Below are 141882 nucleotides of genomic sequence, written 5' to 3'. Positions count from 1 at the left end.
TACAGAATCTTATGTGTTAGGTTATTAGCATCCCACGAAAATCAATTGGTAATGGGTGCAGATGCAGAGGTTCGAGATTTTATATAATTATTATGCAACAATTTGATTTCCTGACGTGAGATTGACACTCTCTACATTACGGACTCGTATACCTTAGCGTAATTGCTCTCAACCGCAACCAGCTTGTCAAGAACCAGGATCGGCAACTGATTCTCAAGCATCAACATGTCGCGCTTGATGTACGGCATCATATGGAGCTTCCCGTGGTTGCTGAAGACGGGATCATTGGGAGCGTAATCATCCATTAAATGAGAAGCAACCCGCAAGACTTCCAGCATGAAACAGCCATCCAGAATCATCAGCTGTAAGAATCTATCTGTATCACCTCTCCACTCAGGCTCAAGCGGATTGTACGAGTCCTTCAAATCCTGCACCACTTCAGCCAGCGTGTTGTTGAACAGCTCAACAGGTTTCCCACATCTTTTCAGGAAATGGACAAGCGCACGGCGCTTGTGCTCCTCCATTGGATTTAAATTATTGAAATGGTAAGGCCCGAAGGAGACCACCTGGGGCTTGTAGGCCTTCTTGTTAACGTCCGTGATGCAGGTTGGCAATCTGTATATCGACCCCTTGCTCCAATGCTCCTCCTCTATCGGAAGATCCTGCATCTTATCGACCTCTTCGTTAACTTGAATAATCCATTTCGTGTCTGCCATGGCGGTCGTTGATTGACCACAGGCTGCAGACACCGAAATTTATTCTGCTCCTTTATATATGCTGTCTCGAAAATTGGAACTGTTTCAAATCTTTTGATTCTTGCATTACAAGCAAGATCTTCACTCCGACAAGCTAAAGTAGTTTAGAACAATAAATCGGTCATTTGTCTGAATAATGTCAACTTTTTTAAAGCTAGATTGAGTTATCAGGAGTTCTCATAATAAACTCTACAACTTTACGACATTTTCTTAATTTGACAGAAGTGAAAGATTCATCGGTCTTAAATATCACAAAGCAACTGCTACTGTTATTCGTTTCCTCTCCAGAAGACAAAGTTTCTAATTGGTTTAATTAAACTTTTCCTTTTTCTACTGGCTTCCTACTTGCTCTAAAAGCCTCAGGCCTGCAGGCCCTCAGCCTTATGATCTGGTTCTATAGACTGAAATACTACAATGGACACTTGACCCTCGTTTAGTGTCAAGGATTGGTGCATGCCGTAACGCGGAAGGAAGAAATGGGTTCCAGCTTCTTAAAATGAAAGTAGAGGTTGGATCATTCATGAAAACATACTTATTGGTCACAGTCTCATTTCTTTTTCTCTATTAGTGAGTTAAGGCTTGTTTAGTTAGTGGGATTGGATTGGATTGGATTGTAAAATTACGATATTCAAAGTCTGTTAAAGAAGAAATGAAGAGATCCTATCGAGCTTGAGGGTAAAGTTGGATTTCTAACAAAAGGAAAGTTCTTTCTTCTAGAAAATGGTGATTGGAAGGGATAATGTTGTGGGACCAAATGAGTCCATAACCTAGAGAGAGGATTACGGATTCTTTGTGAGGATTCTAGAGGTCCTCTAATCACGTTCGTTTATTGTACATCGTGCGGTTAATTTTCGTCAGGTACTGTTTATATTTAATTTTAAATAAAAATTTGACAATGATTTATGATCGTAAGATGTACGATGAATGGATGTGATTTGAGGACTCTTGAGATCCTCACTCCTTAACCTAAGGTAGTGACCTCGACAAGTGTAAAAGGATATGCGATAAAACTTTCCATTTTTGGAAAGTTTCCAAATTAGGAGGTTTCCAATTTCGGTAATTATATTGATAGTATGTGCAAAAGACCAAATTTCTCATATTTCAAGGCTCGTAAAGTTTGTGTATACACGCTCATGGTATTGAGCTCTATCCGTCTATTCTAAACTCACCTCCAAGAGTGTTCCTAGAACACTGTCGTATCGTGTTTGCAAAAAAATAAAGGCAATTCGTGTTGAATTGTTGAAATAAAAGCGCTTTCTAAGTTTTGTTCTGTCACATCCCGGCCCAAAGGGACCACTTCCTGGGCTCGCTCCACTACTGTAGCACGATATTGTCCGCTTTGGGCCCCGACCACGCCCTCACGGTTTTATTTTTGGGAACTCACGAGCAACTTCCCAGTGGGTCACCCATCATGGGATTACTCTATCCCCCTTCTCGCTTAACTTCAGAGTTCCTATAGAACCCGAAGTCAGTGAGCTCCCAAAAGGCATCGTGCTAGGTAGGGATGAGAATATACATATAAAGATCACTCCCTTGGGCAATGTGAGATGTCACAATCCACCCCCTTAGGGGCCCGACGTTCTTATCGGCATACCACGGCCAAAGTTAGGCTCTGATACCAAATTGTCACATCCCGGCCCGAGGGGACCACTTCTCGGGCCTGCTCCGTAGCACGATATTGTCCGCTTTGGGCGCCAACCACGCCCTCATGGTTTTGTTTTTGGGAACTCACGAGCAACTTCCCAGTGGGTCACCCATCATGGGATTGCTCTAGCCCCTTTCTCGCTTAACTTTGGAGTTCCTACGGAACCCGAAGCCAGTGAGCTCTCAAAAGGCCTCGTGCTAGGTAGGGATAGGAATATACATATAAAGATCAGTCATCTGGGCAATGTGGGATGTCACATGTTCAACAGGAAATTAAGGTGGTCCACGACCAAATGCAAATTCTTTTTCAACAACCTTCTGATGGGGTGGAATGGGACCTCAGGAGTTCTCTCTTTAGTAAGCTTGAGTCTCTACTTACTCAGGAGGAGGCCCATTGGAAACAGTGGTCCAAGGTTACCTGGTTGCAGGATGGGGATCAAAACATGAGGTATTTTCATCAGAAAGCTTCTAACCGTCGCCAGAAAAATAGTATAAAAGGTTTGTTTGATGCAAGCAACACTTGGTGTATTTCCTCTGGAGATATTGAACAGGTTGTAGTTGACTATTTCTCCTCTATGTTCAAATCAAATAGTGAGTTCCCTTGTGATGTGATTCTAGAATCTGTTCCCAAGCGTGTCACTTAGGATATCAACCGTATGCTATGCGCTGATTATTTGGATATCGAGATTAAGGAGGCATTTTTCCAAATGGACCCACACACGGCCCACACACAACTCTAGGGCCAGATGGGTTATTTCCTCTGTTTTATCAAAAGTTATGGGACATTGTTAGAACAGATGTGATTGTTGCTGTAAAGTCTTTCCTCACCTCTGGCCACATCTTCAAGCAACTAAATTATACCACTGTTTCTCTAATTCCTAAGGTCCATGAGCCGACAAATATGACCCAGCTCCGGCCCATAGCGTTGTGTAATGTCCTCTACAAGATAGGGGCTAAAGTTATTGTGAATCGGTCAAAGTGGATGATGGATGCAATTGTTTCAACGCAGCAAGGTGCTTTTGTTCCAACCCGATTAATTTCAGACAATTCCCTTATAGCTTCCAAGTTGGGTCATTACCTTCATAATCTTCGAATGGGTAAACGGGGTTATCTAGCCTTGAAGCTTGATATGAGCAAGGCTTATGATCAGGTCGAATGGAACTTTCTCAAGAAAATTATTTTGCAACTCGGTTTTGATCCTTGATGGACATATTTGATTATAGGCTACGTTAGTTCAATCACATACTCCTTTCTGGTTAATGGAGATGTTACAGGGTACATTGCTCCCATCCGTGGGCTCAGGTAAGGGGATCCTCTCTCCCTTTATTTATTTCTTCTCTGTGCGGAAGGTCTTACTAGTTTGTTTGCTCGTTATGAAAGGCTCGATTTTATTCATGGTGTCTCTATCTGTCGTGGGGCGCCTATTATTTCTCATATGTTGTTTGCTGACGAAAGTTTCTTGTTTATGAGAGCATCTTTCCAGGAGTGTTGGTATCTTAAGAAGTATTACGACTCTACAAGGTGGCCTTTGGATAGTGTATAAATTTTTAGAAGTGTACTGTACCATTTTCACCCAATATTAGGCGAGATATTCAAGATCAATTGGTTGCTTCCTTAGGTGTAATACGTGTGGATGTGTAGGATCGTTATCTCGGTTTGCCTATTGTGCTTGGGAGGAACCGCTCTGAACAATTTTCTTATATTAAGGATCGTCACTGGAAAAAGCTAAAAAGCTGGAAAGAAAAGCTACTCAACATTACGGGCAAGAAGATTCTTATTAAGGTGGTCGGGCAGTCTCTACCTATTTACTCGATGAATTGTTTTCTTCTGCCGAAGACATTCTACGAGGATCTTCAGCGCATACTTTACCGGTTCTGGTAAAGGGATGGTGAAGGTTCCCGTCGATTCCATTGGATGTCATGGGAAAACATGTGCCGGTCCAAGGAAGATGATGGTCCTTGCTTTCGTTCGTTGTATGATTTCAACCTTGCGCTCCTTGCCAAACAAGGGCGACGACTGGTTCAAAATCTAGATTCTTTAGCGTCCCGATTATTAAAGCCCAAGTACTTTCCTCATAACACTTTCTGGCAGACGTCACTAGGCTTATCTCCTTCTGTGTGTTGGAAAGACATCTTGGAAGCTAGATCAATCCTGGAAAGTGGGTCACGCTGACGGGCAAGGGATGGTAGTTCGATAAGAATATGGCATGATCGGTGGCTTGACCGTCCCCATTTGTTTCGACCTTTCATGCCTTCTTCCCCGGTTGCTAGAGTGGAGTATATAGCAGATTTGATTGTTGCAGAAACGGCATCTTGGAACTATAATTTGGTTAATGAGTTATTTCCTCCTTGTGAGGCAACATTGATTCTTGCAACTCCACTAAGTTGCAGACTGCCTCCAGATAAGTTAATATGGCATTATGATGCGAAATGTTTGTTCTCGGTAAAGAGTGCTTATAAAGTAGCTTTCAATCGCCATTTTGAGGCTTCCTCTTTGCACCTGGTTTCGATAAGGGCTTATGTTTGGAAAGCTATGTGGAAGGCGACTATCCCGGGCAAAATTAAGATGTGTGTTTGGAGGGCTTGTCGCGATATTTTGCCTACTCGTGTTAATTTGGAAACCAAGGAAGTTGTAGTGGACAAAATATGTTTTTTTTTTTTTTTTTTTTTTTGTAGTTCCTATTCAGAGTTGGCGCTACATGTTTTCAAAGATTGTCCATTTGCTCATGCGTGTACGCATCTTCTCAATTAAAACTGGGGTTAAGGCTCCCGGCGCAAGCTTGAACGTGTGATTGGCTGTCATTATGTGTGGATCAGTTATCTTCAAGTCAATTAGCTTTGCTATTTATGACTCTGCATGGTATCTGGCGTGCTAGGAACATTCTGCTTCGGGATAACAACGTGGTTAATCCAGCTTTAGTTTTTCATCTTTCCTGTCCATTTCAGGTGTCGTCGAGTTGGAGTTCCCATCTGGCTGGGTGGGTGAAAATCAATGTTGATGGCTCTTTTCTCCCTGGGTCGAATGTGGGAGGTGTAGGTGCGGTATTTCGTCACGAAGCCGGTAGCTATGTTGGAGGTTTTGTTCGCCAAATATCCCCTGCATCGAGTCCTACCATGGTGGAGTTACTTGCTGTTCGTGGGGGGATTCGTTGGGCTATGGAAGAAATGATAAATTTTGAAACGGTATGTCACATTCATGCTATGGAAGAATAAAATAGCTGATATTTTATGACTTTATAGTGTAATCCTCTTAAAGAGATACATGTCTTACACATGAGTACATTGGTACGTGGCTTCTTGTTGTTTATGGAGTAATTTCTTCATCCAAATATTGACTTTATGAACTCTAAACCTTAAAATGTGAATACATGACCCTTACCCTTATAATAATTTAAGTCAACCATCCATGAGAAGAAAGATATCGCTAAACTAACACTGCATTTAGACAAGACAAATAAACTTGAAATTTGAACAAAAGTTAGAATTTAGAAATTTACATACACCAATTCTGAAGTTTAAATTTCATAGAAATTAGTGTTATTTTTAAATTTTCATAAGTGAGAGTTTAAAAACACAAAATACAAAAAAACTGAACCATGAGTGGCCACCACTACATGTCACTACCACTATCACCACCCACCATTATCATCACCATCACGACTGCCACCACCCCCACATACCATTGTCTCCCCACCCCTGCAGCCACCATCACCCACCATCATCACCACCGTCTCCACCACCATTACTAGCATCCTAACTATTATCTCTAATTTATATATCAATTATTCTATACACATTAAATTTCGTACTTAAATTCTACTGTTTTTTTAGATTAACCAAACAAGAAATTTCTCATATTTTAGAAAATAAAATTCGGCCACTTCAATTTCTTTTATTTTCTAATTCCTTGGTAATTTTAAGTTTTCTCATCTAAACGCAGTGTAAGAATTAGTTGGCATGTAAGATGTTGGTATACAAACTCACCTGGACATTAAACTTGAACTCTAAACTTCGAAGTGCAAGCATAATTATAATTTGAGAAAGTGCTTTATCGGAAGAACCCATTTTTATGTGATAGATTGCAGTTGTCAAATTCACATGTAAACATTGACATTTACTTGATAAAATGGTCACACATCCATTTCCAGATCATCTAACGTCTGTGCCTAAACAATGACCTCTTTGCTTTTCCCCACTCCCCCATTCAAACCAAATTGCTTGTTTGATGGTGTCTCGGCAGAGTTTCTTTTTCACGGCTTCCAACTTTCATTGCTGCCCCTTCAAATCTAGCTGTGCTTCCATCTTAGTCAATCAATTTTGACCCGGAAAATCTGCTTAATTTTTGCATTAATATAAGTGAGACAAGATGACTCCCAAGTCTCCATGTCACTTTCTATGGGATGCACCACTCCCCTCCTTTCCCTTCTCTTTTTGTTAGAAATACTTATATACCCAATACTTTAGACACCAAAGTTTCAATTTTGATAGTGGATGTAACCACCACCTTTCCTCTGTAATTTCTTCAATTTCGAGCAAATCCAAAGGAAAGAAAATACGCAACTATGAGTTTGACCAGTTAGTGAGGATAATGTATTCAGTTTTTTGCAGCCACGTTCAAATTCATTCCTCATAAATTAAATTACTTTGGAATATCTAAATGAATTGCAATGACGATTAATTTTGTGCGATATATTATGACGACCACAAAAAAGAGAAGAGTTATTTTAAATGTTATATTTATGAGCCACTCAGTTATACAGTCTGATAGTATTTATCTTTACTTGGAAGTGAGAGGTCTTAGGTTCTAATTGTGTGGATGGCGAATTCGATACCAAATTAGGTTGCCCATTCTGTGATTTAGCCAAACTCCTTCTCTCTTTAGTGTAAAAATATCGATGTATTTAAAAAAAATGTTATGATTATGAAAATTATCACATAATGAGTGTTGTAAACATATTTTCTTCCTTCGAGAACAATTATGTTCCTTCCAAATCTTGAGCTATCTTGCTATTTTTATTCTTTTTTTTATTTACATAAGGTCTTAACTCGTAAGAGATCATCTTGAAGTTGAAGGCATCAAATATTTTTGAACTAGAGAGACCACCTTATCCAATGATCTCAGAATATCCTCCACATGAAAACGCTTCCAAAACATTTCAAACTGCGAGCAAGCAGTCCTCGTGGCCTACCCATCTGTCTCTTGCCAGACAGACAGAGCAATAATTTTACCTTTACCAGATCTTGCTGCTGGGGAATCAATCAAGGCCACTGTAAATTATTCTAATGTACAACTCTCCAAAGAGAAAGAAACATACTCACATGAATCCACGTTACGTTGATCAACATAATTAGATCTTATAATTATTTTAATATCCACCATATTAAAGAGAACACAGAAACTATATATTATTAATATAAAGTATGGTAATTTAATAAACCTTCTGTTAAAAAATAATTTACTAAACTTTATCATAAAACGGAATTAAAGATAATAACACTCAAAGGGATAATGAATCTGCATGCTAATCGCCAATACAATCGATAGAAAAAACAATGAAATACGTAAGAACACTGAGTACGTGTCATCTTCTCCTCCAGTCGGTGCACTCACTCGAACAAAACAGAGCGTTTATATATATATCCTCGTGACAGTAACAACGTCACGAGATGTTGCCAGTATATCAGCCTAATCATAATTTACTCTTGGTTTATATGTCTCTGTCCCTCTTGCACTCCGGTGGCATAGAAGGGTATCTGACTCGGTCAGTGCAGTAGTTGTAGATGGTGAATTTCCTTCGGACCCACCTCAGCCTCCTCCATTGCTGAGCATCAAGGTCTTGGAACTCCTTCTGGTCCCACCACCTCTTACCCTGGGTGGCACAAAACTTGGCTTCGACGGAGGCCTCGCAACCGTCGATGTGGAAGCCCCGGTAGCTGGCGATGAACGGGGCCTTGGACCAATCGGTCTTTTCCAGACCACCCCGAGTAGCCCAATCGTCTGCGTTCCACAGGCTGGAGTAGAGCTTCATGGGCTGGTTAAATGGGAATTTCACACCCAAATCTTTGCTGTTTTTGAACACCCTGATCGGTATGTCGTCCACCAAGAATCTGGTATTGCATGAAATGGCGGGACACGTCAGCCACATATGAACTTTACCCAATTTTTTTAGAAAAATAAAAAAAGCCAAACACGATAATATCATAAGAAAACTAATGAAAATGATTTGAAAACTTTGAATTTTAATGATAAGAATAAACTAAAAGGTAAAATGAATAGTATCATGATTAATTTTTTAATGTAAAAATATAATTTTTCGTTAAAACTTCCTAAAATCATGGAATTTTTTATCGAAACAGTTGTTTTGAAAAACATAAAAATAAGTTGGAAAATAAAAAGTGAAGAAAAAGTGGAGACTCTTCCCCTTTGCAATAATTTCGGTGACCAAAAAAGTTCGATGTTTGTCGGTTGAAAATCTTTGATTGACCAGGGTTTTCCTAGATTTTGTTTTTTCTGTTTCTCAGTGGAAAATCTGAACTTTATGAGTTTGGTGCAAATGTTATGATGGTGCAAGGTATCTTACACGTAAGACCGATATAATTTATAACTTTATAATACGCGTCACGTGATTGTTGTTATCTTTGTTTTCTCCTGCACTACTTTTTTCAGTTTTTAAATTGAATAAATTGAAAAAATAATAAAACGAGAAAATGAGAGTTAGATCTACTTCAACTCTTAGAATAAAATTTAAATTTTAGAATAAAACTCAAATTTTAGGTTTTCAACTAACCACAACATGCTCCAATCCTTAGAACAAATATGAGTTTAAACTCAAAACTTATTTTTGGTACAAATTTAGCGTAGAATTCCTCACGAGTTAGTGAAGCTGACTTATTATATATGTGTATTTTTTTTAAATTTTAAATTTATAAATTCATTGAATTCAATTTAATATGATCAAATTTAATGGTAAAAAAAAAATAATAATAATTTAAATTTAAATTTAATGATTAAAATAATTAAAAATTTTATTTTATATATTTTATATTCTTTTATGATGTTTCACGAGTTTCACAGGATTAATTAAAAAAAATTCAATATTTATTAGAATCTAAAATTTTTAAGTTTCAATTGAAAAAATTGATAAAAATTCAAAAGAGAACGAGAAAATGTACATGAAAAGAGAGGAATTTAAAGAATGAAACTTTAACAAAAACTCCTAGTGTTCACTTTAATGAAAAATAATATTTTTACACTTAAAAATCAATTATAATATTATTCACTTTACTTTTTAATTTACAAGTTAAAACTCAAAATTTTCAACTATTTTCGTAATTCCATTCAAGGAAAGAGGGCAGAAGAGAGAGAACCTACACAATCTGGTAGAGATTCCAGAGGACGGCGTAGGAGTGGTAAGCTGCAGTAGGGTCGAACCAGAGGAAAATCCTCTGCTCTCTATCCCCCTTTCCTCCCGTGAACACATTGGTCTGCAGAATGTATGGCTGTCCAGTCCTGTTCCCCAAGAACTCGAAATCGATCTCGTCGTGTTCGTTGTTTTGTGAAGACAGCTGAACGACAAGCATAAAACATTTGAGTTCAACGTCCGTTTCAAAAAACTTTGGAAAACAAAATGAAGATTAATATGAAGAAAAAGAATGAAAGAAATTGAGAAGAAAATGCTCACATAATAAGCAGTAACAGTTCCAGCAGAATCCCCAGGAACCATCTTAATTTGCATATGGAAGTGGCCAAACAAGTAATTTCCTTTTGATTGAAAGCCAGTACCTTCACAAATCAAAACCAAATACTAGTAAGAATCCATAATATGAAATTTCAAGAGTATCGTTTGATTAATTTACTAACTGTTTAACGCTTGAGCGATACTAATAACATATATATGTACTGGTTTGAGTTGTTTCTCTTTGTACCTGTGTATTTGTCGAGATGCAACTGGATCTCTTTGCCTCCATTGAAGTACTTGATGTGATCAAAAGCCCAAGTGGGCATGTAGTTTCTGCCAAACGGCACCGCAACTGGCTTTTTCAGGGGAGCTGCCATTGTTGCTGAGACCAAACACAGCAAACTCAAAAACACAGTCCATTGTTTGCAAGAAGCCATTTTCTCTGCACAAAACAGAAGTTCCCAAAACACAAAATTATCAAAAGCTTTGAAACTTGAAAGAATTGAAAGGAGGGTTCTTCAAGATTCTAGGGAATTACCTCCAGCACAGAGAAGAAGAGGAAGAGAAAGAGAGACACTTTGAGGTGTGATGAGGAAAAATGAGAGGAGGGCAGCCCTATTTGTAGTGTGGGATTTTATCTGCATTTCGTATTTCAAGGGTTTTCTTTTCTGCTCAATTTTTTATCCTGTGGAAAATTAAAATAAATATGATTGATGGTTATTATATTGCTCGTAGCAGTACAGCCGTTCAATTATTTTTCTTGTGGCAGAGACAGAGGAAGGGACTTTAGGCGAATGATAAAGGATGTTTTTGAATTTAATTATTATTATTATGGATAAATTTCGGCTGTTTTTATAGAAAATTTTATTAATATTCAAAAGACAAAATGGTACATGATGTATTATTAAATGATTGAGTTGATATGATTTTTTATTTTATTAAAAAAAAAAAAGAACATTTATAATACGAGTACGTTGTTTATATATTGGCGTGGACGTAAAGTTCCTCTCCCTTTTATGCTTTATTTTTAATATTTCTCGATTTGTAATAATAATTCCCAATTTCCCACGTTCCGAGTAAATTGAAAAAATATCTCGTCTTTCATCTGTCTGGCTATGTTTTTCTCTTTTGTGGCCAATGAGAAATGAGAGACTGGCTAATGGCCAACGGCCACTGCCATACCGCAGTAAGTGCAATGTTTTTGCAGTAAGCAGGGCCACTGCATGGAGAAAACTGAGTCTCTAGGCACCTTTTGTCTTTGTCATCGAGTTGGAACACAGCTAGCTCTTTGCGTGAAACTGGCAACTGGGTGCCTCTATTGAACCAAAAGAGTCAATTGTGGAATTAACATATGGAAACCGAGTAAATGTTTAGTGTGATGATGACAAGGTTTAGTGATCTTTGCTAATTGATGGAAACCGAGTAAATGTTTAGCGTGGGACCCTCTAAACTTTTTTGTCACTTTATGTTTTTAGTGTAATGTTTTATAATATTAGCATTAGAATTAACGTTAAACTGTAAGATATCTGAAAGATAATAGAGAGTTTCACCATAGCATTTCTTAAAATGAAATTGAGAAATGCTGGAGACTACAAAAATAAGACTCTCTATAAACTTTTCATCACCTCATGAATTTGGTATAATGATTTATATGTTAGCACAAGGTATCTATGGACTCTCTCCCAGAAATTCTCCAGAACATTTTTCACTGAAATTTAACATTTCAATAGACATTTCTATTGAAAATTCTCTTTACTTTCGTGTCGGAGTGCAGGAAAGTCTTCATCGAAAACCTGGGGCATTGGAGCAATTGTATGCCAATACTTGTCACTATATTAACTCATGTTTTGGCGGTTGCAACGGTGGTTATTGAAGAAGACGCAGCGGTTCCGGTTGTTTTTGTGTTTTCTTTGTTTTGGTCTTAACTTTTGGTTGGACCTCTGTTGTTTGTTTGTGGGCTTTTGTGTTGTAAATTTTGAGCTTTTGTATTGTAATATTTATTGTTGGTAATGCATGTTACTTTTGTTTCAGGGAAAAAAAAAAAAAAAAAAACCACCACCGAAAAAGAGTATAAATGGCATTCTGATAAGGTTGGGTGCAAGTGCAGAGCACAGCGTTTGATTATCAAAGAAAAACTTAAAAAATTATAAAGATAAAAGTAAAATGGTGAACCAAGCACAGATTCTGTAACGTAGGTGCGGACCGCTTCTCAGGGCTTTTCGGTTTGCCCTAGTGGGGACGACGACACGTGCTGTACATATTTAATACATACATACCTCTCCTGACCTACGGTTAAAACAGCTCACATTCCAGGATTATTTTTCTTACAAAAATGCTACTTTTGCATGGAACATGCCAATAAAAAAAATGATGATGGAGCAGCTCTCTAAGGGCTGGTTTGATGTTGCTGTGTTTTGAAAAAAAGATGTTTCTGCTGTGCTGTGAGAATAAGCAGATGTGAAATAAAGCAGCAGAGTGTTTGGTAAACTTTTTTGTAAAAGTGCTTTTGAAAAAAAAACAGTATTATAGTATTTGGTAAACTTTTATGTAAAACAGATGTGAAAAAAAACCAGTTTTTCAAAGTTGGGTTTTGCAGCTTCTTGTTTTTGGCTTTTTTTCATCCAAAACTGTGAAAAAAAAGCTGAAGCTGAATGTTTACCAAACACAAAAACAGCTCCCAGCTTTTTTTTATACCAGTTTTTTTCAGAATCACCTCAGTACCAAACCAGGCCTAAACATCTTCCATGTTCCATGAAGCGATTGTTACAAGATAATAAACTTGATTCATATAAATCTTTCTTTTAATATAAACTTTGATATTCGGCATGGTTATTTTCATGTAAGGATAACACTTGTCGCATATTATATCGAAAAAGTTTGAATTCGTCGACAGAATCGCATGTCTTCTCCAACCACTTACTAGACTTCCACCAAATCAACTGTATATGTGACCAAATGGTCTGTTTGAGCCTATTTCAAAGTAATTTTAAATTGGTTAAAAATGCTTATCATGATGTCTAAGATAAATGTCCTAGTTATAAAGTGTTTCCCAACTAAAAGAACTCTTACGACGCATGTAGACATAACTTAGCCCATAAGTATTTAATATTTTTGTTGATATAGAATGATGTACTAGAATCCCAAAAAGAAATGGATAAAAACTATAGCTTGACGAGAACGCAACACACAACATACGGATGAGGTGAGGATTTCGGTTTACTAAAGTGAACAAAGCCAAAGAAAAACAACAGAGGATGAAACTCTGGAAGAAAGAAGGAATCGGCGGGTGGTGCACATGAGTATCAGGGTCGGTCTAGGGATTTTTAAGGTTCAGGACGACGTAAAAAAAATGTACCCTCATTTTATATAAGAAAATTATTTGTCTTCACACGTAAAACATCGATAAAATTATACTTAGAAAAACACTTCAAACTTAATAATTTATAAACAAGGAAAAACAAATTTATTTTGTATCGTGAGAAGGAAACAAAAAAACTCTGGATTTACAAGTAGATAGATATGAATTTTGTTTTCCATCTGAACTTTTAAAGTGTTTTTGTATAAATCGTGAGATGTTTTTTCTTATTTACTAACCTTGTCAGTATGGGACTAAAAAAATAATGATATTTTTGAGTCTTTAATTGATATGTATAAGTAATAAATTGGTACTAAATTAATTTTTTTGGTGACACGTTATATGATTTGCAAATTTGATCTAAAAATTTGGTTAACGCATTACTCTTTGTGTCACATCCCGGGCCCAATCTACCACCGTAGCACGATATTGTCTGCTTTAGGCCCCAACCATGCCCTCACGGTTTTGTTTCTGGAAACTCACATAAGAACTTCCCAATGGGTCACCCATCATGGGAGTTCTCTAGCCCCCTTCTCTCTTAACTTCAGAGTTCCTATGGAATCCGAAGCCAGTGAGCTCCCAAAAGGCCTCGTGCTAGGTAGAGATAAGAATATACATATAAGGATCACTCCCCTGGGTGATGTGGGATGTCACAATCCACCCCTCTTAAGGGCCGGACGTCATCGTCGGCACACCACGGCCAGGGTTAGGCTCTGATACCAAATTGTCACATCCTGGCCCGAGGGGGACCACTTCCCTGGCCCGCTTCACCACCGTACCACGATATTGTCCGCTTTGGGCCCCGACCACGCCATCACAGTTTTGTTTTAGGGAATTTACACGATAACTTCCTGATGGGTCACCCATCCTGGAAATGTTCTCGCGCGTTACTCGCTTAACTTCGAAGTTCCTACGAAACCCAAAGCCAGTGAGCTCCCAAAAGTAATTTGTCACATCCCCGCCCGAGATGGATCACTTCCTGGGCTCGCTCCACCACTATAGCACAAGGCCTTTTGGGAGCTCACTGGTTTGGGTTCTGTAGGAACTCCGAAGTTAAGCGAGAAGGGGGCTAGAGAACTCCCATGATGGGTGACCCATTGGGAAGTTCTCGTGTGAGTTCCCAGAAACAAAACCATGAGGGCATGGTCGGGGCCTAAAGCGGACAATATCGTGCTACGGGGGTGGATCGGGCCCAAACCGGGATGTGACACTTTATGGAAGATTAGACTTGAATTGTAACAAATGTTTAAAAATAGCAATCCACATAGATACTAGCTACTAATTAAAAATAAATTAACAACTAAACAAAAATTCGTAAAATTTGAAAAGAATAAACATGCACTTAGCATTTCAAACTTAGGACCTCTCGTTAATTTTAAACAACAAAAGCTATTGATTTTAATTAAACTTCTTGATCATTTAGCCAACTTTTTTATATTTATACTCTTATGAAAAGAAATTTATAAAAATTGAAAAGTAAATAAGCACACATGGTGTTTTGAATCCGAGATCTCCTCATTAATTTCAAACAACAAAATCATTATTTCTAATTAAACTTCTTTATCATTGAACCAAATTTTATAAATCTACACTCTTATAAAAATATATACAAATATAACATTCTAATAATTTTGATGCTCCCAATTATTTTGAACCCCGAACGATCGTATGCCCGGATGAGTATACATGAATCTGGAACAACAGCATGTGGATGGTCAGCTCAGCTGAGAGCTGCAACAGTAGCTAGCCTGACCACATGACATGAATCCTCTCAATCTAAAATCATAATACAAAATATTTTATGTCATATATTGTCAAATCCCCTTCAAATCAACTAGGTAGCTTTGGATCGTTGTTCGAGAATGGACGTCTTGCCAAATGGGTATGTGCTCAAACAGTTAAGTGTTGTCAAATTGTTATGTGTTGAAATGAAATAATCTTTTATTTTATCGAAAAAGACTTATATTGTACGAGTTTAATATTACAATGACCTTTTAAAAAAAGAATAAAAAAATATGTAATTTATATGTTATTGTTTTATTGGGACAGATTATCACTTAATGATGAACTTGTGTTATATAGGTCGTTATCCTTCCTTATCAGATGATTTTATTCACAGTAGAATAAGCTGTCTCGCGGTTGTGTTCCAGCACTATCCAAAGCAGAAAGGTGTCTCGTTCCTCCTCCAGGCTCCAGTTGTAATTATTTGTTAGGTTTGGCTGGCAGCATTTAATTCACTCATTCATATCAAACCTATCTCCTCTCCCTCTTCCGCAATACATATTTTGTTCTTTTCTCTTTATTAGTGTACAGTAGCCTCCTTCGTTAATCTGGTCAACCCATGTATGTTTTTATATATCAAGTTAAAGTTAGGGAGATAAGGTATCGCTACATTCTCCATTATTTTGTCATACAAATAATCAAAATCATTTATTTTTATTTAGTTATCTGATTCATATAACTATATCAATTCAAATTGAATGAATTTTTTTAAAGATGATATTGAATTGTAAAGATAAAGAGGATGAATGATTTTGTGTATAATGTTTGATTTACATAGTTTTAACATGAATGAAGCCAGTAATGTCCTACAATAAATTCTAAAACTTTGTTCTTAATTTTTTACGTAATAGTATCGTCACAAACTCACGGTCATCCAACCTCAACACACTAATTCCAAGAAGCTTTTTACATGTCTTTTCTATTTGAATGCATGTCATGACTTACATTGTGGGTTTCGAACTTTAGATTCACTCTACTTTTAATCACCCTCACAATTCACAATTGAGTTAAGTCTAATAGTTCTTTTTGTACTTGTTTTCCATTGAAATGCATGTAGGGCAAATTCTCACTCATACACTATTATCTTACTTTATGATACAACTGATTAGCTTGAATACGATTCTTCAAATATTGAATATGTTAGGTTTTAAGTTTCAAATTTTGAGTGAATTTCAGAATTTCCTTGATAGATCAACTGTGGATTTCACAAACTATAGTATTCGTACTCCGATATCTCCGCATACATGCTGCATGCATGCATATAGATATAGGTGATACTGTATTATGGCTGTAGACTTAGGACTCAAGTATATTATATATGGCTGGTGGAAGTAATGTTTTACTTCTCCAATTAACTTAATTATTCAGAAGTTAGCTTAGTTAATCACAAGTGTCAGCGGAACCCTCGTCAACTTTTATATATGGAATCGTCGAAGCCTCGGATCAAAAGATGTTGCCAGCTTTGGAAACCACGGCCTGCCTAGCATATGTTCGCAGATCCTCAGCTGAGTTGGGAGGTCTACGCAGAATCAAATAACAGCCGAATTAACGAGATATACTTGTTGTAACTCGAGGTCGCAAGCAGTTGACTTCCACATATATATGTATTATATATATGCACACAAATTAACATGTATATTTGCGCAGAAAGCTTTGTTTAATTAACTGCAATATCAACTTGATTGACCATATGAACTGGTAATCATGTGAAATTCCCATGTTCTGTATTTAATATAAAAAGATAATTGACATCCGAATCAATATTAATGATCCCGGCAATTTGGGAAACTCATCTATGCAATTAATTTAATTAACATGGTCTATCTTCTTCCTAATTTTGGTTCGAACCAAAGATAAGTAACCACCTTTGAGCCAAAACATGTGGCTTTAATGGTTTGACGTGCAATCTGGTTCCAACACTCTTTCGGATTAGGGCATAATTAAGCAGGTTTGATACAACTGTTTTGAGGGTAAAGAGTTGGACCTAATACCTCATACTTTTAAGTGCACAGCGATGCATTTTCGTTGAAGTGGGGTAAAATCTTTCTTTTTCCCGTCTAGATTGACTTGCTCGTTTTAGAAGTTGTCAACGTAGATCGAGTACAGGATACAACTAAGCAATTAAACATGATAATTGATGAATTATATGATATTGAATCCCATTCAATTATATGATACTGAATCCCAAAATCAGTTACAAATATATCATCATAATTTAAGTTTGGTTGGATCATATTCGCTGTCGATCGAATTGCGAACTTGTTGGTGACTTAAAAACTAGTGGTCGATGACTTGATGTGGTGATCAATAATGGAATTAATTATATTCATTTCATAATTCAATATAGCTAGCTTATCAGACCAGTTAGTTACATGCTCCACGCACCATGTTTACGTTGGACAAGGATTGTCTGCGCTCCTACTTCCGGTGTCCTCCCGTGCCCTCCTGTTTTGTGTGGTCACGGTTAAGCCACGTCAACATTTTATATTGTTTTTTTTTTATTTTTGATAGAGATAATAAGACAAAAATGAATAGTAATATAAAATGTTAACGTGACTTAACCGTAACTAGTTTAGTGAATTCTTGTATCTCAAAGGTACGTCCTAAAAGAGTTTTGTTAAAAGTGCATTGAACCCATATGAAGCTTAACCATGAGCATATTGCATCATTAGGAAAACATAGGTTCGATCAAGATTTTTTACTTGGAATGCCAAAAGAAAGAATGATATGAGAATACTTTATGAAAATAGATTGCCTTAGCACTGAGCATATTAAGTACGTAATTGGTTACTAATGCCCACATCCCCTCAGCCCACAGCTTATCTCAGATCACAAACTTTGCCCTCTCGTGAAGTAGGTTTGAAGTGCACATCCCACATCGCCTCGAATTCAGCCCACTCAACCCACTTTAAAATTTTGAATTTGGGCAAAAGGTTGAATGCTTGTAGAAGTCTTAACTCAAATGAGCCCAAAGAACAGAAGTCGAGTTTAAGTACAGTCAGGCTAACACAATTTATGCCCCAATATTTAACCATAAGGAAAACTAATAAAAAATGCTTGAAAACTTTGAGTTTTAGTGATAAGGACAAAATAAAGGGTAAAATGAATAGTATCAGAATTGACTTTTTAGTATAAAAATGTGGTTTTTCGTTAAAGTGAACAGTACCATGGACTTTTAGTTAAAACTCCCTTAATCATAAGTGCAAGACTTGGCTGCTGAAAATTCAGCAGCCACTCCTGCTTACACACAATCCCGAATAGACACGTGTCCATTCGAGCTTGGGTGTAAGCAGGAGTGGCTGCTGAAATGTTCAGCAACCAAGTTAATTCCAAATCCATGGATTCATATGGTTTGGAACAAATTGAGCTTAGTCAGTCTTATTACATTCGATTTGGTTGATAGCCTTATTTTACTCCGTTGTCAAATATTTATAAAAATAATAACGCGTCGAAGCGGTGTTGGGTATGTCATCCGGTCTCCATGCGCTATTACATTACTACAAACAAAAATAAAAAAATTTCTTCAATTGTTAACATAGAATATTTAGAAATTAATTAACTACTAAGCATTTTGTTTGTTGATTTTTGTTTGAAAGCAAGCAGCAACTAAAAAAACTACCAAGCATCTTCTTGATTACAACATGATTGGATTCATATATGGAAAGCTGTAAACCAGATTAACAATCAACTACGCAAAGTCTTGTTTTGGTTTTTGTCTTGTAAGTCTAATAATATTCACTTCCTTGCCTGCGATTAATAAGAGGGATTTGTTTAATCAAAGAGGTTTTGTCTTTGTTTTTATTTCGTTTTTTTTAATATAACTATAATATATACTAAGCCAGTTGAAATTAGGGCGAATCACACAAAAATTCGTTATAATAATTTAATATTAAATTTATCGTTTATGAGAGCACTTGCAGGTAAAAAAGATCAGAAAAATACAGTTAGATCTAAGTATTAGACGCAATAGATTTTAAATTTAATCAAAGTAAAGGTTATCTTTGGTCTTTGGCTATCTATACTAAAAAATAAAAATAAAATTCAGTGAATCCGCGTTGAAACTTGCTGCGCTGGTGCTGCCTTGGACCCCTCAGCCCTACCTAGTCAGCCTCGTTCACACTTTTTCTTCATTCAGGTTGGCCCCTCATTTTGTTTCCCATTCCCATGGGCCCTTTTAGGCAATATTCGTCATGCATCGTTCATGCCTCGTCATTTCGCGGTTTGCTGTTTCCGTTTTAGGATATCTTTCCTGCAAAAAGCACATAACTTACGAAAAGCATTTCAAGTATTTTTTAATATAAAAACATATTCTTTAAAAATGACATCAATCGTTCAAGATAATTTTCAAAACGAACGCTTTATACGTTGCAAGAATAGATAAAATAAAAAAATTTCAACACGTCAATTTCTCTCCCTTATTCATGTTACCATTCTCACATAATCTTTGACCAAAATTTTAACAAATATATTATTAAACAGACTTCCTAGTCCACCTTTTGGGGTCCCAACACTTGAAAATCAAATGTAAACACATGGTTTGTTTTACAGATAGACACGTAATTTACCTTTGACTAGGACTCTCTTGTATACTTGTGTAGTTATACTGTAAACAGTAATGAGAAAGATTATCTCCTGCAATTCTCGACTTGTCACTGTTCTTCAACCTTATGCAATTCACTTTCCACATGGTATCAGAGCTCTCTGCTTAATCACTCGTCTTCTGATACTAGATTTTGCTTCCGCCACAACTACCGCCACTAGTTCTCCCTCTGCCATGACTGCTACTTCCTCTTCTGCTTCACCCCTATTCAAAAATTAGACCGTTTTGCAAAATACAGCAAGGACATATAGCAACTTGCCTTTGTACATAGAAATTTTCGATACATTGAAAACAGATTACATATAACGTTACTATTTTACTCAAATTGTAACAAATTTATTTTTGTATTGATATACAGGACATATGACTACATTATTTAGATTTATTATAACACATAAATTGATAAATTCGTGTAACTTGTAATCTCGATACCCATACAAATTCTATTTTCCACGTATCTATCAAGTAGGATACTACGAAGGACACGCAATTGAAGTTAATGTTGAATATCAATGTGAAGCCAAGTTCCTTTCTCGTTAGATGTGAAGCCAGCAGACTGCCAGAGTATTATTGGATTGTGATTACTTATGCTAATCACCATCAAATTGAATTTGTTATTCATCTTCCTTAATCAACGCAAATTATATATTTTGGACGTCGACCACTAGGTCTTGCGTATGCATGCTTCATTCCTACCCTGTATGCTACGTACATCAACAAGTATAGCTGGAATATAAAAGAAGAAGAAATTCGATTTATCAACGTAGGGTTTCTACAGTCAAAGTCATGCGTTCTGCCTTGTCCCAACTCCCAACCCTTGTAAGAAATGGTAGTCCTTCCACCTTTTCGATCCTACGTGCACTAAATTGTGATTTATCATGTTAAAACCAACAAATATTTGCCTGAACTTGTGATTGTGCATCAAAATAGCCAGATCAAACCACACTCCGAGTGTTTATTATTTTTTTTGTATCTTTTCGGTTTCATAACTTGTAAAAATTTGGCTTGGTTTGGGACGTGCTTATATGAAAACCACTTAATTCGAACCAAATCAACTAAGTAAAATTTATTACGTTTTGGCACTAGAGATTTATTTATTGATTTTGACAATTTAAAATCATCTGCAAATTAATATCAATGTTTAAATATAATTATAAAACTAGTTTTTTCTTTGATGAAATTATTAAAATTATTGTCTTGATAACTTTGGCTTCTTAATTAGAATATATAGGACAAAAAAAAAAAAAAAAAATCAAACTAAAGAAGTATTATGCTTTACTCAACACACTATTATTAGAAACTGAAACATATAAGTATGATTGAGCTAAATTACTAAAACAAGTTAAAAATATTGAGTTCGGACATAACTGATACACTGTCCTAATCAAACAATCCACACAATTAGTGATTTTGTTTTGGGTTGGTAACTCTTTGTTGCGTTTAAGGTGAAATTGATCTAAATCAAATCACAAATTACGACCTTCAGACTGAATATCTTGATATCTTCTTGATCTACCTACCAAGATGCCCTGGACCAAATGTAGCAAATGTGAATGAAACAGGTTTAATAATTTGGTCCCTAAGCACTAGATAGCACTGCTCAAACAAAACAATATGGTAAACTTTGTTAGACTTCGTATTAGGTATATCAAAATTCAAAAGTATACGAAAAAGGTAAGTAAAATAGCAGCGTGCTTAATGTCATGGCGAAGAATAGTAAACGCCCACGGTATATAATCACAATCAACCAGTATATACACGCAGTAGCAGTTAGTATTACCTCGTAATGTCACGCTTTCCCACCATCCCTTTTTATTTGGTTTAACACCACCACGCCGACCCATTACCCGCATATTATATACAAACAAAGATCGAATACTGAAGTGAATCCGACGGACCATGTTTATACAAAATAATTCAAGTGTTATTATATTTTTTTAATATATACGATACTATCAATACTATAAAAATAAGAGAATGATTAAGCTCACATAAATTTATATAATAATTTGATTCAAGTTCATAACTAAACTTAATACTCAGCACATTATGAGTGAAGGCCCGCAAAGACCTGAATCTATTCCTTTAACTTTTCAATAACAAGATGTCCTAAATAAACTACTAAGCATCTTCTTGATTTCAACATGATTGGATTCATATATGAAAAGCTGAAAACCAGATTATCAATCAATATCGAAAAGTCTTGTCTTATTTGTCCAATAATTAATATTCACTTCCTTGTCTGCGGTTAAGGAACTTTAGATGGACACATGTCAACAAACTGTTGTTTTAGTTTTGTTTTAATTTACACTAAGTCGGTTGAAATGGACAACGATCCCAGTAGCGGAGGGAAAGTGGGGTGAATGGGTTCACTTGACCCCAACAACTTTATATTACTCCACACTATTTTTGCTATTGATCCCAATACCCCAATAAGAACTTCCAATAATTAAGTTGAGTTTAAGTTTTAGGTTCAGTTTAAGTTTATGTATGTATGCTTGCTTTGATTTTCATTATTTATTAAAACACTATATTAATCAACAGTATTTCATAGTGAGTTCAATGAATTGAAAAGAGTGATCAATAATCTTGCACAAAAGTTGGTGTATATGCTTATGGTAGTCAAACTAAAGGTTGTGGCTTCTTATGTAAGATCCCACATCGGCGGGGTGGGGTTGGTCATTGGCCTTATATGTATATGCCCTTCTCTTCCTAGCATGACGCATTTTGGGCTGAGCCCCAAGAACAAATCCATGAGAGTGTGGCCTAAAGCGGACAATATCGTGTTACGGCGGAGTTGGGATGTGACCGCTTAAGTGGAAAAATCTAATATTATACAGTTAAGATCACTACATGGTTATAACTTGGTTGTCTGGGTCGAAATAAATATTGTCATTATTGATAATGATATAGTACAACAACAAGTTCAAATTATAAGAATCAGTCACGAATTATATATCACAAAATGTTACCACATTTACTTCTTTATTATGACCCCAGTGAGTTCAAATCCTGCCTCTGCCACTGAACGATCCTCTTGGGATCCTTTTTGTAGAGATCCAGGGATCAAACAATTTTGTCCGTTCATCGTACATCGTATAGTTAGAAATTATTTTAAATTTAAAATTTAAAATTGAATATAAATAATATTTAACAAAAACTGACCGCACAATGTACGATGAACGAACATAATTGATTGATTTCCAAATCCCCACAAAGAGGATTCGAAGAGAATCTTTGTCCAGGTGAAATTAGCGAATTACGCAGATAGCTAATTATAAAAATTGGATATTAAATTTTATCATTCATGAGAGTACTTACAAATGAAAAAACCAAAAAAGCAATTAAATTGTAGTATTAGATGTACGGATGATATTAGAGATATCAAAATTTTAAATTAAATTACGTATCTGTTGACCCTAAAAATTACAAAGCCTACGTGGCGCGCAGGCCGAGTAACTAATAAGCTAACTACGTTATTCGGTTGAATGCGAGGCTTGCCAACTCGTCGGCCGAGGAGTACAATTTGTTGGTGTTGCGTTGAGCACGTTGCTGACTTCTTTATCTTGCGACTGCGGCCGAGGAAGGAACATCTCGCGGCCTTCGGATTCTCGAGCCTGAAGACAAGGCTGCTAGTTCTGCGAAGTTCACAAGTCGTCGATGCCCGATTCAGTCACCGTGATTATATTCGTAAGAGTATAAGCATGTCGAATCGACATCAGACTATACGGACACAAATATTCAAAGGTGATGTATGTCTTAATGGTGAACGTGGTTCGGCCATCAGAATGCCGAACTCTAAAACTCACTTGTGAATATCCAATCATAAAATCACTCGGCGTCCGATACGCCGAATGTTGTAACTCGTACCACCTTACTTCGCCGAGAGGGCTGATAAGATGACCCCTGCCAATAAGGATTCAAAAACCCTTCTTGGCCGATACTTGGATAGGTAATCAGTCGGCCTCGACGCAGTGCTGTTTATCCAAACTGAAGGTGCTTCTCGGTCGGCTGATTCTACGGCAACAGTGCTGTTTATCCAAACTGAAGGTGCTTCGGCGGAAAAAGAAAAGGAAAAATCTCAAGGTGTTTGAGAGGTTTTGCGCAGGGCAATTGTGTGTTGAATTCAAGGTCCTCTCTTTGTTGCATGACTTCTTGTATTTATAGCACCTACTCCTTGAGACCGAATTAAACCCCTATCTGGATTGGGAGTCCTTGCCCTGTTCCAACTTTGCTTCGAATAACCCCACTCCCATTAGGACTTTGAACTCACCCCCCTTCGGGGCTTTATTCACTGCTGGTCGAGATTCCTAGTTGCACCTGGACTTCCTCGACCCTCTTTGTTTATCTGGAACTACTACTTGCGATAGGACTCGACCATCCTTGCTAAACGGTCAGGGATCATCAGGCGGCCTATAGTATTTTGACCCAGCTTTGGGCCGAGCACAAACCTACACTCGGCCCAACAATATTATTTTGGGCCCAAACAGTATCACCAATAAAAAATAAGCACTTAATAATTTAATCATTAACATTCATATTATTTAGTTTAGAAAATTTAGTTTAAAATTTTGATATTCCTATCATTAACTGTAGATGCATTGCATTAAATTTAATCAAGTAAAAGTATGTCTTGGTGCAACTGTGCAAGTAGCCATTTACAACAGTGGTGAAAATATGTTGAGTCCTTACATTACATCGTGAGTTCGAACCTCGTCTGTAACTAATATAACAAAATCTATTTGACAAAAAATAACCAAAAAAAATGTCAGTCTTGGTCTCTGGCTACCTAAATTAAAAAATGAAAATGGAAGTAAAATTCAGTGAATACGCACTCAAAAGTTCTGCCACGTCGCTCACCGCTAACGATGGCTTGACCCCTCCGCCTTACCCAGTCAGCCCATTCATACTTCTCTTTATTCGGGTTAGGTCCTCATTTGGGTTGCCTTAAATGTTTGTTTTTCCATTCCCATTCCCATGGACCCTTTAAGGCAATATTCGTCATGCACCGTTCATGCTCGGAGCATCTATACTCTCATTGCCACTTTTGAATGCTCATTTAAGAACTTAAAAAGAATCTTTGTGTTTCTAAAGGAATATTATCTCTAATGAAAGAGTTCTTATAGTAGAATCTCTAAATTTGAGGTTTTTATAGTTTTATGATAATTTGATTAGGTGCACATTTTTTTTGTGTTAACATTTTTTGAATTAATTTAACATTACGTTATCGTAAAATATTTTTTTCGTGTTAACAAACCTATGTCCACTCCTCATCCTTATAGTCTTTCTTAGTTAATCGTGTATTTATTGGTTGTTATTCATCAATATGCTATTCGCACCTAACGAGTGAAATGAGAGAGATGCTTGCATTAGAGAAAGTGTGGGGATAAGGCTGACTGTGTTCCGCTACATTCATGAGATTCTACAGTTTAAGGAGTTCGCTGCTCATGATTGACCATAAATGATTTGCCTCTAAATTCCTCACACTAGTTTATATTAACATGGGAACGGAAATAATAAAATGTTATTTTGGCATTTCAAACTTATCACACAAACGAGCATTGAGTCTGTTCTCTCTTTCTCGCCTGCTTTCTAGAAACCCCCTTGAACCAAAGCCAAACGTTAGCCTTCCTCCATGGCCACCGGCCTCTGGCTAAGGCTCGGGGTCGGTGGCAGCTTCTCCTCCTCTTCCTCCTAGCCTCTCTTCGTTTTCCCCGTCCCCTCTTTCCTTTCCATCCCCCTCCCCTCCCACCTCACTTGTCTCTCGCCTCATTGTACACCCCCATTTGTTTTCTTACGCCATTTTCCCCATCCTAGCCTTTCTCAGGCTTCACCTACCTCTTATCTCCCGTGTCTCTCCTTCTTCGTTTCTCCCTCATTACTTTTAGCCCCTGCTCTTTGTGTATATCCCTCGCTTCCCCTTCTCCCCCATCCCGAGCTCCTCTCCTTTCCATTTCCTCCTATGCTTTTTCCATTGTCCCACTAGCGGGCTTAGATCCGGAGGTTCCTCTGGTGTTCCCTTGGATGGCCCTGCCATTATGTGGCTTTCCTGGATAGTTTATGGTGGTTGCCAGGTTTGGTGTTGTGGTGTTCGGGATGCAGGTTCATAGGGTCCCTTTCTCGCTTTGGCGTGGAGAGCCTTCGAATTTGTCATGTTTATGTGTCCTGGGTGGAGTCGGTTTTAGGTGTTCCCGCCGGCTGGTTTCCTGGATGCCCATAATTGGGCGTGCAGATCCGCTGTCTCCTGCTGATTTGAGCTTTCCGAAGGCTTTGCCCTTGGAACTATCGTTTCAGCCTATTTGGGTTCGTCATGGTGGTGGGGTTTAGTGGTGCGGCGGCGTGGATGGTTCCCTCTGCCATCTATGTCGTTTATCGCAACCCTTACTACCAGTATGACCTACACCAGGCAGCGGAATTCTGACGGATTTTAGTGCCTTGGGTACCGCCCCAGATATAGCTGGCGTCCCATGTCTCTGCTAACTCTGCACATGACTCTGCTCCAATGTCTCCTGCCAATTTTGCACTTGTTCCTCCACTATGGACATGTCGGTTTTATTTTATTGGCCCTATGAATGTGGTGGTCACGTGCTTGCGATGGTTGATGTTGTCTTCGCGTTTTGTGATGATTTTATGTGGCCTTGCATTTATGCGATGACCTAAGCGGTCGTCAGTGTAAGTATGTTGTGTCTATCGTGTTTTGGTAACAGATTTGTATTGATGACGATTTGTGGGCCTAGGACAGTTTTGTGGTAGCCGTATAGGGGTTTACTATTGTTTGTTTTACTGTGCAAATTCATTTCAGATCAATTTCTTGGTCACTGAAAATTATGTACCCAATTGGCCCTTTGTAACAGTTTGTGAAGATTGAATGAAATACACCATCATTTCTGTCAAAAAAAAAAAAATTATCACGCAGACAATGCATGATAGGTTTCGGAAGTGGCGGTCAATTCATCAAGTAATTCCATTACACGAAAAATAGATAATAGCGTATAGCACCTAAAAAAAAAAGATGATGCAAATTCTTCCCAATATGAGGACCAATAACCATGTTTGCAAGTGTCATTTTTGCATATGGAGAATCTCAAGTCTGATCGTCCAACAATATGATATTGACAACCTAATGGACTCGTTTGAAAATATATTTTAAATAACTGAAAGTACTATGTGCTTCTTTTAGAAAACATTTTAATGTTTAAGTGTTTTTTCATGATATACTTGCATTTTTTGCTAAGAATTAATTCTAAAAATGTTTTCACCAGAACTATTTTTAACTATTTTAAAAGCATTTTTGAACACACTTTATATGTTATTGGATACTTCGATTACATAATTTTCGATATCATGTAAACATTCTTGTCAATGAAAATTTTTGTGGACAGCAAATAACGATGAAATATTATCTATTACATAATTATATTAACCAATTGGTCAGACAATTTGACCCAAGTTCTACTTTTTTTACAAATAGCCGACTCCTCATACATGGCAAGATTAGATAAAATAAAAAAAATTTCTGCACATGTAAATTTCTCTGTTTGTCGAAAAAGTCAATACGCTAATTTCTTATTTATAATATCATTCTCACATGCATAATAGGAGCGGATGGATATACAGTATCGTTTAGTACATTGAGGATAATCCTGCATATTCGTGTCAATTGTCGGCAAAATACCAAGCAGCAATTGATCGCCCAGTTGCCTTTTTTATTTTTCAGACTAAAGCCATCACAAAATGATGACGGATGGAGTTAAAATCTACATTGTTTGCCTTGCTTTTGATCGTTTCAAATTCAAATGATGATAACATTAATCACTAACCAGAAATTTTAACTAAGATATAATGAAAATTACATCCATTGTTTGCCTTGCATTTGGTTAAAATTTTAACCAAATTTTGATTGAATGCATCTTTCAATTTTGATTGAATTTGGCATCCATTGATTGCTCGAGTGAGAAATGAGGGATGGAGAGATCGAGTTGGGAGTCTGGAGATGAGGAGGGCATGATCGTCATTTTGAAATTTTCATTAATAACTACCGTTCGTCCGTGTTTTGTAAAAAAGCTGGTTTTTGAAAGTGGCTGAGAACGGCTTTTGCTTTTTTAGCTTTGAATGGTAGTGATTTTGAAAAGAAAAAAAGTTGGGATTGCTTGAGTTACCAAACACAAATCGGAGCCAGCTTTTTTTCACCCATGCTTATAAAAAAAGTTAAGAAGTCCCAAACCGGTACTTAGTCATCTCATTTTACTGAGTTTTCTTATCAGGGTCAATCTACGGCTAAAATAATAAATGGGTAAACTATATTTTACCCCCTCAAGTTTGAAGTAAATTACAACTTCTTACAACATCTTTACGTTTAACGATTTTACAACATGATGTTAATACTTGATGTATGAATTAGAAGAAAAATAATGTTATTACTGTAACAAAGTTGATGTTTATGTTCAATTACACTATCAATATAGATTGTTAAGCATACGTAGATGTGGCAACATCACAAAATCATCGTTCAAATTAAAGAATACTGATATCTTTTTCTTAAAGGCATTGTGTATTAGTCCCAGTCAACTCGACATATTTCAGTGAAAACCCAAATTAATTGTTTTGATAATTAATGTGTAATGAATTTATTATGGGTAAATTGCATTTTATCCCTTTAAGTTTAGAGTCAATTACAACTTCTTTCAATATTTTTAAAATATTTCAATCTCATATGTTCATTACTATTTCATTTCAATTTCATACAACTGTTACTATTTCTGTCAATCATTATTTATCTGCTTACGTGGCCATAACGGACCCTACAAAATTCGCGCCACGTGGCTAAAAACAAATAAAATAATTTTTAATTATAAAATGCACACCCTCTGCATCGTCTCTTTTGCTTCTTGCAAGAACCCAGATCCACCCATAGATGCCGCAACACTCTCTCCCTCTCACTCTCACCCAACACCTTCTCAAACTTTCACACACTCCCTAAACCATGAAAGTATCTTTCTTTTCCCCCTCCTCGTTCTTCCCCCCTCTCTTTCATCTTCTTCTCTCTCCCCTCTTCAACTTCAACCCACATATGTTCATACAAAACCCAGAAAAATATCGAAAAAGATTGGCATAAATTTCAGAAAGTTGAAAAAATACGAATCCGAAGGGAAAATGAGGAGTGAGATCTGAACCTGACGAGGGCCAACGCGATCGTCGACTTTGACAGGCAACGACAGAGGATGAAGACGAAGCAGCAAGATCTGAACCCGAAGTAGGACGAGAAGCTGGAGTTAACGAATAAATTTAGAACCCAGAATCCAAAACGCAGTACCCCCATTTCCTTTAGCCACCCCACCTCTGCTAAAAGGACATCTTCGCGCCACCACCTGCACCAAGTGAAGGCTACCACCATTACCAGAACCAGCCATTTCTTATTCTTGAAGGCCCGGCCGGAAACTCCATCGCAGACATCCAAAACCCATCCCCAATTTCTCAATCGATTTGAATCTAAATTGAAGGAAGAATTCTTGTTTTCCAGATAAATTCAATGGAAGAGAGAAGGTCCAAAGCCATAAATGCAATTTTCATTTTTTATTTTCATTCTTTCGGTGGTGGGCATAGGCTGATTCAGAAATTGGATTAGGGGATTAAGGGGTTTGCAGGGGGAAGGGAGAAGAGCAGAGAGTTATGGAGGTTTGGAGAGAGAAGAAGAGGAGAGAGATAGGGAAGAATGAGGCGGAAAAGGAAGATACTTTCATGGTTTAGGGAGTGTGCGGAAGTCTAAGAAGGTGCTGGGTGAGAGTGAGAATGAGAGAGTGTTGCGGCAGCTATGGGTGGATCTGGGTTCTTGCAAGAAGCAGAGAGACGTTGGAGAGAGTGTGCATTTTATAATTAAAAATTATTTTATTTTTTTATCCACGTGGCACGGATTTTGTAGGGTCCGCTATGGCCACGTAAGTAGATAACATAATCATTAAACGGTTGTATGAAATTGAAATGAAATAGTAGTGAACTTATGAGATTGAAATGTTTTAAAAATATTATAAGAAGTTGTAATTGACTCCAAACTTAAGAGGGTAAAATGCAATTTACCTATAATAAATTCAATACACATTAATTATCAAAACAATTAATTTGGGTTTTCACTTAAATATGTTGAGTTGACTAGGAGTCTGGGAGTAATACACAATGCCTTAAGAAAAAGATATCAGTATTCTTTAATTTAAACGATGATTTTGTGATGTAGCCACATCTACGTATGCTTAACATTCTAAATTGATTGAATGTCCACAAACATAAACATCAACTTTGTTACAGTAATAACATTATTTTTCTTCTAATTCATACATTATGTTGTAAAATCATTAAACGTGAAGATAGGATTTCCAAATGCAAATAATGATGATGAGTAACTACATAACGTACACAAATAATTTTATTAAAACGAGATACTAGTAACTTTTTTTTAAAAAGTATCATAAAAGTTCTCATATTTTAACTTTTTAACAAATGATAGCATTAATAAGTTAAATTGTTAGTTATTAAGAGGAATGAGATTGGCGAGTGAACTTTTTCCTTTTTACAAATGATTAAGGGGTGGTCAGAATTTAATATTGAATACTTGCATGAATCTCTTGTATATGTATAATTTGAACTCGAAATCTCCACCCTGAGGACAACATTATAAATAATATTGTATATAATTTCATTCATAGTAATATCAGGAAAATCACATGTTTATGTTTATATTATATTGGTGTATACAGTGTATTATATGATGTGATAAATAATTTATATAATTATTAATCAAAGAGACGAATTGACGTGTCAAATATAACATCAAATGATATGATGATACGTAGTGTACCATCTCGATCACGTAAAAAAAAATCTCTCAATTATCATTTGATGTTATATCTCACTACTGCTATAAAAACATGTAATGTACCACTCATATTCCCTTCCCAACCGTATTCCAAGTCGTCTTCGTGTTCCTTTTCACTGTCGTGTTTTTTTATCGCTTCTGCTACTGCATGCTACCTTCCTCCTCTCTTACATTACATATACCCATCCACCCCTCGTACTTTATTCCCAAAATATCTTCAGACCCCCCATTTGTTTTTCTTTGTGCTAATTAGTTTCCTAATTGTTGAATAGTTGAATCAACCAAACTTTGAATATCTGTGAGAAGCATCTGAAAATGAACGGTCATCACCACGAGGAAGGGATGCTTACTTCCTCGGACTACAACTCCGACACCGAGTCCACTCAGTCCACCGGGCCCGGCGGCAGCATCGAGCTCGAAAGACGAGCTTTCAGCGGCCCCCTGGGAACGCCTAACAGCGGCAACCACACCCCGACCACGTCCTCCAATTCCAACCGGGCGTGGAGGCGGATTAAGAGCGCCAAGTTCGACAAGTCCGGCGGTACGGATAAGAGTACTGGTAATACTTCCGACCAAAACGACGATGATACTTACGTGGAGATCACTCTCGACATCCGAGACGACTCCGTCGCCGTCCACAGCGTCCAGGCAGCCGGCGGAGCCAGTAACGAAGATCCCGAGCTGGCTCTGCTCGCCAAGCGGACGCTGGAGGGGAAGAAGTCGTCGTCTTTCCGGTCGTCGCTTTTGCGGAACACGTCGTCGCACATCCGGCAGGTCTCTCAGGAGCTGAAGCGGCTGGCTTCCTTCAGCAAGAGGCCCTCCACGAAGCGGTTCGATCGGACCAAGTCAGCAACCGCCTACGCCTTGAAGAGCCTCAAGTTCATCACCACCAAGACCGGCACCGGCGCCACCTCCGGCTGGGCCGCCGTAGACAAGCGCTACGACGAGCTCACTGCCAAATCCAACTGGCTCCTCCCCTCTTCCCTCTTTGGCGAATGCATAGGTCTGATCATCTCTCTTTTACCTACGAATGAATAAATCATAGGATTAAAATGACAGAAACAAAAGCAGGATTAGAAAGGAGTGTAAAAATCACTACGTTAATTAATTAGTCAATTGTGAAACCTAAATTAGTTAACGCGGTTTAAATGACTTTGCAGGTATGAACAAGGAGTCCAAGGAGTTTGCCGGAGAGCTTTTCCGGGCACTTGCTCGGAGGCGGAACATAACCGGCGATATCATCAACAAGGCGCAACTTAGAGAATTCTGGGAGCAAATCTCCGACGAAAGTTTTGATTCCAGACTCCAAACATTCTTTGACATGTACTACACTAACACTTGGACATTACACAAACCATTTAATTTTCATTTATTAGGCTTCTTAATTAATCTAATCTTAGTCATTAAATTTAATATTAAGCAGAATTAATGTGTGTGTAAATGCAGGGTGGATAGAGACGCCGATGGAAGAATCACTGAAGAAGAAGTCACAGAGGTAGGCGATCCGCCATTTACTGATTACTGCCGGCCACGTTTCTTAATTTTTAATTAACTTTAAGCACCGGGCTAAACATGCTTGGAATTATGTAATCGAGTTTTTACTTGCCGATGACATTTCTTTAAGTGCTAATAACAGTTTCCTAAATTGATCGTATATATGTGTTGCAGATTATAAGCATGAGTGCTTCTGCAAACAAGCTCTCAAACATTCAGAAACAAGCAAAGGAATATGCAGCTCTGATCATGGAAGAACTAGACCCGGACAATGCCGGCTACATCATGGTTCAAAATTTGGAAACTCTGTTGCTCCAAGCTCCGGTTGGCCAATCTGTGAGCGTAAACGAAAGCCGGGTTTTGAGCCAGCTTCTGAGTCAGAAGCTGAAGCCGACGCAGGAGAACAACCCGATCCGAAGATGCTACCAGAGAACTAAGTACTTCTTCCTTGATAACTGGCAGAGAGTCTGGGTTATGATGCTCTGGCTCGGCATAGTTTCAGGTCTGTTTGTGTACAAGTTTGTGCAGTACCGCGAAAGAGAGGAGGCATTCGAGGTGATGGGATATTGTGTCTGCATTGCCAAAGGAGGAGCTGAGACTCTCAAGTTTAACATGGCCTTGATCCTGCTTCCCGTCTGCCGGAACACAATTACTTGGCTCCGAAACAAGACCAAATTAGGCGTTGCCGTCCCGTTTGATGACAACTTAAATTTCCACAAGGTAGTGTCAAAAACAGAATGTCACTTTCTCATTCGGAGAATCCAATATTGTCTCCAAAATCGAGTGTGAAATTGAATTGGTCTTGCAGGTCATTGCGGTTGGAATCATTGTTGGAGTTGGACTACATGTGGGTGCGCATTTGACGTGCGATTTCCCACGGATTATACACGCGACCGAAGATGAGTACGAGGACTTGAAACCTTACTTCGGCGAGGACCAGCCTGGGAACTACTGGTGGTTCGTGAAGGGAGTGGAAGGGTGGTCTGGTATTTTGATGGTGGTATTGATGGCCATAGCCTTCACGTTGGCAACTCCTTGGTTCAGAAGAAACAAGCTCAACTTGCCAAAGCCGCTCAAGAAGCTCACTGGCTTCAACGCCTTCTGGTATTCCCACCACCTGTTTGTCATTGTCTATGCTCTCCTCATTGTCCATGGCATCAAGCTCTACCTCACCAAGGAATGGTATCATAAAACGGTGAGTCCTTTGCACTCGAGTTCGAATTCTTCTGCCTGTAAATTAAAATAATTTAGAATATCCGTCAAAAGCAAACCGTCAGTCAGTTCCTTAAGGTAATTGAGTTGCATGATTTTGAGTGGATTTACTTCTTTTGGTGGCAGACATGGATGTATTTGGCGGTTCCTGTCGTCCTCTACGCTTGCGAAAGGTTGATTAGAGCTTTTAGATCAAGCATCAAGCCAGTCAAGATTCTCAAGGTACTTAATTAGTTGATTAATTTTTGCTTACCAGCTATTTAGCTCAAATTCTATCACCAATTTCTTAATTATCTGAACATTGTTATGAACATTATTGAAGGTTGCTGTTTATCCTGGAAATGTTCTTGCACTGCACATGTCAAAGCCTCAGGGCTTCAAATACAAGAGCGGGCAGTACATGTTTGTCAACTGCGCTGCGGTTTCTCCTTTCGAATGGTGAACACTCATACATTTTGTGCACAATATCTTCTAATCATGCCCGATTAAACAAACTAATTATGTTCTAATCATATCGACAGGCACCCGTTCTCCATTACCTCATCACCTGGAGATGACTACCTAAGCGTCCACATTCGAACACTGGGCGATTGGACGCGGCAGCTCAAAACTGTTTTCTCCGAGGTTCGTTTAAAATTTTCTAATCACAACTTGTTCATGTTAAAGTTTCTTGCTACAAAAACCCTCCAAAACTTGTGTATGATCTCACTAGTTAATTGTTTGTGTTGGTTAATTAGGTATGTCAGCCACCGACTGGTGGGAAGAGTGGCCTACTCAGAGCTGATATGCAAGGAGGAAACAATCCTAGGTAATTTTTAATTAGACATACGTACCTTAAAAACAAAAGGAGGATTTAATTAAAATTGAATAATGTGGATTGATTTGTTAATTAATTCGTGTTACAGCTTCCCTAAGATACTGATAGATGGTCCATACGGAGCACCGGCACAGGACTACAAGAAATACGACGTTGTATTGCTTGTAGGGCTCGGAATCGGAGCAACTCCCATGGTGAGCATTGTGAAGGACATCATCAACAACATAAAGATGAAGAGCAGGGAAGACGATGATTCGGAGTCCGCCCTAGAAAGCGGCAGGGCCACTCCGAATGCCTCGAGCCATAACAACAGCAGCAGTGGCAAGAACAGGAGCAACAAAGGGTTCAAGACCAGGAAGGCCTACTACTATTGGGTGACGAGAGAACAAGGCTCGTTCGAGTGGTTCAAGGGGATTCTGAACGAGGTGGCGGACATGGACGAGAAGGGTGTGATCGAGATTCACAACTACTGCACCAGTGTGTACGAGGAAGGGGATGCCAGGTCAGCCCTCATTGCCATGCTCCAGTCCCTCCACCACGCCAAGAACGGCGTCGATGTGGTGTCGGGCACACGTGTCAAATCCCACTTCGCCAAGCCCAACTGGCGCCAAGTTTACAAGGATATCGCTCGCCGCCATCCGGATAGCCGAGTGGGTGAGTACAAAAGAAACTTCTTCCTCACCAACCTCACCCACCTTCTCTTGTCTACCACTTCATGCTTTGAAAATCCTTACTCTAACTAAATTAGAATAACACCATCACTCGTACGTTGGCATATCATAACTGATTTCTAATCGTTGATGTAAGTGAGTTTTATTTTAGATGCACATTCATAACCAATTAAGAATCCATGCCGCCCTCTTAATTAAGTCCAACGTTGTTAATCGTAATCTTTGCATCATTAATTTTAATCGTGACAAAATTGATGGTTACATATGCAGGGGTGTTTTACTGTGGGGCACCAGCACTAACAAAGGACCTCAAGGAATTGGCGTTGTACTTTTCACACAAGACCACCACGAAGTTCGACTTCCACAAAGAGAATTTCTAATTAATTATACTAAGTAGAGTGATTAAAGAAGGGGAGAGAGAGAGAGAGAGAGAGAGAGAGAGAGAGAGAGAGAGAGATTAGAGCCTGTAATTATCATTAGTTGATCAAATGCTTATGTAAGTGTAATCAAATAGAGGAGTTTGGTTTTTGCACACTGATTTTTTTGCGCACCCAAAAGTGGAAAAAAAAGAAGGGAATGAAATAATGGGGTACTATGAGGGTCCACCGCATGTGGTAGGTGTGCAATAATACCTACCGCTAACAACCATCTCGTGGGAAGGTGGGGACAGGGGGGGGACCCACCGCAACAAGTACCAATAATGCATCGATTGATATCCCAATTGCAAATATGATCCAAGTTTTTTGTTTTATTATTTTGGGTATTTTGGGTAAGTTATTGTCCACATTTCTTTCCTTGAATTAAAAGAGTTTAATTGATTGGATGCAGAAACAGAAAGTGTTTAATTGATTAAGGATAAGAACCTTTATTAAGTTAGATTAAGATTTGGATTATCTATATCTTAGTGTTCACTACATTGAGCATTGCTTTATGGTGTTCTCCAAAACCCTTTGTTAATTGACCAAGAAAACCACAAAGGCACAAGTTGGATACATTCTTCTATCCGGTAGCCGGAACACGTTGCCCATTTGACGGCAAACACAAACAAGAGGGCCCCCTTATTGAAGTCGGTATAGCAGGCTCGTGTATTTAGATCTTAATATAGAAAGAGTTTTCACTTATTTGTATTGTCGCTGGACGGATGACGTGGTCTAAACAAAATGGAAAAGCGGAACAAATACTTTTCTAGCCCATGGTCAATCATGATGATGTATTTCCCTTAATTCTTAAGTCTTGTGTCCTTAATTCTTAACTCTTGCGTCCTTAACACACCACCCATGCCCCCAAAACAATAGAGTTTCCTTTTTTGATCATTTTATGTGTGTACAATAACCCATGCCTAAAATTGTTTTTAAAAGTAATTAGTACCTTTAAAATGATGATAATCATCCATGATCATCATTAGTAACGCTTGATTAAGATATATTTCAAATGTCAACTCATCCAAACATATGAATGTCAAATCAAGACTAAGGAAGAAGTTATCCTTTATGACATCTTGCTTCCATTACCCTCTAACGGAGCATTAGGGCCTATGATGGGCTATTCAACATTTGCGACGGTAGGAAGTGGACTTTGTTGACAAATGGGGCTGGAAGGAGAAATTATTGTAATGGGCTGCCGCATCAGCTCTTTCATAAAAGACGAGGCCCTCCGCGTGGATCCCACCCTCAACACCCAACTTTGTATGAAAAAGCTGACACGTGCGGCCGCCCTACGCGTCGCAAAAGAGTCAATTTGGTAAAGCACATAGTTTTAGCATGAAATACCATTTTGATTTGGCAACCTGGCATCGTGTCTTTCAACATGTGGGGTTGGTTGTTAACTAATGGTAGGAGCTGAATTTTTCCACATACATGTATTTCAAAAGGAAAATCCATCGTTTTGACCTAAAAGATGTCATCCATGATCGTCAACTTCCAAGTGCTAATGCTTTCAATTGCCCTTGGACCCACAAGAAGCTAGAAATAAAACCGTGTTTGACTTTCACGGAAGATCAAATCTTCTGCACTCATTTTGTCTGTCATTAATTGACAACCAATTTATGATAACAAAACTAAAGAGAGTTAAGTTTATAAACACATGTCAATCAATGATAGAGGCCACACACAAACTGAGTGCAGAAGATTTGAACTCCTTTCAGGGTGATTAGTAGTAATACGAAACATCAATCTTTATCTAATGAAGACTCGTATCTTTAATGCAGCACGTCTACGTACATCCGTGCGTGGCACTGTGTGTGCGGAGATTAACAGTTGTAATCAGTATCTTAATCCTATGACAAATACAAAATCATACCCGACCCAACCTTAAAATCAACAAAAACCATCATTGTGATGAACATCAAATTCTAAATGCACATTATGGCTAAAACAGCAAAAAGCAAAAACCTGCTACGATCAATGCATTAGTAACAGTGGCGTTAAAAACATACCTTGTTCATTTCACATCATCGATGTAATTGGCCCTTTCATGCCATACAATGCAAAGAGACAATGTGAACAAGTCCTAGCTGCCTCAGACAGAAATCATTATTCAGCAGTTAGTGTCACAAAACCAAAGAAAGATGTAACGGAATCTTCGCAGGCTTGACGACGCAAAGAGTTCTACAGTTCTACTATCGCAGCAGAGAAAATAGCAGCAATAATACATAGCCACAATTTATTCCACCAGATCTTTCAGCTTCGCAGTAACAACTGTGATGGTACCTTCATCTTGCTAGGTAAACCACTTTCAGTTTATAGCATGCATGAGAACATGGGAACTTTGACATGATCGCAAAATTACTTGCATAAATATATTTAACTAATCAATTGTCAGTTAAAAATGGGAGCATTAAACTGTCTTCCCTACAGTAGCTCTTTCTACATGCCTTTGCTTAGTTTTCAAGAAACTCCACAATGTAATTAGAGTAGGCTAAGGGAAGAAACAATAAAATAGCACATCATCCGCCAACGCAGATTGCAGATAAAAACAAGAAGGGATCTCAACAGAAAAACTTCCAGCAGCAGCAGAAAATGGTAAAGTTCTACCAAGTTTTAGGGTTTACAAATCCATCACTGACCTTTTTTCAAGTCCTTGTCATTAGAGTTAACTAAGTTACTGGAGTCGTGACTTGGAGATGATTCGGTCACTAAATTTTCAGTAGAGTACTTCTTAATTCTCAAGGAAATAAGAATGCTTGACACAATTCCTAGTAAAGGAAAAAGGTACGACCAAATTTGAGATTTTTGAGAGCCCGATGCCGAAGAAACGGCAGCACCAGCCAGGCTGCCAATGGATGTGTTTTGTAAAATCATCGGCATGCATCCAATAACTGTCGGCAGCAGAAAATCCACGACAAACCGAACTTTTGTTGCAGCAAGGGCATAATTTATAATGTAGGATGGCATTGGCGAGAACCGGGCAAGTAGGACAAATCTCCAACCATCTCGCTCAACTCCTCTGGATAGGACATTGAAGTACTTATTCTTCTGGACCCAGTCCATTGCTGAACTTGAACTCTTGAAAATTAACCTGCAAACACCACAGCATTAAAGCAGTACCTAAAAGCAAATAATATAAAACACACATACACAAACTTCAACCTAATCAATATAGCATTAATCCCAACAACTGGAGCAGGGGGGAATTACAGTTGATGCAGTCAGTTGTCAACTTGTCATATGAAGAATGTTAAGCAATGCTACTAACGTATTTGCGCACCTCAATCTGTTTTGGCGATACTATGAATTGTATTTGTATTAAGATACTAATATGCATTTCCCATTGCAGGGAGGTTAAATCTTCTGCAGAGGCCCTCATTTAAATCAAAATTTAAAACAAACTTGTCCTTCACTCAAAATCGAACCTGATTCCCTCAACGAATGCGGTGAACAACTCAACATAAAGCTAACAGTTTTAACTCTATTGAATCCTTTAATACTTAAAAGCTTAGAGCCACCTCTGCCAAATCATAAATTTCAGTCATTATCGCATCGAATAAGGAAAAGGGTATTAGGCATTTTGTGGTGGGGTGATTCCATGGCAGTTTTGTATTAAAGTTTCCACCTTTCATCCATCACTACAAGAAAAGCATAAAACTTCGAAAAATGATCACCGTCCTGTGTCTATCAGTTACCAAATCTAACAGTGATACTATATACATTTAGATTAAAGAGGAGTCTAATTTACTCAAATCAGTTGTCAAATTGCTCAAACGAAAAGGTAAAAGTATTGAAATTTGAGTGGTACCTGCCAATCCAGAAAGAGAGGGAAGCGCCGAGCAGCTTGGCGGCAAAGACGCAAATGACGGCCGGGAAGAAGCCGAAGAGCATAGAAGCGGCGGCCTCGAAGAAGACAGCGTAGGGCAGGCAGAGAGCGAGAGTGATAGTGTGGATCGAAACGTACAGTGGGATGGCCCATACTCCCAGGCGATCGGACAATTCAGCAAACACCTTGATCACAGCGTCCTTGTCCAACCCATAGTGCTTGCTCAGCTCCCTCCCTATTCCAATTATCGCCACAGCCGCTCCGATTGTCCACCACCTCTTCGCCATTTTCCTATCTTCTCTGCTCTCGTCAACTCTCTCTCTCTCTGTGGGATACAGAACACTCAGATGGGTCCAGATGGGCCGGACACAGTTTCATCATGTAGGCTACATTTGGGCCATTTTCTTTTTTGGGCTTTGGCTTCACTTCATCTATAATCTGAGTAAGGCTTTTATGCACGAATGGCGGGTTTGCTTATATGCAATCGGAGTTGGAATTATTCTCATTCTTGACTTTTTGGCTAAAACATTAGTTTTGAAATTTTTTATTTTCTTATTTTTTTAACACATATACGAAATAAAATAAAATAAATGTGAACTTCACCTCAAAATCTGTGGCTCGTGTGGAAGCTAGACTTGTGATCATGGGGAGGTTGAAATGCTTATGTGAATTTTTCTGACTCCCGGAAGGGGTAAATAACCGTGGCTTGCCGCCAACTATCCCCCTTAAAAAAAAAACTTCACCTCAAAATTCATATTTTAATACCTAAAAAATCAGAATCAAATCAAGGATATCAATAGATCTCACCCATTACTTTTTCCCTTGTTTTTTTTTCCTACAAATGATAGCGTCAGTGAGTTAAATTGTTAGTTGGTAAGGGGAGGAGGATTTTTGGGGATCAAATCCGCACCAGGTGCATATGCATGATTATTTTTCACCACTGTAGTGAAAACACCATTTGTGGACTCCCTCTCTTCCAACTTCCAAGTAATTAACATATTTTAAGAATGTCATTTTTCAAAGAAAAAAAATTAAAATTCCATTTTGAACAGCAGCCAGAACAATTCAAATTTATCATTATTTATTCTCATTTCTGTTTCAACTTTATTTTTTATTTTAACAAACGATGTTATCTACATTAAGTGGGTGAGGGAGTGGGCTAAGCCTCATAATAGGTTAGCAATAATATGGTTCAAATTCGCCTTTGTGGAGAATTGAACTTAAGACCTCTCACTTACAAATGAAAAAGAATATCATTAGACTGTAGTACTAAGTGACATGTTTCAACTTTATTTAAAAAATGATATGTTTTGCACATTTTAGATCACAAAAGCATTTCAGATTTCTATGAAGTTTTGCATGAATAAACATTAAATAAGGTCTTAAAATATGGACAATTTTGATCATGAAATGCAATAACTCTAGCACGATTCGTGAATCACGCAATAAACTGGTGTGGCAATTGGCATGTCCTATTTACCAGTTTGGTCGACTTGGTTTTCAGTCCTTTTCCTTGGATACCATTTTGATCAGTACTTTTCCTTCAACTTCGACACCTGAACACGTGCATTTCCACTAGACCAACCTGGTCAAAGATAGAATGGTCGATCCACTTGAAGGAACAAATGTATTCAACACATGCACGTTTGCTTTTGTTGTTGTACTGTTTTTTTTTACTGTGTTTTTCCAAAACGGACGAGACTGAATTGGTGGATGAGGAGTCGAGTTGATGGAGTTTTCGTGTGAGTGGTATTGCTAGTGTGCATTTGCGTGACTCAACAATAACAACTTCTCATTAAGTTTCATAACAATCTCCACGTTCATACTATATGGTTCATTGTATCAAAAGACTTTTATACGTGGAAAGTGTCGCTTACTATTGGAGATCTATACTTATCTATCTTTATTTGTTCTCGTGATAAGTTTTGTAAACTCATATATATATAAACTAAAACTATATTCTGATCACGTGATAAGCGTCTTAAACTCGTACATGAGAACAAAGATATGTTATGGTATTACAAAAAAACTCTTCTATTATATATGTAAAATCCAAATAGATTAGTTGGCTCCACGTATATAACACCATGAGAAATTGTATATTGATTCCATTAGGAAAAAAATAAAATTAATACCAAAATCACAATAGAAAAATAGAGTTTCAATATCTATTGACACCCCATGTTATAGTTTATTGTCTCGTATCTTTTCTAAAATATTTTTTATGGGTGAAGGTTTCTAACGTTTTGTTAGGTACTTGTTCCATCAACCTTCTCGATATATACTTTTACTCTAAAAAAATAGTAACAGAAGTTTCTCCTACAGGGTTGAGACAACTACATTGACAAAAATTTCTGCATGGACAATTTTGGAAATGCAGACGGGTGTCGGGCACTTTGGCTTTGCCAACTTTGCTTTGACCAGGTAATGCTTTGATGGGTCCTGAGTGAATGACCTAATTGAGGAGAGACTATAAATAAGAATCTTTCAAAGTTGTCCACGCATCCAAACTTAGACATTAGTTACCGAACATGACGAGAGAGATAGACAGATGATAATAAAAAAACTCATATCATTGAAAAGAGAGAGAGAGTTAAACATTGAGTGTTATAGACCCAAGTGACACGTAAGTTTTGGTTCCTTTTTAATCAAAATAGGTTAGGTTAATTAAACTTGACATTTGTAAAGTAATTTGTTGTATTTCATGTGCAAAAGCACCAAATTTATAAAAATTTAAATCGCTAGAAAAGAAAATTATGACAACAACAGTTATGGAAAATGTGAAGGCATATTAAGAGAATAAACTACATACAACTGGTAAATTAAGTTTGCAGCATATGATATCAGAATTCCACTGAATATTGATGGTTTCACTTGTGGTTGATGATTGCTAATAGGTGTTCGAAACTTTGGTGAGTACACATTCGAATTGCATGTCAGTTTCTCAGACATACAAAAAGTTAATTAATGACGATGATCATGGCTTGACAGGTAATCTACAATTCTGCATAACTAATGGAGAAAATTAATTAAGTGCAATAAACAAGCTTCTCTATGTAAGCCAAGAATGTGACAATGTATATAGAAAAGTACATAGGGTTTAAGAACTCAATACCATATGCACTAAATATTTCACAAACTTGTAAAATGCAATGGTATTCAAATTTATAAGCATTTTTCTCTTTTGTCTTGGAACATCTTTGTAGTCTGAACACGATTTCACCACAGTTAGAGTGCATACGAAGTGCCAGCAAAGAGACAGTAATCCTTGTCGTACGCAACGTAATTAACTTTACTACTATTTTCTATCGAGCTTTAGCCGAAAGGGACCGGGGAATCCACTATCCAGGGACCAAGGATGTGTTGGTTGAAGCGAGTCTCGTTTGAAAACGAATTTACAGGCATCGAACAACCGTGCATAAATGCTACCGTTTGCTCGAACTATTGTCTTAGCATGTGCACGCTGCATATAAAGTGACCGATAATGTGCGGTCGTTACACTCAACAGGTGGGTAGTCTGTTAAGACTCTACAATAATATTTTTACACTCTCGTTTTCGGTTTTTGTACTCTTTTGTTCTATCTATTAATGATAAAGATCACCTTATGAACTCTGATGCGAGAGTGTAATTATCCGATTCGAGATTACACTCTGAACAATCCTGAACAGATAATTTAAACTATTCACAGATACACATATTTTAAAATATTCCGAGCTAGGGACGCACAACTGACTGGTTAGAATGCAACCTGGGACCAATCAAGATCTAATTGTAATTTACTTTTGGTTCAGAGTTGGAGAGGCCAAATGAGAAAAAAAAAGATTATCATGATTATTTTAATTAGGATCGAATAAGAGAATCTAAGATTGTGGTAAACTTGTTTAGTTATAGAAGTTGGGAGTGGTGGTGTGTGCGTCACGCATGGGGTGGTCACTGGTCAGTGGTGTTGCTGTTATCTCCATGGGGAAGTGCATTCTCCTGTCACCCTTTCCTTAGACCATGCAAAGCGCACACAAATTACAGATACATTCTTTTCCTTCTACGCAACAAAAAAACTATATGGATATATGTATTTTCTACTCTTGGTATCTTTTTTCAACACAAGGATATTCTAAATTAGTACTCTAATCTACGTAAAAAAATGATATGAATTGAATTTAAGTGGAAACAAATAAGCACAATCTGTTGACCAACTTACTTAACTGATCACATCTTAACATTTTTGATAATTTTTCGTGATTTTTTCATAAACATTGGTGAGTAGACCGTCATTTGTGACTATTGAATCTTTAACTGTTCAGAGTTTTGCTACACACATGATACTTCTTGTGTATTGATGTATACCACAAAGAGCGACCCCAAGTGAATAAAACTCCTTGTTTTGTGAGGGTTCTAAGAAAATGTATATTATATCGAGTCTTACCCTTATATTGATACATACTATAAACCAAAATTAGTAGCCATTAAATTATTAACTGTTAAATGCTTGAGTATACATCAAGTTATTATGCATACATTGAAACATAATAGAGTTATCATTCGCTTCCTCTCTATAATAATTTATCTGCTCATCTGGCTCTTCTGACTGCAATAACTCGATGTTCCCTCGTATGCATATCGTGGCCCAAGTATATGGATAAAATTGAGAATCCAGCATGGCCGCATATGGAATAGTATCTTTACACCAAAATACCTATTTATTTACATATCTCCTCCCAAATTACTATTTAGTATTTACACCAAAATATAGTAATTTAAGAGGGTCGGATTTGGACCACATATTATTTCATAGATAAAAGGCGGGATCTGGGATTTAAATAAGGTTGGCCTCAATTGGCGTTCGAGAAGAAATTGCAGTCAAACCAAAGCGTTCAACTTTCAAAATTAACAAACAAAAGTAGATGCTAAGTACCATCTGATGTGCCACGGACAAATAGAAAGCAAAGCTTTACCCGGGTCTATCGGCCCCCCTCCTCCTCTCTCTCTCTCTCTCTCTCTCTCTTTTCAGTCTTCAGTCCTACTCTAAAATCCAAGCAGTCCAATTAGAAAACAACTTACATTTGTTTCTGTATTATTGAAACGATACGCAAAGGTAGCGATTGCCCTCTCTTTGTATTAAGTTTAAATCTCTTTTTAGTAGTTTAGTTACTCAGTACTATGATCTGGTGATATTTCTCTTCATTTGGAAGTGAGAGACCTTAGGTTCGAATCTCGTAGATGAAAATTCGATACCAAATTAGGTTGCCCATTGTATGACTTATTCTAACTTCCCCTCTCATTCTTAGTGTAAAAATATCGATGCATTAAAAAAAATAAAAAAAATCTCTTTTTAGTAGTCTAGATTAGATTAAAAGAGCGAGGATCCTCGCCGGATCCTCTTTGTGAGGATCCCGATGATCCTCCAATTACATCTATTTATCGTACATCGTGCGACCAGTTTCCGTCCGGTACTGTTTATATTCAATTTTAAATACAATAATTTCTGACCGTACGATATACAATGAATGTATATGATTTGAGAATCGCTGGAATCCTCACAAAGAGGATCCGACGAGGATCCTCATTCAAATTAAAATGCATTCTACTGTTGTATAAAAACAAGATTTTCTTTGGGTGGTTTGGACCGGTACTACGAGTTTTTTAATTGCTATATCTTTGCTCAAAAGTATGAAAGTTAAGATTGAAGAGTACCGAATCTTTCGGAGTAGGATTCTGTGTCCTCCTATTCCTATCTCCTTCCCTCCTCTCTTCTTAAATTGTGTTTTTTGTTTTATTGTCTCTATAAAAAAAATCAATATAAATTATTGATGTGACTTAAACATAACGTTCAAATAAAAGGAAATTCAAAAATTCAAAAAAATAAAATAAAAGGGGAAGAGAATTCTCCTCCATAATTTTTTTTATAATAACATGGTGCACGTTCCATTCAAACCCGCATAGTCGTACATCGATCAACAATTATATATAAACCCCAAGAAACCCACCTCTGCACCTCATATCGTGTTAGCTTGGAATCATTTTTCTCAAACCCCACACGCCATACCCAAAAGCCACGACCCTTTTCGCTCTCTCGGTAATTTAATCGAACACCTTATCATCATCCATCGTTCTGCGCACAACATATATGCTGAAAGTCCCCAACAAATTACATCTCTCCGATCTCACACATTGACAAATGACGTTGCGATTCTTCACTCTTCAAATGATGCCGTGGTGCTTCCAGTTAATGGGCAGCCACCGCATCTCTCGCGCGCAGCTCCGTCCCAACGACCAGGCCCGCCCGATCTGCACGATCAAGCTTGTCAAATCGGACGGGCTTGTGTTGATCTACCACCGGCCAATCCACGTTTCGGAAGTCATGACGGAGTTTCCGAAACACCAAGTGTGCCGGTCCGATTCGTTCTACATCGGGCAGAAGATCCCGGCACTGTCGGAGGACGACCAGCTCCAGCTCGGTCACAAGTACTTTCTCCTCCCCCAGCAGTTTTTCCAATCCGTGCTTTCGTTCGTCACCATTGCTTCCTTCAGCAGAAAAGACTCGTCGAGAAACGCGTTTGTTAGAAAAGCGGCGAGCTGCGAGCCGTTCGATATACAGAAAACGCCGTCTGGGTGTTTGAGAATACGCGTTTCGGACGAGTTTATATCGCAATTGCTGGAGGAAAAGAAGCTCGAGGAGGACGCGGCGGCGGTGGAGGCCAAGAGCGGGGTTTGTACGACGGCTCAGCTGCAGAAAGACTACACACAGCTTGTTGGGGCACGGCAGTGGAAGCCGAGGCTCGAGCCCATCAGAGAGGCTCGGGAGAAGAGCAGAAAGCTTTCTTCTTTTGGGCTGAGGAGATCTTCCAAGAAGAAATCTCAACCAAATTCATCGAAGGCTTCCCAGAAGCAAAAGAGTAGTTCTACTAATGGTTCTTCCAAAGCCAAGATCAAGATCAAATCGTCGAGAAAATGATGATTAGTGCCTTTTCAATGATTAGTTAGGATTTAGATGTTAATTAGGAGGACCCTCTTTTGATTTTCATTAGATTGAAGTGAATATACTCATTATGTAAATACATGAACATGTTTTCGTGCTTTTTTTTTAATACAATTACTTTCTAATTGCACTTTTTTGCTTAATGATCGTCATCTTTTTGCTAATCGTACTACTATTAAATTCTTCTTCTTCAATTTCTCAAAGTTGTCATTGGTTCATTAGTTCTTGGAAACTATTTTCACACATGTCAATCTATTTCTCTTTGGTTCTCTTTTGAATAATGATTCAGTTTAAAGATAAAAAATAAACAAGCGTGTGCAACGAAAAAAATAAAAAGAACCGTGCAGAATTTACTTCAATTTCGCACATATCAATCTATTTCTCTTTGGTTCTTTTTTGAATAATGATTCATTTTAAAGATAAAAAATAAATAAGCGTGTGCAACGAAAACTTAAAAAGAAGTGCGCAAAATTTATTTCAATTTTCCGTGCATGTCCATCCATTTCTCCTTGGTTCTTTTTTGAATAATGATTCAGTATAAAGACAAAAAATAAACAAGCGTGTGCAACAAAAAATAAAAAAGGTGTGCAGAATTTACTTCAATCTTGAAATGCTTGCCTGTCATAGAGTATATCTCCGTATTCTTATGGCACATATTTCATATTTCCGATTATATTCAAGTTTTTCTCGTACTACATTAGTCGTTTGATGTGAATCTAATTTTACATGTACAAATAAACCCAAGCAGGAGTGGCTTTTGGGATGAGGATCTGTTGTGAAGATTCTAAGAATTCACATATCATATTTGCTCATCGTATATCATAAGACCAGCATTCATTAAGTACTATTTACCTTTAATTCTAATAAAAAAAAATCAAAATAATTTCTAGTAGAATGGTGATGGGGCGTGGCCGCGTGGCTGGGTTTGGCAGATTTGGACTAGCTGGCCTAGGTCACCAGTGCTCTTGTTTGAGATTTTGACATGATTGGGAAATGGACAAATTAGCAGTCAACATAGGTCAGCGACATTTAAGATAGGGACTCAGACGGACCGGGATTCCACCGTGACTCGGTTTATCCGGTCCATCTTTGGTTTCTGTCTTTTAAGGCACTTCTAATCTTACTCGGATCGCAATGCTCTTCTTTAATTCAAACCTGTTTGTCAATTTTCCTTCCGAATTTGTAATGAGTTCTCAAATTTTTTTTTATGAATTTTAATTTTAATTGATTACTTTTTTGAACTTTTATAATCAGCTAATTTTTTCATGAATTTTAATTTTAACTAATTATCCTCCTAAAACTTTTATAATTGATAGATTTTTCTTTTGAACTTTAATTTTATAATTGTTTCTATTTAACTTATTCAATGCAATAACAAAAAATAAAAAGAAGTGAGAAGCTAAAAAATATGCATTAAAATCGTCTCCTAGGTAAAAATTCCATGAAAACAGCTTATCAAATCTCACCCAACGTTAAAATTCCCTAAAAGACACTTCTACCAAAAGTTCTTATCGCGCTCATCCTAAATTTGTGGGCACATCGTACAAACTACAAAGGCATGAAATTCTTCGAATTTGTGGTCTCACTCGAGATCAAGACCTAATATTGTTGCCCTATCGAAATTTTTAGGGCACCTCCTATAATACATGATTTCTTAGCAATTTTCGTTTTCTCACTTGATGTAAGAATTGTTCTAAACAGATAATTTTAGCGAAATTTCTCTCTTATTAATAGACATGAGTAGTTCACCTAAATTTGTAGGTGCACGTCGCGTAAACAGATAAAATTATCAATATTTTTAATTTAGCCCAAATATAATATAAATAGTAACTAATCAAATAGTTCTACCGAAACTTCTCCTAATCAATAGTCCGCTAAAAAAACACAGCAGCTACCAGCTCAGTCAATGCCAATACCCACCATCCAATTCCTATCCTTCACAAACAGAACATGAAGTATGGTCAAAGTTAGGCCTGGTCGAGTGGGGAGTGGGGAGGTGAATTGCTTTCTAATTTGTGGGGATTCTTGTGGCTATAATTTTATGCCAACTTAATTTCAAGACTACTCCTAATATTATTGTTTAGTGGTATTCATCTTTACTTGTAAGTAAGAGATTTTAGATTTGATTCTCTAATATTACTGTCTAGTGATATTCATCTTCACTTGTAAGTAAGAGATCTTAGATTCGATTCTCGCTAAAGGTAAATTTGAACCACATTATTGCTAGCTCATTGTGAGATTAAGCTCACTCATTAGTGTAGTTAATATCGTTTGTTAAAAAAAATAAAAAAAAAATTCCAAGACTGATACAATAATGGCCGATTCCCTTGAAACATGGTATTCCTCTTCACTTGTAAGTTAGAGATCTTATATTCGATTCTCGCCAAAAGCAAATTTGAACCACATTATTGCTAGGTCGTTGTGATGTTAAGCTCACTCATTAGTGTAGTTAATAACGTTTGTTATAAAAAATAAAAAAAAATCCTAGACTGATACAATAATGGCCGATTCCTTCGAAACACTTTGACCTTCAAATATTTCATGCGCAAATTACAATGGTTAAACATTGTTTTGTATTGGTTTCCGAAGTCGAGTGCTTGAAGATTGTATTTCTGGAGAGAAACGGAGTGAAAAAAGAGAGGAGTGGAAGTATATTTTTTATAAAAATGCTCAGGTTTGGATTTTAAGTGAGAAAATCGAAAACCAAACCAATTTATGCCAACTAATTTGCTATCAATTAGTTCGGTTAGGTTCGGTTCAACAGTTTGCTAGTTTAACATGACATGCCTATCAAGAAGGCATTCTACATCCTGCAAATCACAGTTTGAAATGTGAGTGTTTTTTCCGTTGAATTGAATGAAATGAATGACACCATTACCATGATGTGAGCGCTTCTGCAAAGGTGTTGTTTTTCTATTGAGAGAATCCTAATAAAAAACACGACATGTCGTTGTTCTTCGACCAAACTTCAACCTCAACTGCCAAACTGCAAATCCTCTCTAGGAAACAAAAAATAATCAATAAAAAAAAAACTTCATCAATAATAGCGCGCTAATTTGTACGGTCAATGCTGAATTGGGTCCGACTAAACTGAAATGGAAGCCATTCCATCTGCCCAAATCCAGCGTCTGATGGTCACCGAGAACTCAATCAACACCGTCCACTACAAGCACTCCCGAAATGTTAAGCCCACCACGAAGGTGGCCGTCACCCATATCGCCAATGGCGACTTCCACCAGGTCCTCACCACTTGCCACCAAATGCTCCTCCGCAGCATTCACCTAGACAGACATACCCTCCTTCGCGTCTTGTCCGCCTATCGGCCGATCTCTCTCTCAGCAAGCAACTCCATGGCCAGTGGTGAAGCTACGTAAGGGCGAGGAGTGGTGGCCGCCCCTCCCCTCGTCGGAAAACAGGCCTAGGAAAGATGGTTCAGCCCCTTCGCTCTCGTCGAAATTCAACCTGTAAAAATTGGTTTTGTCCGGTGCACTGTCTTGGTCGAATTTGCAGAGGAATGACGATAGTTTGGTTGGATTTGCAGAGGAATGAAGAAGATGGAGGAGAGAGGTTGGAGGGATGAAAGGAGAAAAAGCGGCTACTCCACCACCATGGGCAAAAATGAGAGAAAGCGGCTACTCCCGATACAACCATGGGCAGACAGGAGAGAAAGCGGCTACTCTGCTACCAGTAATTAAGCAGTTGTATAGGTGCTGCCATGGCAGAGAAGAGAGTTGGGTATGAGTGGGTAGGGTTAGCTTCGTTGAAGGAGAGAGATTGATGGAGAAATTCGGGTTAAATTTGACTTGGACAGGGATGAGATCTGCGACATGGGACGGATGAAAGAGGAATTGTTTGGTTATAGGCAGTGACGAAGCTACGTGAAGGCAAGGAGTGGCGGCCACCCCTCCTCTTGCATGAAAACATGCCTAGGAGTGCTGGTTCAACCCTTCCGCTCTAGTCGGAATTCATGGCACCTGTAAAAATTGGTTTTGGCTGGCGCACTGTCATGGTCGAATTTGCAGAGAAAGGGAGATAGTTTGGTTGGATTTGCAAAGGAATGATGAAGACGAAGGAGAGAGGTTGGAGGGATGAAAGGAGAGAAAGTGGCTACTCCCGATACAACCATGGGCAGAAATGAGAGAAAGCGGTTACTCTGCTACCAGTAATTAAGCAGTTGTATAGGTGCTGCCATGGCAGAGGAAAGAGTTGGGTATGAGTGGGCAAGGTTGGGTTCGTTAAAGGAGAGAGATTGATGGAGAAATTCAGGTTAAATTTGACCTGGACGGGAATGAGATCTGTGGCATGGGACGGAGGAGAGATGAACTGTTTGGTTATAGGTGTAAGGTTAAAGTTGGTTGCTTGGTTGTAGGCATAGAGAGAATTTGAAATGACAGATTGCTTTGATTTGATTGGGTTAAATGGTAATGTCAGTATATTGGGTCCTCACTGGTGAGGACCTAAGTATTTCCCTTTTTTTCCTCTTCTAACCCCCACCTTTTTTTTTTGTGGTTTATTAACCCATTTCTTTTTTTTTCTTTTTTTAATTCTTGTATGTATTTTTATTTTCCCTTTTAAGACTTCCATCTTATTTATCTTAAACTCTCACATTGTTTATGAATATTGTATTACTTTTTCAAAACAAAGTAAATATTGTTTAATATTTATTTTACGACAATTTAAATCCATCTAGGCTCCTGCCTCTCGCCTAGGCACCTAGTTGCTAGGTTCCAGTCCGTTGTTTGACTAGCGGCTAACATTTTTTAAGATCTAATCCTAGCCAATTTAAGCTTCTTACATTGATTTTGATATTATTGCTTACAACCGTTTTGGTGGAGAGATTATTTTCTGCTATGAATATTAACTCAAAACTTTCTACTCTCCAATGTAAAAGCAACCGCTTCGATTGAACCTTGCACTCTTTTAAATTTCAGCCCTGCCCTCGGCAAATCCTGGCTTTGCCATTGTCCATGGCCACGCTCATAAGCTCGTCTGCTCCGCTAACCGGTACGGGGTTGCCACTCTCATTGAATTGTACGGTCATCTCGACGGCGCGGACGCCGCAAAAGGGCTGTTTGATAAATACCCTCAACATCCCCTGTTAAGGGCTCTCTTTCTTGGACTATGCTGGCAAGGTTGTACATTGGGGAAGGTAATTAAGCCCGGCAAGGCGGTTCATGTGTTTGGGAGAATGATGGAGTCTGGAGCTCAGATAGGTTCTGTGGCAGTTGCGACGGCGGCTGGTGCCTGTGGCATGTTGAGATCGTTGATTGATGGAACAAAAGTCCACAGGGTTGGCAAGGAAGGTGGATTGGAGTATGAGGTGTGGTGAGCAAAACACTCTTGAGAATGTACATGGACTGCGGCTGTGTCGAAGACACTCGAGCAGTTTTTGAAAGATGTCATTTCCTGGACAGAAATGATTCATGCCAATGTGAAGCGGGGAGGCCTCCATGAGGGTCTTAAACTGTTTAGGCAGATGATTGGAGACGGGGGGAAACCCAACCCCCTCTGAGTCTCTAGTGTTCTCCCGGCATGCGCAAGAACGTCTGCAGGTAAACATGGCAAAGAGACTCATGGATTCTTGCTGTGAAATGGTATCCGAATGAATCTCACCATTCTGAATGCACTTAGGGACATGTATGTCAAGTCGGGATTTATCCAATCAGCTGTAAAAGTTTTGCCGAGTTGAAGCACAAAGATCTTGTGTCGTGGGCAGTCGTGATATCGGGGTACAGCTTACACTGACAAGGAAAGGTCCGAGTAGATTTGTTCTGCCACATGAAGGACTCGAGCATACAGATCCATGAAATCACATATGCCGCTGTCCTTCATGCTTGCGTTGCTGCACATATTGTTGAGGAAGGGGAGTTTAACTTAATCTGCGTCAAAACACCTACAGTTGCACCGTGCTTGGCTGGTAGCTCTTCTATCTCGTTCTGGGCAATTTGACGATGCAAGGAGCTTTATAGCTGAAAAAAGATTGAAGGGCATGCCGAGGTACTCAGAGCACTGCTCGATGGCTGGAGGATTCACCTGCAACTGAATCTGGGCAGACGGGTTATTGAGAGCTCTTTGATTTGGAAACTCTTCATGCCAACAATATGTGTTGCTCTCCAACAGGTACGCAGAAAATGTAAAACAGGAGATGGTCGATGAAGTTAGAGGAATGATTACAGACATGGATTTGAGACCAAATAAACCTTATACTTGGACAGAACTCGAAAACAAAATTCATGCGTTTGGGACGGGGGACGTAGCACACCGAAGATCACAGGGAATAGGCTTGGAGTTGCAGTGTTTGATGCAGAAAATGGAAGGCAAAGGACAGAGACCTGAATCGGATTTTAGTTTCCGTGATGTGGATGAAGAGCGTGGATGCTGGCCATTTCTTTTGGCCTCATCAGTACACAACCCGGGTGCGTCGTAGGTGCCTCGATTCTGCAAAAGTTATGTCTCGTACTCAAGGACCCAAATTCTTTCCCTCGTTTGAAGAATGGTTATTGTAATGCGATGATTTTTGGTGAATAAATTATGTATATGTTGCTGTTATATCATCTGGGTTCGTGATCTATGAAGGCTAAAATGGTCGCAAATAACGCATTTATAGTGACAATCTACAGCAGAAACGAGACATTAAACACAACGCAATTCATAGCTTAAGATGAAGAGCAGGTGGCTAAATGGGAGAACATTCTTAATTTAGAGTGAACAGCATCCATCTCCAACAGAAAACGTTAGGCAAACAAATATAACGATCAATACAAGAGTAGCGCTAATTCGTACTTAAAGAAGTGTACTGATAAGAAGTATAAAAGGAAGTTTCGGAAACATGCTAGCAAGAAATCTAGCCATATAGGTTCTATCTCAAAATTTTGCTAACATAACCACATACTGATATCACATATATGCTCATGTTTCCCTTCTGGTGGTAGGCCGCCTGCGGGGAGGAGGAGCAGCTTCTTCTTCTTCTTTCTCATTCTCGTCTTCCTTCTCTCCACTGCTTCCTTCATCGCGGGGAGTCTCTGCAGCCGCAGCCCTGTTTGGTTCAGGAACAGTTACCTGGAAAGTGTGGGACAAAAGAATTTACAAGTGCCCTAGTGTAATTAAGAAGATATCAAAAGTCGTAACCACTACAGAAAAGTGAATATATGCAAGATGTAATAGCATACCACCGGTTTCTTGCCACCAAAGAAGAGTTTAAAGAACACTGACAAGAGAACAACCACGACGGAAACAATAACACCAATTGTCATATTGGGCTGTTTTTCTCCCTTCTCAATCAGATCCTGCATGAGTATCACAAAAACCAATAATTATCGCCTTCTACAAGTTCAATTAAGCAGAGTTTTGAGAAAGTTTGTTAAGATGCTGCAATGGCAGGCCAAGGACTTACAATGATCTTGGGTTTGTATGCATCCAAAAAAGAAACATCTGCTATTTTGTAGAGAAGGCCGAATACTTTTTTCTACACGTATTAGTACTTAAAACTGATTAGCTTACGAAGTACCAAAATCAATAGAAATGAAGGAAACTCAAATATAAAAGGAAAAAAAAAAGAAAAAAAGATTACCTGGTAGCTTGAGAGTCCATCCGAAAGACCTGCAGCTTCTTCCCCAGCCTTCTGTTTCTCCTTCTCAGTCTCAAACTTCGGCTTCCATGTTGTTAGCCTAACAGATTCAGCAACCTTCTCATTATCAGCTATGAGAATATTGTCAAACAATATTCCATCCTGCATTGTCCAGATCTCAATGCCAATAGCAGCAATGGGCTCAAAGTCGGGTTTCTCGGTCTCGAAGTAATCAGGATTTGGAATTTCTCGAGGCTTCCATATGCCCTTGTAACTGGGGTTGTCAATCATAGGAGGCCTCCATTTTCCTTTATAAGCAGGATTATGTTTCATTGGCTTCTTCCATTCTCCACAACCTGGTGCCAATGAACACTTGGGGTTATCAGCCTTTGGCGGTTCCCATACACCATCCTCTTCGTCGTCCCAATCTTCTGGTCTTGTCGCCTCAGGGTCATCAATCTCATCAGGTTCATCATCCAACCACCCTTCAGGTTTCACAGCATCCTCGTCTTCAATTTCCATTGGTGCATCCTCATCCCAATCATCAGGCTTAACGGCATTGGGGTCTGGAATCTTCACCCGCTCATCCCAATCCTCTGGCTTCTTATCCTCAGGGTCAGGAATTGTCTTGGCTGGAATCAACGCAGGCTCGAAATCTTTAGCCGAAAGAAGATTTGCCTTCTTCTTCTCCTCCCCATCAATTAAAATCCTAACTTGGTTATCAGGTTTCAATATTGCAGTATAAACATGAGACAGCTTGTCGGAGGGCACGGATGGAGGGTCCTTGAGATGGTGCTCAACATACTCTCCACTCTTGGGGTTCTTGTGCTTGAAGATGAAATGAACCTTGTTTGTGGAACCACATTTGTCCGGTCCAAACATAATGGAATACGGCGATTCATTGTCAAATTCCTCCGCTTTCCAACCCGCCTCCTGGGGGCGGAGGTATTTCAAGTAAGCACCGCCACATTCGAGCCCGTTCTGGAGCCGGACCTCAAACTGCAGGACAACGGTTCCATCCTTGAGGCTCACAGCCTTGTCGAGCTCTTTCACCACAGCATACTTCCTCGCCTTCTCACTTACCAACAGCCCGTAATCATCATGTCCCTCACTTTTGGACAATTTCCATACCCCTAAATTTGAAAAATACGAAAATTAGCATTCAAAATCCACTGCAAAAATAAATTTCGCTACACTTGGAGAGTAATAAATGACTAGAATTACAGTATGAACAAGAAAGAATTACAGTATGAACAAGAACAAATCTGGAAAAATTAGATAACAGAAAAAACAATGATTTATTTCCAATTGCTGTAATTATGCAAAATATTAAAAATTAAACAAAAATTGAAGGGAGAAAGTGCGGACCTTGGTACTCGTCCTTGGAAGAAACAATCCATCGGCCTTCAAACGACTCAGAAAATGGCTCGTAAAAGATCTGTAAACATAAATTCTTTGTAAAAATTCATGAAAAATAGACTAATAAAGAATAGAACAGTTTTCAAAAGAAGCGAATGGTTTACCGAATCGACTTCATGTTCGGAAGAAGCGCGGATCTGAGAAGCGGAGCAGCCAATCAGCAGTACCAGCAGAAGAAGAAGGAGGTCAGTGAAATTACGCCACCGTGTTCCTGCCATGAGGACCGTCGCGCCTCAACCCTAAGCGCGCCTTGGATTTTGGCTACACACTGGAACAGTTGATTTGACAGCTTTCCTTTGCTGAGTAGAATTTTTTCGTTTGTTGATTCTTTATCCAGTTGAAGAGAAGAAATTTAATCAAGTAGAAGATACTGGATAGGTGCGATATGTAACATTCTGTTGGACAATACTTGAGTTGTGAAAATACTTACTGATCTTTTATGTTCATGTAATCTAAAATACCAATGATTGCGATTATAATATTTGTACCGTTAAAATATATCAATCATTTTGATAAGTGACGGTGATGCTATTTACACATTTATTTTTATTTTTTACATATTTCTTTTAAATTATAGTTATCAGATCGAATGAATTGGAGAAGATTAATAAATAACAAAGATAAGAAGTAAAAGAATGTGTGAATATCACTATCCATAAGTAATTGATATATTTTAGCCGTACACATGTTAATTTCCGAATGTATTACTCATCATACTGGTATTCACTTATTAGAGTAAACTGTCGATTTACCTCCTGAACTTTCACTTAGCTTTCGATTTTCCTCCTGAACTTTTCTATTGAAAAATTAAGGACTCAAACTAATTTTTTCAGCCGATTTGCCCCTACCGTTAGTTTTTCATATATTTCATCCATATTTCTGTTAGGTGAGACCATGTGCACAACATGAGAGCTAGTTAAGTTATTTCACTCTTAAAAATGATTAAAATTTTGAAAATAAAAAAATAAAAAAACAAAACTTTCTCTCTATTTTTTCCCGCTAATTTATATCCTCAATTTTATTTTTCTCTCTCATTCCTATGCATGGGAAATGACATATGGTGTTATTGTCTTCATAAGTAACTAAGTCTTTTTCTTGAAGCATGTGCTACCATTTTTACTTTCTCTAACAAAATAATAATTTGACAAATGTTTATGGTGTTATTGTCTTCAAAACAGTGCATTAATATAAGAAACATGTTCATAATACTCATAAAAAATGCTCAATATAATTACATATTTTTCATAATGTCATAATAATCTCAATACATTTCCACAAAATGATTATTGAGAAGTTGGAAAACATAAGAGATTTTACAGCTCATAAGGTATATAATCCATAGAATCTCGATTACAAAATAAGGGCATTCCACTTAACCAAACACAAGCAAAATAAGGTTTTAGTTATCAAAACAAGAGCACAAACATTATGCTCGAAACACACATGACACACGGTGATCAACTACACTTTCCATGGCCTTCCTCGTTTGGTTGGAATCTTGTACCTAAACCTATTTTCATTTCTGATGACTGAGTAAGGTTGAAGGTGTTATGTTTTCTAACTTCTTAAGGATCATTTTGTGGAATTGTATTGGGATTGTTATGACATTATAAAAAGTATGTAATTATCTTGAGCATTTTTTTATGAGTATTATAAACATGTTTCTTATATTAATGCACTGCTTTGGAGATAATAACATCATAAGCATTTGTCAATTATTAATTTGTTAGAAAAAATAAAAATGGTAGTACCTGCTTCAAGAAAAAGACTAACTTAGACAATAACACCATATGTCATTTCTCATGCATAGGAATGAGAGGCAAAAATAAAATCAAGGATAGGAATTAACGGGAAAAAATAGAGGGAATTTATTTATTTATTTATTTACTTTCAGTTTTTTAATAATTTTTAAGAGTGGGGCAAATCGGCTAAAAAAATTAGTTTGAGTTCTTAATTTTCCAATAAAAAAGTTCAGAAGAGAAATAAAAAACTAAATGACAGTTTAGGAGGTAAATCGAGTCTACTTATTATTCTCTTATATGTACACTATCATTAATGGTGAGGTTACGAGAGAATATTAAAATGGAAAATTGACTATATATGTTTTAGTTTTCGATTCCCGATATAACATATATATCTACAGTCAATTGTTCTCTCTCTATCTTCACCATTAATAATAGCGTCTGCATGAAGAAGAAAAGCAATTGAATTGTATTTTGGTGCAATTTTGGACATTTGCTCATAATTTTCACTCAAAGAAAGCTCAACACCCTAAAAAATCATCATGCACCTTTTTATTTTCGACGAATAAAAAAAATTAAAAGACCAACACCAAAAACAAGAAAATCTGAGGGGCAAATTCTATGGAGCGAGCAACTAGAGAAACCAGTAAACGTTATCTTAGCATCGAAACCAAATGCAAATCGTAAGATTTTGTTCAAAATCTATCTAATTTCTAACTATGCAGTTCATAATCCTGCAGTCAAAACCACTGATTGATGTGTTTCAAGCAAATTTTGAAACCGATACTTCTTCCAATCATCATCTTGCAAGGTGATGCCTTATCAATCCACGCTCTTCATCCAACTCAAAGTTGGCTCCTGAGAAACTAGCGCTTGTGAAGAAGGGTTGCAGATCAAGGATCTCATACTCCTGCGCCTGCACAGAACAAATCAAATCCGAAAAGCTCGATTGTCAAGTGCCCATTTCGGTTAGGAGAGCAAAAAAATTAAATTTCCAATGGCGGGATTTCATGTCTGCATTACCATCCTCTGCAAATCTGCCACTTTTACATCAATGTGGGTGAGCCCTGAGGCAGAGCCAGAAACAATTTCTTCAAAGCGGATTGCATCCCTCACGAGCTGACGGAGTAAATGAAGGACCGCACTATTGTAATCCTTCTTATAAGTCATGTATTCTCTGAATTTCTGCAAAATACGAAACAAATCCTTCAGTAATCAACTACACTGAAAACTTCAAAAATTTTGCCAAGTGATCTACAAATTCTTCAGGTAGGCACAACAAACTTATTAGATCATAATGTTAAAAGTACAAACAAGATCAGATTGTGCTTGGCAATGATTGATTATGAAAGTGCGTATAAAAAGTCATGGTATTTAAAAATTAAGGGCATAAACATTCAGCAAAGACCTAGAGATGATTATCATGTTGAAACTTGAGTTTTGGACGGGGAATAATTTGAAAACTTATGTGAGCGTTAACACGTAAGAAATACAAGAAAATAGGGAGAGTAAGTTGGCCGTGGTGGATACTTAAGAATCCTCATATATAAGATTGACCATACTCACTCTAACGTAAATTTCCATTGCCGAGCAGAATAGCTAAAACCTTAACAATTCAATGTGGCAACTAGACTTGCCACTCTGTCATAAAATTAGAAGCTTTAGAAGACTATAAAAACACCAGAATAAAAATGGGAAAGGGAAAGGGAAGGTGTGCAGCTTTTTATACCTTTTGCAGAGCTTTCTGCACCCCAAATTTTTGGGTTGAGATGAATGAATCGAGTAATACACGAATTGCCATGTCCACATCTTCTTGTATTACATGCTGTCTAAGGTGCATTCTTGCATGTGCTTCAGACATTCGGATCATTGATTCAATGTGCCTTACAGCTATAGGTACTCCTTGTCCATGCTAAACAAAACAGTGAAAGACTAAATCTCCTATAAGGTAAAACCCAAAACACAAACTCTCAAGGTAAAAACATGTGAGAAAAGAAACTAACTGAAGATTCTCTCCGCATATCAGCATAAACACGTGTGATCTTTTCCAAATCAGCATCGTGCAACCTTGGGAATACATTTAACTTGGCATATGTTATGTATTTCTTCAGCATATCTTGAGGAATTATCTGAAAACGAAGGCCAAAAACTCAACGAGATTAAAAAGAAAGAAACTCAAGTGCATACAAACCAAGCAAGTCCAAGTTGATAGACTGGGTAGCGTATGAAGTATAAACCTCTGGATCTACTGGGTTGGCAGAGGATTCACTATCTTCGTGGGATTCACTTATAGGCATATCATCCATATTAGCTCCCTTAGCTTGCGACTTGAAGTGACTATCAACGACAAACTTTGCAAGCATTTCATCAGTGACTGGGTCAACCACATCCTGCATATTATCATTTTTTCCCACCCTGTGAAAATGAACTGACATAGAAATGTGAAGAAGAAGACTAGAGTCTGTAGAATCCTGACCTTAACAACACAGAGGATGTCAAAACGAGAGATGATCGGATCCGTTAACTCAACATTTTGCGCAAATGTTTTAGAGGAATCATATCTGGAATGCAGACGTACAGGTCAGATTGTTCTCAGACATGCAAGTATTGGTTACAATGGGAAAAAGAAACTGTGTCTAAGTTTATAAATGAAAGCGAGTTTGTATTCTTAATAATTTCTGCACTAACATACCTTCCTCCAACAGGGTTTGCAGCTGCAATGACAGAGCAGCGTGCTTGGAGAGAAGTGACGATCCCAGCTTTTGATATGCTAATACTTTGCTGCTCCATTGCTTCATGAATACTCACCCTAATTGCAGATGAAAATGTTAGTGCTCAAATCCTCAAAATAAATGGGGAAGGGGGTAAGTCAGCTTTCATAATTGGAAGATTGACATATAAGGTAGCATTTCCGTACCTATCCTGATCATTCATTTTGTCAAATTCATCAATAAGACATATTCCTTTGTCAGCTAGAACAAGCGCTCCTCCTTCAAGAGTCCACTCCCTTGTAACAGGATCCTTGTGGACAGCTGCTGTGAGCCCCACAGCAGATGCACCTTTACCAGTAGTATACACAGCCCTCTGCCCAGTCTTTTCAACATACCTTTTGAGAAGGAAAATTCAATAATTAAATAGATCTTCACTGCAAAAAGATTGGATTCGCTTTTAAATGAATGATAGTAGCTCTTACTTAAGAAACTGTGATTTCGCCGTGCCAGGGTCACCTAAAAGAAGAACATTTATATCCCCTCTTAGTCTGTGTTTTCCCTCAACATTCTTCTCTTGGCCTCCAAACATGGCAAGAGCTATTGCAGTCTTTATGTCCTCATGACCATAGATTGATGGCGCAATTGACTTGATAAGCTGCATCCATCAAACTTACAGTTGTTTCATGGTACTACAAAGAGGTATGTAGTTTATAAACTTTAGAATAGGGTTTTGGTAACATACCCTTTCTCCTATTCTTGGGTCTTTAGACAACTTTTCAATCTCTTCTTTATCTTCCTGAGTAAGTTTGTAAGCAGAAAAGAGGTCTTGCTTCTTAGTGATATAATTTGCTTCAACCACAGTGGCAAATACAGGAAACCCGTTCTTTGTATTCAAAGACAAGTCAAAATTATTTGAATAAATGCCAGTGACCTCCTGGAATAAATCAAATAGGAAAGAAAACAGAATATGAATGAGTGATTATTCACTAAAACAAGTAACAAGTAAAACTGAGCAAGACAAAGATGAGGATCCTACAATCTCTTCCCCTGGACGAGCACAATCAATTAGATCATTCAATAGTATCACTTCCTTGTATCTTGGAAGCCGACCTGCGGGGACAATTCCAGGGCTCTCTTGGAGTGTAAGCTTTTGATAGTTCCTGTATATTGTCTGAAGAAAGAAATGAAGTGCGATACTAATTATAAAATCCCATAGCAGCCTCCACAACATTCAAAAAGAAAACTGAAAGCAGATATGAATGTATGAAACTTCACCTGCTCAATATTGACACTGAATGGTCCTTTTGATTGGCATTCAGGGCAAGAACCAACTTTCACTTCTGAATAAGAATTTTGAAAGAATGGCCCCAAGATTGCCCCACATTTATTGCAATCATACTTTACTTGCTGCAACTGGGGAAAGACCCCAGAGCGTCGGGTCACAACCCCTCCAATACGAATCATGGTATTCAAATGGACCTGCCTGCACATCATTCAGAGCAGAATGAAAGTGTCACCACAATGGAAAAGGCAAGGAAAAACGTAACCACAACAATGAAATCTCCATTATACCTAATGTTGCGAATCTGATCATAAACAGGTAAGTTAGTTATCCGAACGTAGATTTTTTGATGGATACGTTTGTAATTGGGGTGCAAAGTAAACACAACATTCTTGGCAACATCTTCCATAACTTCCAGGACAGACTGGGGGGCATCAGCCAACCAAATGGCAATATTGGGATGAACATGGATGAATTGCTTGTAATCAATCTCCAGACTACACTTATTGGCTGCACAATGCAACAGTAAAATTGATTCAAATTCAAAATCTGAGGCATCATTAGCTTCCTGCTTGCACAAAGAATGGGATAAAAAGTAGAACAGTTAATGGACAATAACAGTTATGAAAGAAAGCTACGCCTTTACCTAACACCATCTCATTAATGAGGCGCACACACTCGATATCATTGTGATCCTTTTTCACATAGGTGAGTAAAAACTCTTTGAATTTCTTGCCTATAAATCTTCGCACTTCGTCTCTAGTAACCCACTCTCTGAGTGTTCCTTGAACACGATACATTTCAAATTCTTCGTCTTCATCATTCTACACATGAAACCCGCAACCAGTATAAGAATTTGACATATAAGAAGGGGTTCACAACGCAAGTTAAGAAATTCATGTAAAATCTCATCAAAGTCAAAAGCATGCTTTGCATAACTAAACCTCATCGCCGTCATCATCAGTCTCTCGGGAGTGTTCGGGCTGCGACTGTGATCTTCCGGGTGAACTCTGCATTCCATCTGTATCATCGTAGCTTCTCGGAGGCCTGAAATCCGCCCTTGCCCTCTTCGAAGGCCGGTAGCTGTCATCGTCAGTATCTGCAACCAAAATGCCAACACACACTCAACATTTCACCAAAACCAACACCAAAAAAACATAATTCTGAAATTGTTCCATTCCCAGTTGCAAGGATACATGACATTCACAGAAACAAAGTTTACTTACCTTGGTCATGGAGAAGATGGGGGAGCTTGCGTGAGGTGTGGACGCCGTCACGGGTATCAAGCTCGACTTCCGCGGCACGGCGGTCAGCCATGATCTGATCCAAATCCCTTTCGTCCTCAACGGAGTCATCCAGCCCCACCGACTCGTACTGGTCGTGTCCATCCATTCTCCGATAATCACTATATTTTCATCCAAACAAATCATTTCTTGAGAACCCAAATTACGAAAATTATATTTGAGAAATTAAATCGATTGAAAAAAACATCATGCATTTCAGAGAGAGAAGAAATTGAAGTACTGACTCCAAGAAATTGTCGTGGAAGAGATCCTCTCCCTCCTCCTCTTCAAGGAGGGGGTCGTCGTCGGGTTCATCTCGGACGATTTCGGGGTCGACGGCGGCCTCGTCGTCGGAAGAGGAGGACGAGAAGTTCTCGGAGGTGCGGCTCGTGTGAGGCAACTGATCCGTGTTGAACCCGACTGACGTCGGCGAATCAGGCGTCGACGGATGATTCTCTGCCATTTCCTTAAATTAAACTTCTTTCCGCCGTCCCTCGCTCTGCGATTCTCTCTCTCTCTCTCTCTATGCGGCTGAAATTGCAATTCGGAATATGGAATTGCGCTGCCTCTGGGGCTCACAAGGGAGGAGGCTTCTGCTCTTTGGCGGGAACCTTTCCCGCCATTTTGGCTCGCTTGGGCTGCCACGTCACATGATTAATCTTGGGCTTTCAAAATTTGGGCTTTGGATTCGCAAACGCAAACTCTAGGCGGGCCTAGTTCTCCGATGATTCATTGGGATCCACCCAAATTATAAAGCCGCTGAAAACTCGTCAGGACTCAGGATACAAGTCGTTGTTATCGGAGCACCGTGTCTATACACTCTATACTCTGTACAAAGGGAACTTATATGTATCTCAATTGTATGGTTGATCCAAGACGCTATAGTATACTCGTAGCATGAAAATAGTTCAAAGATAAAAGAGAGAAAAAATATAAACTCGTCATCGGCTTTATATTACAATGCACATGGGGCCTAAATATAGGAATTTTATTGGAGATGGCTTTATACTTAACGATATTCATATTCTAAGTTGTTAAGGGAAGGGTAGAGGGATTAAAGCTTATTTTTAAATGCATAGTGGGTTGAAAAGAAAAACATATCTATTAGAACCATTCACCACTTGCGGCTAAAGCTTATTTTTAAATATTAGTATTTTTACTAAACCATTAAATAAATATTATGATGGGAATGCATGTGAGGGCCTCTTTCTAATTGTTGTTTAAGGCCTCACTTTAGACTGAGCATTCTCAAATAACATGCAAATTAGTAACGGTGTGACAATCTCTTTCAAACTCTTTTCTTCTCTTTTTTTTTTTTTTTTTTTTTTTTCTGTAGATCAACTTTATCAAAAGAAAATTCATCAACTAATTTGTTTTGTATAGTTTTTACAAACACAATCCATTTTTTGACTACCTTCTTTCATATTTGTGGATCTGACTTTTGCTACATTTTTTTTTATTGGAAACCTTTATTACGTACACATCTCTTATATATAAAGCCAGAGCCCCAATTTGGGGTCATGGCTTCGACAAAAATGATTAGGACCAAAATGCTCCTCAGCCAAAAAAAAATAATCAAAAGCAACAAAGAAGAATGCATAACACAAAGAAGAATGCATAACATAATGCAAGGGTAATTTTGTAAATTTACTTTTTAATAATTTTGTCATAGGACAAGTGGGTAGGCAATCTGACAAAGTTAGGAGCAATTAAGTATGAACGGTCATATCATCAAAATATACGAACAAAACATCTTAAGAGCCGTGTAATGTCGATTATAAAAAAATATTTTGCACACAGATAATAATGTGATTAAATTAGTTATCAAATGATTTTTTTTTTTTAACAAACTATATTATCTACACTAAGGGGGAGGGGTAAGCTTAGCCTCGCAACAGACTAGAAATAATATGATTCAATAAGTTATTTGTTAAATATTATTTTCTCTATTTTTAAACACGTTCAAAACATCTTAAGAGTCGTGTAATGCCGGTTATAAAAAAAAAGTTGTTCACACGTAGATAATTATGTGATTAAATTAGTTGTCAAATGATTATTTTTTTTTCTTTTAACAAATGATATTATCTACACTAAGGGGGAGAGACAGGGCTTAGCCTCACAATGGGTTAACAATAATGTGAGTCAATCAATTATTTATTAAATATAATTTTCTCTATTCTTAATGTAAATTCTATAGAGATTATATGAATTCAGTTGCTTTAATTGGTTTACGAAAGGTTTCTTCTAACATGATATAAGATTATTCATTTACTTCAAATATTTGACTTCATTTTTATCAATTTACGCATATGAATACATATAAAATGTGTAAATTGCACATAATATATCGTGATTCAGAAAATGTATTCTGCACGTGTGGTATTTGAAAAAGAGAAAAGTTGATTAATTACAAGTCTATGGCGCAGCCCACTACCATGGTTGTTGGCAGTAGTGCAATGATCGACTTTGTCACTGAGAGTCTGATGAGAGAAGAAAAAAGATGTAAAGCACCAACGAGCCGACATGCATCCGTACTAGATCTTGCGGTAGCAGTCGGACTCGAATTTCAATTAAACCTTTATTCCATATCAAAAAGTACACATTACAAACAGCTTTACAGCAATATATTTAATTATTTATGCATGTAAAATTACAAGGGAACGAAAAAGGCCCCGTAGCCCCTAATAGATGCATGGGGCAGCCACACCAGATACGTCTAACCTTTTTGATGACCAATAACAGGGTTTCGATCGATCCATCTCTACACATAATTGATTAAAAAACTGTTATAAACACTCTAAAATAATCATCTTACAATCTTTTGTTTTTTTATTTTTTATTTCTTTTTTTAACGAGAAAAGAGTGTAAAATATGATTATATTGGAATGTTAATAACAACTTTTATTAATTAATGTAAACAACGTAATAATTTTTATTTGTCTTGATCTGTCAGAATATTCAGACGCTTCTGTCGAGCATTTCTTGATACCTTTTGAAGGAGAGAAGCTTTTGCAAGCGCATTTGTTTATGGAACCTATTAATGAACAAATCCGCAACGTGATCTATCTCGTCTTCCAGCTTGAAATCCTCTCCTTCCACCTTGGAATTCTTCACCAGATCGATCACAGACCCGCCATCCTTGACATCATCAAAGTTCTCATTTTCATCGAACAACGAGTGCCTGAGATCAGGGTACTTATCATCATCGTCCTCCTCCTCCTCCTCATCTTGGCCGTTGTACCTAAGCATGCAGGTCGAAGTACCAACTGCATGTGAGTACTCATTGGCAATGGCATTGTAGAGAACAAGCGCCTTGCTTTGGTCTCCCTCCTCCTCCTCTTGATAGCGGTGATCGTGGCCTAGGAGACTGTGGATCTTGTGTGACACGGTGTCCATCAAAACCTTCTTGTTCTTCACCAATGAGAACATTATCAGGCGAGCTTTCGTGGCGCTAGTTTTGCTCTTGATAGCCAAGGACTTGGCCTTGGCTATGGAACTCAGCAAGGTGATTATATGTTTCAAGAAAACAGAAGCCTTGTTCTTCATGATTAATTATTTTCTTGTTTGATTAATCACAACTGCAATAAGTAAGCAAGGAAACACTATGTTTCGATCAAAAAAGCAAGCAAACCCTAGATTTCGATATAAAAACAAAAAATAAAAAAAACAAGGAAACCCAAGATATTCAAGCGCACGAAACCCTTTGAAAGAAAGGAAAATATGAGATGCTCAAGAAAAAGAATATGATGGAATGTTAATTATTTTGCATGAAGGAACACAAGAGCCTTAGGGGGGGGGTTTATACAGAATGCAAAAAGTTTATACTTTTTGGTGATGGAGTGGGGTGAAAGTGCTTAAAGCAAAAAAATAAGAAAAATATATTAGAACAAAATAGAAACGGAAACTTCTTGTAGCACTGTAACACGTGGAGTTCATGATCTTTTATGCAAATGGAACCATACATCCTCGTCGTACATGACTAGTGGACAAACTGTGGGACGTACAATGGACTTTTTTGCGAAAAAAGCTCGATGACGATGGTTGTTTTAGGTGCACAAAACATATGTTAATTAATGGTTGAAAACGATTATGTTCTTGCGATTAGCCACCTCAGTAATGTTTTTCAGGTGGATGGATATATAAGGTGTTATGAGGATATGAATAATCTCAGCTGGGGGCAAATATTTCACTTTATTAGAGTGCTAAGAAATTAAAGGTGATGAAAAAGAAATTGGACGGCGAAAGTTAAGCAAAGCGGCCAGTGAAAAGTAATATTTAATGGAGGAAAAAAGTGAGGCTATATATTCGTTGCCCATGCACTAAGTTTTGGAGTACCTGCATCAGAAATGCAAATGTTATATGAGTTATGTGCATGCTGAACGTGAATGTGCTAAAATAATCCTACATATTACATATCATGCATGTTGTGTTGTACCTCTGTATATAAACTTAACTTATTGATAAAAGTTAAAAACAAAGAAAAAGTATCTATCGATCTTTTTAATGGATCGTTCACCCTTAGAATTAGACTATTGTTATATAGTATTCTATATTTGCCGTATCTTTTGTTCATTGTTTTAAAAATCTCCGTCTAGTGTTGTTTATGCACTAGGTGGCTGGTCACCGTCTCGATTAATCCCTAAGCATTTGAAAATTAAGAAAGACGCATAGATATTCTTAGATGCTAGGCAGCTGACCACCATTGTGATTAATCACTGAGCACGTTTACGTCCCATCTTGGGTTTCTATCACTGACTGTAGTTCACCATGTGGCCTTATTGTTCTTTAACATACTTGTCCCTAGAGACTTGCGCCATAAAGTTGTCAGCCTGCCCACGTGCCCCTAGCGTTCAAAAAGTACTTAACATGTCTTGGTCGAACTGGAATTATAAGCGGTCGACTTTAGCACATGGGATCATTCTTTTTTGAACCTCTTGAGCCTTGGGTTTCTTGAACTTCTTGGGGCTTTTCATGGCTTTTTTTGGCCTGCACCATTACATGGGGCTAAAAAGTGTCTTATTAAAAGTTAGTAATATAATTTCGCACAAACCAAACTTTACTTTTTTGTTTTCAAATCTCGCCATATGTCATTATAGCATCTTTAATTTTTTTTTTTTTTTAGACCACATTCTATCTCTCTCTGTTAAAATAGCCTATATATATTTTAAATAATACATATAATGTAAAAAAATAAACCCGCAGTCATTTTATTTAGCATATCGAAACCATGTGTATATAATTTTTTTTAATTCATTTTAGTTATTCTAAAAGAAAATTCATAAATATCGATGTATAATAACTTAGATATCTATCGATATTGATATTGTTTGACTATAAGTCGTGTTATACTGTTGAATAACAAGCCCTCAATTATTTATTACAAGAAGAGCACTTGGTGAGGAGATAACACCATGGGAGAGGGAATTTCCACGAATAAGGTAGTTTACTTGCTTAGTGTTTACCTTAAAGGAATCCCTCTTTTCATAGTTCGTGTGGTGGCAGTGGAGGCAGGTTTGGGATCATCCATTCAATTTTCTTCTTTTCTTTTTATTTATTTTGAATGTTCTCACGACTCTCACTTAGATAAAAAATAGATAACTTTTATTTTGCAATATACTTTTTCGATAAATTGTAAGAGACTTATTGAATACTTCTGGATGAACACTCATTATATATATGCTTGTTCCACATGTTTTTAATATGTTGTAATACTTTATAATTTATATGTCATTCCATTTTTAATTTATGTATCCAATACAATTATGTATTTTTTTAATAATAAGTAGACATTTATTTATATATAACATAACAAATTTAATTAAAATTAAAAAAAATGGCTACTTAGGGTCTCGCCTAGATGCTAGACTCATGTTTGCCGTCCGACTAACGCCTAGCGACTTTTAAAACTTTGCTTTTCTTTTTACTCTTCTTTAATATATATAAATACTAGTTATATAGTATTCTAGATTTGCCATATACATCTTTTTAATGGATCTTATTGATCAAATTTAACTTATTGATCAAAGTTAGAAACAAAGAAAAAGCATCTATCGATCTTTCATCCTTAGAATTGGACTATTGTTATATAGTATTCTAGATTTGCAATATATATATTTTCTTCATTGTTTTAAAAATCTCCGTCTGACACCGCTAACTACTATCTCGATTAATCTCTATACATTTGAAATTAAGAAAAGATACCTAAATATTTCTAGAAGTTAGACGGTTGGCCAGCACCCCAATAATCGGTAGGCAAAATAAGAAAAGATGCCTGGATATTCCTAGGCGCTCGCCTAGGCTCGGATAAAGAGGAAGAGTAGCTGGTCAAAATGGCCTAAATATATCTTTATATTAAATAATACATATAATGTAAAAGAATAGACTCGCTGTCTGTTAATTAGCATATCGAAACCATGTGCATATAATATTTTTTAATTCATTTCAGTTATTCTAAAAGAAAATATAACATAGCTATCTATGAATATTGAAATTGTTTGACAATAAGTCGGGTTATACTGTTGAATAACTAGTCCTCAGATATTTATTACAAGGAGAACTTAGTGAGGAGATAACACCTGGGGGAGGAGATTCCCACAAATAAGGTAATTTACTTGCTTAGTGCTTGCCTTAAGAGAATCTCCATTTCATATATAGTTCGTGTGACAGCAGTGGTGGCATGTTTGGGATAATCCATTCAATTTTCTTCTTTTCTTTCTATTTTTTTTTTAATTTCTCACGACTCTCACTTAGAGATAACTTTCGTTTTGCATTATATTTTTTCTATAAATTGTAAGAGATTTATTGAATACTTCTGAATGAACACTCATTATATATATGATTGTTTCATATGTTTTCAATATGTTATAATACTTTATAATTTATACGTCATTCCATTTTAATTTATGTATCCAATACAATTATGTTTTTTTTTAAGTACAAGTAGACATTTATTTATATGTTATATAATAAATTTAATTAAAATTAAAAAAAGGGCTACCTAAGGTCCTACCTAGACGCTAGACCTCTGCTCACCGCCCGACTTAGCGCCTAACGCTTTTTAAAACCTTGCTTTTCTTTTTTCTCTTCTTTAATATATAAATACTAGTTTAGGTGAATGTGAACTTGACAATCTTAGTCTTCTTAGAGAGCAAATTTTGAGTGTTACGAACATTCTCGTATAATTAAGTACTCACCTGATCACATCATGCATGAAACGCTCATATAAAAATATACTATATTTTCGTGTGATTTAGCTCAACTATCTTTCATTTTTGTACATGTACTGTTGTATCATGAAAGAAATCTCTGTCAATGTCGTAAAACTAGTGGACACCCCTTTGTTAGAGTATCGCTATCTGATGGCTTAAAAATAATCATATTAAAAAAAAATACGTAAATAAATTTTAATAAGTTAAAGACAAACTAAGAAGAATTGACACCCGAACCAGTTTGTCACGCTTTCACACTTGTGGGGTTATAGCGTACTTGCGTTTTATACTTGAAATTCTAAGTACAATCAACGTTTATATTCTAAGCATAAATAATTTTTTCTAGATAAAATAATTGAATATGAGTGGTGACGTTTAGAAGGTGAAGTCAATATATCTTGCTCATCAAGAAAGGAAGAATTGATCAATTTTACAAATAAACAGCCAAGGTCATTAGTGATTGATGATCTCTTTTGAACCACAATCGTTTTGCTTGCTATTGTGGTCAAAATTTGAATTGTGCAACTTGGTAATGTTCAAATTAACATTAGAGTTTTCGCTAGTACGGTGATAGAATCAATAGCGTACTCGTATGAATTGACGAAGTGTACATAGTATTTTGTATTTCTTGACTTTTATGGGTAAGTTTATACATCATGCATAGTCTCCTTTCACACATTGTAAGATAGTGTGAACGTTATAGTGAAGAAAAGGGTGATGCTATCCATACGCTTCTTTTTATTCTTCACATACTCCCTGTTAATTTATGTCTTTTGATCCTCTTTAATTTATTCAATTTGACGATAGAAAATTGAGAGGAATGTGCAGAAAATAAAAAGAGATGTGTCAATAAAACCATCCTATAAAAATGAATTGGTGTATTAGAAAGGAATTCGAGATTGTATTATATATCTATCGGTCAAAATCAACCGTTGGTTGATAGATATACAAATCACAATCTACTCCTAGTCTGATGACGTATATACGCTATAATTTAGAGGAAAAAGATATTATAACCGTTCATCGTACATCGTGCGGTCAGTTTTCGTTAGGTATTATTTATATTGAATTTTAAATTTCAAATTTCAAATGATTTATGACCGTACGATGTACGATGAACGGACATGATACTGAGAATCCCTTGGATCCCCAAGAAAAGAATTCGGCGATGATTCTTTTCCAAATTTAGACTCTTTTCTTTAATTAATGAGAAGAGGTTGGCTCCTCTCCTTAACATATTTATTGCTCTATTTGCAAAATTTCATGCTTATGATCGGACTAGTTATTTTATAAATTACTATGCAAAGATCATCTGTTAGTTAAAACTAAAATCGTTTAGTTGATCAATTGCAACAAATAAATAGACGGTTCGTAATGCTTTTATCAAATATGTTTGTATGTTTTAATATAGTTCAATGACTAAATGATCTTATTTTTAATTGATTTTTTACAGAGATGATTTTTGAGAATGATTATAATATGAACGGTTTTGATTATTATAATGAATTTTTGTGAATATGCCATGAAGTATTTTAAGGATGAATTCTTCATTCCTTCTCTATCTTTGAAGAGCCAAGTATTTCTCTTAATTAATTAGTATCCCACTTGACTTCTCAATGATGAAAGTTCATTCAAAATTAATTTATCTACATCAACAGCATCTAGCTAGTACAAGATCAACTGTTCTTGTGAACCTACAAGCATTCAGTTTCAAGTTTCAACACGCATTTAAACGTTAGATCTCAATCACTCAAATATGTCTCAATAAATGATGACATTCTTGTGAATTTACGGGAATTATGGTCGTTTGGTGAGGAATTACTGAGTGCCTTTTATCCTGACTTTCTTCTGGAAACATGGAAGACATAATATTTCAAGCCATCACAGTATTCTTCCTTTGTAAGGGAAAAAAGAGAACAAACAATGAAGGCTTTGTAGATGTCTTTCACAAAAGCAAAACACCTTACCTTATTTATTTCCATTTTAAACAACACAAGTTGGGATTATTTGCTGAGCTAGAGTAGCTCTTTCATAACTTAATTAGTGTTAAGCATATGTAATCACGTTTAGCTCATCTCCTAATAGAACACTGCCAAGAAACTAAACCCTAAATGTAACCTTCATAAAATGTACCCTCCTAATTGTACTTAACAATACAACTTTTTTTTTTTTTCTTGAACAAGCGATATTATCTACACTAAGAGGGAGTGAGATAAGCTTAGCCTTATAATGGGTCAGCAATAATGCGGTTCAAATTCGTCTTTAGCGAGAATCGAATTTAAGACTTCTCACTTACATTGTGAAGAGAAATATCGATAAATCATAGTACTAAGTGACAATAATACCCAATTAGAGATAAATAATACGGTCAAGTTTCTTTGGCTGAGATTCTTTTTCAATAAATTGAATGGGCATGGTCAAAAGTCATACGTTGATCAACATATAACTTTATTAATTGGGTTGGTGACTTTGTCCAAAGGGGTATGACAGATGAAATTACAGTCAAGTCCTTCGTATCGTGCTCATGCTTCTCCATCAACACCATGACAGCATTCTGCTGTCATACTCCGAGTTAATTAATATTCAAACGCGTCTTAGCTTACTTAATTTGCAATGATTAGATTAATCTAATGAAGTTAAGTTATCCTTGAAGGCTCGTGTCAGACTATTTTGTAGAAAACACTTGCTTATAAGCGTTTCGGTTAAAAGTATTTAAACTATAAACACACTAAAAATATTAAGTCCTTCTTCAAAAACGGTAAAAGCACTTAAAATTTTTGTCAAACATTATCAAAGTGGTCTTCGGACACTCTAGGATTTGATATATTCACAGTTTTATAGTAACCGGTGATAAGCATGAACAGAAAAATTCACATTTGTTTCAAGTCCAGAATGGACAAGAAAAGCCTTCAAGTTCCTTTGAAAAATTGCGGTACTTCTTTCCCTTTCTCTTCTCAAGTGGGTGGTTAATTAACAACTAATTCAAAATACTTTATGCCCTATGGGTCCATATTCAATTATAAAGCTTCTTCTTGGTCTAGAAACCTTTTGGGGTGTATTGAGGGAAAATTTCGTATTGTCATAAACTACATACACCCATGTCCAGTGATATACAAGATTTACTCCATCGAGAAGGAGGTGAGTCACCGAGTGTATACACCAGCATGTAAGTATCTATGCATGCAATGACAAAAGGAATTCTCATTAGCGCAGGGGGTGGCGGCTCCTTCAGTAGTCCTATCAGAAAGACAACAATCCGACCTAAAAATCAAGAAGACACCAAAAACTACAGCCCTGCAGCCGAACCCTGACTAGTGACTACACACTATTATTTAGAAAAAAGGCAGTGAATACAGTACACTTCAAATAAATCCAAAAGGAGAGGCTGCCAAGCTAGTACCGTCATATTTACAAGAATCACGAGGTCACAACCCGTCGACAAATCGAGAAAATGAACATCGGAATAAAAATGGAAAATCAAACATGCATTTATACGAAATTTTGCAATACCTGGATTGGACAATATAATCGTTCAGACATGGGTGCATCTCATATATCATATATCTACTGTAGTAAAAAACCATGCATTTATTTCACAAAATGATGAAGTGCAAGTACGTCTATAAGCCCTCATGAACTAAACTGATGAGTTACTAACTGTGCCATTCCTAGTCCCCGCAACTCTGGGACTGGAAGGATTACATCGCTACTTCTAATGCCTGGACTACTAATCCTCCTCCCATCATGAACAATGCTAATCTCAACCATTCCAAATTCTCAAGTCCCGGTCGGATTCTCATAGCAACTGTAATTACCAAAATATGGCCTTGGAGTTGGAGGCTGTGCAAATGGCAAGGGCTGACATGTATGACAATTAGGACCTGCAGGCCCAGTTGCTGGCGGAGAAAACGGGAGCTGAGATGGCAGCGTCTTCATGTTGTAAGGTTCTGGCCTCCAATGGCAATTGAACTTGGGAGAAGGTACTGAAATTGTCGGCAAAGGAGCCCGAACATCGGATAGCGAAGGATAGGATACGTTTATATCCCGGGATTGCACTTGCACGTCCAAGGTGGGGTAAAGAGATTGGACTGTATTATCAGCAGGATCAGGATAAACACTGGCTGTGGTTAATTTGGACGAGGAATCGGATTCCTGGGAATCATGGATTCCAACTTTATTGTTCTTCTTGATCACCTTGTAAGAAAAGTTCAAGACCCCATTAGGCTTACCATCGCTTGTCCGAACCTGGTAGCTCACGAACCTGACCGCTTCATTGCACTGATCTTCGATCAAGTCCGCGAACGGCACCCGGACTTTTCCAATGCTCTTCTTGCCAAAGACGCTGTCACATCGTATGTCGAATTCTACAAAGAGATTATCAAACTCGTCAACCAGGGACAAGTCCTTCGTGTCGAATTGCATGGGGTGGTTCCATTCAGGATTGCAGTCCCCTTCTCTATCAACCGGCGTCTTCTGGCGCTGCTGCAGATGTTTCTTCTGTTCTTCTTTCTTCGCTTCGTCGTTGAAGATGGAGACAGCAGCGTAGACGGACAGCCTGTTGAAGAAATTGAAGGCACTGAGATCCTTGCAGGAGATTACCTTCAGTTCTATGGAGCTGCAGTCTTTCAGGTGCCCGATTTTCTCAGCTGTGGACATTCTGAAAAAACCTGGGAGAGACACAGAGAGGCAGGAGTGGTTTTGTTTTGGTCTTATACGTTATAGCTAGGTAGCATTTTCTAAATTTGTACGGATTAAACCATTGAAAAAACAGTGTCCCATAAATAGTTTAGACATGTAACCACCACCGTTGATCATGCGATAACGACCCACCAGACTTGCAATCATTGACCGCTTTACCGTTGATTTTACGATAACAGACCACCAGACTTAATTGCAAATTCCTCAATGTGAACACACAAATTATAGTCGCATTAGTCTCTCAACGAGGAGAGGGATTTCTCCCCACTCCGGAATATCATTATAGTTTCCTGGACCATTAATACAATAATATGTAACAAAGTTAAAACACATGACATTGTATCATTGTTTTAGGACGCCACGGCCCATAGTGACATTCTTGGGTTAGATTGGTAAGTCCTTCTCCTCAATGAAGCAGGACTGTGACAACAACCCTTTGCACATTTGGAAAACAGAGCAACTGCGTTTTACAGTCATGAGGTCCATGGTTTTTGTCTCTCATTGTTTTCTCGAAGAAGAGAAAATACGGTCATGACGCACAGCCCCTAGGACGGGGAGTCTTGGCTACCCCGGGAATACGCGGCGAGTGTTATAGGGCCCTGGTGGTATGCAAGATTCTCCCCAAAAACAGGAGAAATTCTTCAGTCCGACACCAGACATGAACAGCAAGGCAATAAACACAACGAACCTATCCTACCCATGAAAATGTAATAAATCTACAGACTCGCATAAGAGATTAGTCCTATTAGCTGACAACAAAACTTTAAATCCAAGTAACTTTCCCCTTCCAAACATATGAGCAGTATCAAACAATCAAATCCATACAATTAATCTCAGCGCAAGAAACCATTCATCGTTTATAAAGCTTCGCGGTCAAAACTAAAAAAAGAGAAACATCTTTACAGATTGAAATGCTTGATTGACAGTTTCATGATCCAAATTATTTCAATAAAGACATTTGCATAACGTGAAACGACAAAAATCTTCCATCGATCTGAAGTCAACCTCAGCGAGTTTTGTTCTTTTTCTGGCCTTGGCCTTGGCCTTGAACTTGTACTGCGGCAGAAATCTTCTTCCAACAGCGGATGGAAATGAGTGTCGGTATTACAACCCAGGAGGCGTTTGCAGCAATGTAGTATGCATAGTAGTAAAACGAACTTGTAGCAAATTTGTCACCGTCCAAGTAGGCTGTTATGAAGTACACAGCAGTTCCATAGAGCTGACCCAACGAAATGGCAAACTGAAGTATGTAGCTATATGACTTGCCTTTAGATATTGCATACCTGCCAAAGATCAGAAATCATGTTTAGAATTACAGATAAGAAGATGACTGCCCATACGATATACATTCTAGTTTTGAGATTGGAATTTGAAAATCAAATTTTACATTGTGCAGCACATAAACTTTGCGATAATCAAAACTCAAAATCTTACACAGCAAGAAGGCTAGCGGGACCTTCAATAACCGCAGTTAATCCTTCGACAGCAACGACGCCTGCATCCCTAGCTGCATATCTTGAATCACCTTTGCTATACTCTTTCCCTGCCAATTGTTTATCTATCAGCATAAGAACTATATAATCGAACAAGCCCTAACAGTTGAAAAACTGCACAACCCGTATCCAATGCTAATCTTATAGATTAAACAAAAATGTGGGACAGAACTTACAAACTTCAGCTGGGTACCAAGCAGTCTCATCCTTGTAGAACTCAGGCGCAAATGCAAAATAGCCTTCGAGTATCAAGTGTGTAAGGCCGGTGAAAGCCCACCAGCACATTAGCCATCTATCAAGTTTTGATTTCCTCGGTGACCTCCCTGGTACATACATAGCAAAAAGTAAAACACGTCGATTAGGGCATTCAAATGTCTCCCTCAAAATGTCAAATTTATTGATTTGAACAAAAACTAGAAAATCTAAAGCTACATAGCATTCGATTTCCATTGCCAATACATAGAAAACATCAAAACCATGATCTAAAATGCGACTATAAATTATATTGGGATTATTCCTTATGAAAGAATTCCCAAGTTTTAACAATCAGTAATCAACACATTAAAAAATCAAGCCGATGAATTTGCAATCATACAAAAAAGTTGAATAAAAATATGAACTTTTTGGATCTCAAAAGTCTAAACTTTCTGTGCTCTGCCTGTGTCTACAAACCCAATTCACGCGTCAAATTACTTGAGCAAATTACAATGTTTAGAGAATTGAGCTGAATAAAATTAGGATCTGATCAGAAGTGGAGTGGAAGTAGGAGTACCGGAGAATAGCCAGGTGAGAGAAACGACGAGTAGGGAGGAGACGCCGTAGACGCCGACAATGGTGGACTGTGAGAGAAAGCCAGGTACGAATCCCGGTAGCTTTAGATCCCTCGGGGCGTACGGATGATTCCCATAAATTCCAGCGTCTGATCCCTCCATTTTCGCTGGTTACCAAGTGCACTATCTCGTCGATGACAATGTAGACCTGGGAGGCCCGATATTGTCGTCGGCACACCGCTGGTTTAGTTTACTAAATATTCACAAACCCGACATTATTTGCTTCGGGCCAAATCCACATGGAATTATTCTTGGGCCTTCCATCCTTTTATCCACGATCGGATTATATTTATTTGATACGCTGTCCTCAATATGAATGTTGAGAAAAGAATTCAAAAGAAAAAAACAATTTATAAATATAACCAACAATTCCAATTTCAGTCCAAAACATATTTTATTGTAGACTTGCAGGGTCTTCGCACACATTCACACACAAGCTCATTACATATTAAGACCTAGATACTTGTTACATAATGTAATATAGAACATCGAAATGTTCTCCCAAACAAATTATTACACGTTTGAAAATATCCTACAATACTATTAGCTGCATTTTTCTTAAAATGCGGATATCTCGTTGATGTTAGTAATAATGTTGATACTTCAGTCTTATAATTACATGTACACGATCGTTAAGTTATTCATAAACTGACTATTAAGTGTCAATAGAGAGAAGTACATGCAACTTTAAGAGATCGTATTTGCATGCATACATGGTTTGTAGAATTAGGGTTATATTGAATTTACTTCCCTCTCTTCCTAATTCCCAACTCTGAGGCAGACCTTGAGGCTTTATCAAGTACATCAGAAAAGCCTCTAGCACCAGTTGAAACTTAGTTATTGTTCATAAGTGCAGTTCCCATGCGTCCTGCTGCCTGCTCAACCGCATAAATTGCCGATCTTGTTTGGTTCATCAGCACTCTCCCCGCTTTCTCCGACAGCTTCAACTTCTCCTCCATCTCTTCCTTGCTTTTCTTCAACATATTGGCAGTTGGGCTTTTCCTCAACATATTGGCAGTCGGGATGAAAGCTAATTGGTTTTTGTTCTGGCAATGACATATATTGTTAGCGTAACAGATCATTCATTGTAAAATATGTGCGTTATCAAAAGCCTTTTCGCACTAGCGTTAGTGTGTTTAGAAAGGCTAGTTGAGATTAATATTAGATGACTTAACCTGGGTGTGATCATCTTTAACGTCTTCATCTGAAACTATAGGAATTCTTATATCATACGCAGGTAATATGCCAATTGGTTGGCCTCCAAGGGTAGCATCCTGCAAAGTGATCACTCCCTTCCTTTCAGCCACACTAATAAATTGATTAAAACAAAATAAAATAAAGCACTTAAAATACTAAGATTTGAAATATAAACAGATTTTTTTGGCTGCTTACATCAAGGAGAAGAGCAGTTTGAAAAGCATAGGGCTGCACAAAAGTCACTAAGGCATACGGTAATTGGTCTTTATCCCTGCAAATTATGAAATAATTAACATTAAATTAATCAACAGAAGTTAAATAAGAACAAATTGATCAACAAAGTTACATAAGAACAAATTGATCAACAAAAGTTCAATAAGAACAGAATGATCAAGCAGTTAATAATTTGGAGGTTGTTTGCCTCAGGAGCTGAATTTGTTGAACAGTTCCACAGTAAGAGAAGAAAGTATTCAATTCTGCAAGAGTCACCCTTGGAGCAAGGTTGAGAACCTGAACAGTTAAATCTTCTGTGGCCATATTATTATGTTTCACAGTTACTCACCATCCGCCATCCGCCTTCTACTAAACTTCATAGTCTGATTATTCATTGTACAATACAAAGCCAAATGCTTCGAATTAGAATCCAAACCTGATAAGGGATTTTGAAAAAGACATACAACTAGGGTATAAAGTAGATAACAACTTATTCTTGGTTCACTTTTCTTTTTCTGTTTTAGTCGTGACAACATGATAAGAGAGGGAAAAATCATTGTATGATACTAGAATTTATGTAGTAAGGTATTATAACGAATTCGAGTGGTATGATATGAATGGATAACGCGTGCATGTTTTATATGGCAATATGACATTATTAGTTAGGCACATGAGTAGGCAAGTCCAAGAATTTTTTCTTAAAAAATGCTACTCTTACCACATTTTGATATCACATTTGTACCACATCTCTGATAGAGATGGTGGGCCTTATCTCTATTAGAGAGATAATACAAATGTGATATAGAAAATGTCGTAAGTGTAGTATTACTCGTTCAAATATGAAATATCTATTGAAATTTAATTAGTGTGATAAATATAGGAGTGATTTTTAGACAAACAAGATGGGAAATTACGTTTTCAATTTTGGTTTCAAAATTCTAGAATCAGATCAGATCACAATTATCAAATTTGAAATTTTTGGAATCAAGTAATCTCAGAAATTTCAATACATATCGAAAATTCATATAATTTATAGGTTTTGAATATGGTCGAATTTTTTTATTGTTCTTTCTATACATTTTGGTGTAGGCTTACCTCTAAATTCAATTAAATATTTGGTATATTAGTGTGCCTATACATTTTAATGTATTAATATATGTTTAATATAAAAATAATAAACAAATGGTATCCCAAACTGAAAATAAAATAGGGGTCTCAAAGTTAATTACAAAATACATAATTTGAGTAATAACCAAAAAAAATTCAAAATATTTCGAATAAAAAATGAAATGAGTTTGGAACACCTTGAAAAAATTGGATTGAAAATTCAAAATTATAAAAATCCAATACATTCCATTTTTTTTTAAATATTTGAACGGTCGCGGTTAATCCACGTCAACATCTTATAATAATTTTTTATAGAAAAAGATAGACAAAATAAAGAAGGTGAGAGGAGGAGATGAAAAGAGAAGGGCAGAGAATCCTAGTACTAATATATAAGCATTGTTGTAATCATCTAAAACGTTTGAATCTTAGCCATATATTGCAACCCACATCCATTGAGATTGTTTATGTAAAAGCTAAAAACGTTTTTTAGCTGTGTTTAACAAAAAAAAAGTTCGAACTCCTTTTAGGTAATGGATAAACACTTTCAGTTTTAACCACTTTCAAGTAACTTTTAAAAAATGTTTACATGTGGTAGATTAGTTTGGTAATCAGGACATTCTTCTTCGACTTACTGTATCTCAATTTCAAACCCTCCCAACAGGGCCTTAGTGTAGTTTAGACTAATAATTTCATTTGTAATAAATAAATAAAATATCTCAAAATGTTTTTAGTGAAACCACTCATAAGTGTTTCTTATAAAAATAATTTCAAATACGTGATTTTTTTTTTTTTTCAAGTGTTTCTCTACTCATGCAGTAATTTTTTTTTCACTTCTATAATAATAGATAATACATCAACTTGTTTTTGAAACACATAAAAATCACTCTTCTAGAACGATGCAATGATGCATGAGTGGTCAAATTTACTTTTGGTTCAACTCTCTATACATACTCTCTTACCTGGTTACTGGTCAAAGTTTGAAATCAATTTATCAATCATCACTCTTCCCCCTACTATTTTATAGTCAAATTCATCTAGTTTGAGATTGGAATTTGAAAATCAAATTTTACATTGTGCAGCATATAAATTTTGCGATATTCAAAGCTCAAAATCTTAAACAGTAAGAAGGCTAGCGGGATCAGTAAACACAGCATAAGTGGGCGAAGCCATGTAACATCGGCCAGAATAAATGTGCTACTCTTTGCACCCGAGTTCGAATATCAAATCTCCGCACTTTAGATTAGTTTAAAGTATAATATGTAATCAACACATCGAAAAAATCAAGCCGATGAATTTGCAATCATACAAAAAAGTTGAACAAAAATATGAACTTTTTGGATCTCAAAAGTCTAAACTTTCTGTGCTCTGCCTGTGCCTACAAACCCAATTCACGCATCAAATTACTTGAGCAAATTACAATGTTTAGAGAATTGAGCTGAATAAATTTAGGATCTGATCAGAAGTGGAGTGGAAGGAGGAGTACCGGAGAAGAGCCAGGTGAGAGAAACGAAGGGAGGAGACGCCGTAGACGCCGACAATGGTGGACTGTGAGAGAAAGCCAGGTACGAATCCCGGTAGCTTTAGATCCCTCGGGGCGTGCGGATGGATCCCATAAATTCCAGCGTCTGATCCCTCCATTTTCGCTGGCCACCAAGTACACTGTCTCGTCGATGACAATCTAGCCCTGGGAGGTCCGATATCGTCGTCGGCACACCGCTGTCTCGTCGATGACAATCTAGCCCTGGGAGGCCCGATATCGTCGTCGGCACACCGCTGGTTTAGTTTACTAAATTTTCACAAACTGGATATTATTTGCTTCGGGCCAAATCCACATGGAATTATTCTTGGGCCTTCGATCCTTTTATCTACGATCGAATTATATTTATTTGATACAGTGATGTCAATATGAATGTTGAGAAAAAAATTCAAAAGAAAAAATAATTTATAAATATAACCAACAATTCCAATTTCAGTCCAAAACATATCTTATTGCAGGCTTGCAGGGTCTTCGCACATATTCACACACAAGCTCATTACATATTAAGACCTAGATACTTGTTACATAATGTAATATAGAACATATCTTGTTACTTTATGGCTGCATTTTACCTGTCACGCCTCAATCCCGACATACGTTCAGGATCGACATGTGACATTACCAAGTATTCGTATATCCAACAAACCCTGCCTCCGGGATGTATACAAATCATAATTCAAGATTCGAATTGCGTATAAATTTTCGTATACTTTATGGCTGCATTTAACCTCCTTGTTAGATTGTCTACGTACCTTAAAAAAAGGATCAAGTCATTCGTAGTTCACCATTCACTACAATTCGACATATGTCACAGTCCGTTCAAGCTGAAAGGCTTAACATTCCTCAATCAATCATTAGAACTTGACATACATGAAATTACTAGACTCAGGGCTACATAACAACCCACATGACAATCAAGATTTCCAATTCATCCATCATATAAATCAATATATTTCAACTTAATACCGTAATAATAATAATAATCATACCCAACATCATTCCATAATCACTCCAATTAATCAATTCCATGAATCACAGATGCACGATATTAACGTTTAACTACGTTAATCAATCAACAAGATCGCATATCAATTCACGAAATTTAATAAAGGAATTCAACATAATTCCCTACCTGGATTCCAAGTAATAAAATGATCAATCCAATTAATAAACACAATGCCTATTGTGAACAATTCCTATTCACTCGAATCTAGGGGCCGGGCTAACTTTATGGAAGTGAGCAAGAGTAGGGATTCCAGACCACTCAATGGAATCTAACTAAACTATGGTTGCCTATTTCAAATGTACCAAGTACAACTAATCCGCATCACCCTTAGAATGAGTATGGTCCCCCATCGCAAATATACCAAGCAGAACCATAGACATAATCTCATTGTGTAGGCAGTGATCACCCATTGCGGATATACCAAGCATGATCACCCTTGAATACGTATGGTCCCCCATCGCGGATATACCAAGTAGACAACATCCTAACTCTAGGTAGTGATCACTCATCGCGGATATACCAAGCAAGATCACTCTTAGAATGCGTATGGTCCCCCATCGCGGATATACCAAGTAGAACCATATGCATAGTCTAATAACGTAGACAGTGATCATTCATTGCAGATATACCAAGCATGATCACCTCTAACAGTCTCCCATCGCAGATATACCAAGCAGGACTGTATCTTATAGCTCTAGGTAATGATCACCCATCGCGAATATACCAAGCATGATCACTCCTAGAATGCGTATGGTCCCCCATCATGGATATACCAAGCAGGACCATCTATGTACCACTGCTACATGGTGTAGTAAATTCAACACACAACCTACCTATACCTCAACCCTTATGAGTTACAACATAGTCACCTACACCATCAACTTCTCATGGCCACCAACTAATATGTCACACAAGCATATAAGTTTTACAGAATACATCTAATAGGATTCTAGGATCACATTGTCATAACATTTATCATATTTATTATTCATATTATTAAGAAGATAAATAAACACATATATATCACAATATGACATCCCATACACGTAAACCGATGTATATATTATCCCAGCCCACTAAGCCCTACATAGTCTCTAGTAATACATATTTTAATATTTAAGATCAATTCGTAGCCTATTGACCAAAAGTCAAGTCTTTGTCAAATGTGGGGTCCATAATCTTATAGAAGTCAATCTGGAACATTCGTCCATGGATTTCCGATCCGTAACTTCCCAAGAGTCTCACTACTATTCTAGAACAACATACTAAAATTTCATTACGACGACTACGAAACTATATTAAAACCTCAGAATTTCACTAAATGGATGTCAAATATGGAATCAAGGTATCAAAATTATCCTAAGATGATAAGGTGAGGTTTCGGCCCACGCGCTGCCGCAGGTAGCAGCCGGCCGCCCCGACTCGCCGGAAAAATCAACTAATTCTAAAAATTACCAAATTTTACCAGAATGAAGATCTCGATGAGTGGAGCAAGTCTCATACCTGTGGCTGAGGTCAATTTAGTCGGGAAGAGCCCCAATTTAACTTGAACCTGTCGAAAACCGTAGAAATGGGTGGCTTTGATTCAATTTCTCCGGTGCTCCGTCGCCTCCCAGGCTATTTGGGGTTTGTTCCTAGAATCAAGAGGAGTATTTTGGTGGTGAATATCAAGTGTTTTTAAATCGAAATTGGCGGATTGCCACCAAGAGACCCACGACGCCGTTGCCGCCCTACAACATGAAATGACCTAATTTGCATCAAATTTTTGGGTGATCAACTAAAGAGGAGAGGTGTGATGGTGTTTGTAGGTGGTAGGAGGTCGTAAAAGGCTGAAAAATGGAAGGAAAACCCGTCGAAATTTGTAACAGTGGCGCGGGTCAGGTTGAGTGTATGGGTTAAAGGAGAAAAGGTCCGGGCATGGTGCTTCTCACTTCCCTTATTTCTCTCCCTGATCTACCCTCTGATTGGGCATCTCCCTTTCCCCCCTTTCCATTTCTTTCCCACCTCCCATTCATTTCTTCTTATTATTTTTTTTAATAACCAAAATGTCTATAATTTCTTCATTTCAACCCCAATTCGCGAATGGTTTTCGCCTACGCACTCGTAGGATCAAGCTCTATCCAAATATACTTAGCGTGACCTCATAAGGTCCTCGATTTTTTTTTACTGCTTACTAACCAAAATTCAAACTTCGTAATTAATTTAATTAAAATCTAAATTCAATTAAATTAATATAAATTCCCGAAAATAATATAAAATCTCGTTAATACAAATACGTAGTTTTCAATAGTGAAATCCAGGAACGAGATTTCACATTACCACCTGCCCAATCCGTCAGGTGTGGGGTTTTACCACAAAATGCCTCGGTATTAGTTAAGGTGAGGTAATTCTATTTAAACCCCTTGGGTTTTCTTCCCACCATCGATGTGGGACTTTAACACTCCCCCTCACGTGTAACCCCATTTAGTGGTTTACACGTGGAGATCCACATCAGTAATTGAAACTCAGAGGTCGGCTCCCGTTGGGCCCACTTGTTTTCAATGGAACTAAGCGGTCGTCTCTATGTTAAGAGTTCAAACTTGTTTCTTTCTTGGTGGTGACAAGCTCGTTGGCTTGCACGGGCCCAAACCATGGGCTCTAATGCCGAGGCCTTTTGTGGTAAAACCCCACACCTGATAGATTGGGCATGTGGTAAAGTTGGGGACATTATCGGTGTCGTTAGAGTGGGGCGAGCATGGCGATCCAAAATTCCAAAATGGCATCAGAGCTAGGTTGCTGATCTTTCTATTTTCTGGGTGTTTTTTTTGTGCATTTTAGTATCTTTGGGAGCACTCAGATAGTGTTTACAACCCCAAGATTCAAACTTTAAGCCTGTAAATGAAGGGATCTAGTAGCAGTGAGCTAAAAGCTCATGTCTTTGATGGGGAAAACCATGATTTTTGGAGGATAAGGATGACCACCATCTTCAAGTCTTATGACCTATATGATATGGTCTAATACGGGTATGAGATACCTGAGATTAAGGTTGATGCTTTATAGAAGGATCTCACAGAGAAACAGATTACAATGTTGAAGCAGAATCAAATGGGTGATGCTAGAGCTCTTGGAATCATTCAAGGAGCTATCTCAGACACCATCTTTCCAAGGATAACAAATAAAGAAACTGCAAAAGGTGATTGTGAGGTTTTACTAGGGGTGGGTAAACGGGCCTTAGGCCTGCGAGTAGAGGCGGGTACGGGGTAAGTCCATATAGTTTTATATACAAAATGGGGCGGGGCGGGTTGAGTCCAAGTAAACAGCGGGGCTGGGTGGATCCGGTATTTTGAAAACACGGGCCCCTAGCCCGAACCGTATCCAATAAACAGGCCCAGCCCAGTGCCGTGCCACTCTAATCTCACACACACATACTCAAATATGACCGTCACTTTCTCAAAGACTCTCCCAGACTCTCCTCAGTCATCCCTCTCGATCTCTCTCTCCTATAGTCCTCCATCTCGATCTCTCTCTCTGTTGAATTCTTATCCCTCTCGATTTTTAGTCTTTCAATCTCTCTCTGTCGAACTCAAGGGGACGAACAACGAAGTCGAACAACTCGAAACAACGAATCAGTCATCTCCTCTGTCTGACTCAGATTTGCATGGAAGCCAAGCTCTGCTGGCGATCGCACGGCAAAGATGATCAAGAAGGACGAGGACAACACCGCCTCCCTCGACGGCCTCACGGAGAAAGAGATCGGCGTCTTCCATTGGTGCTATCTCTTTGGTTTGTTTCTTGATTTCAAGCTATTTGTGGGAGATTCTAAGTAATTAAAAAAAGGGATCTAGAGAAGGAATTGGTTATTTTTTCTGATGCATGCAATCACTGTTTGGAGCTAAAGCTGTGGTAAATTGTTAAATTTTGGATTTTGATCAATTGGGTTATATTGTAATGCAATCTTAGGAAATTAGTCATCTGAGATTCTAGGTTGTCTAAAATTCAATTTTTTTTTAATTAAAGTTTGTTGCCTTGAAGGTTTTTCACGAGGAGATCAGCTGGGTGTGTAAACTATGATTGAATTTTGAGATTTTTGGTGAATGGTTGTACTGGGAAATTTGATAGGGAAGGAATTGGAAATGTACCCGTGAAGCCCCGAGGAATCGGCCTGTTTCAAACGAGCCTGATTAGGTCTGGTTCCTATTTCAATTTTTGCAGAATCCGTCCCACCCCGCCCCGTTGTATTTTCAAGCAGGTCCAGTCCAGTCCCTCCAATTTTGGGCCCGGCCCGGCCCGTGCCCACCCCTAGGTTTTACAACAAGAATACAGAGGAGATGTTACATCCTAATCTCGACTTCACCGTAACACGATATTGTCTTCTTTCGGCATTGCCACGCTCTCATGGTTTTGTTTCTGGGAACTTACACGAGAACTATCCAGTGGGTTACCCATCCTAGGAATGCTCTTGCCTGAACTCGCTTAAATTCGGAGTTTCGATGGAACTCGAAGCCAGTGAGCTCCCAAAAGGCCTCATGCTATATGGAGGTAGGCATGTACATATAAGGCACATGGGCCACGGCCACGCCCTCACGGTTTTGTTTTTGGGAACTCACACGAGAATTACCCAATGGGTCACCCATCTTGGGAATGCTATCACCCGAACTCACTTAACTTTGAAGTTCCGATGGAACCCAAAGCCAGTGAGCTTCTAAAAGGCCTCGTCCTATATGGAGGTGGGCATGTACATATAAGGCACATCACCCCCTCTCCGTTAGTCGATGTGGGATGTTACAATCCACCCCCTTAGGGGCCTGACGTCCTCGTTGTCACACTCGCACCATAGGGCAAAGTGGCTCTGATACTATTCAATCACATCCCAAACCAGCTCCGTTATAACACGATATTGTCAGCTTTGGGCTTACCATTCCCTCATGGTTTTATTTTTGGGAACTCACGGGTAACTTCCCAGTGGGTCACCCATCCTAGGAATATTATCGCCCAATCTCGCTTAACTTCGGAGTTCCGATGGAATCCGAAGCTAGTGAGTTCCCAAAAGACCTCGTGCTATTTGGAAGTGGGCATGTACATATAAGGCACATCACCCCCTTTCCGTTGGTCGATGTAGGATGTTACAAGAGACGCCAAAGTAAGAAAGGTAAAGCTTCAATCCTTTAGAAGAGACTTTAAGTATACAAGAATGAGGGAAAATGAACTGCTAAAAGATTACTTCTCTAGGTTATTTGATGTTGTGAACCAAATGAAAACCTTTGGTGAAGTACTGCCAAATGAAAGAGTTGTCCAAAAGCTGTTGATTAGTTTGACTAAACCCTATGATTCAATAATGAGTGTTATTGAAAAAACCAAAGACACAGAAACTCTTAGTGTGCAAGATGTGATGACATCCTTGGGAGTTTTTGACCAAAGACTTGAGAGGCATGCTGACTCTACCGCTGAAAGAGCTTTTCAATCTTTCAATATTGGTTCTAGTAGTCAAGCTAGTGCAACTAAACATAAACCATATTGGAAGGGCAAGTTCAAAAGATGGGAAGGAAATGTGTTTCAAAACCCTAGACCTAACTATAGCAGCAACACTAGTGAGGGTCCAAAAATCAAACAGTTGTGTATGCACTGTGATAAATCCCACTAATGAAGGATTGCAGATAAAAAAATGTGCAACAAGTGAACTGTGCAAATCAAGTGGAAGAATAAACAAATGTGTTCTATGCATTCAGTGCCAAAGTTAAGAAAAAAAAAATGAAATATGGTACATTGATAATGGTTGTAACAACCATATAATTGCACATGAGTCACTACTCATTGACATTGACACTACTTTCACATGAAAAGTAAAAATGAGAGATATGAACATTGTTAAAGCTACTGGGAAAAGAACTCTAGTTATTGAAACCAAGAAGGGGAGAAGACACATAAAGGAAGTTATACTAGCCTAGATTGGATGATAACCTACTCAGTTGGTCAAATGATGGAGCCTGGCTATTTGCTACTCTTTGGAGGAACTGTGGTTGAAATATTTGATGACAAGTCTCTCTTAAACTTGGTAACCAAAGTAGAGGTGAAAAACAGAAGCTTTCCATTCATTCTAAGATATTTTGAAGAAATGGCAAGGATATCAAATGTGACAGGTTCAATGAAGATATGACACAAGAGACATGGTCACTTAAACATGACAAGTCTTCAAAATCTGCAAAAGTATGAAATGGTGCAAGGTATACCAAAGTTGGATCTTTCCAATGAAACATGTGAAGGGTGTGTGTTTGGAAAACATCACAAAGATCCATTTGAAAGCGGCAAAGCTTGGAGAGCAATTATGCCACTCGAATTGATTCACACTGATGTGTGTGGCCCTATGCAAACTCTAACAATAAGTGAAAACAAGTACTTTTTAACCTTCATTGATGACTACTCAAGGATGTGTTGGGTTTATTTCATGAGGTTTAAATCCGAAGTGTTCATAATTTTCAAGAAGTTCAAAGCAATGGTGAAATTACAAAGTGAACACCAGATAAAAAGGCTAAGAAGTGACAGGGGATGAGAGTATACCTTTCTGGAGTTCAATGCATTCTGTGAAGATGTGGGATTAGAGAAGCAACTTACTGTGGCATACTCACCACAACAGAGTGACATTGCAGAAGGGAAGAACAAAACTATAGTTGAAATGTCTAAGTCAATGATGTATGAGAAGAATATGCCTTATTCTTTCTGGGGTGAAGCAACGAATACTGCAGTGTACTTGTTGAATAGGTGTCCTACCAAAGCATTAAACAAGAAGACACCATTTGAAGTTTTCAGTGGAGAAAACCATCTATGAAGCACTTAAGGGTATTTAGCTCAGTGTGCTATGCTCACATACCACAACAACTAAGGCAAAAACTGGAGAAATCAAGCAACAAATGTGTCTTTGTGGGCTATGGTACTAGTGAAAAAGGGTACATGGTCTTCAATCTGTCAACTCAGAAGATAAATCTATCTAGGGATGTTATTTTTTATGAGAACTCCACATGGAAGTGGGAAATAAGTGTAGAAGAGAAAGACAGTGTCTCTCTACAACTTGATCTCAATAAGGGAGAAATTAGACAGCCTATTGAGACCTCAATTCAAGAAGAAGTCATAGAGAATAATAAGACACATGAGACTCCATAACAAGCAAGTATGAGTCCACAATCAAGTCTTTCACAGATTACAATAACAAGCTCAACTCCAGTGAGATTGATAAGCCTAAAAGAGATATATGCCACTTACAACTTTTGTGTGGTTGAACCAAAGAGCTATGAGGAAGCTAAGAAGACTAAGTCTTAGAAGAAAGCAATGGTAAAAGAGTTGCAAATGATAGAGAACAATGACACTTGGGAATTGGTGAATAGACCAAGTGACAAGTTTGTGATTGGAGTGAAATGGGTGCATAAAACTAAGCTAAATTTAGATAGCTTTATGCAAAAGAACAAGGCTAGATTATAGCTAAAGGCTACTCACAGAAACTAGGTGTAGACTTCAATGAAACCTTTGCTCCAGTAGCAAGGTTAGACATCATAAGGACCTGAATTGCCCTGGCAGCTAAAAAGGGTTGGAAGCTACATCAACTAGATGTGAAATCTGTATTCCTAAATAGAGTGCTAGAGGAGGAGGTGTTTGTGGAACAACCTCAAGGGTTCACAAGTGAAGAATTTTCAGATAAGGTGTATAAACTGAAGAATGCGCTCTATGGCCTAAAGCAAGCTCCAAGAGCTTGGTACAGTGAGATTGACTCTTATTTCACTGAGAAAAGATTTCAAATGAGTCATAGTGAAGCTATCCTCTACACTAAAATAGAAAACAACAACAAGACGTTCATTGTATCAATCCATGTGGATGATGTTGTCTACACTAGAGATGATGAAGCTATGATTGCAGAATTCAAGGATGAAATGATGAAGAGGTATGAGATGATAGATCTAGGCCTCTTACATCATTTTCTTGGCATTGGGGTAATTCAAGATGCAAGCTGCATCTTCATTCACTAGAAGAAGTATGCACAAACATTGCTTGTGAAATTTAGGGTTGGAAAAAATTCCCGAAATTCCCAAACCAAATCGAAAAAATCCCGAACCCAAACCAAAAAATCCCAAACCAAAACCATTCTGAAGTTCGATATTCTCGAAATCCCAAAAAATATCGAAGTATTTGGTATGAGATTGGTTTCCAAATCTCAATTATTCGGTTCCCACTTCCCAACTTAAAACTAGAAGCCTTTTGGCTCCTACTAGCAAAAGCCTTTCGGTTCCCACTTCCCAACTCAAAAGTAGGAGCCTTTTGGCTCCCACATTTTTTATCTCTTTCTCTCTCTCTCTCATTATCTCTATCTGCAATGCCAACCCAGAAAGGCGAAACCACCTAAACTTTCCTTCAACTCAATCCAAACCTAAGCCAACACATCCGTACTTTATCTCATTTCTCATCTTTGGCCTTTCACTCGGTCTCAAATTCTTTCTGTCTCTTTGTCTTTCGCTTCTCGAATTCGAAGCTTAGCAGCCACCACCCTCTCACAGTTTCACTTTAATGAACTCTCTTCGCTCCGGCCACCACCACACCTCACGGCTTCATCTTCACCTCTGATTCTACCTGCATTTATATCTTTTCTTATGCAGACTATGATGTACCTTTGACAAAAATTCAAACCTTTTTTGTGAGAATGCATGTTTAGGAGCTTGCATCATTTGTTCTTGTAAGGTTTTGTCTAGTTTACTCAAAAAAGAAAGTTGCTTTGATTATAGGTGGAAGTTTCATAACTTGAAGATTGTACAATTCTAAATCATGGGGAAATGTATGCATTCTTAATAAATGAGACCAGGACGCAAGTTTCATTATACTTTATAAAAGTGGTACTGATATCTTAGATTGATTCTCTCTGTAATTGTTTACATTTTCTCACACAAAAATACACATAAGCACATGCACAGACAGACATTCTCTTACACTTATCTTTTGCTTTGCTTCTTACTTTTTTTTGTTACTCCTTGATCAAATAAGTTGGCGTTATTGGAATCTATATTTCTTACATTGCTTTTCCAATGGACTCTGTCACCGTAACTTGGTTACCTGACTGCCTGAAAACCCAAAACTATTTCGGGATTCCCGATTTGTCCTGAAATCCAAAAATTATTTCAGGATTCCCGAAATTTGGGATTCCCAAAAATTTGGTTTAGGATCGATCTTGAAATTGGGATTCCCGAAAACTTCGGTTTGGGAATCGAGACATAGTTTTTGGTTTGGTATCCCATACCGAACTAGCCCTAGTGAAATTTGGTATAAAAGGCTGCAAAGCAGTCTCTACACCCCTAATTGCAAATGAGAAGTTGAAAGATGATGGGAGTGAAGTTGTGGATTCAAGTTTCTACAAAAGCATTGTTGGCAGTATATTGTACCTAACTGCAACAAGGCCTGATCTAATGTTCTCAACAAGCCTACTTTCAAGGTTTATGCAGAATCCTACTAAGATACACATATGGACAGCTAAAAGAATGCTGAGATATGTGCAAGGCACACTTGACTATGGAATCAAGTATGAAAAAGGGAAGTCAACTATCCTAATTGGGTTCTGTGATAGTGACTGGGGTGGCAGTGAAGATGATTAGAGATGCACATTAGGCTATGCATTCACTTTTGGTTCAAGGGTTTTCTCTTGGGTATCAGTGAAACAACAAAGTGTTGCATTATCCACGACTGAGGCAGAGAGTGCCTCAGAGGCATCAGCTCAAGCCATCTGGCCAAGATTCATACTCAAGGACTTTGGTGAATTGTAGGTTGATGCCCACGCCACTTCTGTGTGATAAGACCTCTGCAATCGCCATGACTAAGAACCTAGTCTTTTCATTAGAGAACAAAGCACATAAAGAGAAGATATCATTTCATCATAGAAGCATTGCAAGAGAACACAATCAAGCTACACTACTGCAAGACAGAAGAACAAATTGTAGACGTTTTCATGAAGGCTCTTCTAAAGGATAGATTCAATTATTTGAGGGGATTGCTCGAAGTGACAACCATAACCAATTTAGAGGGGAGTGTTGGAACCTAAATTGCTTTTAGTTCCAAGGATCGAAGGCAACAAGGTGAAGCTCCAACGGATAGTTTACTGCTGAGTCGAAGAAGAGAGAAGAAACAAAGGGTTTTAGAGTTAACGGCCAATTTTTGTTTTAAAGCTTTTGTGTGTAAGTGAGTGCCATGTGTACACTCCAGATTAGATCACATAAAATCCCAATAAGGGGCTATGATTAAATGTGGAGTATGGTAGTCAAATTCATAATACATGCTTGTCCTCTAGCACAATTAGGAGAGATGTTTGTGAGTTGGCAATGAACCAAAACCCTACATACACTCCTATATAAATGAAATTATAGATGATGCAATTGCACAGCCTTGTAGCCGTCAAATACCTGCAACATTCCTTATTCATTCTGTCATTTCGAATCCCTAAGAAATCTAACCAAAACAGCTACAAAAACACATCAAAGTACCAACTTTATGAGTAACCCGGGTGTGATCATCTTTTGTGTCTTCATCTTTATCTTTTGTGTCTTCATCGTTTGTGTCTTCATCTTTTGTGTCTTCATCTGAAACTATAGGAATTCTAATATCATATGCAGGTAATATGCCAATTTGTTGGCCTCCAAAGGTAGCATCCTGCAAAGTGATCACTCCCTTCCTTTCAGCCACACTAATAAATTGATTAAAACAAAATAAGATGAAGCACTTTAAATACTAAGATTTGAAATATAAACAGATTTTTTTGGCTTCTTACATCAAGGAGAAGGGCAGTTTGAAAAGCATAAGGCTGCACAAAAGTCACCAAAGCATATGGTAATTGGTCATTATCCCTGCAAATTATGAAATAATTAACATTAAATTAATTAACAAAAGTTAAATAAGAACAAATTGATCAACAAAAGTTAAATAAGAACAGAATGATCAAGCAGTTAATAATTTGGAGGTTGTTTGCCTCGCGAGCTGGATTTGTTGAACAGTTCCACAGTAAGAGAAGAAGGTATTCAATTCTGCAAGAGTCACCCTTGGAGGAAGGTTGAGAACCTGAACAGTTAAATCTTCTGTGGCCATATTATTATGTTTCACAGTTGCTCACCATCCGCCTTCTACTAAACTTCATAGTCTGATTATTCCTTGTACAATACAAAGCCAAATGCTTCGAATTAGAATCCAAACCTGACAAAGAATTTTGAAAAAAGCATACAACTAGGGTATAAAGTAGATAACAAAGATGATGGGCACTACCTCTATTAGAGAGATGATACAAATGTGATATAGAAAATGTGGTAAGTGTAGCATTACTTGTTCAAATATGAAATATCTATTGAAATTTAATTAGTGTGATAAATATAGGAGTGATTTTCAAATGAACCAGACAGGAAATAACGTTTCCAATTTTCGTTTCAAAATTCTAGAATCAGATCAGATCACAATTATCAAATTTGAAAATTTTGGAATTGAGTAATCTTAGAAATTTCAATACATATCAAAAATTCATATAATTCATACGTTTTGAACATGGTCGAATTTTTTATTGTTCTTTCTGTACATTTTGGTATAGGCTTACCTCTAAATTCAATTAAATATTTGTATATTAGTGTGCTTATACATTTTAATGTATTAATATATGTTTAATATAAAAATAATAAACAAATGGTATCCCAAACTGAAAATAAAACAGGGGTCTCAAAGTTAATTACAAAATACATAATTTGAGTAATAACTAAAAAAAATTCAAAATATTTCAAATAAAAAATGAAATGAGTTTGGAACACTTTGAAAAAATCAGATTGAAAATTCATAATTATAAAAATCCAATCCATTGCAATTTAAAAAAAAAAAAAAAATATTTGACTTTGAAATTATCAAATTTTGAAACTTTATTTCGAAATCGAAAATATAATTCCAACTTGCTGTTTTTTTTTGGTCGAATAATTCCATCTTGCTAGATACATCATACATACATGTTTGTTCGTGCAACAGATACCACTAGTGAGAAGGAAGTAAATTTCAAACGTTTCCATTGCTTTGTGAGAGGCACAAAAGGACTTTTAGATTCTCGGGGCCGCGTCGGAAATCGGAAATGAGTCGCAGTCATGGAATTGCTTTTTGACACTCTCTTTCCCTTCCTTCCCGTTTCATTTTCGTTATTCCCCTTTGGACCTTTCACATCACATCATGTACCAAATTAATAATACCAACTAAGAAATATACATTTTGTTATAACATATAAGCATTATTGTAATTTGCAATCATCTAAAACTTTTTAATCTTAGTCATACATTGCAACTCACATTCATTGAGATTGTTTATGTAAAAACTATAAAACGTTTTTTTAGCTGCGTTTAACAAAAAAAGTTCGAACTCCTTCTAGGTAATGGATAAACACTTTCAAGTAATTTTTAAAAAATGTTTACATGTGATAAATTAGTCTGGTAATCAGGACGTTCTTTTTCAATTTATTGTATCTCAATTTCAAACCCTCCCCTCAGGGCCTTAGTGTAGTTTAGACTAATAATTTCATTTGTAATAAATAAATAAAATATTTCAAAATGTTTTTGGTGAACTGAAACCACTTATAAGTGTTTCCTATAAAAATAATTCCAAATAAGTGGAAAAAAAATTATTTTCAAGTGTTTCTCAACTGATGCATTAGTTCTTCTTTCACTTATATAATAATAGATGATGCATCGACTCGTTTTCTAGACACATGAAAATCTCTCTTCTAGAACAAGAGAAGAGATCCTCTCCAGATCTTTTCTACCAAGGCCTATTATAACTTGAGGTTAAAATAGGTGAGTCGTTAGATAAAATTTTAAAGATTCGAATCACCTGATTCGAGGACCTTGGTAAAAGAGATTTGAAGAAGATCTCTTCTCCTAAAACAATACATGAGTGGTCAAATTTACTTTTGTTCAACTCTCTATACATACTCTCTTAACCGAATACTGGTCAAAGTTTGAAATCAATTTATCAATCATCACTCTTCCCGTACATTAATAGAGGCTACTATCTTATGGTCAAATTCATCTTGACTGCTCATACATGCATGAACATGCATACGCAATATATTCAAGGTCCATTTGGATTGAATAACTTTGTAGAAAGAAATAATTTTGATTTGTTTCACAACAAACACATAAACAAATTGATAAAGAAATAAACATTATTGAGTTAGTCTTCATGCCTTCCAACCAATTTTTTTTTTTTTCAAATAGAAAATGGAGCATGTTTTAAAAATATAATTTTTCTCTATGATACATACAACTGAGTAATCTAAAAAATGCAAATAAAAACTAATAAATCCTTACAATTGTTAAAATTTTCATAAAATATGCATAACGCAATGACATGTACATATAATCAACTCCAAAAATAAAGAAAAGAAAAAAGTTGCCTCACCAGAAAAACATTGACAACTTTAGGAATGTGATTTGCTGCCGACTTGCCGCTGAAATTTGTAGGCTCAAAATCGATGCATAGGGCATCCTTATGATGTGTCTTATGCTTATTTTAATAAAGTCAAATCAAATCACACAATTAAAGAAAAAGTTAAAGGCAAAAGACAAAGCAAAACTAAAGGGAAAACGAGCGTCCAAGATTACGATGCTTGGGGAGCCTAGCCGAAGGCCCAATTAAAAAGGGCATTCATCAAACATTTAAGGACTACCATAATCAAATTTTCTTCATTTTTTACGTACTAACTTAAGAATCATATTTACTAAAAATCAAATAAATGAAAATTGTTTAATAAGCTGTAAGTAGTGGATAATTGACAATTTCAACAAAAATTAAGATTTATCGTATATTTATTTGATACATATGAATGATAAACTATCTCTAATTTAACTAAACTTTTACAAACATAATCTTCAAAAGCGTACCAACACTGGCCAAAGTGATGATTCGTTTCCTTTTACTTTTGGGAACACAAATCAAATGTGATATTCCGTGTCAGTTATAGTTGGTGCCTCGTGGCAAACGGGAAAACAAAGCTCCATTCCTCGTATGAGCAGAGAGAGTCCGCCACGTCCTACAGTACGAGAAAGCTCCGGCGAATACCACGTTGCCTTCTATCCCTTCTCCTCACTCATACCTGTCATCCTCCTGTCCTCTGTCTAAGCTCATATTTTTTCCCGACAAAAAAAAAAAAAAAAACAACAACAAAATTCAATATACAAAAAGAGGGCAAAAAGAAAAAATATTCGGAAAAATCGGCGATCGGAGACGTCGGGAGGGAAATCGCCACGGGAGCAGAGATCATTTCCCTCTCGGACGGACTTTTAATCACTACCCAACCTCTTCGTACACCTCTTTGGGTTTGGTGGCAACCGGTTCCGACTCGAGCCTCGTCCCCGATCCACACCCACTTTCCGATTTCTAGCCAAGCTGATCGCTTTCATGGCGTTTCAAATGCATTGAACAGAAAATCCCCTGACAATGTTGAATTTTTAAACCCAAACCCTTCTCCGTTCCCCACTTTTCGGGCGACTTCGGATTCGGTTCTCTTCTCCTCCCCGTCGAAAACCCAGAAAAGAAAAATTCAAACCGGCAAAAAGGTGCGTCAAAGGTTTCATTTTTTCTGAAAAATGAATATCGGTTCGGGAATTTTTGAGCATTTTTTATTTTGTTAATCTGGGTGTGTTTGATTCTAGTTGGATGCGACGGGCATTGTGTTTTCCGAACTGGGGCGTTGAGGGTTGGGGTGCTTGTTTGAGCGGCGGATCGTACGGTGGCTGGTGGGTCAGAATCCGATGCATTGAGGTGGAGGGATTGTAGGGAGGGAGGGGCCATGAGAAATAACGACATGGTCAGAACGCAGCAGGAAAGAATGCACGCAAATGCTCTGCCTCAGCATTCTGACTCCGACCGTCGGATTATTGACGCCCCTGGCCCGTCCCTGCTGCTTTATCAAGTTTGGAAAGGAAACAATGTAGGTGATTAATCTGTGAAGACATCTAATATTAATCACATTGCATGTAAAAACAACAGAAGATGAATACAAATCCATATATCTATCAGTTTACTTTCGTAATCCTCGCATTTCGTAGATTCAGCTGTCTTTGGATTGAAGCCCTCATGGCCTTACAATGAACTGATTCCGTCTGATTTCTTGCAGAAATTTTGCTTTAATGGAAGAATTATATTGGGTCCAGATTCGAGGTCATTATTCCTTACTGTGTCCCTAATTGTGGTTCCGGTGATCCTGTTTTGCGCCTTTCTTTCGCAAGGACTAATTCATCAACTCCCGCTCTACATTGGCATTCTTATTGTGGCTTTATGTCCAGTATTAGCAGTATATGTGAGTTCTTCATCTTAGACAACTTGTTTTTCAATTATTACAACTATCAAAGATGTCACGGTAGGAGGAAAATTGAGAGAAAAGAGGAGAAATTTCCAGCCATATACTTTGCAATTTTATTACCAAGGTTTATTTGAGTTAACTATCATATTGTTGTTTTTCGGACACCAGAATATGATAATATAATTCTTGAAACTCAGATGGAGCACAAGTGCACTTAAAGATTTATTTCCGCTTTAAGGCAAAGACAATCGGTAGTTTCATTGGTTTGTAGAGATGTTCTGAAATCATAATATGTTTTGCACGTTGGGTTGATGTTGGTCAAGTTTTCATTTTTGCCACTCATCCATGAAGAGTGCGGAGGGCAACAAGACCTGCCTGGTCTTACTCACCAATTGTTAGAACCCGTTAAACGAGTCGGTCCTATCTGTTAGTGTATGATTTTGATCAAATTGGTGCTGTGAAATAAGTTTATTTGCTCGACTTTTCTTTGAAGAGAATTTACGTTGTTTGCAGTGGTGAACTTTTGTAGGTATTTATAACTGAAGGTTACTTTTGGATGTATTTATAACTGAAGATTTTTGGCCTATCAACTAGTGCAGGTTGTGATTCTTCTCTTGATCACATCTGCAAGAGATCCTGGCATTATTCCTCGCAGCTTGCATCCTCCAGAACCAGAAGATGACGGCTATGTCTCTAGTATCTCTTCTGATTGGCCAGGAAGTCAGAATGGGCCTCCAGGCATACCACCCACAAAAGAAGTTATCATTAACGGCGTGATAGTTAAAACCAAATATTGTCAAACATGCATGCTATATCGCCCACCCCGATGCTCTCACTGCTCTATATGCAACAACTGCGTTGATCGTTTTGATCACCATTGCCCATGGGTGGGGCAATGCATTGGCAAAGTATGCTTCATTTTGATTGAACTAGCATTTTAGCTGGAATTTACAGAGTTATTCAATTTTCGAATTTTAATTTTATCTTCCGTAATATGATATAAGGTACAACCTTTTAGCAGAATCAAACCAATCTCTTAGTTGTGACTTGTCAAGTTGAATGTCTTTCACTCACTACTTGCACGGTTCATGCATCTAGGGTTGTGAGTTTCCAACACTCGATTCATCTTTAGCTCAAGTGTTTGTTGGATACGTTGTTATCTTTTCATAGTCCTTACACTGTTAAAGTTATTTTTTTTTTTTACAGAGGAATTACAGATTCTTTTTCATGTTTGTGTGCTCCACGACCGTTCTGTGTCTCTATGTCTTTGCGTTCTGCTGGGTAAACATCATGCAGATAATGGATTATTACCATTGCAGTCTCTGGAGAGCTTTTTCAAAGTCACCTGTTTCAGGAGTTCTAATTCTCTATACATTTGGAGCTGCTTGGTTTGTTGGAGGTCTCACAGGATTCCATATCTATTTAATCCTCACTAATCAGGTTCGTTGCTCTTTACCTTTGTTGCTGCTTGGTGTTCCCTCTCTCTCTATCTCTCTTAGAGGTAATTTCCACTTGTGTGCAGACAACATATGAAAACTTTCGGTATCGGTACAATCTGAAGATGAACCCTTACAATCGTGGGTGTTTTAGCAATATTACGGAAGTCTTCTTCTCTGAAATTCCGAGATCTAAACATAACTTCAGGGAAGTGGTCAAGGGCGATACTTCTTCTGTCTACACCACTTCAATGCCATCAGGCCATCCCATGAGCCCAGAGATGCCCAAAGCAAGTTCTGACATAGAAATGGGAAAACGAAAAGCTGTTGCTGCTGAAGATCTGGAGGATATACAAACTCAGATTGATAGTGTTGGTGGATTGCAGCGGTGTGAGACCCAGCCAAGACGTACAAAATGGGATCACAATGCCAACTGGGGGAGCTCACCTGATATACAAATGTTGGCTGCGGAGTTTGGAATGGAACATGGTTCAACAGACAGACAGAAAATTGAAGGGAGTATTAATCTGAAGAGCTAAATTATTGGTTAGAAATTGATGTTCTACTCTTACAGCCAAGGTAACAGCTGCTAACCTGGAGGATCGTAATTGGTTACCGACATAGTGCTGAACTCCCATGTTGGAAGGACGCTATCACAATCCAGTTCTCCATGGTAGGAATAAGAGCTCTGATTCAGATAAGTAGGAAGAGGAACTTGCATAGAATCAAACTGCCTTTATGGATACTTTGGGTCAAGTGTAGTGCTATAACGTTTTCAGCGAAACTAAGGTCCGCATCTACTCTATACATTATTCTTTATCAAATAACGGAAAAGCCTGTAGATTGTGGTTAGAGGTCCGGTGGTGGATTTGGTTCATGCGAGGGTTCAAGATTCATAGACATTTATGTGAGTTGTTTTTCCTTTTTAAGTTGGAAAGAACTGAAACTAATTTTTCTCCCAGAAATTAGACATGTGTAAACATTCTCCTGTGAAACTTTGTGTAATATGTAGATTGGTGATGCACAAAATCAAACTGACTTTAGAACAACGTAAAGTGTCGAGGTGTGACCTTTGCAAGGTTGTTTCGGTCACCTAGTGTAGGTAATATATAAAGAGATAGATATAGAGAAGCAAACACAAGATGTACGTGGTTCACCTTCAGTTGGGCTATGTCCACGAGGGTAGAGGAGTTCTCATTAATAATGTAGAGTTTACATAATACAAAGATTGAAGCATAATTATCATTAGTGTGTTCTAATAATGGGTTAAGTAGAATAATAGCGTTAGGAATTAGTTGTAAGAAAATGGTCTCCTTTTATAGTTGAGGAGAGTCTCATGCTTTCGTCCGTTGTTGATGTGGGACTCTTGGGAGTTTTATTCTGATGTTGACACGTGTAACATTGTGGTTGGCCTCCTGGTTGGAGAGAAACTCTTATGCTTTGGTAGTGGTGTCTCAACACGAACCCTTAGGTATAAAGTTGACCTTGGCTTGGTAGTTAGGGAATTAATGAAGTAAGGTACAAACATAATGAACTTTTATCTCTCAAAGTTTAACCATTGAGGCCCTCAGGAATCTAGTTAGGAGAGTGTGTACAAGGGTAGCGGCTGCATGTTTGACGTATAATGGTCGCTTTGTGTGTTCCGCTGAAAATGCGGAAGCTTTTGCTGCTAGAGATCGAGCAATTTACGCGGGTGCCGTAGATGACTCTTATTACAAGCCATTTTTTAAGGTTACTCTAGTTAATAGTGATAGAGAATGTTTTTGTCGAAAGTTTTATGCATGTTCATAGAGGGAAATAGTGTAGTCCCCAGATTAGCTTGTTAGGGTTAAGGAGCCTTCTGACTTTTGGGCTCTATTTGGAAGATTTATTTAATTCAGACTAAGGATGGCAACGGTTCGATTTGGGGACGAAAATGCTATATTCATTCTCATAACTACGAGAATTAACTATATCCATAACTGTAAATTAATCATCGGGGATTATCCATAACCATACTCACCGCTACCGGGTAACGAATTTCTCATCAATTAATGGTTATATTCATCTTCGTCAAAAATAAAAAATTATATTCATTCAATTGACGCACAATAATTTAGTAATACTAATTTCGTCATTAAATAGCCACATCTAATAGTATAAAAAAAAAAAAAAAAAAAAACAATGAATGTATTTTGTTGGGTATAAAAATAGAGAGCTGCTAGACCCACCCCACAACCTTATTTATCCACCCCATCTTATAATCTCACCCCTCATAAAAAGTTAAAAAAAATAAAACACTCTTTTCTCACCCACCATATTCCTAAAATGTCCATCAATTTAACTATTTTTCAAAAATTAAAAACTAGTATGTTTCTAATGATTCTTCAAAAGAGTGTTGATATTAAATCATAGTAATGTAACTGTGAAGATTTGAACATAAACATGGCTGCCTTGCACTGAAGAAGAACAAAAGTACAAGCACCAACTTGCTTTCTCCTTTCAAAACATCGTCCAAAATCATTGGAAATTCAGTGCCAGTTTTAGGTTCCATTGCATGTCTTGTAATACCCTGAAAAATTTAAATATATGAAATAGATATTCATAATTATGAATATGTGGAGAAAATTGAAAATAAATTGATTTATGATTATGGAAATAGAATTGGGAAATTTTAAAGTTTTGTTTCTGAAAATTATTATAAGTTACGTAATGTGTTATCGAGATTTTATGTTATTTTTTGAAAAGTATATTAATTTATTTGAATCTAGTTTTAAATTAAACTAGTTACGAAGTTTGAAGTTGGAAATTAATTATTTAAAATCCGTCGACCTTTTTAGGTCACAATTTATATTTTTAAATAGAGCTCGACCTCACGAACACATGCGTGCAAACTGCTCGTGAAACGGAGTTATAACGAAGAAGAGATAAATGAGCAAAGAAAAGGGTGCAATGGTCATTTGGCCAATTTCTGGAGGGCTCTAGATCTTCTGGAGCAGAGAGGAATGGAGCCATGTGGCGGGCTGTGAGAGAAGGAATTGGGCACGGCCCAATCAGAAAAGAAGGAAAGGAGGGAAAGGAGGAGAGAGAGACGGAGAGAAGGAAATGAGGTATCCTCTTTAACCTGCGTGACCCGGTCCGAGATACCAAGCTCCGACGCCAATTCCGGCGTTTTTCTGGCGAGTTGGACATCGCCACCTTCTTCATTCGACTCAGTGACTCCCCTTCTTCCAATTTCAACTTAAAATATTGGGGAATTGGATTTGATTTAGTGTAACCCGCATTGGTGGGTACGATGGGTCCGTGTCTTCGATTCCCCAATTCTGAAACAATTCCATCAAATTACTATCACCAATAGAATCCTATTGAGGTCTGGAATAAAGCCCAAACAATTTTAGGGGCGGCGGAGTATCGGAGGTGACGAATCGAGACCGCCCATTTATAGGGTTTCCGGTGGGTTCGGGGCAAATTGGAGCCTTTCCAGGCCAAATTGGACTTGACCACAGGTATAAAGTTTGCTATATTCTTTGAGATCTTCATTTTTGTAAAATTTGGGAATTTTTAGAAATAGTTGAATTTTCCGGTAAGTCGGGGCGGTTGGCCGCCACTGGCGGCTGTGCGTGCGGCAGTGCACGGCCAGGGAGCCTGACACAGCCCGACCGAGATCAGGGCGTGCTGGCCGTCACACAGAGGTGACGTAACCATGTGCACGTGCGGAAGCTAAATAGAATAGTAATAAAAAAAATGCGAAAAATTTAAAAACTAGCATACAAGGACTAAGAACAAGTGCTAGCGTAAGTGAGACGCTAAGTTCAGAGCAATAAGTCTACAGCAGTCCAAAAGAAATGTTTCGACAATAGTACACCCGAAGGTGACCCTACACTGATGAGTGTCTTTCAGAAATGCCGGGAAGCCCTCTGGGAAACCACCGAACCTGCTACTCAACTAGAACCTGGAGGGGCGCAAAACAAACGTGTGAGTGGGCAAAAACAAAGCTTTCGAAAACCATTTATAAAAATACTTTCTAACCCCTCGCCGTAAAACCTGTATACTTCCCAGAAATAAACATATATACGTAAAGTATATATATATGTCAATCATGCTCAAGAATATGCCATGTCGAAACCTCATAATGAAATGCAAGTGCTCAGGTATAAATCATGTAACATGTAATCTGGCAGCCGGAGTCACCTAACGTGACATGTACGGCTGCATCTAGAGCTCAAATCTCAAACTCAATAACTGAACCTGCCCACGATCCGACTCGTTAAAATGTGGATGAACATGCCTAAAACTTCATATCGTTAAAATGTTCCAGTTCAAATCAAACATCCTCCACATATATTACAAACCTAATCTCTGAGAAATCTTCATATCTCAAAGGTCATCCCAACCTTTAAGAAGCCCGTGGGATTGCCATCACCTCATCTCTCCTTGCCCAAAGTTTTTTCGCAAGAAACTGTAGGCATAGTTGACAACTATCTTCTTGAACATCGATGAGTTCTCTTCTGCTACCACCTCTGCCTCTGCCAGCAGATGTGCTATCCGGTGCTCCATGGCTGCTTGCACAAAGGACTGCACGCAAAGTAAAATGTTTTGTGCACAAAAGTGGTAGCACACAAATTACTGATTGGATTCCGCTCAATGCAGAACGGACTGCATGCAAATTAAAATGTTTTTGATCTCTCTAGCAAGAAAAATGTTAAGGGATACAATCATCATTCATTTATTCGTTCAATAAGTCCAGAATTGCATGCCATGAAACTAGTATTCATCCTTACCACTTGGGCTAAGCCAAAGGCAAAGAATGGATTTTTGAAGCCTTCGGCTTAGCCCAAGTGTATATATAAACCAAATTGCTCACAAATGCAATTTTATGGCTAATCCAATGGCATGCATGAACATACATTGCTTGTAAATTAGTGTCGGAGCCACACAAATTAACATATTGAGAACACATTAGGCAATATCTATCACACAGTCATTAGTTTCCTCACACCAGTTTTGGCTCATTTTAGATCACAGATTCACAAACACTGTGATCTCATATCTCATAGGTCATTCCAACCCTGAGAAGCCGAGTCCGTGGGATTCTCATGATTTACTCCCCTTGCCGAAAGTTTTTCCTCAAGAAACTGTAGGCATGGCTGACAACTAGCAAGTCCTGCCACATAATGGCGTAGTAAGGAATTATTCGGTGAGGGGGCTAAGCTAAAATTATTATACGAATCAATTTTTTAATCTTTTGTTGCTTACATAAAGTTATATAATAGTAAACCTGAAAGTAATAATTTGAAGTAAGAAATTTATACTATGTTTCTAGACTTAGCCTTGTACTTGGCTCCGTCAGTGCTGCCACACTCGCTTTAGGAGCAAGTCTGACCACACTACTACAGAAAACACTTTGCGCGACGAAATAAGTTTGTTGCGCAAAGTACAATTTCGCTGCACAAAACCTTACACGACGAAAGTTTAGTCGCTCAAAGCTTGTGAAGATTGGGTTTGAACGACAAAAATTAATCTTTGTCACGCAAAGTAGCTTTGGGCAACGAAATATTTCAAATTTTAAAATTTTTGTTTTTAAATTTTTTTAATTAAAATAAATAAATTTAATATTTTGCGCAACAAAATATTTTGTCGTGAGGTTTTTGACCTTTTGTTTGATTATTTCTCTTATATTAATTTGTTCAAATTTTTACTTTTTTAATTTAATTTAATTGTATGATTTTATTTTTTAATTACTTTAATTTAAATTGACATATTCAAAATAAAATTACATATGAAAAATAGTGATCAAATATATATATATATATATATATATATATATTCAAAATGTACACATAAATTAACAAATTACAATAATAAAATCCTAATACAAGTCTATTGTGGTGGTAGTGGTAGAGGATATGTTTCGATAGCGTCCTAATCCTCAACTTTAGTCATCAAAGCCTCGACGATTCCCTACATAAAAACAAATATGGTCAAATAACAAAAAAATTAACTTGGCATAATCTCCCTAAAATTGGTATACCCCAAATCCGATCCCAAACTTCACTCCTCACCCTAAACTCGACCCCAAACCCTGCACAAAATCAAAACTAACCCCAAAAACACATATTAATGAAATTTTTTTTTTTGGGGAGAATATACCTTTTGGCAAGATTGAGAGTGAGTGAGAATGAGAGGGAGGAGTGAATGTGAGAGAATTAGAGGAGATAGTGAGAAAGAGATGAAAGAATGAGTGAAAGTGAGAGATAGTGAAGAGAGAGATGAGAGATTAAGTAAGAGGAGTGAGTGTGAGAGAGAAGGTCGGATTTGGGGAGAGGGAAAGAGAGAGGAGAGGTAAGAGTAGAGAAAGACATTGAGAAAATGGTGGAGGAGTTATTTTGATTTTAAAAACCGTATCACTTTGCGCGACGAAATATTGGTCGCGCAAAGTCTGAATTTTCTTTTAATTTTTAATTTCCCTCGTCCCATTTTTGGTGCCCGTCCAAATTTTTAGAGTTTTGCGCAACGAAGTGTTGGTTGCGCAAAGTTTTGCGTGACAAAAAATTGGTCGCGCAAAATCTTAAAAAAAAAAAAAAAAAAAAAAAAAAAGTCCCACATCCCATTTTTGGCTCCCGTCCAAATTTAAGGATTTTGCACGGCGAAATATTGGTCGCTTAATGTCACATCCCGACTCCGACGTAGCACGATATTGTCCGCTATGGGCCACGCCCTCATGGATTTGTTCCTGGGCAAGAAAACCTCACTACCCAAAATGCATCATGCTAGGAAGAGAGGGGCATGTACATATAAGGCTAGGGACTAACCCTCACCCCGCTGATGTGGGATACTACAATCCACCCCATTTAGGGAAACCGACGTCCTTGTCGACACATCCGAACGGACGGTGAGTCTGGCTCTAATACTAAATTGTCACATTCGACTCCGCCGTAGCACGATATTGTCCGCTTTAGGCCATACCCTCACAGATTTGTTCCTGGGCAAGAGAACCTCACTACCCAAAATGCTTCATCCTAGGAAGAGAGGGGCATGTATAAATGAGGCCAGGGACCAATCCTCACCCCATTGATGTGGGATACTACAAGTCTTAAAAAAAAAAAAAATTAATTCAAAAATTTTCCGCATCCCATTTTTGGTGCCCGCCAAAATTTTTAGAGTTTTGCACGACGAAGTGTTGATCATGCAAAGTCTTAAAAAAAAATAAAAAAATAAAAAAATAAAACAAAAACTCGCGTGTCCCATTTTTGGCTCCTATCCAAATTTAAGGATTTTGCACGACGAAATATTTATAAAAATAATTGTTATGAATAATAAAAAATAAAATTATTTTATTTTACAATTTAAAATAAATAAGGTTTAGGTGACCAAATGTGTATTCGTCGCGCAAAGAAAATAATAAAGGAATAATTTAGTTTAACAATATAAAAATAAATAAATAAAAAGTAAATAAGAGGCGACGAAATATTGATATTCGTCGAGCAAAGCTTTTAAAAAATAATGAAAACTTGTGAAAACAACTATATCTTAAAATTTATAATATAAAATAAAATAAAATAAATAAATTGGTTTGCGTGACGCATGTTTGCATTATTACGTCGCGCTATTGGTTTTTGCACAACGACTCCATTGTGGCGTCGCACAAGTTATATGTATATATATGTGTGTGTGTGTATATACATATTTTTTTTTTAAATTATTATAAAGTTTACTGAAAATGTGACTTTGCTCCCTTCAAATTCAACTTTTTTTACATAAAACCCACAATAATATATTTTTCTAACAAAAATCCGATCCAAACTACAATAATAATTTTAAAGCTACTAATAAATATATATACCATTCAATTTCTTAAGTGTTGTACGTACAAAATAAATAAATTGAAAGCGACTTAATAAATAAATACACACACACCATTCAATGATCCAACCGTCAATGTTTGTATATACTTTGAGATTGTATACGCCAAAAATCTCAATAAAAAAAAAAAAAAAAAACATTCAGAGATCAAGTAACGGAACAAAACTTTTCGATGGTTATAATAAAAATCACGATTTAACGGTTATTTTAACTCCGATTTTGATTTTGATTTTTTTTTTTACAGCTACACTCCTTGACCCTATATGAATACAATGAATGAATTCGATCTTCAATTTAACATATTTATACAAGTGGATACCACAACATCTTATGTTATACTTAATGAAAGTATAAATAAACTCTTAAGTGTTAGTGAATCTATTGTTTTGATGGGATACACATCCTACGAAACTAGTTTCAACGATCTAACCGTCAAACTTGTTTGTATATACTTCGAGATCGCATACACCGAAAAACGCAAAAAACAAACATTCAGAGGCCAAGTAACGAAACAAAACTTTTCGACGGTTATAAATGAAAAATCACAATTTAACAGCTATTTTAACTCTGATTTTTATGATTTTTTACAGCTACACTCCTTGACCCTATAGGAATATAATGAATGAATTTGATCTTCAATTTAAAATATTTACACTAGTGGATACCACAAAATCTTATGTTATACTTAATGAAAGTATAAATAAACTCAAAGTGTTAGTGAATCTATTGTTTTGATGGGATACGCATTCTATAAAACTAGTTTCAAAGATCCAACCATCAAACTTGTTTGTATATACTTCGAGATCGCATATGCAAAAAATCACATAAAATAAACATTCAGAAATTTGGTAACAGGACAAAACTTTTCGACGGTTATAAATGAAAAATCATGATTTAACGGTTATTTTAACTCCGATTTTGATGATTTTTTTTACAGCTACACTCCTTGACCCTATATGAATATAATGACTGAATTTGATCTTCAATTTAAAATATTTACACTAGATATTTAATGAAAGTATAAATAAACTCTTAATTGTTAGTGAATCTATTGTTTTGATGGGATACGCATTCTATGAAACTAGTTTCAACGATCCAACCATCAAACTTGTTTGTATATATTTCGAGATCATATATGCCAGAAATCGAAAAAAACAAACATTCAGAGACCAAGGAATGGGACAAAACTTTTCGACGGTTATAAATGAAAAGTCACGATTTAACAGTTATTTCAACTCCGATTTTGATGATTTTTTACAGGTACATGCCTTGACCTTATATGAGTATAGTGAACTAATTTGATCATCAATTTAAAATATATATTTTCTAACAAAAACCCGATACGAACTAAAATAATTAATTTAAAGCTACTTAATAAATATATATACCGTTCAATTTCTTAAGTGTTATATGTACAAAATAAAAAACGAAAATAAATTGGTTTAGGTGACGAAATATTTGGATTATGTCACGCAAAGATTTAAAAAAAAATATTTTATTTATTTATTTATTTTTGTAAAAACTTTGCGCGAAGATTTCGTCGCACAAAGTCACTTTGCACGACGATTTGTGTTTCATCATGCAAAATTTCGTCATGCAAGGGTGTTTTTTTACTAGTGCCAGCAAATTTCTTACTGGTATCATTGATAATCTCTTTTGAGAAAGGATCCTTGTCGGATCCTCTTTATGAGGATTCTGGAGATCCTCCAATCACATTCGTTCATCGTGCATTGTGCGGTCAGTTTTTTTTTAGATACTGTTTATATTCAATTTTAAATATAAAAAATTTACAATGATTTATGACCGCACGATGTACGATGAATAGATGTGATTTGAGGATCCCCGAGATCCTCACAAAGTGGATCTGGCAAGGATCCTCACTCATCTCTTTTGAAGCAAGATCATGTCGCTTGCTATTGTGTTCAACACTTTGATTCTATACCATGGTTATGTTGAAATGAACATCAGAGATTTCGATGGTACGGTGATAGGATCAATCGTGCACTCGCGTAAATTGATCAATTGCACATATTATTTTGCATTTCTTGACCTTTTATGGATGAGTTTATACATCATGAATGGTCTCCTTTCACATTGTAGTACATTGTGAACGTTATAGCAAAAAAAATGATTGTGCTATCCACACATCTTTTTTTTTTTTTTTTTTTTTTTTTTACTTTTCACACTGTTAATTTATGTCATTTCATTATCTTTAATTCATTTAATTCGATGACAAAAAATTATAGGAGTAATGTGCAGAAGATAAAAATCAGTATGGATAACACCACCCTAAAAAAAGAATTATTGTATTAGAAAGGAATTCGAAATTGGATTATATACTCTAGGTCCATATTCAATTCTAAAACTTCATAACGTTCTAGAAATTTCTTGGGGCACATTAAGGGAAAATGTCGCGTTGTCGTAGGTTGTATACATCCGTGTCCAGTAACATCTAAGATTTACTCGGTCGAAAAAAAGATGAATCACCGAATGTATGCACCCGCATGTCAGTATCTATAAATGCAAAGACACTAGAATTTCTTGAAGCGCAGGGGGTGGGGGCTCAGTAGTCCTATAAAAAAGACACCAATCCGACCGAAAAATCAAGAAGAAACCAAACACTACAGCCAGACCCTGACTAGTGACTATTTTTGTGTGTCATAAAGGCCATATTTTTGTGTCATACAGGCCATATTTTTGTGTGCGCGCGTGTGTTTTTATAAGAATTCTACGTACTTGAACTAAACTTAATAATATCTTCATCAAGTGGAAACATTTACAAAAATATACAGCAACCAAATTGCTCACAAAAAGCAATTTTATGGCTAATCCAATGGCATGCATGAACATACATTGCTTGTGAATTGGCGTCGGAGCCACACAAATTAACATATTGAGAAACACGAACATTATGCAAGATCTACCACACAAGACACAACCACTAGTTTCCTCACACCGGTTTTGGCCCCAAAGTACTCTTAAAGCAAGACTTATTTGTTCATTTAAGATCACAGATTCACAAACACTGATCTCATATCTCATAGGTCATTCCAACCCTGAGAAGCCTAGTCCGTGGGATTCTCATGATTTGCTCCCCTTGCCTAAAGTTTTTCCTCAAGAAACTGTAGACATTGTTGATAACTATCCTCTTGAACAATGACGAGTTCGCTTCTGCCACCACTTCTGTCTCTCCCAGCAGATAAACTATGCCTTTCTCCATAGCCTCTTGCACAAACTGCATTTCCTCGGCAGCTCCTTTGACGGGTGCAGAGACTATTCCGTTAGATGTTGACCTAGCAGTATTGAATGATAGAATGCGCCCAGATGAAAGACGTGGTTGGTTAACTTGTTGAACTGATTCTTCAGCATTGAATGACTGTCCAGTTGAAACTGCCTCATTTGTTATTTCTCCATCACGAGCAAAGTGCTCATGGCGGATAAATTCTTTCAAATTCTCAACTAATTGTTCCTCAAACTCTTTGGGTTCCTCCATTCTGTCATTGTAACCATACCTAGCTACACAACGGAACATTCGGTAATCTCTTGGCTCCAACTGTCGAAATAGAAATCTTTCCTCCAATGCCACTTTGCTGAATGGAATAGGTTTGATCGACACAATAACTATAACAGAGTGGATGGACGGTATGTTGTTAACGAAGTGAGAAAATATAGGGGGAATCCCTTGCACAAGCTCAGAATATAGAAGTCCAATTCCTGGCACACGCTTTATGTTGGGATCAGAGGCCAATTGTTTCATGTATTCACTAGAAACCTTATTCTTGAGCTCGAACATATATCTTTGATGGTGCACATAATGCCAAATCCCCATGATTACCATAAGGAAAAAAGAAAAGACCAGAGGAAGGTAACCACCGTGAACGAATTTGTACATCACCGCAGATGCATAAACCACCTCGATACAAAAGAACACCATAAAGAACAGACCAATCAACCATATGCTAGTTTTCCATATCACTAGCATTATTAGAGTAAGCAAACATGTTGTTATCACCATAACACTAACCACTGCAATTCCTGCATCACGAAAGTGACATGTCAATTTGGCAATCTATAAATTTTCTGTATTACAACTTAAATGTTAGTACACTAGAGTAGATAGTAACTTCAGATAATGCATTTTGTTCTGCTTACCATACGCATTGCCAATTTTTTCCGTGGTCTTGAAGGCTGCAGTGACTATTACACAAGCAACCATGAGCAGGTAATTGATCTCAGGTATGTACACTTGACCCTCATACTTTGCAGAGGTATGAACAACCTTAACTCTTGGAAAACAACCCAAACTTAGGGATTGAGATATAATTGAAAATGCTCCAGTTATCATAGCTTGGCTGGCAATGATGGCAGCTGCTACCGCCACAACGAACGTTGGCCAGTACAAAGGGTCTGAATATTACATCCCAACGAAGTTAGTTAACTAAGTAATCGTTCAATCATAGTCAATTGTAACCACAATAAGAAAATTTCTGATATGGGCAACTATAATCACCTGGTATTGAGTCATAGAATGTGTTCTCCACCTTCCCTGGGAACTTTCTGAGGAATGCTGCTTGCCCACTATATGCAATTATTAATGCAGGAAATGTGACGAAAGAGAAACTCACCTGCAAACGTATTACGGTGAAAAAATGTTGGTTACTTACAGAGTTCACCTCGCAGAATGTGTTTGAGAAATGGGATTGGAAGACTGTTTAATTGTTTTCCTTACTAATCCAATTTATTTAGTGTATTAATTTTGGACATTGTCAACTCAGTTTCTCTACTATTAAATTATTCATCTCTAGCTTAAAATTAGTTTTCTTTAGGAGAAACCAATATCAAATCCACCTATTTCATAAAAAAAATATTCGATCCAGGAATAATTCTTGGCGTTATGAAAAAAATTTAAGTACATAGGGTAATACTTACTTGGATTGCTTTGACACTGAAGTGACCCAGATCAGCAAACATGGCCTCGGCCCCTGGTTTAGTTTATGTAACTAGTTAAATCCATATATTCACAAGGAGATTAGGTAATTTAAAAGTATACAAAAGGAGTTAATAAATATATATTTACCAGTAATGCAGAAAAATATTCCCCCAAGGGATACCCATCCCTTTTTCCCATTTCTTCTAAAGAAATCGATGATGTATTTTGGATTGAATGCACGTAATACACCAATGTCATATTTGAATAAGTTGTAAAGACCGATGCCACCGATGAACACGAACCACACCAGGATAATAGGTGCAAATGTGATTCCAACTTTATCAGTGCCAAATTGTTGAACAGCAAACAGTAAGATCAAGATTGCTATAGAAATCCCCACGACAGCATCTGGATTGTTCTCAGTCAATGTTAGCAAGTGTCAGAAACCGCTAACAGAAAATATATGGGAACCCTATAAAACTTGTATATATGTGCATGTTTTTTTTCAAACGCAAGATGTTGGTGTGAATATTTGTAATTAACTGCTCTTTGCATATTATATTCTAGTACCTGAGCCTAATGACTTGATCCCGCTCACAGCAGAAATAACTGCAGGTAAATTACACCTTTGGGTCAACAGTTGTCCAGAAAAAAAAAAAAGTATTTGTACATTTAGTTACCCACATACTGTTCTGTATATAAATTATCCATAAGGTATTATTATTAATTAGTTGTTCAATAAGTAAGGAAGTCCAAGGTTGTGTGCCAATTTAAATACTAGCTAATTACCTGAAATGCAAGGAGTAAGAACCCCATCTCCAATAACCATTGAAGTTCCCATAATGGTGACAAGGAAAAGGATGTATTTGGCAATCTTACTATTCTCGAGCTTCTTCTTGATGCTTTGGGATCGTTTTAACTCATTGGACGGTGTTTCAAGTTTGTAGTTAGATAGCTCCCTGTCTTCTGGTTGGTTATTTGGAGTTAAGCTCACCTTCGCATGTCGGCATATCAAGGAATACAGTGCAAATGTTCCCCCTACAAGTTAATATACTCAATTAGTTTGTTTAGGTAATTTATTAATGATGAATATATTAAGTTAATGACGGTGACTTGGTAATTTCTTGCACGATCCGATAATCTGAATTGAAACGACACAAAAATAACTAGTTTTGGGTTAACACGTTAATTAATCGTGTCATTGTAGGGTCCTCCGTTAATAACTCGTTAATACCGGGTTCTTATCAGGTTTATCCCCGAGTAACCCATTTCAACCCGTTAAGAAAACAAGTAGTTTGATAATTTTAAACTATTATAAAAACCTTACTAGTTACTACAACAACCATATTATTTAATCTCACATAAGTGTGATTAAAAAAAAAACAACACATTAAAAAATTCATAATAATTAATTTATATGTATGAAAAATGTGAAAAATATGGAAACGCTCATGATTATATCTTTTACGCTTTGATGATACATACATCGTTGTTTGAATTTTTAAAACCCTACAAACCCTCGTGAACAGTATTTTGGGGGGAGTTCAAAATAAATAAAAATTCATAATAATTAATGTACAAGTGAAAAATGTAAAAAGAATATATAGAAGCTCGTGATTACGTCCTCTACGCTTAAACAATGATTACATCGTTATTTATATTTTTAAAACCTTCTAAACCCTCACTAATAGTGTTTTTTTGTTTGAGTGCCTAATTAATAAAAATTCATAATAATTAGTGTAGAAATATGAAAAATGTAAAAAAAAAAAATATATTTATAAAATCGCTTCGAATGACAAGCTTTACAACTTTCGTAAAGCGGTCAACACTGAAATTCTACACTGTAATCCAAAACCCTAGATTTATATATAACTATCGATTGTCGTATACGCTCTATTCTTCTCACCATATTTAAATTTTCTTTTTTAAAAGGCATGATCTTTTAATGGATGCAGAAAAATGGACGGTTTGGATCGTTGATATCATGTCCAGATGTTTATGGTCAATTGAAATTTGAGGGATGTTATATAGTTTCTAGAGACTTTATAAACTCAGAGCAATATTTTCATTAACTGTAAAAGTCTAAATGTGATATCAACGATTTGAATTGTTCATCTTTCTGTGTCTTCTAAAATATCATGTTTTCAATAAAGAAAATTTGAAAAGAAAAAAAAAACGGTGAGAAGAATGTAGCATAAACGTAAACGACAATTAACGGTTAAACTAAAAACTATTATTTATGGGATTATGGAGATGAATTTCAGAGTTGACCTCTCCACAAAAGTTGTAGGGCTTGTCATTACAATCGTTTGTTTGTTTGTTTTTTATTTTTATTTTTATTTATTTTTATTTTTTAAATTAAATTAAATTAAATTTTTTACACTTCTACATTAATTAAAAACTATTAAAAAAATCTTACTTCAACATAGCCATAGGATTTAATCTCCCTTCATTTTGCATATCCTTGAACATTTGATATTTTATAGTAATGTACTAATATTTTTTCATTAAACTCTTATTTTGGGTATATAATACTTGAAAGACAAATCTGTTTTTATGTTTGAATTAATATTTATGTGACAATATAGTATGTAAATACTAATTTAGTGTTACGCTTCTCATTTGATTATTTATTGAAGTGAAATATATTTTTCTTTAACGAATAACAGGTCGGGTCATATTACTCGTTAATATTAGCAAGTCGAGTCCAGGTCAAATCATATTACCTGTTCATTTTAACGAGTGTTACACAACACAACCCATTAAGATCATGTATGTCATGAAAACGATATGAGCGCAAAAAACACAACACAAACGTCAGGCCTAAGTGTCGCGTATACGAGCCATGTATGAATGAGATTAGATGTCAAATATAAAAAAATGTAATACCATCACATCACTTAAAACAAAGTTTGATGGGTATCAATCTTACCATCACCATTGTCATTAGCCCATAGCACGATGAAGACATACTTAAGTAGGGGTACGAGCGCTATGGTATAGATGATGAGAGACAATACTCCTATAACATCGTCAGTGTTGTCAATACCATCAGTGAAAGTGGTAGCATACACATAGAGCGGAGACGTCCCTATGTCCCCATACACAATCCCCATGCTCTGAAATGCCAAACTCAATGTTCTATGCCAGTTATTTACCTGCAACAAAAGTGGATCAAAGTATAAATTTGAAGAAGTCTTACTATTTGCACCAACCTATTTGATCACTTTTCATACTATATATAGAAAATTCTATATTTCAATCCCTAAAGAAGATTACTTTTAGAATAAAACCGTGTATAAAATTAAAAACTAACTTAATCCTTGGTATTTAATTTTAACGTTCAAATATTAATTAGGTTATAATAATTATTGAGCTTTTTGTGCGTAGGTTATATATTTATTTCTATAAACAATAAAAATATTTTTTGATAATTATTATTAAGTAAAAGTCAGATATTATCATCTATTTTTCATTGTGCGTGAATTTCTCTATATATATGTATATGCATGTTACGTACCGACACATTTGTACCAAAACTTATGTATCAACATTCGTACCGAAACTTATATACCCCAAAACTTATGTACCGAGACTTTCGTATTGAAATTTATACCTATACAATCGTACAAAAACTTATGTATGATACAATCGTACCGAAACTTATGTACCGATATAGTCGTACCAAAACTACGTACCGAACAATCATACCTATGAGTTTTTTAAATATAAATTGTTTTTGTATTGTTGTTGACTTTTTTAATTATAAAAAAATTGAATTTTGAATAAATTTTTATCTATTAATATGATTGGATGGAGCACCAAAAAAAAAAAAATAATATTATGGATGGATAGAAATGTATAGTAAATTTGCTATAAATATATATATATATATATATATATATATATATATATATTTTTAGTACAACGATATATTTTACATTAATGGAATGAGGAATTTGGTTAAGCCATGCAATAAACAACCTAATAAGGACTTATATAAAACCATCCATGTTAAAATCTAAACAGAATCTTATTTAAACACTAAAATCCAAAAACCCCTACTATATATTGGTATTACATAACAAGATAATACCATACATGAATAGTTGAGATTGTTGTTGCTCATAAATTGGGGTATTTTACATCAATAAAACTAAAACAGCGATCACCCAAAAAAAAAAAAAAAAAAAATTGAAGAATTGGTAATTTGTGATTTAAAAGGTTATTTGATACTGTCATATTTTGAAAATGGATCTTTAGGACCTTTCGAGCAATTGGATTAAAAGCTTTGGTTTGGCATGACAATTCATTGATGAATTTTGTATATGCTTATCATTGATAATTAATTTTTATATTATCAATTAATTTTACAATAAAATTAACTTTATTTAATAATTATATTTACAAGAAAAGTTGCTATGCAACAACCCAATCTGAACGTGGAGGAATTTTTCAAGATGACAGGTATACACACAAGCATGGCAAGTGGTGTTCCCCAGTATTCACTTATTGACATCTGTAAAGTAACAATTAAAATAGAATAACTCTTTTAAAAGTTAATTATTTTGAAAAAAATAAAGAAACAGTCCAGTTCCCGAGATAGACCCACCACCCTTTCTCCTTCTTCACTATCCGCGCCGACTACCATTGCCACCATTCCTCCCGTAAAACCATCAATTTCATCTTTACAATTTTACTCATGCTTTATTATTTTTTAGATCAATCAAATATAAAAATAATTTAAAATAAGAAAAAAAACAGGATTAACCGATGGGGATTGCGCTGACCTCACAAGCCCTTGAATCGGAGGCCGGCGACAACAGATCTGAGGGTGCCGTGAGTATCATCGGGTTACATGTCGACATAAGAGTAGGAGAGAAAGAGAGGGAAGAGTAAAAAAGGTATTGGGTGTCGCCGGCAGAGTCACAGGGCGACGGTTGAGGTGGGTGTTTGGCGTAGAAGGGGTAAAGTTGGAATACAATTAGGGGTAAATTTGGAATTCAGAAAATAAAAAATTCTGGTTACTCAACAGAAAACTTAAAAAACAACGTGGCAAATTTTTAATTGAAACGGCTAGCTGTCACAACTGTATTAGTTGGGAATTTCAAGTCAACTTATGTTCCAGATACATGGAAATTTTTTTTTATAAACGTGGACGGATTCCAACAAATTTCAATATTTTATGACGTTTTAGATATTTAATTATATGTTTAATTCATTTCCAATTAAATTTCAATATTTTATTAGTTGGAATACAATTAAGTTTCTGGGGTTATGTTACATTACATTGGTCATATTGGCTTTTAAATTGTAACCTTATTCAGACTATCAATTAAATTTTTGAAGTTGGATTTCACCTTATTCTATCGAATTTGATCTTGTTCAAATCTGCTTCTCGTACTTGTATGCTTTGTCGGAGATGGTAAAAATATTTCAAGTAATTAACTAAAACTTTGAAATCCATGCTGCAATATGATGCATGGTAGCCTTGACCTGGAAAAGAAATGATGCATGGTAGCTAATAACCTAGACTGACCTGTGAGCCGTGCCTTCCATTCATGGACACTCTTCCGGCCTCCAAATTGAGAGAGTCGACATGGCGCAACTTTGCCCATGATCCTTTTCTCTCCTTCAGTTGCTGGTTCGTTATTTCTTTTGCTTCTTCTGTCTCCCCCTCTGTCGGGATCGCCACTTTCTCCGCCATCTCTTTTGTTTTTCTACTACTCTTCCTGCACTTGTCCATCTACAAACTCATTGCGTGTCGTTTTATAGGCAAAATCAGACCCGGTTGGTACGCTTATTCAACTTCTGACGTGCTACGTACCTTGATTTATTTATTTATTTATTCTTCATCAACCTACAAATTGATTTTTGTAGACGTTTCATTTAATCATTATCGTTTCAATTATAAAATTTTCAGGTTTTCCACCGTACGTTGTTTTTTTAAGTGCCCACCACACGTTGTTGAACTCACAAAGTCGCATATTCTCGTAATTTACAGTAATTTTTTGTGCATTAAATTTTGTTGTCATATGTGGCAATTAGTTTGTGTTATGCCACTAATTACGATTAACATCTATTTAGACAAAAAAACTCAAGCCGATATACCATTTCTCTTTTGGTAATCATGCACTAAATTGAGTGTGCCGATCTAAACAGTTCCATATCTATTTTGTTTGTACTGCAGGAATTGTACAAAGACGGTTTACAAACGTAATGAATTTCTTGACAGGTCCATATATTTTTTTTTCTATATTCATTTTGTTTAAGGGAGAAGATCCTGTACGCTAAAGAAAAGGGTGAAGATATATAGTAGACATAACTAAGCATTCAAAGGAGAATCGCACTGAGTCACTATCTCTATGAATCAAACCTCTTTTACAAGTAAAAAGTATCGCCCACTTAGACCGTAGGTAGTATTAAACTAATAGTTGGTAATAGATAATATAATATTGTTAAGCAGCTAATTATGGAGCATTTGACAATAGATAATATAATATTGTTAAGCAGCTAATTATGGAGCATTTGACAATAGATAATATAATATTGTTGAGCAGCTAATTATGAAGCATTTGACCAACTAACTGCGAATCTCGGACAAAAAAAAAAAAAAAAAAAAAAAAACCTCTTAGTCTAATGGTATTTTCAATACCTTAAGGGTGCGTTTGTTGTACCAGAGTATCTTGGACTGAACTAACTTCAGAGTTTAAGCTGGATTTACTTGGCTTGGACTAAGCTGGATAAAAATTATAAAGCGTTTGGTACATCACCGGACTAAGAAACATGACAATAAGAACATTCATTTTATTTGATTATTACAATTTTATTTTGTAGGTATTTCTATTTATAAAAACCTAAGTAATCCTAAAAATATTTGTTTGACCATTTATTAATTTACTTTTGCCCTTAAAAAAACTAAAAAGTAAGAAACAAAAAATGAATTAACATCAGTCATCTGCCCTTCTTCCTCGCAAAGAGATACGAAGTCATGTTCATAAAGCAAGCAAGACCATTGTTTCTTTCTCAAAGCCGTTCTTCTTCTTTGGGAAGCAAAACCCATGAAAATATTTGATTACTGTGGAACAAATAGGAAAGAACCTAGTAAATTAATCAAACCCAAAGTCATAACTTCATTTGAACAACATGAAAAACCCAGCCAAACCCATAAACTTTCTTGCCATAGAACACAAGAGAGAACATTTTCGTTATTTTGCAATATATGATAGATGGGTTCCAGAGTTAATAACGAGAGATAAAAATGTAGCTAATGGGTTCCAGATCAGGGGTGGTGGCGGCTCTCAATTTGGCCTAGTTTTGTAGGAGATCAACGAAACGGCGATGTAGGAGTCCGTGGAAGGGGGGCTACGACGAACACTGCTTTCTGCGAGAGCATGAAGTTGTAAGCGAGAATAGTCCCGGTAACATCATGCGTTCACTCAGGGTTAGATAACGCGACTTAGTGAGGCATTTAGTTGACACGAGTTAAGACTTAGCATCATTTTTTGCTAATCTTGTCCCACGCCAAACATGGAATTGCAATGCCGGCTAAGCCAGCCCCCTCTAAGGAGGCCTAACAAACGGTGCCCAAGAGATTCCAAGTTTAATATTTCAACCCTCACTAATAAAACAAACATCGTAACTTTGATGTTTACCTTTAACACCACATTCATCTTTATAATACACGAGTCTAGGATGAGTTTGAGGGCTGGTTCCTTATTTGTATTATGAATTTTAAAATTGGAAATAAAAAATTGAGTTAAAAAAAAAAAAAAGATTCAAAATAATGGAAATGCAAATTAAAAAAAAAATGAAGAAATATAAAATAAACATTTGTTTGGATAGAAAAGTACGAAAAATAATTTGTGTTTAAAATGTGGTGATCAAACTAATGAGAACATGGCCATATTGAATTCGAGGCACCTAGAAGAATTCATGCCAATTATACATACAAAAGTAAGAAATATTATTTTATCAAACATTATTGCTATGATTACCAATATTATATCCCACATAATTGGTGAAAGTAAACCGATAGCGTCTTGAAGTAAGACATCCACAAAAACCTCCATGTTTGATAAAAAGGTTAAAGGTATAAAACAATTAAAAATACTGTTGAAAGAATCAAAGACATACGCAGTTTTTCAATAAAATAAATACATATGCAACTTTTCAATTCAAAATAAAAAAAAATGAAATAAAAACGAAAGAGAATGAGATTATGAAGGAACATGGGACATAACGCCCTAAGCTTTGTTTGACGTCCCTTATAATCGGAGGAAACGCCTTCGCGAGGATTTGCAATGATTACCAATATAATCCCTTATAATTGGCGTAAATCTTGATTGGATAATACTTGCATCCCATAAATGAATGTGCATATCTCATTTTTTTTTATAAATAACATATTTTTACTGTATAGACTATATAATTGAAAACTATTCATTTTCTTAGTCTTCATTTGAATATCATCCCTATTAAAACACCACTTAAATCGGAGGTAACGCCTTCGTGAGGATTGTAGAAACTCATGATTCTGAGGAAAATTGAAGAGAGAGAGAGAGGGAGAGAGAGGGAGAGAAATATTGTAGAGAGAGAAAGTAATTAAGGTTTTGTATTTTCATATATGAATGAATGAGTATACACATGTATAAATACATTAAAATATTGGCTGTTAACTAACTCCATTTCCTAACAACCTTATCTTAATAGCTAAGCTAACAATCTTATCTTAATAGCTAAGCTAAGATTTAATCTGGTGGCTCTTCTTTATCCTTAACACACCCCCTCAAGCTAAAGTTAGATGATCTAACTGCAAGCTTGGAAGTCAAATCCGCAAACCTATCAGTATGCAAGGATTTGGTGAAGATATCTGCAATTTGATGTAGAGAAGCAACATGATGAACAGTAACATGCCCAGAGAGAACCTTTTCTCGAATGTCGTGATAGTCAATCTCTATGTGTTTAGTTATAGCATGAAAAATTGGATTGAAGGCCAAGGCAATAGCATTCTTATTTTCATAGAAGATAGCAGGATTTTTTTTGCAAAGGAAAAGAGATATCTTGTAGAATTTTGCACACCCAAGTAAGTTCAGCAGATGTGTTTGCAAGGATTTGTATTCTACCTCTGTAGATGACCTTGCAACTGTGTTTTGTTTCTTTGCACTCTAAGAGATAAGATTTGGACCAAGAAAAACACAATATCCACTGGTGGACCTTCTGTCAACAGGGCACCTTGCCCAATCTGCATCAGTCCAAGCTGTTAGGTACTGAGATCCCTTAGTAAACCATAATCTTGAATCAATTGTACCTTTTAAGTATCGAAGAATCTGTTTAACTGCTTGTAAATGAATTGTCCGAGGAGCATGCATGTATTGACAGACTTGATTAACAGCAAATGCTAAATCAGGCTTTGTCTATGTCAAATATTGGAGTGCACCTATAGTGGACTTGTAGAAGGTAGGATCAGAGAATGTGCCTAAGTGATCAAGTTGTGTAGAACTAACAGGTGTAGAACATGGTTTAACACCAATCATATCAGTTTTGGAAAGAAGGTCCAATGCATATTTAGATTGGTTCAAAAATAATCCCTTGGTAGATCTATGAACTTCAATGCCCAATAAATAGTGAATGTCACCTAAGTCATTGACAGGGAACATAATATGCAGTTGAGAAATAAGGGATTGACAAACTGAATTAGAGCTGCCAATTATGATGAAGTCATCAACATACACCAAGAGGAAAGTAATTGAGAAATCTTTCTTGATGAATAGATTAGTGTCTAAGAGGGATGGAGAGAAACCCAATGATAAAATGGCAAAATAGAAAGCATCATACCAGGCCCTAAGTGCCTGTTTAAGGCCATAAAGAGACCTCTTAAGTTGACAGACATGAGTTGGCCTAGTAGAATCCACAAAGCCACGGGGCTGAACCATACAGACTGCCTTTTTCAATGTACCATGCAGGAATGCATTGCTCACATCAAGTTAATGAATGAACCAGTCATAAGTGACATCTATGGATAATAGAATGCGTATAGTAGTAGGTTTGGCAACCGGGCTAAATGTCTCATAAAAGTCAATGTATTCTTGTTGATGGAATCTATTAGCTACTAGCCGTGCTTGATACCTTTCAATTGAACCATTAGGTTTGTGTTTGATCTTAAACACCCACTTGCAGCCAACTAAGTTGTACCTTGAATTGAAGGGAACTAGACCCCAAGTCTTTGTAATTTGTAAAGCTTGAAATTCATCATTCATGGCTGCCATCCATTTGGGATTCTTAGAGGCTTGCAAAAATGTAGTTGGAGTAGGAGGAAGTCTTGTGAGAGAATCAATATCATTTGGAAGTTGATGTTTGGTGGCAGTGAAAACCTTAGGTTTGTGAATTCCTGCTTTTGCTCTTGTAATCATTGGATGAGCATTGACAGAAATAGAATATTGCTGATAATTAGAGATAGAGGGAGAAACCTCTGGAATAATAGAGACTGGCTGATGATCAGAGGTTTCAGATGAGAAACTTGCTGATGAAGTAGTTGAAATACTTGTTGGTAAGGTAGATGAAACACTGGATAAGGAAATAACTGGAAAAGTAAACCTCTGGATTAATAGAGACTAGCTAATGATGAGAGGTTTTAGATGAGAAACTTGTTGATGAAGTACTTGAAATACTTGTTGGTAAGGTAGATGGAACACTGGAGAAAGAAATAACTCGAAGAGTAAGAGTAACTTGAGCATTTGTAGAAGAATAACTTGTGGATGAATGTGTTATAGAGGAATGAGAAACTGAAGAGAGACCAGTCTTAAATGGGAAGAGTTGCTCAACAAAAGTCACATGTCTTGAAATATAAACCTTGTTAGTTACAAGATCAAGACACCTATAACCATTGTGATTAAGACTGTAACCCAAGAATACACATTGATTGCTTTTAACATCCAATTTGTTGGAGCAATAAGGTTATAACTAGGGATAACAAGCACATCCAAAAGCCTTCAGAGTATGATACCTAGAAGTAGCATTGAAGAGTAATTCCAAAAGACTACTAACTGAATTCTGTGGTGGTAATCGATTGATGAGATAAACTGAAGTTTGAAAAGCCTCTATCCAGAATTTAAAAGGCAAACCACTTTGAGAAAGTAAGGTTCTACCCATTTCAACAACATGTCTATGCGTCATCTCTGCACACTTATTCTGCTCAAGGGTATAAAGACAACTTAATTGATGAGTAATACCTTGATCATTAAGGAAAATTTGAAACTGTTTACTTAAAAACTCACCCCTTGAATCAGATATGAGGCATTGAATCTTGCATTCAAAGAAGTTCTGGACTTTGGAAACAAAAATCTTAAACACAAAATATACATCAGATTTATAGACCATAAGATAAAGCCAACTGTATTTCGTGTAGTCATCTACCAGAATAAGGTATAATCTATATCCAGTACATGAATGAGTGGGAGAAGGACCCCATACATCAACATGTAGTAAATGAAATGGCCTAGTGGAAGTATAAGGCAAAGATGAAAATGGAAGTCTAGAAGCCTTCCCTAATTGGCAATTAGAACATATGGACAATTTATTAATATAACCAATAATAGGTAATTGATTCTTAGTGACAACAGTATGTAAAGTAGGACTAAAGAGATGTTCTAGTATTTTATGTCATGTGTGAACATCAGCTTTAGCAATCATAAAAGCTTGAGGAGATAAAACAATCCCAGAAATGCCATTGGAGGCCTTCCAATAGAAGGGGTATAAGCCAACTCCACAGGGGCCCTGGAAAAGCATCATCTCAGTGCTTAGGTCCTTGATATAAAATCCATATCGATCGAAGGTCAGAGAACACCAATTATCATTCTCAAATTTGTAAACTGACAATAGGTTATGAGATGCTTGAGGAACTAGCAACACATCATTGAGTTTAAAAATAACATTGGTTGTACTAAGTAAAGTAGAGCCAATGTGTGAAATGCACAGACCTTTACCATTTCCAACAAAGAGTTGCTCACTGCCTGTGTAAAGAATGACAGAGTTTAGAGAGGCTGGATTTGGAGTGACATGATGACATGCACCATTGTTAGCAAGCCAATAACTTGGAGGAGGAGAAGTGGCATCTGTCATGCCCATAAGACCACTGTGAGACTACTGAGAAGCAATTTGAGAGAGCCTATTACATGTGAGAGCTTTATGGCCAAATTGAAGACATAATTGACATTGAAGATTTCGGCCAGACAGAAGAGATGATTGACCAGAATTGTAATGAGTGTTGTTCACACCAGATTGTCCAGAGTTGTAGTTGTTTGCAGCAGAGAAATGAGATTTAGAGAAACCAGGTCCAGGTCCAATAATATTCCATGATGTGTTGTTGTTACAATTTTGATTGGCACCAAAATTACGATTCTGATTGAATCGATTTCGATTCTGAAATATACCACGAGAATTACCTTTGTAGGAATTAGATCCAGGAGAACCTTGCTGAGTAGCAAAACCATGAAAGGGAGCAGTGGATGAAGAAGCTCATGTTTTGTGTTTTTGAAGAGAAATTTCCTTACTGAGAAGCATTCCATGCAGTTCATCAGTAATCACCGATTTAGTCCATGTTTCAATTGAGTTAATGAAAGACTCATAGTCATTAGAAGGACCAGAAAGAATGTAACCAACCAAATCAAACTCGGAGATTGGTTCACCAGCAACAACTACCTTATCAAAAATTTCTTTGAGAGAGTTAAGATAATAAGACATAGATGAATCTCCTTTTTGGATAGTCTGGATTTTTGAACGCAAGCTATGAACATGAGTGCGAGAAGCACCAGCAAAGTGACGTTCAAGTGATTGCAGAGAGATCTGGAATCATCCATACCAATAATGAGAAGAATGAGATCTTTAGCAAGTGTCGAGTTAATCCAAATCATCAAGATTTGATCACTTTCACACCAAAGATCAAAAGCCGGATTATGAACTTGAGATCCAGATGAATCGCACACAAGCTGAGGTGGACAAAGATCAACAGGGATAAACAAACTACGCCAAGTGATGTAATTTTGACGATTAAGTTTTGTCGGTACTATGCCTGTGATATTCTTGAAGGAAGATTTGTGAAAAACAAGTTCATTTGAGCAACATCAACAACATGCAATTAACAATTAAAAGGCGGAATCATGTTTATATGCACTCAAAAACAAAACTTAACCCATGAACTTCAAAGCCTAGTAGATAGGTGAACCAAGACTCAACTCAAAACAAAGTGAGTTGAGAAATCAATACCTTTGTAGATTCCTCTTTGCATAAGCAAAGGCTAATCACCCAAAGAGAGGGCCTTCATTCCTTGCATCTTAGATCCATGGATTTGGATGAATGAAAAGGTTTCTCCAAGTTCCCAAAATTGAGAACCTCTAAGTCTCCACACCAAGGTAAGATTGGAGAAGAAATGAGTGACCTTGAGGAAGTAAGATTGCTAGATGTTTTCCTCAAGGGTGGCCGGCCATTTCTAGAGAGAAAAGAGAGTTTGTGTTTCTCCAATTTCCCCAAAAACAACCCTAATGAATTTTGGCTATAAAGTCACACTTATACCTTAATTCATTTGAGTGGCAAACTTGTAAATAAGTCCAAAACCCACTCTTTCTCTAAATGGCCGGCCTTAGGGTATTCATTGGGCTATTTGGGCATTTGTGAATCATTATTCATTAAGTTGTCACACAACTTAAGTCAATGGACTTGACGTTCGAAGCCCATTGGGCCTTAAGGTCCAAAACTATCCCGAGGTCTTTAACGAACTTATTCGTTTGATTAATTAACATATTAATTAATCCTTGCCATAAATAATTAAACCATTTAATTATTCTTACTCATCTTCGTTGAATCTTCAATCTCTACCTTACACGGTGTACGATCCATTAGGTTCCTTTTAGAGAGGCAATGGGCGATTCAAACTCTTTCAAATCGATTGTGAATTGAAACTTACTTTCAATTCTCCCGTTAGTGATAATACACTTTTAGGGCTTCCACAAACCATGGTTGACGCCTAGCAGCATGTCATGGTTACCCAAGCTAATCAGAAGAGGTGGAGAACCTATTCAGTTCTAGGATTACAAATGCAATACGGTCTTTCTCTAATACAATACTCTTGACCACATTGTTTGGTTTGATAGTTTATTCATGTCTACTATCCAATGTGAGTCTTGTGCTTATATGATTACCTTGAATGTGATTTGGAACACATTCCTAAATCTCATTCATACTTTGGCCAAAGATTCTTAATCATATCATAGAGTATTCTCCCTCAAACAGTTTGAAGGTTAGAGATCCCTTGTTGCGCATTCACTTGCCTCCATGGCTAAGTGGCTTAACCCCAACGATGTCGTGGACACCCTCCTGATGGAGTGACTTTGACATAATCAAAGATTAAGGACCTAACCACAAGACAACTGTGATGCCTCAGGTCAAAAGACTAATTTGCATTATCCAAACAATGAGTTCTCATGTGACATGAATATGAGAACTCTTCGTTGATCGTGTTCAGTGAACTCATTCTCTATTGAGCACCTACGTACTTGTCTTGATGTCACACACACCAATGACTCGAGACTAGTCACTCTCCCTGAGAGAAGACATAGCACGTACTGATCTTAACGGACTGTCAATGCCCAATTGACAATCCTATGATCAGGAACGTTTAGGATGTGTCAACGAAAGAATGGTCTCATGAATCTAACTTCTTTAGATCGCATTCTTCCAATCACATATTCCTTGGACTTATCGTTTAAGCATATAACATTTATATGAGACGGCTCAAACAATAATGTTTGCCCTTAATATTAAACTAGATTAGTTTAACATGTGAAATGTCCATAAAGTATCATCATATGATTGGTTTTAGGGCACATTTCCAACAATTCTGAACTGTGATCGAAGTAATAGAGGTGATTGACGAATGAGAGACATCGCCAGGAGAATCAGAGGAAGCATCTGGAGAAGAATTTGCAGAATTCGTAGCAGTTGCCATAGGAATTCAGGAGAAGTAGACAACAAATTGGTGAAATTAGAGAAAAGATGAAGAATATGAGGGAGCTAAGACCTGTTTGGGAAGAAAGAAACTGTGAGAAAATTTTAGGTCAGTGGAAGTGAAGGATCGAAGTTGGCGGACAAAGGCGAAGATACCATGTAGAAACTCATGATTCTGAGGGAAATTGAAGAGAAAGAAAGAAAGAGAGAGAGAGAGAAAGAGAGAGAGAGAGAGAGAGAGAGAGAGAGAGAGGGGAATATTGTAAGAGACAAAGTGATTAAAGTTGTGTATTTTCATATATGAATGTATGAGTACACACATGTATAAATACATTACAATATTGACTGTTAATTAACTCCATTTCCTTACAACCTTATCTTAATAGCTAAGCTAACAATCTTATCTTAATAGCTAAGCTAAGCTTTAATATGGTGGACCTTCTTTATCCTTAACAAAGGATTTGCAATGATTATCAATATTAAATCCCTTATAATGGTAAGATCGTAAATCTTCTGTGGATAATACTTGCATCCTATGAATGAATGCACATATCTCACTTCTTACAAATAACATATTTTTACTCTATATATATATATATATTATATAATGGAACTGCTCATTTTCTCAGTCTTGGGTCTTCAATTCAAATGATTTTGTGTAGATACGATCTCCAATTCAAATGATAGGAGGAGCATTTGAACTTGAGACCTCTTACAATATATCACTAAATTTGATTTTAAAGAGCACCAACTTACCTTAACCTACAAACAAGAATGCTAGCTACCTTTCCCATTTGCATTTCCCCACTTATCTTTCTCACTCAATGACAGACATTTTTTACACTTAAATGTATTAATTGTATTTAATTTTTTTTCATTGTCTTTTCACCTATGCCCCTAATTAAATTCAAATGCAAACCAAATCATTGATATTATCCAACTGAAGTTTTCCTATCTCCTTTTTTTCACATACAATTCCATTTTTTTAAAGGCTCCTTTTTATTTCTTCTGGTTTTAGTCTCTCGTTCACTTCTTCCTTTTTATTTATGTTTCAATTGTTCTTGACACCTTTTTTCCCATTGTGCTTGTTCCATCCAGACGCTACAAGAGGAAAATAAAAATAAAAATTGAAAGATTGTCTCTCATATAAAAATTTTAACCCAATCCAAAATTATCGCAATTGTACCACATCATAAACTTGAACATTATTTCAACACTTCAGTACTTAGCTTTCCACACTCTAAAAAAATCAACTGAACATTTTCCATTTGATGCAAGACCATCACATTGTTGTTATCTTCTGGTGCACGCAAGTCATTCTACTTCCCTAATCAAATAGTATAAATTAGCATTAAACCTTAGCTTACAACCCTCATAATTTGTATAATACAAGGAAATAAGCAATCTAACCAACTTACCAATTCATGTCTATAAGGGTCCTTAAAGAAGGGAACGAGAGACTAAAACCAGAAAAAACAAAAAAGAAGAATCGTTAAAAAAAAATTAGAATTGTATAAAAAACAATAAACATAATGAGATATGGAAAATTTGGTGGATAATAATTTTATGATTTGGTTTACATTTGAATTTAACTAGGGCATTGATAATCATTTAGTACTATGATTTAGTGGTATTTCTTTTCATTTGGGAGTCATAGGTCATAGGTTCGAATCTCGTGAATGGCGAATTTGATACCAAATTAGGCTATCCATTATGTGACTTAGCCGAACTCTCATTTCCCTTAGTATAAAAATATCGATGTACCAAAAAAAATAAAAAATAAAAAATAAAAACCTAGGCATTGATGAAGCTTGTATTTGGTTAGCTTTGCAGAGAAGCAACGCACAAGCGTGCATAATTTGAGTGCTTATGTATTGATAATTTATTACTTAAGCACCAATCATATTAGTTGACCTTCAAGCTGAACAAAATAAACACATTTGACTTAGCTTCAATCATTTTTAGGTTATTTTTATCAATTCCTATCATTCAAATCACTTTGTCGCGTCGGGGCTCAATAATAGAGTTGACTTCATATCTTTCACAACCCAAAAAAAGAAAAAGAAAAAGAAAAAAGAGTTGACTCCTAATTAAAAATGAATATGTGATCTTTTATTCCAACAGGCCCGGCACAATACTTGAGAAAACAATGTGATTGTTAATGGGTAAACTAAATATTATATCCTTTAGACTTGGGGTGATTTTCAAAATAGATTATGAGGTTTTAATTCTTCACATTGCATGTATCAGTTATACTTTTTTTCTCTGTAAATATCTAATCCTCTATCAAATTAATAGATTCTTTTGTAAGTGTAATGCAAATTTGGCTTATACATTAACCCATTTAAAAATCTTAAACTCGTTATACCATCAATTCGATGAAGGGTCAAACAATCAATTGACCAAAGGCGTACAACATTTCTATGTACATTAATTGTCATGGTGATCATCACTACCACCCTCACAGCATCACCACCACACTCCCCCTACCCTCAATTTTCCACCTCCTGGTTTGGATATTTGTGAGAATGTAAAGGTCCAAGAGTCTCACATTGGTGAAAGAAGATACGTTGCAAGGGTTTATAAGAGGATGAACTACTTCTCATGTTGCCAATTGGTTTTATTGTTGAACCTCAACTTCTTCATGGTATCAGAGCCAGGTTGGCTCATGTATGAAGCTCAATGGCCACACATACTTCACGTCACACAATTCATGTTGTCCACGTGTTTGGCTTGAAAATTTGCCACATGTGATGGGGCATGTGAGAATGTGAAAGTAAGAGTCTCACATTAGTGAAAGAAGAAACCTTGCAAGGGCTTATAAGAGGTTGAACTACTCCTCATATTGACAATTAATTTTATGATAGAATCTCAATTTCTTTAACATTTAAAAATGGCGACTAGCTATCTAGATGAAATTTAAAGTTGAGATTCACCTCCAAATTTTTAGGTTTTAGGTTTTTTTTCTCTTCTATATGTAACTTCTAAGTTTATTTTTTTATGAATCTAATTTGTGAGTTTTATCGAACTCCACTCCATTATATGTTATGTGTTTCTTTTAAAAAACACATGTATTTTTATTAAAAATATCCATGTGCTCTAAATCGAAGCACTTTTAATAATGTAAGCGCTTGGAAACAAAAGTGTTTTAAAAGTTTTTTAAAACGCGAGAACAAAAACATTCATTTCTTGTGAAATACTAGGCTGCATCTACATCTACTAAGTATATCTAGGGTGGACATATAAGCGAAAAAACGAACGGGAAATAGAAAGTGGCAGGTGAAGTGGAAAGGCCGGTAGCATTTGTGTTGCAATAGAAACACGCCGAGTATTTTAATTTTTATCTCATAGGTCATTCCAACCCTAACAAGACTGGTCCTTGGAATTGCCATCAAGCTCTGAGCATGGAGAGATTTTTCAGTATGACCGATACACGGAGTGGTACACCACGTGTCACTATATAAATAGTAGGATATGTATGTTAAAAAGTTAATAACTTAAAAAATAAAATTTCCCACCACTTACATAAAAACATATGGTATATCATCCGTATTTCCGTCACAATAAAAATTTTCTCATCAGTTTGCCTAAAGTTTTTCTTCAAGAAATAGTACACCTAGTTGACAACAATCCTCTTGAACCAGGAAATATTCTCTTCTGCCACCACTTGTGCCTCTCCCATAAGATACACAATACTTTTCTCCATTGCCTCCTGCACAGACTCATTTTCCTCTTCGGCCGGTGCCCAAGTGCTCTGACAATCCAGGAAATTAGGGTTAGATTAATATAGACTTACGTTTGAGCAATGAGGATTAGCCATGGAAACCTTTCCAGCCTCCAAATTGACTGAGTATATCCGACGCATCGATATCCTCGGTTCCAGCCTCCAAATTAAGGTGACCGTGTAAACGTGTAAACGAGCAAAGAAAATCTTCTTAGATGACTATCTTCTACCAATTATCTACCCTTGAGTTTTAATTATACTTAAAGATGCAAGTAAAAATCTGACAAGCTAGTTACATGTATAGTATGTGTATATACGTATTTTTAGACTCCCATTTCCTAAGATGAGTTCTTTTTTTTTTTTTTTTCAAAAATAAAATAAAAGAAAAAGAAACACTGCCTTGAATGGAGTTAGTTAGATCAATGTAAATAAGTAGTGACAACAAGCTTTGTGTAGTTGACTAACTTGAACACTTGTTAAGCTGCATTTGTATTTAAAAAATTCTTAACAAATTAAACACGAATTAACCCCTAGTTTTTCTGAAGTGACGAAAGTGTCTCCGGCCCCTAGTTTCGTCTGTCAACGTACGTAGCCTAGGGAAATCCATACTTCGCGCCAAGCTAAGACTTTTTGTTAAGCCATCTGGTGATGTAAGGTTCATTGAGCCGTAAAAATAGTTTCTCTCAAAATAGGACCATAGTTGTAGGTGTACATCGTTTAATCTTGCCACACATAGCTAGTAGTTGCACGACAAATGGACATAAAAACACATTTCATATACGTGTACAATAGCATATCAAATAAGTCTGTCAAGTTTTCTGAGTTCCTAATTATGATCGACGATAACATTATATAATCTTCGATTCCAACAAGTGCCCGACATGCAAACCTAAATACAATGATGCAATGCTTTGTAGGATTATTTAATATAACAAAAAGAGAAGTGAGAATCCGAATCTATGAAAATGGTCTTAGGATATGTACCAACAAAAGAAATGTTGTTAGGTTCATAAGAATATAATTAGGAAAAGCTCATAATTGGGATTGGTTTCATGTCATTCTAATTAAAAATTGTTGTCAGGTTAATATTTGATAATTGATTGAGGAAAATTCATAAGCAAAGTTATTTTTGGGAGTTATTGAAGAAATAAGTTTTTTTTTTTGTCAATATTAAAGAAACAAATCATTATTTTGCACTTTTGGATTTTGGCTTGATCATTCATTAGATTTCATGATTGTTGAATTGAAAATAAGGAGGCCAAACGAAAGTAAAAGATGGAGAAATTATGAAGAAAACTTATCCAACCTAATTCCCACAAAATGATAGGAGAGAAAATTTAATAATTTTCTTCATCACTTCTCCATCTTCTACCATCTTTTGGACAAATTATGCAAGTTGACCTCTATATTTTTATTCATTTATTGGATCTAGTGAATTATCCAAGTGATGCCAACGCTAGACAACAAATATATCCTAAAACTCTACATTACGCATTAGCACAGACAAAAAGTTGATTATTGGGATTTTCTCGGGTTGAATCACTAACTAAAAATATTATCAAATTTTTCAAAAAAAAAAAATGATACTATTTCTTGCTAGATCGGAACTTGTCGAGGATAGATAAAAGTTAGTATCTCAAAATTAAGAAGTTTGTAGTTCATGTGATTCAAAAATAAAAAATAAACGGAAGAACATGATGGGGCATAACGACGATGAGTACATCCTCAGCTTACTATGAAATCGTTGTGCTGGTTTTCTTCTTGGACTAAGAGCATGACTAACCACTAATAATGCCGGTTCAGTATCCATATTCGAGTCTATTTCTGAAAATGCTCAACACCATTGTGGTGGAAAAAAACAAAGCCATGGAGATCTAGTTAACAAACTGGCTGTAGATTAAAATTTCCTTAGAGTTAAGGGTTTATGATGCTAAGCCATAATAACAATTATGGAAGAATTGAAAGTTAATGAAGACGCTGAAAGTTAGTTGATGATGCTAAAGCCAGATCTCACATCATGCAAATGGTTCTTTTTGTCAACGGTTGAAGGGATCTGAACCTTGATTGGCCCCTTACTAATTTTTACTATCTTATTTTTACAGTTGACCAGAAGTGCTAAAACCTTTCTCAAATAACCAAAAATGCAAGGACTTCATTTTTAGTTGAACAAAAGTGCTTTAACGCGTTTTGAAATAATAACAAATGCTTTCAACAAAAGCCTTTTGTAATTCTTTTCATTATTGCAGTCTCACTGGGAAGGAACATTACTCTGAACCCTTTTCGACCTTTTCATATATGATGGCTACATAAGGGACCTTTACAATTAAATTTTGTTTATTAATCGTTGTTTTACTCATTGATCAACTCCATGATCTGCGTTAGTTTGGTACCCAAATCAGGGTCATATTTTGGTTAATTTGACATCAAATGCAGGGTTTGGAATTTAAATTGGATGGTTTGTAATTCTTGCAAAATACTTTTAATTTACCAAGCTACATATATCAGATACAAAAGCAATGCAATATTATAAATTTATAATTATACGGTGTCTCTGTTTATTAGAACAAACCAATAAATTAAACAAGCAAAAATGGGAGCCTCTCACCTCTAATTAATTTACTAGCGAGGAAGGGAGGGCTTCATAACCCATATGACATATTTTTGCGCATTGCAACAAAATTAAGCTAAGAACAGAGGAAAAGGAAAAACATATGCCCAAAATTAAGCTATTTACAATGTCACACGTCATAATAATCGGATTCTAACGGGACCATTTGGGATAGATAGAAATTTTTAGAGACACACTAGGAAGTATTTGTAATTTGTTGAGATGCAAAATCCCATTTAGCGACGGCTTGGATCCACTCCGACAGTCTTGAGCGTCGCCGCCGTGCGAGGCCTGCAAGTTTCAAGCAACAGTTAGCTTTCGTTAGGATAATGTACGAAAGTATTATAATCCACAAAAAATGTTTCCATTAGACAATATAAGATGTTTATGGAAAACGAAATCATTGATCAGTTTAATAATTCTTATTTGGAAGCCTAATATTTAGAAATATTAACAAATCAACATAACATTTATTTTGCCAGATTTTTTATCTGCCAATATAAATATTCTACAATTAGAATAATTCGTGCATAAAAAATTACGAGCACGTATATATTTATGCATGTATGTATACCGAGTAAAAGGGTCATGCTGGACTGAATCAGGCATGGATGGCCTGCCGGGCTCCTGAATGTGGCCAACCTTCCTTAGGAAAGATTTGTTGATAAACTTGTCGGATGAGCTAACGGCAGCATCTGGATTGTCAACCTCGTACATGGTCCTCTTGTTCTTGTTGACCACAACCATCGGGGCATGCATGAGCTGCTGTAGAGCACTGTGCGTCCCAATCGTCAGAGGCACAATTAGGAACCCTAGCAGCACAGCAACGGGTGCGTTCTCTGGCTTTCTAAGGAATTTCCTGATTGGATCGATTGCATACATAAACTAGTTAATATGCGTAACATATAAAATTCCATGACCACTTGTTATTTATCATCATCAATCTTCATTTCTAACTAGTTATCGCTTAAGCATTTCAATATATATACCAGATGTTCGACATGGTAGACTGAACAGCCTCACTATCACGAACATTTTCTGCAAAATGTTTCATCTTCGGAGCGGCAGAGGTTGCAAAAGCTCGGTTCCCTCCCGCCGGAGCCAGCATTAATCTCAACTCGTTCTACACAAACCCACATTAATTAATCATTTCACCAATTGACATCATCATAATTAATGTATCACGTTATTAAGGCAGTCGAATCAAATCAAGGGGATCGTCATAAAACAAAACAAATGATCGAAAAGAAGAACTTTGGTAGACTTACGATTGCCCTGAAAGCCATTTTGGTAGACTTACGATTGCCCTGAATTTTGGTAGACTCAACAGTTAACAAGATTCTGGCTCAATATAGAATTAGGATGAAATGATGATGTTTACCTGCACTATATATATCCCTTGGGTGACAAACACGTACACTTATATAGGGAGGGATTAGGGAGGTCGTGGCTTTTGCTTGACCGCTAATTGGCAATGGCATGAGAATGGTCCACTCCGACTCCTATCTAGACGGTTCGACTCCTATCCAAACGGCTGTAGATGGCACTGTGCCAAGATAGCAACCCCTAACGATCATACGTTAATTGCTATAGTTGGTTTACCATATGAATCACAAGCTCTGAATTGCTATAGTTGGGAAGAGAATTAACTTAATGGAAGGCATGCATGCATATGATGATATGTGTGTCCATTGTTATTGTCTTTTGAATAGTTACAAGTTCTGCATGTGATCTGCATGTCCGTTGTCATGGATAGGTAAATCAATGTGGGACCTTGTAATAGGCTTATTGTAGAGGAAGTCGGATCTTCAAGTTGTAAGGTCCAACGTTGAGGATGTGAATTATGTGTCATTTGTTTAGTATGTTCTGCCAATGTAAATGATTTGTTGCTTAAACGATAGGAGTTTATATGACAGTGTTTTTAAAGAGATTAGGGCAGCGCAAGCGTTGTCCACTTTTCTTGTAGGGTTACAAAAAACTTGAAGATATTTTTGGATTATAAAAACACCTTGAATTAACAAAAAGTAGGCCTCCAATAAAAATTGCTTATTAGCAAAAGTAGGTTTTAGGTCTGATTTGACGTTACTGAAATTATTTTAAAATCAGTTTTTAAAAAAAGTTGGGGCTAAAATTGTGTTTAGAAAATGAAAAAATGAAAAAAAAAAAAGTTTTATGTCAAAATCATGAGTCCAAAACACCATAAAGCAGAAGTAGCTTTACTCGTACTTCTGAAAACAACGTTTTTTTTTTCTTTTCATAGCACAACAATTTCAAAATAGCCCTTACAAAAGCTTTCTCAAGGGGATCGTAATAGGTTCAAGTTCACTCCAAAATTGTTTGAAATAACCCACCTGACTAACCAAACCAAACCATATGAACATTCACTCTCGAAGAAGCTCACATTCTTGCAATATAAAGGGCATAACCATTACAATTTCATCAAGGCGCCCTTACTTTTGGCCCATAACATCACAAAACAAGTTGATCAAAAAAAAAAAAGTAGAAAGTAAAAAACCACACTTGTAGATCAGATGGATTTACTAAAACCAAGTCAGTAGAAATAGGCAGAGGATGAACCCAAATCAAACCCATCAATACCCGCTTCGGAGACTGTTGGCATGCTCCCAAACAATGGGCTGTGCTGCACAAACTCGTTCGAGTCAAAGCCCACATAGGACCCACTCACCAATGAGTCCAGTCCATTGTTTGTCGTGGGGTCTGAAAACTCGTAAAAGCCTGACTCATTCCCAACTCCGTCCGAGCTCATAATGCCGCCTTCGGGCCCATAACAAGTGGAGGAGGAGACACAAGCAGGCAAAGGCGGTAGCTCGTGAGTGTGAGATTGAGACTGGGACCCGGATTCATCAGCAACAACACCAAAAGCGGGCACGTAAGACCCGCTTTCATTCTCTGCTGATGAACTTCCAGAGAATGAGTAGGCATCAAATGGGTCCTGATGAGTGAAGAAGGACTGCTGAGTGTGTGTTTGGGATTGGGCGTGGGTTTGGGGAAGTGGGGTGGTGAAGAACGCTGACATGTCTTCCTCGGGTGAGATAATGGAGGTGACAGACGAGCCATGTGGCATGTCCGAGTAGACAAAGTTGGTTCGAGCCTTGGAACCGCGCATGGAGCGAGCGGATCGGTCGTAGGCCAAGGCGGCCTCCTCCGCCGTGTCAAAGGTTCCGAGCCAATGCCTCTCTTTGGTCGAAGGGTCTCGTATCTCGGCCGCATATCTGCCCCACGGCCTTCTCCTCACTCCAAGAAACCTAGTCTCCTGCTGGGTTTGTTGTGGTTGCTGATGTTGTTGCTTTCTTTTGGTTTTGGTTGACGAAGGTGGCGAGTTTGATTTAGAAGGTGAGTTGGTGAAGAAGTCCATGGATTTAATTTGATTGAAAAACAATATAAAGAAAAAGAAAGAAGTGTTTCTTCAAATGTCTGTGAGATAACGCGTTGGATAGAGATGTCGGTGATGACTACTAGAATTTTTAGAGAAGGGAATGACTGTAGGCTTCTTGGGTTTTCGTCCGTTGCATGTTGGGGTGTTTAAATAAGGGAGATTATTGTGTTATTAGTTAATTAATTTAATGATATATTAATCTTGTGTTATAGTGATTTTTTGATGTAATTGGAAAACCGCCACATGATTTTGTCGCTTCGCTGAAGTTATAACATAGTTTTTGTTTTTTTAGCCAATATACATTAAAAGTGAAATCTATTAATCATGTCAAATTTCTATGTTATAATATGCTTTAAGCATTAAAATTCCTCCTTACATTTACAGAGTTAAGTTGTCAAATGATGACCAATCTCAATTCTCTCACACTCGCGCATGCTAATCATCTGAAAATTAGGGTCCACCTTTTTTGTATGAGTGACATCATGTAAGTTCTGCCAGGGGCGAATTATCCAAGGCTGAGGGCACCCTGGAGACTGTTGTTCTTTGAATATTTTTGCATTCTATCTGTTCATCGTATATCGTATTGTTATATATTATTTTGAATTTTTTATTTAGAATTAAACACAAACAGTACCTAACAAAAGCTAACCGTATGATGTACAGGGAACACACTAAATAAACTAAGAACTTTATTGTTCCACCACAAGATCCTTTTAATATCTTGACCTTGTTGTAATCCCCATTGGTGCTCAATCAAGTCACTTTGCCAGGTACAGTGCCATTATGGCTCTTGCAATGAAGTGTATCGCTTAGCGGTCAATTAATTGTAACATCCATCTCGTTCCAATGGCTTGTGTTGCACAAGATCTTCGGTGCCGTCATGAGCACAATAGATACGTGTTCTTAAGTTGTTCATTGTGTCCAACTCGTATTCGTCGACAGCATCATAATCATACTCATCTTCCACAATCATGTTGTGGAGAATGATACACGTCATCATAATGGATCGAAGTGCCTCGACATCAAACATTTTGGCAGCTGACCTGACAATCGCCCAACAAGCTTGCAGGATACCAAAACAACGTTCCACATCCTTCCTACACCCCTCTTGACATTTTGCAAAGTGTTTTTCTTTTTCACTTTGTGGATGTAGGACTGTTTTGGCAAACATTGTCCACCTTGAGTAAATGTTGTCTGCAAAGTAGTACGATTGTTTGTATGTATGGCCATTGACTGAATATGTGACTCTGGGTGCTTTTCCTTGCAGCAATTTGTTGAACACTAGAGATTGGGCAAGGACATTTATGTCATTCTAAGCTCCTGGAACACCAAAAAATGCATGCCAAATCCATGTATCAAATGAAACCACCGCTTCCAAAATGATACTTTTGACTTATTTTCTATCGCCACACGCTTCTTGCCATGCACTTGGACAGTTTTTCAAGGTCCAATGCATGCGGTCGATGCTTCCAATCATGCCAGGAAAGCCTCGCATCTCACCCTTCCTCAGTAGTCTTCGCAGATCCATAGGCGTCAATTTCCAGAGGTACTCCTTCGTATAGAGGGCTTCGATTGCAAAGCAAAACCGCACCAGGGACTCCAGAACAGTTGATTTTCCCATCCTTGTTATCCCATCCACTTGATATGCAGATGCTTCATATGCAAGCATCCGCAATGCAGCAATAACTTTTTGCTCAGGAAGAAGACCTAGAACATGAAAAGCATCATTTTTTTGCACAAAGTATTGATCATGGTTGCAAATAGCACTCATGATTTTGTCGAACATACTTTGTTACATTCTAAAACGACGTCAAAAACAAGATCAAGGAATACATAGTTGGGGATAAAATAATCTTCCAAGAGATTTATACCTCGTTTTTCCCTCTTTCTATCAAAGTTTACAGCACGTCTGGGTTTGGATATCTAACTCATAGCTTCCATGACACAGCGGGAATGTGAGGCCCTCTGCCTTCTATGATATTCATCATCATCCTCCTCCATTGCAAAAGCCTCATCTCCACCTCCACCTTCCTCGAAATTGACCAATTCTTCCTGTTGTGCCAACAATCTTTTCTGTTGCTCCTCAAACTATTTATACACTTTCCTTGAAGAAGACATTGTAAGAACTCAAGATTTGAAAACGATGAAGATGGATGTAGGGATGTAGGGTTTATATGGACACAAAAAAAAAAAAAAAAAAAAAAAAAAAGGATGAGGTTCTTGGTAATTTTTTTCACACAAAAAGTATATGAAAGCTTTGGTAGAAAGTGTTGAAAATATTGAAATATGGTGTAAGGTGGAAGATGAGGGTTTGGTATTTATAGGAAAAATAAATTAAAATTTTAAATTTTTTCTGTATTTTTTAACAATTTTTAATAATTTTTTATAAATTTTAATTTAGGTAATTAATCTGGACCGTTGGATTTGAAAAATATTCAAATCCAACAGCCTATAAGTTGACATTTGGCAATGGTCATAATTCTGACCGTTATGCCTTCTTTTTTCTTTTTCTTTTTTTTTAAATTTTTGGGGGAAAAACTTGGACCGTTGATCTGTGATCGAACAATCCAGATCAAAATTCAAATTCAAATTTTTTTGACTGTTGGAAATCCAACGGTCCAGAAAACTAGTCATTGGAAATCCAACGGCCCAGGACCGGCCACGTGGCCTCCCTATCCGTAAGCTGAGTGTGCCTGCGCAAGTGGGTCTCGGCTCTGGATTCTTGTCAGCGTCGCGCACCCAGTCATGCGTGCTTCCCACGCGCCTAGTGCAAAAAAAAAAAAAATTTCAAACAGCCACTAACACAACGTTGGTGTCAGATGGGCCGGTCAACAAGTCTGTCGATTTTGGGCTAGCCTATGGCCTGGCTTGGGCTGGCCTATGGCCTGGCTTGGGCTGGATGCCAGCCTATTATGCTGAGATGGAGCAGAAATGAGGGAGGCCAGTCCATTTTTTGGACTGGGTGCCGAGCTATCAAGCCCCAGTGGAACTGCTCTAAGATCCTCACAAAGAGAATCTGAAGAGGATCCTTATGCATGCTGCTGACAGCAACTTTAATCCCTTGATAATTTATTTGTTAAATTCTAGTTTATTTAAACAAAACCCTAATTAAATCACCGCGCGCGGAACCTTTGCAATATATGCATTAGATTTCCTATTGATTGAACAAGTACTAATAATACATTTGCTATCTTGTTTACTTGGCATGCATGATTAGCAACTTATGGCCATTATTATCCTTGTGTGCTGATTCCTGTAACTTTGTTGCAAGTTCATGTTCTTAATAATTAGGAACATATTTTCAATTGGATTAAATATTATAATGTAGTACTCTCAAAGTTCATATTATCATATCTAACCTAAGGTTTGATTGCATGTGCCTTAGGAAGGAATGGGAAAGAGAGAGTCTGACTTTGAATGTATGATGGGCTATTAATAGATTTTTTTAGTGTGCCTCGAACATTGACACATATACTATATGTCATTATAAAGTAGAGGGACACTTGTAAAAAAAAAAATTATTCCACTTGTATAATAACATATGGGGTACCATCCAGTGTTCTGGATACATTAAAAAATCTAGAAAACTAAATTTTAATCCTTAAATAAGATACAATTTAGAAAAATGTCTTATACAAAAATTGATTTTAGTCCCTAAACTCTATTTAATGTCAGCATATGTATTCAATTTCTCTTTTTATTATAATTTTATGGTGTTCATAAATTAAATTTTATGAAAATAATGTTTTTGCATATTTTCTTACCCGCCACGAATTCATTACAATATATTTAGGTACAGACATTTCTGTACACTAATTTAGTATAATATATTATGATACGAACGTTTAGGTACACAAATTAGAGAAAGTTAAATAAAATTAATGAATTAAAATGTGTATAATAGTAAATTTAAAATTTAATGTAACGACATTAAATAAGATACTGTTAAATATTAAAATAAAAATATAATATGAATTTGAATTAAGTACTTACTAAATAACTAAAATCAATATCCAATCTAGCACTAAGTTTTTATTAAATTTTAATCTTCTGCAAAGATTAAAATTCAAAACCTGTTATTTTAAAATCTCTCCTAATCATGGACACTATTGTAGTAATCAAATCAAATTGTATTATGAGCATGCACGCCTGAGAAGAAGTTTTATATATCCAAAACCGAAAGGCTTTGTAAAAGTAGTCACCTGCAACATATGATTGCTCAATACATCTCAAATCTCTAATCATCGTTCCCGTGATCATTCAATTGTCAGTACACATCATTGATCATCCCAATGCAATCATGCAAATCACCATGCATGTTAATACCACCTTTATCTTTTCGAGCATATATACTTAGATCATCCCCAAGATTTTCTTTCTTTTAGTTTCACTTTCAAGTAAAATGGACATAAATTGTCGAACTATATGAAAACAAAATATGCTAGATCGTTCCAAATCAATTGCATCGATTAAGTAAGCTTTTATCTGATGTATAGTTTAAATTTACAGTCTAAATTATATTATCACGCGAATAGGCAAATGATATTGTCCTATATATACATAGATAATCTATATATAAAGTCAATGAAAAAGTGAATAGTGATTTTGGTGTTACCAAGCTTCAACAAAAATATTAGGACAAAAATGCCCTCAACACAAAAAACCTCAAAGGCATCCAAAAATAATGCATCAAATAAAACAGGGGCATTTTCATCATTTTCACAGTATTTTTTAATAATTAATTTTTTTTGGGCTTTTTTTTTTAATTAGTGTCTCACGATAGATTAGCAATAATATGATTCAATTTCTCTATTTTAAACACATTTAAAACATCTTAAGAGGTGTGTAATGCCAGTTATAACAAAAGGTCTTTCGCGGATAATAATATGATTAAATTAGTTGTCAAATGTTTTTTTTTTTTTAACAAACGATATTATCTACACTAAGGGGGAGAAGAGTGGGCTTAGCCTTACAAAGGGCTAGTAATAATGTGATTAAATTAGTTGTCAAATGATTTTTTTTTTTTTTAACAATCGATATTATCTACACTAAGAGGGAGGGGGTGGGCTTAGTCTCACAATGGGCTAGCAATAATGTGATTCAATCAGTTGTTCATTCAATATTATTTTCTCTATTTTTAAACACGTTCAAAACATCTTAAGAGGCGTGTAATGCCAATATAAAAAAGTATTTTCGCATGCGGATAATAATGTGATTAAATTAGTCGTCAAATGATTGTTTTTTTTTTTTTAACAAAAGATATTATTTATACTAAGAGGGAGGAGGGGATGGGCTTAGCCTCACAATAGGCTACCAATAATATGATTCAATCAATTGTTCATTAAATATTATTTTCTCTATTCTTATTGTAAATTCTATAGAGACCGATTTTATGTGAATTCAGCTATTTTAATTGGTTTATGAGGGGTTTCTTCTAGTATGATCTAAGATCATTCATTTACTTCAAATATTTGACTTTCCTTTTGTCAATTTAAACATATAAATACATTTAAAACATGTAAATCGCGTGTAGCACGCCGTGATTCAAAAAATACCTTCTGCACTCGCGTGAATGCGTGCATGAAAGCTAGTCATAAATAATATAATTACAATTGCAAAAAGGGTCATGTTACTCTATACAGCATAGGGAGACTTTTAGGTATATGAAACAACATGGGGAATATAATTTTCTCAGCCACGTAGATCCAATTGGAGCTTATACATAGTATAATAATATGTTCCACACCTTCTTTCCCAACTTTTCAAACAAAAAAATTTGTGTCATAATTCGTTTATTTCCGTGGAATGGGCTTTTTCCTCTTTTATATTTTGGTGAGTTTGGAGCATCCTTCATTGCTCATGAAGATGAACATTGAACACGCTGCAAGCAGATAGACCTCCATTGAAGGAAAGCAATGTTGGTTTGCATGTGAGGGGACACGAAGGGCGTTGCTTTTTGAAGAAAAACAATCACTAGGAAAGACCTACGTAATAGAAGAAAACTTGACCTAATGGGACCCATTTTCCTTGGCCTTTCGGTACACAGTGCTTTGTAATTTTAGTTACTTTAGATATTTTAGGTTAATTAGTGCTAGTTATTTTACCTGAAATCCAATTTAAGACCAATTTATTGGATTATGGATAACGAAAACTGGAAAGAAAAAGTACTGTAAGATGTAAATACGTTAATGAACAGATTAGTCAGCTTAATCTAAATTAATGATTAGTGAGGG

At 36.9% G+C, this 141882-nt stretch overlaps 14 protein-coding genes, 2 long non-coding RNA genes and 2 pseudogenes across 19 annotated transcripts in view; 4 read left to right on the top strand and 14 right to left on the bottom strand.

Annotated features, from left to right (window-relative positions):
* LOC137730654 (UPF0481 protein At3g47200-like) overlaps positions 1–804 on the bottom strand; it is a 1820-nt gene extending 1016 nt beyond the window's left edge. The window contains exon 1 of the mRNA XM_068469627.2: positions 153–804. Coding sequence (XP_068325728.1) covers positions 153–716 — 564 coding nt within the window. The 5' untranslated portion in view covers positions 717–804. The remainder of the gene's footprint in view (positions 1–152) is intronic.
* Positions 805–7779: 6975 nt separating this feature from the next.
* LOC137731450 (xyloglucan endotransglucosylase protein 34) lies at positions 7780–10843 on the bottom strand. Its single transcript, XM_068470557.2, has 5 exons — positions 10616–10843; positions 10325–10519; positions 10081–10181; positions 9771–9964; positions 7780–8506 (listed from the first exon to the last, which is right to left on the bottom strand). The coding sequence occupies exons 1-5, from the start codon at positions 10719–10721 to the stop codon at positions 8107–8109; spliced, it is 996 nt and encodes a 331-aa protein (XP_068326658.1). The 5' UTR covers positions 10722–10843; the 3' UTR covers positions 7780–8106.
* A 19894-nt stretch (positions 10844–30737) lies between these two features.
* Positions 30738–35407, top strand: LOC137731226 (respiratory burst oxidase homolog protein D). Its single transcript, XM_068470328.2, has 11 exons — positions 30738–31684; positions 31842–32004; positions 32128–32176; positions 32350–32895; positions 32984–33370; positions 33514–33609; positions 33710–33825; positions 33909–34011; positions 34125–34195; positions 34293–34858; positions 35146–35407. Exons 1-11 carry the CDS (start codon positions 30997–30999, stop codon positions 35253–35255), a joined length of 2895 nt encoding a protein of 964 aa, XP_068326429.1. The 5' UTR covers positions 30738–30996; the 3' UTR covers positions 35256–35407.
* An 844-nt stretch (positions 35408–36251) lies between these two features.
* Positions 36252–37445, bottom strand: LOC148689908 (uncharacterized). Its single transcript, XR_015957697.1, has 2 exons — positions 37310–37445; positions 36252–36589 (listed from the first exon to the last, which is right to left on the bottom strand). It is a non-coding gene; the product is annotated as an uncharacterized LOC148689908 (long non-coding RNA).
* Positions 37446–37647: 202 nt separating this feature from the next.
* LOC137731857 (uncharacterized) lies at positions 37648–39576 on the bottom strand. The gene is made up of 2 exons (XM_068471100.2): positions 39109–39576; positions 37648–38391 (listed from the first exon to the last, which is right to left on the bottom strand). Exons 1-2 carry the CDS (start codon positions 39411–39413, stop codon positions 37932–37934), a joined length of 765 nt encoding a protein of 254 aa, XP_068327201.1. The 5' UTR covers positions 39414–39576; the 3' UTR covers positions 37648–37931.
* Positions 39577–45096: 5520 nt separating this feature from the next.
* On the top strand, positions 45097–46233 carry LOC137732338 (uncharacterized). The gene has a single exon (XM_068471650.2). It carries the CDS (start codon positions 45303–45305, stop codon positions 46077–46079), a length of 777 nt encoding a protein of 258 aa, XP_068327751.1. The 5' UTR covers positions 45097–45302; the 3' UTR covers positions 46080–46233.
* Positions 46234–49198: 2965 nt separating this feature from the next.
* Positions 49199–52627, top strand: LOC137732616 (pentatricopeptide repeat-containing protein DOT4, chloroplastic-like; annotated as a pseudogene).
* A 149-nt stretch (positions 52628–52776) lies between these two features.
* LOC137731403 (calnexin homolog 1) lies at positions 52777–55560 on the bottom strand. Of its 2 annotated transcripts, XM_068470511.2 has the most exons (6): positions 55194–55560; positions 55039–55108; positions 53674–54803; positions 53497–53568; positions 53273–53389; positions 52777–53162 (listed from the first exon to the last, which is right to left on the bottom strand). In XM_068470511.2, exons 1-6 carry the CDS (start codon positions 55305–55307, stop codon positions 53013–53015), a joined length of 1653 nt encoding a protein of 550 aa, XP_068326612.1. In that variant the 5' UTR covers positions 55308–55560; the 3' UTR covers positions 52777–53012. The 2 variants fall into 2 exon arrangements, with proteins under 2 accessions (XP_068326612.1, XP_088544254.1); XM_088688128.1 differs by lacking the exon at positions 53497–53568 and having other exon boundaries at positions 55194–55538.
* A 1801-nt stretch (positions 55561–57361) lies between these two features.
* On the bottom strand, positions 57362–62677 carry LOC137732364 (DNA replication licensing factor MCM2). The gene is made up of 17 exons (XM_068471676.2): positions 62353–62677; positions 62051–62229; positions 61769–61923; positions 61471–61648; positions 61115–61334; positions 60818–61025; positions 60579–60713; positions 60285–60476; positions 60025–60197; positions 59749–59937; positions 59524–59640; positions 59308–59392; positions 59069–59221; positions 58835–58960; positions 58561–58743; positions 57855–58016; positions 57362–57747 (listed from the first exon to the last, which is right to left on the bottom strand). Exons 1-17 carry the CDS (start codon positions 62568–62570, stop codon positions 57631–57633), a joined length of 2790 nt encoding a protein of 929 aa, XP_068327777.1. The 5' UTR covers positions 62571–62677; the 3' UTR covers positions 57362–57630.
* Positions 62678–64669: 1992 nt separating this feature from the next.
* Positions 64670–66050, bottom strand: LOC137732614 (uncharacterized). The gene has a single exon (XM_088688126.1). The coding sequence runs from the start codon at positions 65651–65653 to the stop codon at positions 65066–65068; it is 588 nt and encodes a 195-aa protein (XP_088544252.1). The 5' UTR covers positions 65654–66050; the 3' UTR covers positions 64670–65065.
* Positions 66051–72843: 6793 nt separating this feature from the next.
* Positions 72844–74070, bottom strand: LOC137732613 (uncharacterized). Its single transcript, XM_068471920.2, has one exon. The coding sequence runs from the start codon at positions 73969–73971 to the stop codon at positions 73093–73095; it is 879 nt and encodes a 292-aa protein (XP_068328021.1). The 5' UTR covers positions 73972–74070; the 3' UTR covers positions 72844–73092.
* Positions 74071–74775: 705 nt separating this feature from the next.
* On the bottom strand, positions 74776–76593 carry LOC137731438 (putative 3-beta-hydroxysteroid-Delta(8),Delta(7)-isomerase). Its single transcript, XM_068470542.2, has 4 exons — positions 76279–76593; positions 75683–75829; positions 75448–75556; positions 74776–75296 (listed from the first exon to the last, which is right to left on the bottom strand). The coding sequence occupies exons 1-4, from the start codon at positions 76436–76438 to the stop codon at positions 75020–75022; spliced, it is 693 nt and encodes a 230-aa protein (XP_068326643.1). The 5' UTR covers positions 76439–76593; the 3' UTR covers positions 74776–75019.
* Positions 76594–76761: 168 nt separating this feature from the next.
* Positions 76762–80685, bottom strand: LOC137731439 (uncharacterized). Its single transcript, XM_068470543.2, has 4 exons — positions 80337–80685; positions 77729–77804; positions 77512–77610; positions 76762–77382 (listed from the first exon to the last, which is right to left on the bottom strand). The coding sequence occupies exons 1-4, from the start codon at positions 80489–80491 to the stop codon at positions 77170–77172; spliced, it is 543 nt and encodes a 180-aa protein (XP_068326644.1). The 5' UTR covers positions 80492–80685; the 3' UTR covers positions 76762–77169.
* An 11111-nt stretch (positions 80686–91796) lies between these two features.
* Positions 91797–92424, bottom strand: LOC137731437 (uncharacterized). Its single transcript, XR_011068261.2, has 3 exons — positions 92363–92424; positions 92165–92240; positions 91797–92080 (listed from the first exon to the last, which is right to left on the bottom strand). It is a non-coding gene; the product is annotated as an uncharacterized LOC137731437 (long non-coding RNA).
* Positions 92425–95266: 2842 nt separating this feature from the next.
* LOC137731813 (putative protein S-acyltransferase 6) lies at positions 95267–99177 on the top strand. 3 transcript variants are annotated; one of them, XM_088688034.1, is made up of 7 exons: positions 95382–95966; positions 96063–96340; positions 96527–96709; positions 97312–97620; positions 97734–97814; positions 97919–98152; positions 98235–99177. In XM_088688034.1, the coding sequence occupies exons 2-7, from the start codon at positions 96200–96202 to the stop codon at positions 98685–98687; spliced, it is 1401 nt and encodes a 466-aa protein (XP_088544160.1). In that variant the 5' UTR covers positions 95382–95966; positions 96063–96199; the 3' UTR covers positions 98688–99177. The 3 variants fall into 3 exon arrangements, with proteins under 3 accessions (XP_068327141.1, XP_088544160.1, XP_088544161.1); XM_088688035.1 differs by having other exon boundaries at positions 97307–97620; XM_068471040.2 differs by lacking the exon at positions 97734–97814 and having other exon boundaries at positions 95267–95966.
* Positions 99178–108726: 9549 nt separating this feature from the next.
* Positions 108727–116674, bottom strand: LOC137730476 (potassium transporter 5). The gene is made up of 9 exons (XM_068469466.2): positions 116460–116674; positions 113853–114078; positions 111710–111958; positions 111491–111529; positions 111068–111328; positions 110920–110972; positions 110501–110615; positions 110143–110397; positions 108727–110025 (listed from the first exon to the last, which is right to left on the bottom strand). Exons 1-9 carry the CDS (start codon positions 116664–116666, stop codon positions 109022–109024), a joined length of 2409 nt encoding a protein of 802 aa, XP_068325567.2. The 5' UTR covers positions 116667–116674; the 3' UTR covers positions 108727–109021.
* Positions 116675–132168: 15494 nt separating this feature from the next.
* Positions 132169–133651, bottom strand: LOC137730483 (uncharacterized). Its single transcript, XM_068469471.2, has 4 exons — positions 133521–133651; positions 133242–133375; positions 132827–133111; positions 132169–132543 (listed from the first exon to the last, which is right to left on the bottom strand). The coding sequence occupies exons 1-4, from the start codon at positions 133536–133538 to the stop codon at positions 132489–132491; spliced, it is 492 nt and encodes a 163-aa protein (XP_068325572.1). The 5' UTR covers positions 133539–133651; the 3' UTR covers positions 132169–132488.
* Positions 133652–134632: 981 nt separating this feature from the next.
* Positions 134633–135755, bottom strand: LOC137730690 (ethylene-responsive transcription factor LEP pseudogene; annotated as a pseudogene).
* Positions 135756–141882: the final 6127 nt, after the last annotated feature.

Source organism: Pyrus communis, chromosome 16, assembly GCF_041283825.1.
Source record: "Pyrus communis isolate YQ-2024b chromosome 16, ASM4128382v1, whole genome shotgun sequence".
Taxonomy (NCBI): domain Eukaryota; kingdom Viridiplantae; phylum Streptophyta; class Magnoliopsida; order Rosales; family Rosaceae; genus Pyrus; species Pyrus communis.
This window is presented reverse-complemented; position numbering and strand designations above follow the sequence as displayed.

Coding starts and splice junctions, on each gene's coding strand:
- LOC137731450 (XM_068470557.2), bottom strand. CDS start 10,721: ATGCAGATAAAATCCCACACTACAAATAGGGCTGCCCTCCTCTCATTT. Junction 10,182..10,324: donor GCATCTCGACAAATACACAG/GTACAAAGAGAA, acceptor TGATTTGTGAAG/GTACTGGCTTTCAATCAAAA. Junction 9,965..10,080: donor GAACTGTTACTGCTTATTAT/GTGAGCATTTTC, acceptor CTTGTCGTTCAG/CTGTCTTCACAAAACAACGA.
- LOC137731226 (XM_068470328.2), top strand. CDS start 30,997: ATGAACGGTCATCACCACGAGGAAGGGATGCTTACTTCCTCGGACTAC. Junction 32,005..32,127: donor CTCCAAACATTCTTTGACAT/GTACTACACTAA, acceptor GTGTAAATGCAG/GGTGGATAGAGACGCCGATG. Junction 32,177..32,349: donor CTGAAGAAGAAGTCACAGAG/GTAGGCGATCCG, acceptor TATGTGTTGCAG/ATTATAAGCATGAGTGCTTC.
- LOC137731857 (XM_068471100.2), bottom strand. CDS start 39,413: ATGGCGAAGAGGTGGTGGACAATCGGAGCGGCTGTGGCGATAATTGGA. Junction 38,392..39,108: donor CTCTCTTTCTGGATTGGCAG/GTACCACTCAAA, acceptor TGGTGTTTGCAG/GTTAATTTTCAAGAGTTCAA.
- LOC137732338 (XM_068471650.2), top strand. CDS start 45,303: ATGACGTTGCGATTCTTCACTCTTCAAATGATGCCGTGGTGCTTCCAG.
- LOC137731403 (XM_068470511.2), bottom strand. CDS start 55,307: ATGGCAGGAACACGGTGGCGTAATTTCACTGACCTCCTTCTTCTTCTG. Junction 54,804..55,038: donor TTCCAAGGACGAGTACCAAG/GTCCGCACTTTC, acceptor TTTCAAATTTAG/GGGTATGGAAATTGTCCAAA. Junction 53,569..53,673: donor ATGGACTCTCAAGCTACCAG/GTAATCTTTTTT, acceptor TAATACGTGTAG/AAAAAAGTATTCGGCCTTCT.
- LOC137732364 (XM_068471676.2), bottom strand. CDS start 62,570: ATGGCAGAGAATCATCCGTCGACGCCTGATTCGCCGACGTCAGTCGGG. Junction 62,230..62,352: donor TTCCACGACAATTTCTTGGA/GTCAGTACTTCA, acceptor ATGAAAATATAG/TGATTATCGGAGAATGGATG. Junction 61,924..62,050: donor CCATCTTCTCCATGACCAAG/GTAAGTAAACTT, acceptor TTTTGGTTGCAG/ATACTGACGATGACAGCTAC.
- LOC137732614 (XM_088688126.1), bottom strand. CDS start 65,653: ATGAAGAACAAGGCTTCTGTTTTCTTGAAACATATAATCACCTTGCTG.
- LOC137732613 (XM_068471920.2), bottom strand. CDS start 73,971: ATGTCCACAGCTGAGAAAATCGGGCACCTGAAAGACTGCAGCTCCATA.
- LOC137731438 (XM_068470542.2), bottom strand. CDS start 76,438: ATGGAGGGATCAGACGCTGGAATTTATGGGAATCATCCGTACGCCCCG. Junction 75,830..76,278: donor TCTCACCTGGCTATTCTCCG/GTACTCCTACTT, acceptor TGTATGTACCAG/GGAGGTCACCGAGGAAATCA. Junction 75,297..75,447: donor CCCGCTAGCCTTCTTGCTGT/GTAAGATTTTGA, acceptor GATCTTTGGCAG/GTATGCAATATCTAAAGGCA.
- LOC137731439 (XM_068470543.2), bottom strand. CDS start 80,491: ATGGAGGGATCAGACGCTGGAATTTATGGGATCCATCCGCACGCCCCG. Junction 77,805..80,336: donor TCTCACCTGGCTCTTCTCCG/GTACTCCTCCTT, acceptor CATAATTTGCAG/GGATAAAGACCAATTACCGT. Junction 77,383..77,511: donor TTAAAGATGATCACACCCAG/GTTAAGTCATCT, acceptor TGTCATTGCCAG/AACAAAAACCAATTAGCTTT.
- LOC137731813 (XM_088688034.1), top strand. CDS start 96,200: ATGAGAAATAACGACATGGTCAGAACGCAGCAGGAAAGAATGCACGCA. Junction 96,341..96,526: donor AAGTTTGGAAAGGAAACAAT/GTAGGTGATTAA, acceptor GATTTCTTGCAG/AAATTTTGCTTTAATGGAAG. Junction 97,815..97,918: donor CGGTTCATGCATCTAGGGTT/GTGAGTTTCCAA, acceptor TTTTTTTTACAG/AGGAATTACAGATTCTTTTT.
- LOC137730476 (XM_068469466.2), bottom strand. CDS start 116,666: ATGGACAAGTGCAGGAAGAGTAGTAGAAAAACAAAAGAGATGGCGGAG. Junction 110,616..110,919: donor TCAGTGTCAAAGCAATCCAA/GTAAGTATTACC, acceptor ATACGTTTGCAG/GTGAGTTTCTCTTTCGTCAC. Junction 110,398..110,500: donor ATTCTATGACTCAATACCAG/GTGATTATAGTT, acceptor TGTAATATTCAG/ACCCTTTGTACTGGCCAACG.
- LOC137730483 (XM_068469471.2), bottom strand. Junction 133,112..133,241: donor TCTACCATGTCGAACATCTG/GTATATATATTG, acceptor CGATCCAATCAG/GAAATTCCTTAGAAAGCCAG. Junction 132,544..132,826: donor CAGCATGACCCTTTTACTCG/GTATACATACAT, acceptor TGAAACTTGCAG/GCCTCGCACGGCGGCGACGC.